Source organism: Rhipicephalus microplus, chromosome 2 (assembly GCF_043290135.1).
Source record: "Rhipicephalus microplus isolate Deutch F79 chromosome 2, USDA_Rmic, whole genome shotgun sequence".
Taxonomy (NCBI): domain Eukaryota; kingdom Metazoa; phylum Arthropoda; class Arachnida; order Ixodida; family Ixodidae; genus Rhipicephalus; species Rhipicephalus microplus.
The window spans coordinates 62576528-62686470 of NC_134701.1; the positions used below are offsets into that span (position 1 = coordinate 62576528).

Consider the following 109943-nt stretch of genomic DNA (forward strand, 5'->3'; position numbering starts at 1 on the left):
AACCCATGTTCCGTGTCGTCACAGACAAAAGCAAAAAAAGGCTCCGCCTAGTAAGGTCGTAAAGGCCAGCATAAAGAAGGTTGTTTCGACTGTTGGTATATCCCACCATTGAGCCGTTAAAAGCAATCGTGCGAACAATGGCAGGCGACGACGATCTCCTCGCAACGCTCAACGTTACCGTGATGGCGTGTCTGCTGTTGCTTCAGCGTCGCCGCTCTCGAAATGCGCCGCGAAGATATTGGGTCCATCCGCTTTGGAGGTACAAAGATACTGAAGGACAGGCCCACACACTGCTTCCCCGTCTGCGTGCAAGGGATGAAGTCTATTTCCGAGAGTAAGTAATTTGCATCATTCAGTGTTTAGTGCTGTTGACGGCAAAATCAGTTGACGGCAAATTTTCAGGTGCCAAGAATGGGCAGTCAACACGATGTTTTATTCCTCCAACTTCGTCAATATAGGCATAATAAATTTGTACATGAATGCAAATCTTTTCAAGGATTGTACAGGTCGCGCATTGCATCGCATGGCATTCATGGTCGTGTGCACGAGGGGAAGGGGGCGCGCGGAAAGTCTGCCTCTTTAATTAACTGCGTTATGGCCACTCAGGTTTCTGATGATAATGGTCGACAGCCAAAAGTCCATGAATGAGACGGCGGTCCCATGGCTGTTTACTTCCCGTCTTTACTTCAGAAAGGCCATGGGCCGAATAGTCTAACGAGGTCCCCCTAGGTAACTCTGTGTACGCCTATGCGCACATTCACTTTTCAATGGCCACTGTTGATTACCCGAGTATTGCGTATGGTCAAACATACATAAAAAATATTACTTGAAAACTCGGAATACTGGTTCAGAAGCACTGCTTCATGTCTTACTGATGCGATAAATTAGGAACAAATTAATTCATTTAAATACATACAATACAATAACTTCAAGAGACAATGATTTATTAAGAATTGAACATGTTCTTATGTGAGAGCTGTTAGGCCCACACTGGCGATTTTTGTGTACACAATGACAATATTCGAATTGAACAGGGAATTCATCCTAACACTGCCAAATACAGCCCATTTGATGTTCAAAAAATATGTTCGGTGAGCATGAGAAACGCAGTCTATCAATTGCTGTGAAAATTGACGAAACAATAGGGAACTGCCACTATTTCCCTATTTAATGTTGCGCCTCCCATCACTGAGAATAAGTGCATACACTGGTGAAGTACGCACAGTGTTAACAGATGCTACTGAAGTGAAGTTGTATTAGGGGACGTTCAATGACTGAACCTACACTGGGGTCCTAGAGTGCTGAGGCATAAGAACTTCTGTAGCTTATTTAAGAACAGGTCTCTAGTTCTTGTCCAAGACCCACTGTAACTTTGCACATGCCCTTTCAGGCACTGGTCATTCAGGAACAGTGGCTATTCTTTTCTACATATATACTGCATGCAATGTTTGCAATTAGAGTTCCTCCACAATGTTAGAGTTTCCTGGTACTGTTTGTGAAGAACATGCAGATGTTGATGCACAAGTAGGCAACATCTCCTAGCAGGCTATCCACAAAGAGGGCAGCTTGAGCCTTCCTAATAATAGTTCTCTCGACACCTGAAAAGCTGTTAATACTGACCTTGATGTCTGAAGAGTAGCAGCTGTAATACTCAAGGGCTTCTAGGTATGTTCATAAATGTTCGATGATGGGTGCTGGCAGAATGGTTGCGTAAGGCAGCTTCTCATCAACTTTTAGCGTACTCTTAAACAATACAGAGGACAGAATATGCTTGCTTAACAGTGTGCTAAAATAAAATATATTGTAAAATGGATTACTAACATCTCCAAGCCTATGTTCTGTCAGGTTACATTCTCGTTGTATGAGCTCGCATGAGAGGGTGTCCTGAGAAACATGGCCTTGTCCTGGCAAAGTAGTGTTCGTAAGAAGACAATTTTCATATAAAAGATTGCTGAATAGGGGTTGTGTCCTCGAGTCGATGTTTTTACAAGCAAACTTGTCTTTTTCAAGGCTAGAATAGAACAGTTTCGGTCTAGCCTTGAGGAATACAAGTCCACTTGTCAAAATGTAGGCTCCAGCAAGGTACCTCTGTTTACTGATTTTTTTCATTTTTTCCTTCCCGCCATTTTCATGCATTTAGACAAAAAATGGCCATATTTGTTATTTATATACACCATAAAAACTACAGTAAGCCCTCATTAGCCTCCAATTTATGATCTTAAATGAAAGCAGCACGACAGGAGCGCAAGGAACAAAAAAATGCAACACCCTAAACTCCGGTTTCTAGTAATCAGCCTCATTTTTCAGTTTCCTCCGAATGCCACCAAGTACGTTTGACACAATGCTCAGTCTCGTTGGACCACTGATAGAGAGAAGAGTGACGCCGTTTTGGCTGCCAATTTCTGCACATGAAAGGCTGGCGATGACCCTGAGGTAAGGCAATCAAAAGAAAAGTAATAACCAAGTAACACGCTTGCAGCTCTGTACTGCATGCTAAAGCATAGCTACGCCAAGACCTATGTTTACTAATAGAGTAATATTCACGCTGTCTGCTCAATAACATACACTCCAAGTTAGCACCATAGAATAGTTATTAGGGTATGGTCTTAAAATGAAAAAAAAACAGTTCCATGTTTATGTAACCTTAGCAAACTACATAGGTGGAAAACGACACCACCTGCCGAACGTAGATGAAGATATTCTATCATCATCTCTGTCATTTATTTCATGCCCATTCATCTGTTTATACACATTCTTTATTGTTTCTTTCTTCTTTATTTATCTCATTATGTATTGCCCTCTTCCCTTTCCTAGGCGTTGAGCCGTGCTCCGTATCAGGCTGTGGAAATTAGGCGCTTTCTTCTTCTTCTAAGCACGAACACCTTTCCTTTTCCTCTTGTTTACTCTAACATCAGTCAGCTACACCCACAGTCACCTTTCCAATCCCACATTTAAACCATGTTATGCGAGGCTATGCCATACTCTATTTTCGTCCCATTTTGCTTTACTTCCTCCTCGCTCTTAGAGCACTTCTCCTCAGTAAAGTAAGTTTTCAGGAATATTAAATGACAAATTTCCTCACATGTCGTTTGACACCTTATGAGAACATACACTGAAAACGTTGTTGAGATCACTAGAAAGAGAAAAATCACTAGTTTTTTTTGCTTGGGGGAGTGCCTGCATAACCTGCCTCTCTACTTCAGCATATTGATCGGTGTTTTGAAGCAAGAGGCATTGCTTGTCTTCAGCAGCATTAAGCATTCAGCTCAGTGGTACAGAAGTAGATGTGTTGTCTTAAAAACATTTCTGTATTTTCAGATCTCTTGCTAATGGAGACACCTTCCGAAGTCTGTCATTCAACTTTCTGACACGGTGATCCACGGCAGGTAAAATAGTGAAGGAAACAACCGCCGTGCTGTGGCATGTTCTCCAACCACTGTACATGAAGTTTCCTCAGACAACTGGGGAGTGGAAAAGGGTAATGAGAGGACCATTCATACCAGATTTTTTATTTTAGTGGCTGATGTGCATCAGTGGCATATGAGGATTGCTGTGGTTTCATCATTTTTCTTTGAAAAATACATTCACAAGCAACTTATCACATTGAACTTTTCATTAGCTACATTAAGTAGTCTAAATTGAGGGCTTTTTTTTTCAAATGAATAAGTCAGTGTTTCTCATGGCCATGTAACGTGCTGCAGTTACAAAAATAATCAGAAATAAATTATTCCCCTCAGTCCACTGGAATGATGCAAGCAGTTGGCCACAGCAAGAAGAATGATAAAGTGCTTGCTTGGTAACATTAAAACATCAGCAAATGAGTGGCTGGCAGTGCACTCCTTTGTGAAATGACAACAAGAAGTATACACTCAGGTTGCAGTAATGGTAAAATAATTTGAGCTCGGCTTGCAAAGTATTTCATTTTCAAGAGTAGTACATTGTTACTTGTCAAATTCATTTAAAAAATTGCTATAGAAATTGCTTGGTGCCCATTCAAGTAAATGACTCTGATGCAGTAACTGCTTTTTGAATATTTAAAAATATTCAAAATTTAATTTCACTGGTTCTGTGCTGGTACATAATATGTTTAAAGCAATTGGCCTATTTTAGCCCGACCGAGTGTGTGTGTTGTAATGCTGTGAATGCTTCAATTATCTGCAAGCCACAACTCAGCTCCAACTGGGCATCTGCATAACTTTATGTTTAATTGTCATATATCATGTTGCATTCCAGTGTTTATCATTGAACAAGCATTTCGTGCCACTGAGTTCATTCATATTGATTTTATTTTTTGTGGCTCTTTTTTATGGATCTAGATTGCTGCAGATATGGAGGAATTTTGGAATTTTCCTAATTGTTTGGGAAGCATAGATGGAAAACATGTCATCATTGAATGCCCAAGGAATACCAGTTCAAGGAACTTAAACTACAAGAAAACCTTCAGTGTTGTTTTCCTTGCAGTGTGTGATGCCCATTACAGGTGAAATTATTTTTCTTACTGGCCTTCTCAAGCAGTAATGACAACGAATAGGCAACTTGGTTGAATTTCCTCTCATGGAAATTCTTGACTTGATCATGTGGGCTTAAGATATCATAACAAGCAGATTGTGACACTCATTCAACATTATCTTCAATGGTGGTACAGTCCCTTACGTTCATGCTAAACTATGGGGTTCCACACTTGCATTATTACTTACACTCATAGATATTCATAACGATTTCCATTTGTTCAGATAGACTTTATTAATAGTAATACTGTTATCCCTTCCCTCTCTCTGGTACTCATTACCACTGCCACTGGCATGCCTTAAAACCTGTCGCCAGAAAGCAGTGTTGCATCTACGACCACACCATCACTCGCTCTTTTTTACACCTACCAGATGAGTGAGGAGGAAGTGAAGTCTGTGTGGTGTACTGTATAACTATGTCTACTGGATTTTCTTTTTGGTTCTCCCACTGTGTGTTTTTCCATTTTTAGCGTGAATATGGCAACAATATTGATGAGGAAGTGAAGCCTTTGGCGAGGAGGCTATGCCTGATTATAAGACGTGATTAAAAGAGAGCTAAGTAGGTACAGACCGGTGTCGGATATCACACGTCTAAGTGGAAGGCTTCAAAGTTTCGGTTGCTTGGTGTTTAACCTTTCACATGCCTTGACATCACACAGTCACATACATCTAGCGTTTCTTTTACATCAAAGCACTGCGACCACAGCCCTGGTCAAATACATGACTTGTACGTAAACAGCCATGTGTAACAAAAAGGTGGGTCATCCTGCACAATATCTACGGTATTCATTTGCGGGGTGATCACTAAGCTTAATAAAATTTTCTTGTACACTGTATGCTCATTTTTTGAGGATAATTACATTATGCAAGTTTTTACAGATGGCCAGTACATGTACTACTGAAATCGCTATGGAAAATCAGTCCGTTGCACAAAGGGAACAATATGTGTTCTCATACAGCATTACCTATCACTGTATTCCAGATTTACATACGTTGACATGGGCCACTATGGAGGCGAAGGAGACAGTGGAATTTTTTTAAGGTCCCGTTTGTTGGATTGCTTCAACAGAAGACTGTTTGAAGTTCCCCCGCCAGCAAATGTCGGAAGCATAGGACTTATACTCTATGTATTAGTAGGGGATGAAGCCTTTCCCCTAAAAAGACTTTCATGATGCGACCCTACCCCCAGCGAGGCAAGTTTCATTGTGCATGTGCAGCACAATTTTTTCCTTGATGCTGGACAATTATACAAATACAAAGAAAATTCTTATAGAATATTCTACAAAAGATTAATATAGAAATAGATTTAACAGTGTATAGACACTACACAAGTGAAATGAGAGTAGTTAGACAATATTTGCACTACTGAGGCATATAATTACTGTAAACTATGCGGAGAGATAGGAGTGTGAAAGGTAGCGTATACTTCGGAAGCGTGCAACTATGCATACCAAAGCAGACTGCAGGGGCTGAGTGTATTTGTCATGTCATTGAGTGGCTCTGCAGAAAGGCCTCCTACATTTGTGGGGATTCTTAATTGGGCTGTATTAAGCAGATGTGGGTGGTAGTGTAGTTGACATTGTCAGTGCTTTATTAAATTTTGGAAAACTGACTTTTGTTTAGCCATATCAAGGATATACGCAACATTTTGAAATTTTAGCTAGTACTTGTAACATATAAAAAGAACCCATTCTTGAGAAAAGGGGCAATGCAATCAAGTTTCGAAGGTAAAGCAAGCATGTTGTGGCAAAGCATCGTCTCCCAATACTTTGCCAGTTGGTATGTGGCAGAGGTTCCCCAAAGTTCTCGTTTGTTTTGTAGGTGCTTGTATGACGTGTGTGCGAGGAAGCCAGCGAGAGCAGACGATAATCAGCATGACGTGCTTCACAGCCTTGTGTAGCCATGTGACCAAGCTACACAGCCATGTCACATGCTAATTCTGCGCCTAGAAACCGAAACCTTAAAAAAAGGTCGACATAAAAAATGATATTAATCTATATAGCGAGAATAAATTAACCTTGATGGGTATATCATGCTTGCTGGAGAGCTAAAAAGCGCAAGCCACAAAAATGGTGGCAGCAATGCAGCTTCTGTGTACTGCTTAACTGCTTGCAATATCGCAGCCAGAATATTACATTACAGGATGACAATATGTATAAAGCTCATGCCGAGTTCTTACATTCAGTGCTTGTGCTACGTACACATAGACGCAAAGTTGTTTGCACAAACATAAAGCTTCTGCTTTGCACTCCAATACCTGCTGTAATGAGTAATGCTACCTCATTATTTTTCGTTTGATGTTCTTACGTGCATTTCTTTGCTTACTTAATTTTCTTTAGAACTTCAGAAGCACCGGAGCAACCCTGCACAGCGTGCAGAGTACCTTCAGAGGGCCACCTTCAATTACAGGCTGAGCCGCGCACGCCGCCTCATCGAAAATGCATTCGGCATTATGTCAAGTCGGTGGCGGATTCTCCGCAGAGCCTTTAGGGCCTCAGAGACAACCACCGAAAACATCATCCGGGCATGCGTCTTGCTGCACAATTTCATGCTCCAGGAGTCGCCACAGGCAAGGCTGATATACAATCCACCAGGCTATGTGGACCATGAGGACTGGCAGGGCAGCTGCATGGAAGGAGCTTGGAGGGACGGCGATGATGACCCCTCTATATTTAGGGAGCCCACTGCGTCTGGCTGTCACTCTGCTAGGTAAGATTTTGAACACCCTATCCTTTATCATTCATACATTTGGCATTATTATGTGCAATTCATTTTTTCGAAATAAGGTTTTTGCTGAAAGGCATCTCGCTGTCGCAGTCACACTCTTTCTTACATCTTAATTTTAGAAACGTACTGCCATTATTTTTGTAGCACTCGTGTTCTAATTTGCAAATGACAGTTCAGAGCAAATGTCAATAATTCTGCTCACTTTTATATTGTGTGCACCTACTTTGCAGAGTGGCGATAGATGTCCGGGAGAAGCTCGCCAAATTCTTTATGAATGAAGGCCAATTTCCGTGGCAAGAGCGCATCGTCACTCGAGCAGGTCAGCAGGTAAACTGAAGCCTGGGTAAAGGCAGATACCCTTCATATCACTTGTTGTTCATATTGTATCGTCAGTATATATTGTAGTGTTTTTACTTTAAAGGACGGGACAGCGTTATAGCCTCAGTATCGAAGTGGCGTCCATCTTAATTTGCTTTATTCCCAACTTTATCCTTCTTTTCTTTCCTGCTCCGGCTCTCGTGCTTTTTCTTCTCCTCTCCCAGGGCTCATACCACTTCACCTTTTCCGGTTTCTTGTAATTACCGCTACTGGGGTAATATTTGCAGACTTTTCTAATCGAAGCATATTCAGCCGATTCACGTTCACCAGTGTACCAGACAGTCTTCAAAATTCTGTTCTGGGTGGCTGTCTTGGTCACAGAGTAAGGATCGTAAAATTTGGTAGTGTCATCTCTTATTTCTTTCCTCACTAATACGAGGTCGGTGACTTGAATGCCTGGCATGTCTGCTCGATGCCTCTTGTCGAATTTTTTTTTATTCATTTTCGGTATCTCTCCTCCTGTGATTTTTCTTGCGTCTCCTCAATGATCTTGATGTTTTTTAAGAGTCCCAACTCATGGTCTGCCTTCAAAATAGGGGTTTATACTGAAAAAACGTACTGTAGACTGCACCCAAAGCCACTTGTATCGGATTTATTATGATGTATCACGGCGGCTTCCAAAGAACATTTCCATCCACCAGGAAAACTATCGTACGCCTTGATGTACTATTTCACGTCCCGTATGGCACGTTCTGCCTGCCCATTCGCTGTGGGATGGTATGGAGCACAGAACTTGATCCATATATAAAGATCCCGAGCCCATCTTGCTAGCTTTTCGCTCTTGAACGCAGGGCCGTTATCGCATACTATTGACCGCATAGTCTTGAACATGCCTTTTTTGAGGAGGCCTATGACGCTATTTGCATCTTCTTTTCCTGCTTGAGCCAAGACCATCCTCGTGTATTCATCTATGGCCAGAAAAAAAGCTTGCGTTTTATTGACTCCGTCCAGTTTCTTATTTAGTTTGGCAAAATCCAGGTGAACTACTTTGAAAGCACGTACGAGTGGCAAGGTAGTATCATAGCATCCGTGGGCTGTTTATACTTGACTTTGTGTACTTGACACACATGGCAGGAATGAACGTACTGACTGACATCTTTCATGTGAGGCCACCATTTTGTTGTAGGTGCACCGAAATCCGTTGTGTCCTCCAGATTCTGGGCTATCGTGGTACAAAAAAAAGGACTCTGGAAACAAGTGTGGATGGGACTTCATAACGACCTTCAGTTAAGACCAGTTGTACGGAGCCTTCCAACAGCTTCACTTCATTGATTTGTTCAGATTTTTCTGTGTTGCTTCGTACTATCAACCTTGGTAGAGCATCTGCATTGGTTAAAAGTGGTCCTGATCGGTGCGAGATGGTAAAGTCAAATTGCTGCAAGTATTTTACCCATCTAGCAATACGTCCTTTAGTTTGGCTCATATTCAAGAGATTAGTGAGGGCCTGGTGATCGGTGAACAAAGTGAACTTAGTACCTTCCAGGCACAAACGGAAGTACTCAGTGGCCTTCAGAACGGCCAGGACTTCCTTTTTCGTAGTTGTGTAGTTAGTTTCAGATGGCTTAAACGTGTAACTGTAGTAACCTACTACAAGCCGCTTTTCTCGGCTGGATGCTTCAATATATTTTTGATACAACACTGCTCCAGTCCCATAATATGAGGCGTCAGTGTTCAATTCAAAGGGTAAAGTGAAGTCTGGTAGGCATAGGACATAGTCTGAAGAAATTCTGAGCACTAAGTCACGGTAGACTCTCTCACATTCGTCACTTCATTCAAAAGGAACGTCTTTATGTGTTAAACATGCGAGACATCTCGTTTTGACAGCAAAGTATTTAACGAAAGTTCGGAAATGTCCTGCCCGTCCCAAAAACACACACAGTGAATAGACGTCACATGGTTTCTTCAACTGGGAGATCTTCTCAACGAACCCTTGTTTCGTGCTTTTGGTGTTCCCATCGTAGACTCGTTTAAGAAACACAACTTTTTGTTGAAAAAATGCACTCTTCTTAAAATTAACCTTGAGATGTGCCAAGCTCAAGGCGTTTCATACCTGAGACAGATGGTCCTGATTCTCAGCCTTTGTTTTGGAGAAGACTATTATGTCGTTTATGCACACATTACAGAAAACACCAAGGAATGGCTTTAGCACGTCTTTCATGGTCTTATGTAACCACGCTGGTGAGTTTTTCTAACCGAAAGAAAGCCAGTTGTACTCGTAGAGATCAGATGGTGTGACAAAAGCTGTGCACATTTATGTTTCTTCGGTTAGTGGGATCTGCCAGAAGCCTTTGCACAAATCGATGCGGAAAAATGTCGGCAACCACCAGTCTCATCTATAATTGTGTCGATCTTCGCCATGGGAAACGGTATGAGTCCTGTCTGACGAGTGAGAACCCTGTAGTCTGTGCATAATCTGAAGGTTCCGTCTTCTTTCAGTGCGATTGTTATGGGAGAAGCAAAGGGTGATACCTATGGTCCTTTGACATCAGCATCTAGCATCTCCTGCAACTTTTTCTTGAGCCAAAATTTTCGCTCTCTTGACATAATGTAAGGTGATTTTCGGATTACAGTCTTGTCAGCGAGTTCAAAAAGAACCTTGTATGACTTCATCGCCTGAGGATAGCTTTCTCTGCATACAAGTTCAGGGTAGGTCGTTGCGATATCATCCGCGCACTTGACAACTGGTAGGTTATCTTGTCTACCTTGATATGTTTCGTTCCTTGCTACGGCCTCGACTAGAACCACATCGTCCCAGTATACATTGATCTTTAATTGCCCTCTATTTTCTTACCCTAAAACGCGATGTTTACAAAGGCCCACTGATCATACAATGTTACTTCTTCATCATAGCCATGTAGCTGTAGGCCCCTTTCACTAAGCACATGGCATGCATGCACCATTTTGGCATTTATAATAGATTCGGATGCATCGCTCTCTACTGAGAGCCATCATCGGCTTGTTTCCTACTTTTACGGGAATGTGAAGTAGGCTAGAGCTACTTGAAAAAAGTCTTATTTGAAGTCATCGGGTGGGGCTAATCACCCTCATTTATTACTTGTTTTTTTTCTGTCAAATCATCCTGAGCTTCGTGCCGATATTATTCACTCAATGTCTTGGAACGCGCCAGGTCAATTTACCGGGCTACTTGCGAGGTGGCTCGGCTTTCGCTGATCGCGGCTTGACCAGTCCGCTTTACTCTGACTGAAACAGCTGCTTTAACTAGCCGTTATGCTTGTTTCTGAAGTTGATGGTATATTCTGAAGGCACTCCAGGGGGTCATCTAGAGTTCTTGATGACCGAATTTGCACCTGCTTCAAGACTTCAGTGTCTAATCCATGCATTATTAAGGTTACTACGGCCACAGATGAAAGCAAAGGCTCACCTAGCTTTAAATTGTGGCGTTTCTCATAGAAGCACTCGACAAGGGAGCTTTGCTGGGACTTGAAATTAAGTGCTGCACTCCATCTATGTTTTGGATTGCTTCCGAACGCAGTCAAAAGTTTCTTCTTCCACTGACTCCAAGAGTCGTAACTGTCTTCCTGAATGCATAATTCATACCACTTGAGCGCAACGCCTTTCAAGTAAACACGCATGTTAGTGATTTTATCCTCATCAGAGAGCCACCTGTTTTTTCAGCGGCATATTCGTAGAACTCAAGCCAACTTTCTATACTTGAAGACATATCGTCAAAAGCATCAGGCTCTACGAATTTAGGCACTGGTTTCTCAGCATTCAGAGAGCTTATAAAGGATGTCATTATTTTGTTCTGTTGCATAATCTGTTCATGTTGCAGCTGAAGAGCTTTCAAAACAAGGCTCACCTCTTTCGTCGAAGACCGTGATCCTGAGTCTCTTCGACGCGCTGGTTCAAGAACTAGGCTGTAGAAGGTCGCCACATGCAAGTTCACTTTTACAGCACCTTTCCGTCGTAGTTCAGTAGTGTCCGCAGCTGCCTTTCCCACAACCAGGCTCACGAGTTCTTCCGAGCAGAGCTCACGAGGTAGGTCCACCGCTGTTTCATCTTGAACTTGGTACTTCGAAAAGATGATCTTGTCCACGGAGGTCTCGTCAACGAAGAAAGTCACCCACATGTTGGCTTAGATGACCGGCTGTGCCAAAAATATGCAGCGTTTCAACTTAAAAGAACAGAGCAGCATTATAGCCTCAGTAGGGACTGGCGTAGATCATTCCCAACTTCATCCTACTGTTCTTTCCTGCCCGAACTTTCGTGCTTCTTCTTCTCCTGTCCCAAGGCTCATACCGCTTTATATATATGTACCTGTTTTTCTTAGCTAGGATCCTTTTTTTTTGTTCTTTTTTGTTATGTTGTATGCCGCCATATATATGCTTGTTTTTTCCAATAAAATTTATTTCTGAGTCAGCAGCGGTACTGTGTTTATTCTCGTTGTTCCGTGTGCGCTGTATCAACCAAGATTAACGCGTACCTACTCACTCATGCTTTCATTCTTATGTATATGCAGTTGTTTTATTCAAGCAACAGTTCTATTTTAATAATCTGCATGCTCTCAGAATCTACAGTGTAGATTCACTTTGAACACAAATACATGATACTGTGTTTATCATACTATCCTAACAGAGTGTCTGTGCTAATGTATATCGTAACTTAGTATCTTCCAGAGCTAATTGTTATTTATATACAACGTGACAGACGTATCCCAAATAAGCATTTGAGAAGTGCCGTTGATACTGCCTATCCATGCTCTGGCAGCTCATTTTAGTGTTAATCAGGGACTGTTAACCAGGAAATGTCCGGGCTTGCATTTCTAGCCACTTACTGCCAGAAAGGCAAGCATGGAACACATTTTCTGCCTGCTGGTATCATGTAGCACATGAGATATCTTTTTACCAGCTGGCAAGTGACCAATAACCTCTCACGCACTACCTTAAAGAATGGAGTCTGCCATAACTAGACCTTTCCTACCAATTATTGCAACAAGGAAAACTTTAAGGGATCATTTTTTATTGTGTAACATGCATAGAAGCATTTCAGTGATGCAGTAGTGAAGTAGATGTATCAATGGTTCACTCATGTCTGCTGGTACTTTGTTCTTAAACATGTCTTTCTCCGCATCAGTAGCGCTGCCACATTGCTTTGACATGAGCATGAGAATGTGCTATATGTAGGTTCATGAGTGCTCCACCAATAGATATAAATGGTTTATTTGTGATTACTATGGCTGACCTTCTCTGCTATAGAAAAGTTTTGCATAAGGACTGATTCACAACTCAGTCTTGGCAAAACATCAATATGTTGAATTTATTCATATGGGAGGGAATCCATTCAAATATTGCAATGAAGCACCAATGTGACTGCACAAATACAAAATATTGCACTGAAACACAATTGAAATCACAGAAATGCAAATGCTGCACTGAAACCTAAATGTGACTGAATAAATACAAAACATTGCACTGAAACACAAATTTAATAAGATACAATGTGAGCTTTTTGTACTTAACATTGACACAAACGGCATACGAAAAGAACAATACAGTATTTTCATTTTACCTCTGACTTGTTTTTTTTTTTTTGTTTACGTGCTTTAAGTGCCACTATTTGACCATATAAATTCCGAAAGTGCCCTGAAAAAAATAAACCCAAATAAATGCGAACATTGAACTGAAATCTAGCATACACAAATACAACAAATTGGACAGATTTCGAAATCGTATCGATGTTGATGTTCCATTCGAAGCAGTTCCGAAGCTTGTACTTTCCATGATTCCCGTGGGGGGTACAAGCGCTCCTGAAGAAGCCCGCGTAGACACTAGTGCCAGATCTCCCTCTAAATATTACTATGGAACTCTCTGGTGGAGTACAACTTAATAAATATGCAGAGGCCTCATCTAGGTGACCAAAGCACAGCAGCTGACCACCTTTACCAGTAAAGTAGCAGTCATTCTGATGCACTTTGCATTTTCCGAAACCGGGTATCCCGGCCATCCAACCCATGACATCAGTCTAAATTTCACCCTCATTGGTGAAGGCTTGTGGCCTTTGAAGAGTAAATGCTACAGACATCTAAAGCTGTACCTCACTATATTGTTCGGGCTCTGCCTAGGCTTAGTGATGAGTGTACTGCCTATGCAACAAAAAAGGTCCCCATCGAGGAAATCATTGAATTTAAACTCTAAACGGCTTATAAATAAACAAAGTACACGACTTTTTGGAACAATTTCAAACAAAATACTAAACACGCAGAGGGACATATCTAGAAACAATCTCACAACTTTGAAATGCGAACTACGCCCGTAGTTTTTTTGAAAACAGACAAAAATGTCCATAGTTTAAAACACATCTGAAAAGGAAGGTTCCTCACCAGGAAAAGGCTTCATCACAAATCTAATGGGTCAAGGAGCTTCCATCAGCAAAATAAAAAAAACCCATCGAGGGAAGTATTCACTGACTATAAATTATGAATTGCTTATAAACAAAGTGGGTCACTTTTGACAACAATTTTAGAGAACATAGCAAACACTGTGGAAAATTGATAAAACATTAGGACAACTTTGAAAATTGAATCTATACTCGTGAGTCTTGTGAAAACAGACAAAATTTACCCATGGTTCTCAAAAGACAACAGATAAAAGCACTTTCGCAAATCTAGTAGGAGAAGCAGCTCCCGCTGATCATAAAATCATTATTGCCAATGTGTGAGACAAGCATAAACTTGATTCTTCTAGTTTACTCACAGCACTGCATACAAACCCTAGACAAGTCTGGAGTGTCGTTGTAGCCGATGGTCACACACTTAGTTACGCTTAATAATGACGATATTGAACTAATCAGATTTGACCGATGCATAACAGCCACTGATAATTACTTCTTGACTGTTTTCACTGTCACTATCGGCTCTGAATTTGTTTTATTCCTACATCTGAAGACCAAATAGGTGTACATATTTTATCAAAACTTATAGACAATTTAAAGGGGTACTGACACCTTTTTTGGGAGGCAAGTTTACTCTGCCATACAAATCTCCTGTATACAGACACTTCTCTGAGCAAGTGCCACACTCAGCAAATGCTGATAAAATATTTCATTTTCATGCGAAACTTGTTTTTCTCGTGTCGAGTCTACAAAAATTGCCACAAACTTGACGCCGAGCTACAGTACTAATCCTGGTAACTTTACGTAGCAGTGTGGCTGGTTGTGATGATGTCGAGCATTAAAACAAAACAAAAAAGCAAGCTTCCACATCACCTTCTCAATCACCTGCTCGCGCCTTCCAGTCACTATCATTCAGCGTACCTGTGAAGCCAGCTAGTGGACTCTAGAATAGGGTATGCGTACGCGAACGCAAGATATACGCTTATCAGAGGCCAGAAAAATCGTTTGATTTCGAATTGCTACGACAGCTGCCACAGGTGCAGCATACAGTAGACGATTGAAGAAGCGATGTGTGGACAAGAATACATCACAAAAACTTATGCATGCATAAACCACCTGGTGGCGCTGCTCGTACTATGCCATGCTGTGATGATGTCCGCAGATGATATGTGATAATGTACGCAGATGATATAGTGCTAATGGCCAACAACAAGGAAGATTTGCAGAGATTGATGGGCATCTGCGGTAATGAGGGAGATAGGTTAGATTTTAGATTCAGTAAGGAAAAATCAGCAGTCATGACTTTCAATGACAACGAAGGTAGTGAGCTTAGGATACAGGAGGTCACGGTTGAGATAACAGATAAATACAAATATTTGGGCGTATGGATAAGCAATGGGACCGAGTACCTGAGGGAACACGAAATATACATGACGACTAAAGGTAGCAGGAATGCAGCAGTGATGAAAAATAGGGCACTGTGGAATTACAATAGGTATGATGTTGTGAGAGGAATATGGAAAGGTGTCATGGTTCCTGGGCTGACGTTCGGCAATGCGGTCTTGTGCATGAGATCAGAAGTTCAAGCAAGATTAGAAATTAAGCAACGTGGAATAGGTAGGCTTGCTTTAGGAGCTCACGGAAATACACCAAATCAGAGAGTACAAGGTGATATGGGATGGACATCATTTGAGGGCAGGGAAGCCAGCCGCAAGATAAAATTTGAGAAGCGATTGAGAGAAATGAAGGAGGAGCGTTGGGCTAGGAAGGTTTTCAGCTACTTGTACATGAAGAATGTCGATACAAAATGAAGGAAGCGAACCAGGAAGTTGACTGGTAAATACTTGGAAAACAGCAGGTGGCCAAACCAAAAAGAACTATCGGTTAAGAAGAAAGTGAAGGAAACGGAGACTAACATGTGGAAAATGGGTATGATTAAGAAGTCCGCACTAGAGATCTATCGAACTTTTAAGGAGGAAATTGCCAAGGAAAGGATCTATGATAATACTCGGGGTAGTTCTCTACTGTTTGAGGCAAGGACGGAAGTACTGCGAACCAAGACATATCAGGCCAAATACGAAAGGGTAGACACAGTATGCAGTAAGTGCGTGTGGAGAGGAATAAGAAACTGCCGAACCCTTGATAATGTTCTGTAAAGGGCTTCACCCTATAGTTCAGGATGATTGCGCAGAGTTTTTCAAAGCACTGGGGTTTAGGGACCGGGAGGGCAAAATAGACTTTAAGCAAGTAGACTTAACTAGAAGGAGGTTATCTGATTAGTGGCTAAAGTCAAGTCACGAATGAAAATTAAACTCTTCACTGCAAAGTACGAATTCTCAAACTCACTTTTTAAGGAAAAAATAAATAAATATAGTTTTGGGATCATTAAGTATTACGGCTTGGTGGCGCTAGCCACTGCCCGATTTAAAGGGTACAGCCATATCCATCCATCCATCCATCCGTCCGTCCATGATGCCAGGGTACAGTAGAATCAAAACTAGCTTTTAAAGGCCTGATGTAATTAATTTTCCGGGGCGCACTCATGCTTACCGGTACATTTCCTACGCTCTGTGTTGGCCTCTCATTTGACACATAAAACAATAGGCAAAAAATTTCGTGTCAGTACCCCTTTGAAAAAATAGCATCATCAGCTTTTCACCAATCACTTCATTGTTTATAACCCTAATCATTAACAAAAGAAGGAGAGTTGAAGGGCTAGTTTTTTTTTAACCTATAGTATAGGCGAGATTTTTCGTAGTAGTTTCAGTTAGGTGTGACAATAAAAGTGGACAAAAATGCAAGTTGCTGTCTATAGCAACCGAGCCTGAAACCTTCGAATAAGACACCTGATGTTCTACCGATTGAGCTAAGGCAGTTGCCCGTCGGGCCATTCATTTTATCAGGTGTATCTCTGCATGTAAACCGGGAATTTCTTGTCAATGCTGCTCGTACCACGATGGCGACGGCGTGGTTTACAAGCAGAGATATATTTAATAAAGAGGACGGAAAAGACAGTATTATGATTTGGTCGACCTAATTGACATTAGATTGACATGATTTCGATAGAATCGCTATATGATGTGATCAATGATTCATAATTGTACACTTGTCCAAATTTGAAGCAATGCCAGTCTCATTAAGATGTACTATGATTTCAATCGGAATCGTCCAGACATTCTATTTCAGCTTCACGTAGAAGCTTGTGAATCTCAAAAAGCACCTGTGAGCGCTTTCTCTTCGGTAATGCCTTGAGTTTAACAGCTACAAGGCTTCCAGCTATCTCGCACTCATCGGGCTGCAGTGCTTCTTTTTCTTTTTTCTTTGCAATCGCTTGAATGGAGGTGGAGAAGCTGCCAAGCAGGTCTTTAATACTCGCATCGATATCCTCATCACTGCTTGTTTTTCTCTTCCTGCAAAACAAATTTACACTTACCGCTAAGTGCCATCAAAATGTTTGCAAAAAGTGTGGAGGGTGTAATTACCGAGATGGTGTAAAATCTGTGGGTTTCCCGGTGGGCCTGCAGAAGAAACAGAAACAAGGCACAGATTAGAAAAGCTGTCGTGAAGTTCATATGCAAGTCTTGGCAGCTTAGTTTCACATGTTGGCACAGAGAGTGATGCTAAGGAAAGGGAAAGAAACTGATTATTGCCAAGTGAGTGATTATGCCTGTAGAGTATAAGTGTACTAGCAACACAATGTTAACAAAAACAGACAATTAAGTTCAATTGCGGGATGCAACCATACACTGACAGCAATACTCAAAGCATGTGATTGCCAACCTGCAATAGGCAGTGCAAGCAGAGCATAGATGACACCTGTCCTACGAAAAAAATTGGAGGCTGCTCATGCAGGATGACTGAAAAGATCCAAGCTGCTATTCATTTGTACAATTCAAAAAAGAATTAAAATGCGTGCTGCCAGTGTATTGTCATCATTTTTCTTGTATGTTATCTATCTCTTCTGACATCACAAATTTGTACTTGCTCAAGCATGATACCTCTAGCTTGAACAAAGCCTAGCAGATTTAATATTCAAAGTTCACATAGGCATTCTTACATTGAAGGCGTGGTTGGTGGCACAGCCGAGCAGTTGTTTATGGTCGTAGCCTGCGAAGACCTGTAAGAACCGTAATAAGGATACGTCAGTGACATCTCGCATACTGCATGAAGTCAAACATGAACTAATACAACATGAAATTGTAATTATTAGAAAAAAGAAACATACATTGCTAAATTTGCAGTGCATAAAAGGGACAGACACTTATCCAACCCATGTGATTAGATATTCATGAAAATCAACATACCGCGACTCGTACAGTGACATATTCGAGCATCATTTTCATGAATTACGAAAAAGTAGATGTATCACTTGCATTTATATGTTACAAAAGAACATGGTACGTCACACAGCCTAGTCACTCTACACTGTGGATTTGAACATTCGCTTAGCTGCATGTAGGCTGATGCCCTTATGTGCACCACAATTACTGTCCAAGATTACAGTGTGTTGTTATTATTTCTTCCCACTCTATTCTGAGCTGCTTACAAGGTAAAAGGAGTTAACACTGTAAATAGTCGCTGTGTTTGCGCCTACTAGTGGAACACGTCAGTTATAGTGTATGCGGCAAAGGTGTATAGATATGCAGGCAACTGCACAGAACAAACCCGAATTTCATTATTGCATTCACTTTCTACTGCTTCCAGCATGCATTTCGCATACAGCTTCCCGTTACCACTGAATGAGAGATTCTGATGAACGCGGCACATTGTTCTCCATGTTACCATTCCACGATTAGACACTGACGGGTAGGCTTTCAGTTGCACTAAAGAAAACAGGTACCAAAAGAATTCCTTGGTGGTCCATATAAAGGAGTTCTAAGGCATTTATTTACCGTAAAAGAACATGCTTATAAACTAGTCAGCGCTCCTCTCAGCATGTGGACCAAATATAGCACTGAAAACAGCAAGGATTCACAATTATGAGCAAAAGACCGATACGATTTGCTTGCTGTGTCGTTAGCAAACTATGTTAGAGGTACAACTGTCACAGGCAGATTTTATGATAGCGAAAAAAAGTGATTGAAACTGAATGCTTGTTTTGATTGAATATATAAAAACAGATAAAACTTTAGAAATGTGGCTTACCCTTCAGGGCATTCGTCTTCAAGGCATATCTCTCTAATAAAAAAGAAGTAAAAGTATCAGTATGCACCACTAGTGAAAAAGCATCTGTGCGTGTTGCTTGTTATTTTTTGGCATACAGTGTGGGAGTACGCAGATACTGTTAAATATTCCAGATTTCTTCACGTCATTCTTTGAAATTTATGAAATGTCACAGTGACGTCCTAATATCGCAGCCTATTCAAGAAGACAGCCGGCACTACGTAGTTGTTCACATTCACCTGTTGAACAATTACTGTTCCTTAAAACTTCAGACTACTTCAATAAAAGCTATCCTGCGTTTAGGTTAGCAGCACAAAAGCTTTACTTGTGAGCTGTGCCAACAGCACACAGGTTAGAAGACAGAGAAAGCAGTTCTATTTCAGTGTGCTTGGATTAGTAGATAACTGCTTTTGAACACTGAAAAATATAAAAAGCAACTCACGGAGAAGCATAACTGCAGGATTCTTCACCCTCATTGGCACTGGCATAGCTGCATGTTCAGAGCCAAAAGTTAGCATATTTATAGCAACATAAGCCTGGAGACAAAACTTGGCCCACCAAGGAAACAACTTGAGGCACTTACATTCCGTTTAAAATGCCTTGACTCTGCAAAGCGTCTTGACTGCAAAGCGTCTTGAGCGTCTTGACTGCTGCAAAGTAGAGAATGAAGTCTTGCAATGTTGCTTGGCCTGTTGCTGCTAGAGTAGCATGTAAGCTTACACCCATGCACACAACCCACAATCTCTCTTGCAGACACATAAATGTAAAGACTGTCTTATTATGCAAGAATAGGATATGTATTCATGATAGCAAGAAAGAGTGGATGAAGTTCATATTTACCAATCTTCAGATGTCAGTGGCATGTTGGTTACAGGCCTGAAAAGGAGCATTTGCTGCATCAGAATTGGCATGCACGAAAAATTATAACATTTTTTGTTTAATATATTTTCTTTTTATTTATTAAATCCGATCATAACACGAGTAATATAAACAATGTAGTTGGTACATGGGCGACACTGGCCAGTTCTTCAAAGATGACATTTGCAATGCTGTCTATTTTGGAGTGAAGTAAGCTGTCTATTTATTGGCAGTAAAGCAGATGTGATTCATTTGCATCCCTGTAGAGCTCCACACAGGGACAGAAAAACACTTGGGATCCTGTCCTCAACAGCCAGCTGTTACTTGAATGCAAGCGATCACAATAGCATCTGAGAGGTGGGGGGGGGGGGGGGGGCGCACCCTCCATCTTGTACCTAATACGTGTGCTCGCAACACTCACTCACAATTATGAAATTAGATGTGCTGTGTCTCGCGACAGCTGGCGTGCCCTCGCCGTCATTGTAGGCCTCACCGCATGATCCTACAGTATGAACCGGTCTGTAGCACGAATTCATTGCAAAAAGTAGAATCGATAAATCAACGTACAACGCTTAATTTACGTAGAAGCACTTTTCATGGCTTGCGGTGTTTGAAACAGCATTCGCACGAACAGCGGAAAAAAAAACGCTCGTCTATGTGTCGTAAATAGTTTTTTAGCAGCACTTCTCGTGTCATTTCTCGTTCGTGTCTTCGTCCTAACGCTGCCCCATTCAATTTATTATCAACTAGCCCACCTTTTCTTATTCTGTAAATAGTTTTCTTTGAGCGACAGCTCGGGAACGTGCACGTCGACCCGGAGGGTCAGTCAGTATTCAGGAGTCTCGCAGCAAAATCAAGATAGTCGGCAGGCTTGAAACAGGTATCCTGCGTGCGCTGCAATATGAAACGGCACGTTATTGATCACTTACTTTTCCGCATAGTGAGGTGTCTGCCTCAGCATTCTGTCAATAATTGAGAACAGGGGCCACTTAATTTTGCCATTATTGTCTGGCGCACCGCTCCGAGTGTTCGCCCCGACTCTCGACACGAGTTTCATCCACCTGTCTCTAATATTCTTAAACTTCAACATGGCCTGTGTCCCTGCACAAGTGAGTGAATAAAACATACAATTCATTCGCGATCAACATGCAATGAGCCATGCAATCGCCACTTACCTGTCAATCCAAACATAGATTCTATAATATCCCATCTGTTCATTTTTGCTTCCTTATCTTTGTAATCAGGCATCGTTTTGTCATATAAGAAGGGGTAGAGTGTAATCTCCTCTAAAAAGCGTTCGGTGTCCATGGTGCGTGCTTCAAAAAACGTTGGCGTGAGAAAAATGACAGCCGGAAAAAAAAAAACAAGCTCTGTGCGTTGCTATGGCGACTACTATGCACGTCGCTGATTGGCGCTTTGCTTGGGTGGCAGCAGATTAGTTCGGGCTGTCACGGTGGATGGACGTGTTTTTTCAGCGCTCCGGATCGACTGCGCGGATAAGTGTTTTTGCATGTTTTGAGTTTGTTTTTATAATTATAAGGCCGCGGTTGAAATCTTCGTAGCACTTATTTTATGGTACGGCTTTTCGGGGGCCAGTTACCAGGTATATATTAGTTAGTGCGGGTGTGTGTGTTTGAGTTTTTTTGGGTTTTTTTTTTGCCACCCCGTGGGGGAGGTGCGCGTACATTGAACACGCAAGTTTTTGTAGTAGAGCTTAGACTTTCTTTTTTTTCGTAGTGCAGGGCTCGAGTTTAGTAATTATCGAGTATAGGGACAATTGCTGTCAGAAAGACATGGTTAAAAAGACTGTAAAGTGTCCAGGATGTGGAGTGGGTTTGAAGGTGAACCCAAGCGTAGAAGCGGATGGAGAAGAGGCTGATGCGAAGTGTAGGCACTGTGAGGTCGAGGAAAAAATGAAGAAAATGATGGATGCCCTGAGTGAACTGCTGATGAGAATTGCCGAGCTCGAGACTGCGTTGACGACAGAGCAAGAGAAAACGAGGGCAATGGGAGAAAGACTGAAGGCCGCCGAGGAAGCACTAGCGAAGCTGAACAAAGAAGCGGCCTACGGAGAGAACAGTTGGGAACCGGCAACCAGATCGGTGGAGAAGGAAGAGCAACCAAGTTTGGAAAAAACAGGTTCAGCCGGTTCAATTGTCGCAAGGCCCAGCTTCAGCGAGGTAGTGGTGGGGCTGGGAGGGGACAAAGCAGCCGGCGTCACAGGTGCAAGTAGCCCCCAGGTGCAGGACGCTCCAGCTGAAAAGTCACAGCATGTGATAATCGCCGGGGACTCGAATTTAAATCGATGCACAGAAGCCATCAAAGAGAGGGTAAGAGGTGACAGGAGGGTTGCAGTAGGGGCGTTCCCAGGACGCAAGCTTGAAGCAGTCATGAGGCAAGTGAGCGCAAAACTCAAAACTACAGCTGATAGACGAAACCTCGAGATATTTTCAGACGGTTCAAACTATGTCTTAAATGAAGATACAGCAGGACTAGCAACCACACTGGCGAAAGGCGTCGATGACATGCGCGCCACTTCTCCTAAGGTACAGGCAGTGATATGCACGATACCGGAGGTACCGGTGCGTGATAGCAACCTGCAAAGAGCGGTTGTCAACGCAAACCAAGAGATATGAAAGATGAGTCGAGAGAAGGGCTTTGAGGTGGTGGAAATAAACAGAGAGGTACATAGGTGGGGTGGTTTTCAGCGAGACAGAATTCACTTCGATGGGCGGCTAGGTCATGAGGTGGGTTGGCGACTTGCAGGACGCGCAGTAGCTTCTTTGGGGGACAAGCGAGCCCTTCGGGGTGCAGGATAGCTAGTAACGAGGAAAAAAACCAGGGAGACTCTTCGGCAGGTGGTGTGGCCAGATACGATTCCAAAGTGGCACCAATATCTAAGATAGGTAGAGTTCGGGGCATAAATAGACGTAGCCACGAGCACCGAGCCAATTCAGACATGGGTATATTAACATGCAGAGTGGTAGGAACAGGCTGAAGTGGGAAGAGATAGAAGAACAGCTAACGGAAGAAAGGCCGATGGTATACGGTTTTGTAGAAACACATCTCAGGGACATGGAACAACCTGCGAACACTCCGGACTACGCGTGGGAATATTGTAATAGAACAGAAGGCAGCAGAAAAGGGGGTGGTATTGGGGCATTCATTCATAAAAGTACAGACTAGCAAAGGGTCAAGCAGGAGTGCAAGGAACATTTATGGCTAAAAGGGACAGGTCAAATGACACTCCTTGGTTTCGTGTACTTGTGGACGGGAGCAAAGGCCAGAGAGGAAAACCAGGCAATGATAGAGTGTTTATCAAAAGACATTCAGGAGTTAGGAAGAGAGTGCGAGATAATTATACTAGGAGACATGAATGCGCACATAGAAGACATAAATGGGTATACCGACCCGACAGGCAAAATGATCATGTATATGTGTGAAAGGCTTGATTTGATCGTTTGCAACAGTACCGAGAATTGTGAATGGCAAATAACATGGGAGGTAGGAAGGCTGCAGTCGACGATAGATTATGCACTGATGTCACATAGGATGCATGATAAGCTCAGGGGAATGCACATAGATGAAGGTGGCTCCAGAAGTCTGGGTAGTGATCACAAACGTATCAAGCTAAGTTTTGGAAGAGCAGTGAAAGTGGGAAGGAGACAAGATGAGCAACTACAGGAAAATTTTTATCCAGAAAGGCAAGTTGAAATAGCCACTAAACAAATTGAGGAAGTAATCACGGAGGATAATAAGACAGTGTGGACATACACGAATCTAATTAGACTCTTTGAGCTAGAGCTTGCTAAGACTTGTGACAAGCCACCCTGGAAAAGAAGACACAAACCCAAAAGTTGGTTGGATGAGGAAGTTAGGAGAGCCATAGCAAAATGTCAGGAAGCCTCTAGGGAACACAGACGTGCTAAGCAGCGGGGTGAACGGACAGATGATAATTAAAGAAAATGGGAAACCTTTCTAAGCTGTAGAAGGGATGCATCCCTTCTGATCAATGAAGCTCAGTGGCTGGCAGAAGTACATAAAAAAGATAGAAAGGCAGCTGCGAAGTTTTGGAACTATCTAAACTCGCTATAAATGTGACGAGCCCAGAGCAGAATTTTATAACTACAGCCCAAGGTGCTAGGCTAGAAAGGGACGAAGCTATTGAATATATAAGAACAAGGGTGAGAGAAAAATTTCAACAAAGAAGTACTTTATGCACCACAATAGACAAGGAAAAATCAAGTGGTGCAATGGCTCCATTTTCATAATGAGAGTGGGAAAGGGCTGAGAAAAGGGCTCCTAGTAGTACATCAACAGGCCCAGATGGCATTCCAATTATGCTGATAAAGACATTAGGTCCGAAGTCTAAGCAGGCTTTGAGAGAGGCAGTGAGCAAAATAATAATCGATGGTGAAGTTCCCGATGGATGGAAACTTGGCAGGATGAGCATGATCTATAAAAGAAAGGGGAACAAAGCTGACATAAACAACTACCGTCCTACAACAGTGACATCAGTGGTCTACAGGCTGGCGATGTAGATTATAAAGGAAAGACTGCAGGCATGGATAGAGGATGAGGGGGTGCAGGGGGAACTGCAGAAGGGTTTCGGAAACACAGGAGATTGGAAGACAATCTGTTCTCACTGACGCAGTGCATCGAAATAGCAGAAAAGGAACACAGGCCCCTGTGGCTAGCATTTTTAAATATGAAGGGAGCGTACGATAGCGTGGTGCAAGATGAATTGTGGGGAATACTGAACACACTAGGCGAGGAAGATATAGTCACTAATTTTAAAGGATGTCTATAAAGGTAACAAGGTAGTTATAAAGTGGGAAAACAGGTATTCAAGCCTGCAGAGGTAAAACGGGGGCTCAGGCAGGGATGCCCACTGTCACCCTTATTATTCATGATGTACCTACAAGGATTAGAGGCCAAGTTAGAAGGAAGTGGACTGGGGTTCAACCTCTCTTTCGTCAAACAAGGAAAACTCAATGAACAGGCACTACCAGCATATATGTACGCAGATGATATAGTGCTAATGGCCAACAACAAGGAAGATTTGCAGAGATTGATGGACATCTGCGGTAATGAGGGAGATAGGTAAGATTTTAGATTCAGTAAAGAAAAATCAGCAGTCATGATTTTCAATGACAGCAAAGCTAGTGAGCTTAGAATACAGGAGGTGACGCTAGAGATAACAGATAAATACAAATATCTGGGCGTATGAATAAGCAATGGGGCCGAGTACCTGAGGGAACACGAAATATATGTGACGACTAAAGGTAACAGGAATGCAGCAGTGATGAAAAATAGGGCACTGTGGAATTACAATAGGTATGATGTTGTGAGAGGAATATGGAAAGGGGTCATGGTTCCTGGGCTGACGTTCGGCAATGCGGTCTTGTGCGTGAGATCAGAAGTTCAAACAAGATTAGAAATTAAGCAACGTGGAATAGGTAGGCTTGCTTTAGGAGCTCACGGGAATACACCAAATCAGGGAGTACAAGGTGATATGGGATGGACATAATTTGAGGGCAGGGAAGCTAGCAGCAAGATAACAGTTGAGAAGCGATTGAGAGAAATGGGGGAGGAGCGTTGGGCTAGGAAGGTTTTCAGCTACTTCTACATAAAAAATGACGATACAAAATGGAGGAAGCGAACCAGGAAATTGACTGGTAAATACTTAGAAAACAGCAGGTGGCCAAACCAAAAAGAACTATCGGTTAAGAAGAAAGTGAAGGAAACGGAGACTGACATGTGGAGAATGGGCATGATTAAGAAGTCCGCACTAGAGATCTATCGAACGTTTAAGCAGGAAATCGCCAAGGAAAGGATCTATGATAATACTCGGGGTAGTTCTCTACTGTTTGAGGCCAGGACGGGAGTATTGCGAACCAATACATATCAGGCCAAATACGAAGGGGTAGACACAGTATGCAGTGCGTGTGGAGAGGAAGAAGAAACTGCTGAACACTTGATAATGTTCTGTAAAGGGCTTTACCCTATAGTTAAGGATGATGGCGCAGAGTTTTTCAAAGCACTGGGGTTTAGGGACCGGGAGGGCACAATAGACTTTAAGCGGGTATACCTAACTAGAAGGAGGTTATCTGATTGGTGGCTAAAGTCAAGGCACGAGTGAAAATTAAACTCTTCACTGCAAAGTACGAATCCGCAAACTCACTTTTTAAAGAAAAAAAATAAATCTAGTGTTAGGTTCATTAAGTATTACGGCTTGGTGGCGCTAGCCACCGCCCGATCTAAAGGGTACAGCCATATCCATCCATCCATCTATCCATCCATCCAGCGGCAGAAACAGCGGAAGGAGTGATTAGGTCGGCGGCATAAATTCCTCGACGCTCGGCGGGAGAAAGAGAGAAAAGTGGCGTCTCGCGAGCGGCGTGCGGCAGAGCGCGGCGCCGCTAGTGTGTTCGTGGCTAGAGTGTACTAGACCATTCTAGTACACTCTATCGTGGCTTAAAGTCGGAGAGCTCAGAACAGACGACGAAAAAGCGCGCGAAATCTCGCGAGCCGCTGCGAGACCGCTCGAGACTGTTGTCACTCGACTCCCACAGATGTAGCCAGCGTGCCGCTTTTTACCGCTCGGTGGCGAAGACGCGCGTCATGCCGCGGCGGCACGCTTCCCGCTAGTGTGCTCGTACCCTAGTGGAATGGCTGTATTTTTACAGATTCCACAGATTTATCTCCTCTGATTGTTGAAAATAATTCTGATGTAATATTTTTACAAGAAACTTGGTTCGTTCAAGATCGGTATTTTCATTAAAAATATAGATCATTTCGTCTAGATCAATTGCCACAAGGCAAAAGTAAGAATTCAGCTTCTGTCACTGGGGTACAAAATCCTGGTGATTGCTTTAACTCTTCCTTCATGTAGAACATTTCACATAGCACATATATTATCCGTCAAGGGTTCTTATGGTCTCAAGGGTCTTATTGTAATAGTCCCACTTGTCATCACTCAGGTTTTCCCACATTTATCAGAGGGATGTCATCCTCATCTTCAGACTTGCCTTTTTCAGGATCAGGTCTTCGTATGTCATATTGGTCGATTATTGACTCTGCGACTAATACTGATCAGTGATCACATTTCAGTGATATTTGACATTGTATGCCCACTAATATCTGTTCTTTCTAGAAGACTCGTCTATTTTTCGACTGTTCAGCTACTTCACGAAATTTCACCTATTGCATCCCAAACAGTTTGGGTGTAGACAAGGATATTCGACTAACTTAGCCCTCAATTACTTTACAGAAAAATTCAAACCAGAAAAAGACGAGGGTAACTTCCTTCATTCTGTTTTTCTAAATTTTACTAAAGCGTTTCATAGGCCTAATCATCACATTCTCTTCACTAAACAATTATCTTATGGCATTGGAAACAACTCTCTCAATCTTTTCTGCAGTTACATAACTGATCGAGAGCAATTAGTATCCACTTATTTCATCTATTGCATTAATAACGTAAATAGCGTTGGTTTTCCACAAGGCTCAATTCTGGGCCCACTACCATTTCAGCTCTACATTCATGACCTTCCGCAATAACTTCTTCAACTGGATGTTTTTTATATGTTGATGGCGCAACTCTTCTACTTTCAAGTAATTCCTCCTCATATCAACCCTTAATGTTCAACTTCTTGACGTCAGTGCATGGTGTAATAAAAATAAGCATTTGATAAATCCTTCTAAAAGTAAGCTTTGTGAAAATTGAGGCCGGTCCGCTGCCTTTGCGCGGGCTTTGCCGCCGATTTCTTCGTTCTCATGTCCCGACATGTCTCCCCTCCTTTACTGTCTGCCGCGCTGGGGGATCGGAGGGACGTTTAACCCCCTCACCCGGTAGCGGATGCTGACTATGGCGCCGCACGCGGAGTCTCCCGGGAGGTTCTTGCGCGCTGCGTCGGAAGCGGGCGGAGAGACCTCCCTGGGGACGACATGGGGTAAGCACGCTTTTCTTCTCTGTCCGTCAGCTCCCTGTGGGGCTCGTTCGGACTTCACCAACAGCGCCTTGCGCCCGCAGCGAACGCTTACCTTATGTCACCCCCCCCCCCCCCTTCCAAACGCTAGGCCGAAGAGTGGTAGGTACGGTGTCCTAGTGCATGGCCTAGCTACGCCGACCCGTCTCCCTCTGAAGCCAACGCGAGCGCCTCTGCCCTCGCTAGAGCAACCGGGCCTTAGTCCCGGTGTCTCCGTGGATCACCTTTACCGCAGAGACGTGCTCGTGGCACCCTGTGTAGTACTTTTATTGCCCGTGGCGTGGATAAGCCTGTTTGCTTTCCCGCCGCGCCTTCGCAACGGGCTGTACTGCGTTTGGTGTTGCCACAGACAATAAAGTGTTGCGACTTTGAGCAGTATCGTATTCTCGCCACGGCGACGGTTAACGCGTGCCCTGCGGCTCGCGAAGACTGGACCCACGCTAGTGGCCGTACTCCTTCGGGATACGTGTCACTACAGCTTTTAACAGGTCATCAAATAACTCCAAGTTCCAACACTTTTTATCAACTCGTGTCTCATCCACATATCAGGTCATTGTTCTTGCCTTGGAATTCAGCTGTATTTTCGGATAAAATTTAACTTACTTATTCAAGAACTGCAGCAGAAAACATCTTACCATATTCGGGTACTATTAAAAGCTAGATGCTATTTTGATTTGATGACCACATTGATCACTTTATAATATGCATTCATTCACAGTCATCTTAATTATTGCGTTGCTTCATAGGGCCAAACATGTCACTGTCATGTTTGTTCTTTCCAACATGTACAAAAACAAGCCTTCACATTATCACCAGGAGCTTCCGACGCTTACATGTTACTGATTTGTACCGAGAACAAAAAATACTAAATATTGACAACATGAAGAAATTCAATGTGTACACATTAGCTTATCACGTAGTTAAGGAATTCAGCCTTCTAAAACTTGTTCTCATTCAAGACCTTTCTAATTCGAACATTACTCGTTTTTCCTCAAACAGCAGCTTTTTACTTCCCAAGGTGCGAACTAAGTAGGATTCTCAAAGAATAGCTTTTGTTTTATTCAAACTCTGGAAATCTTTGCCATATAAAATTAAGTGTGCATATTATGTGTCGTCGTTTAAGCATCCGGTTCGAAAATTTATGTGCAATGAATAACATCCTTTATCCAATATTCGTCAAACACATCTATAACTGTGTAATTTTGATTACTGTTTGCTTTTATTACACAGTTTTCTTCTCCCGGTATTTTTGTGCTTTTAACTGTATAACTCTTAGACTCGCCATTGTTCAGATTTTTATACTCTTTATTAAAAATGACATGCTGCATGTGTTTTGCTGTTAAGTAGTATTTTCTTTTTTACGATTATATAAGGTCACCTTACGGGGTTTCCACTATGGAATATTTTTCTCTAATAATATGTCTATATTCTGTATATTGTCACGTGCGTCCCGCGAGAAAGACGAAGGCGACAGTGCATACGCACATCTGCACGCTTTTATGCAGAACGCAACAACGATAAAGACAAACTCTCTGGCACACGGTAAATGAAAAGACCGACCCGCTGCTGCTTTCTCAGCATCTTCAAATACGACCTCTGCTTTCACGTCGTGACACTGGTGGAGGTTCTGGGGCCTGCAACCTGATGCAGGAAAGCGTTGTTCGGGACCGTACACCCAGTCCGGAGCCTCAACATCTTGTTACGACTCCAGTACACCGATTCAGCCGGCGCCTACTGGGTCTAAGTCCAGAACTCTTGACTCTATCTCCTCTTACCAACATGGCGGCCCCTTCAACGTCTGCGAATCTTCCTCCGGCCCAGACGACTCATTCTTACCAGGTAACTTTTGAGACTCCTCGTGTTCCTAAAGTCTTCCGTGGGGAACCGTATGAAGATGTCTAGGACTAGCTGGCTTGACCAGTTCGAGCGGACCGCTGTGGTGAATCGTTAGAGCGTGCAAGAGAAACTTGGTCATGTCTACTTCGCAATGAAAAATAGCGCTCGCAGATGGTACGAGAACAGGAAGCCTACTTTCCAAACCTAAGATAATTTCCGCCAAAAGCTTCTCGAGACGTTCCCGAGTGCGGACCGACGGGATCTCGCACAACAGATGATTGAAACCCGCGTCCAAAAGCCAAACGAAAGCGTCACCATGTTCGCTGAGAATATGACCCGTCTATTTCGCCGCGCTGACCTTGACATGCCCGACGCGAGGAAAATTCGTCATTTGATGCGGGGAGCTAAGGAACTTCTTTTCTCCGGCCTTGTACGAAATCCACCAAAAACTGTGGATGAATTTATCAAAGAGGCGACTGTCATTGAGCGGGCGCTCCGGCAACGATGCCACCACTTTGACCGCCTGCCCGACCAAACGCCTGTTGGTGCCGCCGCTCAAAACGCTGCCGTTTCCGAAAGCTCTCTACAGCAAATGATTAGGCAAAGCCTGCGAGAATAGCTGCGGGCCCTCGGCCTTCCGTCTACCGAGCTTCCAGTTGGTTCTGTTGCCACGAACTACCACGTAGTTCGTGGCTTCTGTGCCACGAACTACGGCAAGCCTTTCCACCACCGGCGCCACTACCTGAACCACGTCCACTGACCTATGCTGATGCCGTCCGCTGTTATCCGCCTGCCCCAGAAAAAGCACCCTTTCAGCCACGGCCCGTTACCTTGCCTTGGTGGCAGCAGGAACCTGTGCGGAGACCACCAGTACGCCGCACCGACTTTTGGCGCACTGCCGACCGTCAACCCCTTTGTTTCCACTGCGGCGAACCAGGCCACATCTCGCGCTACTGCCGTCATCGAGAAGCCCAGTTTGGAAACTTTTCTCGTCCCGCTTCATCTTATTTTGAAGACCCTCGTGACCATGGTGCTGATCACCTGCCGACCAACCAAGCGTCTCCACCAACTCGTCGCTGGCGGTCTCCTTTATCTGCGCGAGGTGACACTTCCACGAATCGCCAAAGCTACGCTGACGCCGTCAGAAAGCGCTCCCCAAGCCCGTGCCAGGGAATATAACTGCCGTGACCTCCGGGGGCAAGGTTGCCAAATGCCGAGACGCCAAAAATACCCCCTCAATTGCCTCTACATAAAGACGTCGTGATGACGGTGATGACGAAGACGACGACAACCACGAGTACTAATGCCAATGAATGTGTACGTGCCAACCTTAGCGTTAATATAGACGGACACTACGTAACAGCACTGGTTGACACTAGTTCTGACTTCTCTATTATGCGACAAGAGCTCGCCGACCGCCCTAAGAAGGTCCACACGCCATGGAGTGGGCCGAGCATAAGGAGTGCTGGTGGACAGCTAATGACGCCAACCAGTAAATGCATCACTCGGCTCGTAATCGGTAATTCGAGCTTCGTCACCACTTTTGTCATTTTACCGGACTGTTGTAAAGAGCTGATTTTGGGCATGAATTTTCTGCGAGAGTATGGTGCTGTCATCAACATTGCAGAACGTATCGTCACCTTTTCAGAACGTAACGCCACCACTGAAGAACAACTGCAACGTTTGCGTGTAGCCGAGGATGTGATGCTCCTGCCGAGGTCTTGCTGCCTTGTGTCAGTGTACTGTGAACGGCCGTGCCGTAATGAGGTGATAGCGGAGCCAATAGACACGCTATTGCTTACGCAAGGTGTTTCAATAGCGAGAGGCATTCCGACACAACTGAAGGGCGGGAAGAAGTGCTCCTCACCAACTTCAGCAACGAGCGTCGTCACATCCAGAAGGGCACCGCAATTGCCTACTACGACGACGTAGACCAAGCCAGAGATTGCTTCGCTTTGCGACCGGATGACGCGACAGTCCCAGCCTCGACCCCTTTGTCTGTCAACATTCGCTCTACCCTACCACCCTTGGATAAACAGCGCCTACTAGAGCTGATACACCAGCTCAAAAACTGTTTTTCGTGCTCGTCGAAAATCAAGCAAACACCACTGACCCGGCATCGAACCATCGTTGAAGGAAATACGAGACCGATCAGACAAAATCTATACCGTGTGGCTCTGAAAGAACGCGAGGAGATCCAAAAGCAAGTTCAGAAGATGCTCAAAGATGACGTAATACAGACTTCCAAAAGTCCCTGGGCATCCCCCGTGGTATTGGTTAAAAAGAAAGACGGCAGCTTGCGTTTCTGTATAAATTACCGCAAGTTAAACCGGGTGACGAAGAAAGACGCCTACCCACTGCCACGCATAGATGACTGTTTTGATTGGCTGCGGCATGCACGCTATTTCGCATCGATGCACCTGCGAAGTGGCTATTGGCAAATAGTGGTCGTCGAGAGAGACTGTGAGAAAACTGCCTTCGGGACGCCCGACGGTCTTTATGAATTTAAAGTGCTTCCATTCGGGTTATGCTCAACGCCAGCCACTTTTCATTGTTCAATGGATATTGTGCTATTAGGACTGAAGTGGCAGACATGCTTGGTCTATCTAGACGACGTTATTGTCTTCTCTGCTACATTCGAGGAACACCTAAGTCGGTTATTCGCGTGGTTTAGTATGGTACCCACAGAGAGTATCGGTTAAAGTTGGAGTCGCTGAGCACGTATGCAGCCTGGACTGTTTGTTTTTTTCTTTGCGATGGCTTTATCCTTTTTGCAGTCGCATATTATGCATGACCTAGATGCTTCAGAAACTCGGATACGATGCCTCGAAGAGGTTGTAAATTCCAAACACATCGCTTGTTGTGGCGTGAAGGTCTGTAGCCGATATTTTTGACGCATTTTTGAAAAACGTCACAGCTTTGCTGCAAAAGCGTAGAAATGAACGCGATAGCAACAAATCGGAAGGTCAGTGCCGAATGGTAAGCAGATCACAACGTGCCTCGCGTTTCTCACGCAAAATGAGGCACGAAACGTACTCACAGGCACAGATGAAAGCGAATAAGCGTCTCAGTTGTTACTTCGCTGTGTCTAAAAAACGCACCCTTTCTGCAAACGAAGACTGCGCAACGACTGCAGTTACCTTTGTGCGTCCAGTAACTACAACAGAAACGCTCTAGTGAAAGTTCAACGACAGCCAAGATGTACATGCACATGCTATGAACGCCACTGCTCCACCGTTACTCCAATACTCTTTGAAAAAATTACTCTGGCGGCCACGGAGCAGCATGACAGTCTACGAAACTTGCGAATACGTTCGGCTGGCCTGACTTTAAAACCAGAGAAGGGCCATTTTGGTTTTATTTTAACGAACTTTGTTTCTTAGGCCACTTGTTCAGCCACGAAGGTGTTCGACCTGACCCGGGCAAAATTGACGCTATCGCAGAGTTTCCCGCATCGCATGACAAAAGAGCAGTGAAACGCTACTTAGGCCTCTGCGCTTATTACCGACGATTCATCGCCAACTTTTCGTTCATTGCGGCGCCTTTGACGCGGCTCACACGAGAGGATGTCCCCTTTCTTTGGGGCGAAAAGGAACAAACTGCATTCAACGGATTACGCCAATGCCTCCAAACACATCCGGTTCTCGCGCACTTTGACCAGGAAGCACTTCACACCGACGCAAGCAATGTAGGCCTGGGTGCCCTACTGAGACAATGGCAAGATAACTCCGAGAAAGTGATAGCCTATGCCAGCAGAGCTCTCTGTCGCACAGAAGAGAACTACTCGACTACCGAGGAAGAGTGTCTCGCCGTGGTCTGGGTGGTTCTCAAATTTCGACCATATCTGTACGGCCACTCATTCAAGGTCGTCAGCGATCACCACTCGCTTTGCTGGATCACTAACTTGAAAGACTCATCCGGCCGTTTAACACGCTGGAGCCTTCGGCTTGACATGAGTTTGACATGTCGATAATTTATAAATCAGGGAACAAGCACACCGACGTAGACTGTCTCTCGCGGTCACCCGTCAAGCTTGCCGCTATGAATAACGAGTCTATGGACGCCGCATTCTTGGGAATCATCAACACGGCCACTATTTCACAAGAGCAGCGCAGTGACCCTAACCTGCTTTCGCTTATCGACTTCTTAGAAGGACGATGTGAAGGCGTGCCGCGAGTTTTTGCGCGAGGACTGTCATCTTTTTGTTTAAGGAACGACGTCCTATACAAGAAAAACTTTTCTCCCACCGCCCATACTTGCTCGTCGTCCATGCATCGCTGCGAAAAGAAATTCTGGAAGCCTGCCATGATGAAGTCACCTCTGGTCATCTCGGCTACACTCGAACATTCTCCCGTCTGCAAAACAGTTCCTACTGGCCGAACCTACCTGCTGCTGTAAAACAAAGCGTCCAAACCTGTGCCGACTGTCAAAGACGCAAAGCACCCCCCACCAGGCCGGCAGGCTTATTACATTCCGTCCAAGTACCAGCAAAGCCATTCGCCAAAATCGGAATGGATTTCCTGGGCTCATTCCCAACTTCTACCACAGGGAACAAATGGATCATCGTCGCCACCGATTACTTGTCTCGCTACGCAGAAACTAAAGCCTTGTCGAGGGCCACAGCAGCAGAAGCGACTTATTTCTTCATAGAAAACGTCGTCCTTCGGCACGGTGCTCCAACAGTTCTCATCACGGATAGAGGAACTGCGTTCATGGCAGAACTTTTGGAGTCGGTTCTCAGGCTCAGCGGTACAGCTTACCGGAGAACAACGGCGTACCATCCACAAACGAACGCACGAGCAGGGCGGCTTAATAAGACCCTCGCAGACATGCTCTGCATGTATGTCGACACAGAACACACAGAATCTTGCCTTATGTGACCTTTACCTATAATACCGCGCTGCAGGAAACTACCAGAATGACTCCGTTTAGTTAAATACACGGGCACGAAGTCACTACAACGTTGGACGCCATGCTGCCACACGAGTGTGACGACACTCATGCTGATGTCGAAGAACTTGCTCAACGCGCCGAAGAGGCTCGACAGCTAGCCCGCGTGCGTATTCGTCACCAGCAACACAAAGATGCGAAACGGTCGACCTACGACATAAATTGGTAACCTACACGCCAGGTGACAAGGTATGGGTCTGGATCTCAATACGTCGACGCGGACTTTCAGAGAAGCTATTATGACGATACTTCGGCCCATATCGAGTCACCCGACAATTGAACGATATCAACTACGAAGTTATCCCCGACGGCGATTGCAGTTCCAGTCGCCGAAACCGCTCACCCGAGATCGTGCATGTCATCCGGATGAAACCCTACTTGTCCAGCTAACTCTCGTTTGTCCTGTGGGTGCCGGTGCATATGTGCATTTTTTGAAGTAGAGCGCCTTGGCTGCGCATCGGGACGATACCATTTTTGGAGGGAGGCAAATGTCACGTGCGTCCCGCGAGAAAGATGAAGGTGACAGTGCATACGCGCATCTGCACGCTTTTATGCATGACGCAACAACGAAAAAGACCAGGAACTCTCTGGTGCGCGGACCTCCTCTAGGCCCACGAAATCCTACTCCCACTGACCAGCCTACCTGGGCCGACAAGGTGGCATGCAAAGGTGAGGCCCATGCAGTGCAGCGTCAGGGACACTCGCCACAGCAACCTGACCCAGAACTAGCACAGTTAAAACGCATGTATGCGGAGCAGGCTAAAGAAATCCAATCGCTTAAAGAAGAGCTAGCAAAACAACAGGCCCCCGAATCGCGCGAGGGTAGCATTATCAGCGGCCCCGTCTCGATACGCGGCGCTAAGAAACGGGTAGGCCCGACGCTCCAGGCTGAAGAGCAATCCGAATTTGACCGGTTTACAGCCAATATATACGCGATACTAGAGCAGTACCGCGCAGAGACCACGGCCGAGTATAACGCTTTGAACGCTAAACTAGAGAGCATGCAGAAACAACTTATCGAGTTGGCTGCATGGCCAGCACAAATGGACGCGAGGACTAATGTGTTGGAGGAGGACCTGGCACGCAGTAAGCGCGCTGGGCAAATACCTAGACCTTAAAATGACGTCGTCACAATCATTCACAATTTGGCAATGGAACGAAAGTACCCTCCGTACGCGGAGAGAAACGTTACAACAATTCATTGGCTCTATGACCCAACGACCGGCCATCATTCTCCTGCAGGAAACGCGTATTGACCGATTCGCTCTTCGCGGATACAGAGTCGAGGCCGTTTGTGGGAACAAAGCTCGAGGAATAGCCGCCTGTGTGGCTAAGCCTTATGCTTACACGACACATGCAGTACGCCCAAACCTCAAAATAGAGCATCAGATGATAGAGATCATCCCCAACGCTCACATTAAGCAATCGGTATTTATCCTTAACGTGTACAGTTCACCTTCACACAGCACAGAAACATTCACCACACTACTAACTAAAGCGACGCAGATAGCAGGCAACCATCCCCTCATCATCGCGGGGGACTTCAACGCCCCCCATGCAGAATGGGGTTACAATCGCACAACACAGAAAGGACGCCACTTACAAACACACTTCACTCAACACAATCTCATGTTACTTAACGACCTCTCTACCCCCACACACATAGGTAACTCAGTGTCACGGGACTCATCCCCTGACCTGACCCTAGTACGCAAGGTTTCGAATCCCACATGGGTTAATCTGCAAGCTAACCTCGGTAGCGATCACTTTATCTGTAGCACAACAGTCAATATAGGCAGCCTCGAGCCCAGAGACTTTAAAGTAGTAGACTGGAACTTCTTTAGGCAGATACGCAAACAAGACACCAACCATTATTCTTCACTCTCTGAACTCTTTGCGAGACTACAGCGGGACGTAAAACAAGCTACCAAAAATACTTCTACAACACGCAACATATACCACATGGACAGCCACCTCACACATCTCCTGGAGGCTCACAAAAGTCTTCAAGAAAGATGGAGAATGCAAAAACTCAATCGTAGGCTACGAAAAAGAATTGCATTGCTCAACCGACAAATCGAGGAGTACAGTCACACCCTAGCACGCAACCAGTGGAATGAGGTGTGTAATTCACTTGACGCACGCATGAGAAAAGGTCTAAAATGGGACCTTCTCAGGCATCTCCTCGGCGACGAGCCCACCAAGTCAGAGCAACGACTAACTCTAGATAGACTGTTACACAAAGCGGGAGGACAGCAACTTGCCGACGCGCAAATTTTAGATGCTACAGCAGCCTGGTATCTATGCACAGAACCTACCTCACATGAAGATTATCCACCTTACGCGGGGGCCACAGACGACCCATTTGAGCAGGCTATAACTGGCGCTGAAATACGCGCGGTAATAGCAGAGCTCAATACTAAGTCAGCCCCGGGTCCTGACGGAGTCACCAACAAGCTACTCCGCAACCTGGCTGACCATGACATTGAATCACTAGCCACCCACATGAATGAGGTTTGGGAGCAAGGGAGCGTCCCTCCAGTATGGAGGGCTGCGACCGTCATACTCATTCCCAAGCCGAACAAACCCCTGGAACTCGACTCTCTACGACCCATCTCCCTCACATCCTGTGTGGGTAAGGTCATGGAGCATGTCATTCTCCGTCGAGTCACAAAATATTCAGAGCGAAAACACCTCTTCCCATTCAATCAAGTAGGGTTCAGGCCGGCTATGGCCACGCAGGACGTACTTCTCATGCTGCAGGAGACGTTACTTAGAGTAAGGAGCAAAGACCTCAGAGCATTCCTAGCTCTTGACTTAGAGAAAGCTTTTGATACCATAAGCCACGCTCATATACTACACGAGATTCTGGAGGCAGGCTTAGGCCGCCGTTTCTACGAATACGTCCGCTCTTTCCTAAGAGCCAGAACGGCCACACTTAAAGTTGGGGATCTCAAGTCACATACCTACAACCTAGGCCCGCGCGGCACCCCGCAGGGGTCGGTGCTCTCACCGTTTCTTTTCAATTTAGCCCTCAGGCAGCTTTCGCAAAAGCTGAGACACATCGAAGGCGTAGAACACGCGCTCTACACCGACAATATTACTATTTGGCGTACTGGAGGGAGCGATGGATAAATCGAAGCGAGCCTTCAGGAAGCAGTCACTGCAGTACAAACATTTTTAAAGCCCACGGGTCTCAGACTATCGGCATCTAAGTCCGAGTTGCTGCTTCTGCCACCACAGTACGGCCGCACCAAAGCCGAACCTACCATACACCTCTCCACAATGGATGGCTCGGTTATACCGATAGTGTCGTCGGTTCGAATTCTGGGCGTTACCCTACAGGAGAATGGCAAAAACGACTTAACCATCACACATCTCACCAAAAAAGCTGAGGCAGGCATGCACCTCGCCCGACGCGTCGCTAATAGACACGCAGGACTCACAGAAGAAAGCTTACTACGCATCTTTCATGCGTTCTTAATGTGCCACGTTCACTACTTTGCCTACGCTCACCCATGGAGCAAAGGCGATGAAACTAAAGTAGACAACCTCATCCGAAAATGCACAAAACGAGTACTTGGTCTACCCATGTCCACTAGCACGCAGCGCCTGCTATCCTTTGGGGTACATAACACGTTCCAAGAAATCATCGAAGCACAAAGAATGTCCCAACTCATGCGCCTGTCTTCGACAGCTGCGGTTCAGGAACTCCTCTCACACATAGGTCTTCCTATCCCAACTCAAGTCAACGAACCAGAACCATTACCGCAACTCCTTCACGCTAAAATAACAGTGCTACTCTTCCCCAGGAACATGCACCCGGTGCACAATCAGGCTCGAAGAAGGGCACGAGCTCAATCCTTACTAAAAGCGGCCAACCTACACGTGACAGACGTGGTTTTCGAAGACGCCGCTAAATACGTGGACAAACCCTACTTTGCAGCTGTGGCAGTCGCCCCAGACGGAAAAGCTCTTAATGCTCTTACCGTAAAAACTCAGAAAGCCTGCGAGGCTGAACAAGTGGCCATTGCCCTTGCTCTAGCACTCCCTCAGCGCGACACAATATTTACCAACTCTAAACCCGCTGCACTGGCATACCGCCGCGGTACACTTTGCCAGGCGGCATTAAGAGTTCTAGCATCTGCTCAGATAACTGTAGACAAGCACATACACTGGTTCCCTGGTCATGAAGGGATCAACGTTCAACCAGGGGTCCCCAACGGTAATGAGCTGGCCCATAACCTCGCGCGTGATCTTACGTGCCGCGGGAGGTCGTGGTCCGGCTCACTGGCCGGGGACACCAACACGCACCGGGAGCCACTCCTATCATATTATGAAATTTGCTCGCACTATAAGTTATTTAGAAAGGAATTCCCCTCACCTCACTCAGCACTAAATAAAGCACAACAATTAACGCTTCGACTGCTGCAAACGCACAGTTACCCCAGCCCCTATATCTGCAGCAAATACCTACCAGATGTAAGGCCAGAATACCCCAAATGCCAAAATTCAAGGTGCGATTTAAGTCACATGCTGTGGCAGTGTCCCGTGCTAAACGCTAGCTTCGGGTCCCCTGCCTCCGAGGACGACTGGTTCAACCACCTCAGGAGCCCCGACAGGGGCCTTCAACACCAGGCCGTCCAGAAGGCCCAAAAGGTGGCTGGCGAGCTCCGACTCCCAGTCCCCACATGGGCGGAGTCACCGGGCTGGCCCCCGTAAGGGGTGCCTAGTCCCCTTCAGGACCTTTATGAAAGTTAATTCTCTCTCTCTCTCTCTCTCTGGTGCGCGGTAAATAAAATGACCGATCCGCTCCTGCTTTCTCAGCGTCTTCAAATACGACCTCTGTCTTCACGTCGCGAGAATATGTTTTGAATATTGAAAAAACTTCAAACTTCAAACTGCGCAAATCCGAGCATGCTCGATTTACGCAATAAGTAAGTTAGGCTCCACGTTGGCAACACGATTTCACACGCGTTCTTTTTTGGGTACAGTTTCTCGCTACCTTGGTTGACATTACAATCTCACTGTGACTGTTGATGTCGATGAAGTACATTTCAATCGCACAGGCTTCATCATGCAATCTGCGAGGGCAGGGTAATTATTGTTGAAAAATCTTCACTTATCGAAAATGCGCCTGGGACCAGACTATACCTACTCACGTAGAAATAGCTTGTTCGCTGCGTATATGCGCTAGAAAACTTAAGTGCGCGTAAAAACACGTAATGTCGCTTTGCTCCCTGAAACGGTAGCGTTGAGGCAAGGTGTCTTTCATTGTCTGCAAGTGCGCAGCCGTAATTTCTCTTTAAGTCAACAGATTCAAAACTGTAGAAAACATTTACCACGCAGCAGCGACATCTATGCATACACTTTTCTAACTAGTATCCGTGCATTCATGTTTGCAGCACTTACGCAGGCGCAAACAGGAGCAGCCTCGTCCCGCACAAAATCACGAGTAATCGGTTAACTAGTGATGAAGGAATGAACTCCGGTGTCTTTCAGAGTATGGTGCACCATAATCAATTTCTCAGAACACATAAACTCCGACGAGAACTGTCAGCTCATGCAACACCAGTTTATTTACGATGTACTATGCACCATCCATGCCTGTCGGTTGTCGTTTTCGAGCATTCTGATGCGAGTCGCTGAAATTTCACTGCTGGCATCAACTCTTTGACGTTCATTCACGATTGTGATATGGGATCACAACCTAACAATGTACAAGCCTTCAGTTGGGGTGCAATCACAAACGCGAGACATTTCGCGCGCAGTGTAAGATAGTGGGAGAGTGCGACCTTACCGGCACCTCAAGAGAATCGGAGGAAATGTATACCCGCGAATCTTTCTGCCAGGGGAGAAACTAGCACTATTTTTTAAGGCGGAACTTTACCAGCCCACATGTATCGTCGCTAAAGTTCTCGTTCCTCGCATTCAGTGTCACTGCCCGAAGTTTGTTACGCATTGCTTCCAAGCAAAACGAAGTGACCCTCTTTAAATACGCTGCCTACCCTTATTGCTGGGCAGTTCGTCTTCTGTATCAACCACCACCCTTGTATGAGACTCTATGGCCGCGCCGAAACACCGCAAGGTAACGCTTAATGATTATTTCTGAAAAGGCGACGCTGCTCCCAGTGGAGACTCGATAACTGGCGAAAAAGCTACATCATCCGAAAAAGCGATTCCAATCTGTAGTTTTGCTCTGCCAGAATACGCCGCGCATTCCGAAATAACTCTTGAAAACCGATTGGAGCATGACGCATCGAGGCACTCTAGCGACGCCACATCGTCACGGCATGGCCAGAGAGGGAGCAGGATGGACGCTAACCTGTGCACTTATCTCGCAGTGGGAAAATGTTACGTTTTGGCTGGCCTTGGTTTTTCACCTGAACGATTCTGTTGTAGTTACCGGGCGCACAAAAGTCACTGCAATCGTTGCACAGTCTCCGTTTGCGAAAAGGGCGCTCTTTTCAGACACAGCGAAGACGCTTATTCGTGTTCATCTGTACACTGTGAGTACGTTTTGTGCGTCATATCTGCGTGAGAAACGCGGGACACGTTTCGATCTGCTTGCCCTTCCTGCGCGTGACATTTGTTGCCATCGACCCCCCCCCCCCCTAGCCGCGGGCGCCGGGATCGAAGAAGGGCAGCCGCTTCACTTCGTGGAGATAAGGAGGAGCGTGAAGACGCCCGTCTGGTTTTCAAGTAACGAGAGGTGCGTGGTTGCAATTACTCGATGGAGCACTGCTTTCTATGGGGCCGATGTGGAAATGCAACAAGTGGCGCTTTTGTGCCCGAGGAAAGGCCCCAACACTGAGTTTCCGCCGAAGATGAACTTTGGAACACCACGCTGTGCGTCTCTGGCTAATAGACCACCGACACTCAAATCAGCGCGAGATGTCCAGGCCCATGCCATAGGAGGCGCCTGGCTTGCGACTGCCGTTCGACAGCATGGGTGGTTGGCCCGAGCGGCGAAATGACAGACTCAACAAACCCTGCTTGCTGCATGATTCGCCGGATTAGATAGCGTCACCGGAACCATACATGTGTTTGTGTCGTACATGTATGTATGTTGGGGGCGATGCCAGCATAATGATGCTATAAAAGTGCTGTAGGACCTGCAACTGGACAGCGCAGTCCAGACCCATTCCCCATTATAGGGATCTGGGGACAAAGAACTCTACATAATGAGCCACCGAGTGCTTTCGAGGGGGGATCTCGAAATGTAGATGTAAATTAATCCTTTTTTAAACCGGGCACAGGCCACCACTTTGCGCCTACTACAAACAAACAAGTATCCCTCACTCGCCCGCTTTCACCTCATAATCCCGGAAGTGTACACAACCTCCCACTGCCGGTGCTACGGCACTCACCCGGCTACGCTTTGCAAAATAAGCTGGATGAGCTGCTAGATGTGGGGCGCCTCAATGACGTTCATAAAATTATTGTTGCTTGTGATGCCCTCCCTGACAACACTGATCTCATTGGACGCAAAAAGTGACTCCCGGATCACTTATTACGTCAGTGGCCAGGAAGATGGTGAAAAATACGAAGTGCAACGAATGTAGCAGGTTGCTGCTTCACTCAGAATTCCAGCTTCTTTCCGGCATAATCATGCTTTCTGTACCCGTCCGAGTCCTTAGCAGACCTGGTGAAAGCTATGGAAGATGCACTCACCTATTGTTTCAGTTTGAACAAGTTGAAAAGTGACAGCTTAACAGACCTTATCTTTTGCCTGTCTGTGAAGAGGTTAAATATGGTCGGCTGTGAACACCACAAACTGGAAGTGACAAATTAGATAGTTAAATTCTTTCTACTGACCAGAATGCATTTTCTCTTGCTGGAGAAAATGCGTCCAATCAAAAAAAAGGGAGAGAAAAAATGAAGTTCCTGAAGTTGAGACGTCTGACTTACCTGCCACAGTATTAACTCAGCGAACACGGTTTTATTTTATGTGATTGTGCATTACTCACACTTGCATTACTCACACTTGGGTTTCTTGGGATTTTACGACTGTCTTGTTCACATTATTATAAATACCCCCATTAACAACTGTGATATCACTGTCTGGCTGTGTTCACATAGGCAGAAATCGATTTTTTTTTGTGAACTGGTTTGTGACTGTAGCTATGTTTGCCAATGAAATATCAATGCCATGTGTGTATGTATGCCCATTGTATCATCGTATATTTACTGTTCTCTTTAGTAGCCTTATTCACTTGCTTTAACTGAGTTTCATATAACTTGCAGTTTTCTTCACCCTAATGCATATGCTGTGTTTATTTTCATGTTGCTTTTCGCTTTCGATTAAATAAATGTCTTGCTGGTAAAATTAGACCTTGATTGCGCGAGTCATAAGAATAATGGTTGCCGATACCTTTACGTGCATTAAGACTTCACGGAGAACACCGTGGCATCAAATTTGAAAACTGCACGGACTTTGCTATAGGAGGGTTGGACGTGACGTCATCCGCTTGAGGCGCTAGCAGCGTTTGCCTCTACCGCCATGTCAGTGGTCTAAGCGCGCCCTTTTTGAAGCGGCGAGTGGCAGTGAGAGGTTGTGTGCGCGCCGCTACGTACGGTACCAACGTGTTGAAATTCGACTGAGTGCTTACGCGCGTGACTTCCGAAGTCCAGCGAAACTTCGTTACGAACATAAGGTTCACATTTGCGGCGGATATCGACCCGTTCGACTTCAGCAGCGATGAAGCTGTGTGGGATGTGAAGTGTTATTCCCGCATCAAGCTCACGGACATTAAGGACCACCTTGTTGGCGGCACAAGCTTTGCAACAAGGGACGAGCTTAAAGCCTGTAAATTGATGGACGTCCACAACTATGTCACTAGCGGATGAGTCCAACAGCATCGAGTTAGAGACCTCGGAGACGGCCGCCACGTCGTCGTCGGAAACAAGACTTGTTCCTCTTGCTCAGTGTTCGGACAATTTTTTTTTTTTCACCGCGGTGGTTTCGTTTCCGAATTCTTTGTGTGGAAGGGCTTCACCATTTGCAAGAGCATGTGAGGTGATACAATTGGCATAGTTCGTTGGTGGTTGAGCCCAAGCCGCTTGCGATCAAAAATTCTCTTTGCTGCAGGGTCCAATCACGCGCGTTGGGCAGTTGCGCACCCAGAAATCACATACAGTCTCGATTGTAACTGATCGACGTTAATGTGCTCAGCTCTTCAAAGCATGGGTAAACGAGAACGCACTGCGTCGCTGACTGTTTACTAACACAGATAAATCAGTAACACGTCGCACCTACCTGAATGATACCACTGATAAGCAGCGATCGCGGTCGTAGTGCGCGCGCTCGTCTCCTGCTGCGTAAACAAACCTTCATAGCGCACGTCGCAAAAACCTAAGTTTTTCACTACAAAATCGAGCCTCTATGATGTTGCATAGGTTCTGAACACTTACCGGAAATGAAATGTTTAACGCACACGCGGCATAGTGTGTGGCTGAACCATTCAAACCTTTTCGATTGGTTTACAATCATTTTAGGCATAAAAAAAAGCCGACATCAGACGCATTGTCATGACCAGCCTTCTTACTCGAGTGACTGTAGAAACCAAATAAGGCACAGTTCACCATTATGAGCACAGGAATCTTGCACAGGCGCGCAGCAGTGAGTGTACCACGTACTAGTGTACGTTCTGCGACTGCTTGCCCGCGGCGGCAGGGAGGGAGACCACAAAGATGGATGCGCTGCCTCTTCGACGCTGGCGCCATCTCATGGGCCACGCCCTTGTGCAACCCTCCTATAGTGTCAAGCTCACGGCAAGTCACTTGATTCTCTATATGCTAAGCTTCGTAGCTGATATTCTACGAAGTGAATTGAAAACGCTAGTTTTCAGTGCCAATACACGCTTTTCAGCGTGCTGCCAGAATTGCGACAGGTAGACTTTGTTACAATCCGCAGGGTAGCGGGAAATATTTGCAACGAAAAACGACTGATCGTGCGAGGAGAGGCATCTCGAAAACGACCGCAGCGCCGCCGCATCTGGATGAATTCTCGCGCGCTCTCCGGCGCGCCGATGCTGATACCTCTCCTTCTAGCCACCATAATTACGACTTCACAATGAGTGACTTAAATTTTTTTCCTTCCTCCGTGGTTAAGAAGCTTTGCTACATGCACTCATCATCATTCACTCCGTAACTCCATAGATACGCTGTGATTTTTTTTGTGTGTATGCAGCCTCACCAAACGTCACTTTTTGCTCACGGCGTCGTCAATAACTTAGAAGTGTGGCAGCTTGGGCTAGTTGGTATGGCATGACGATAGGTATAGCGCGAGAACAAAACGACGACACAGAGACAAGAAGGACTCGAGCGCTAACTTCCAACTGAGTTTATTGCGCAGAGCACGAAAATATATAGGGAGACAGTAACCATGTGACAAAAATCATATGGCACAAAGAGCAAAACATGAGTAAGAGAAAAACAAAAGAACAGAAAAGGGCAAAGAAAAGTCTTTAAAGAAACGAAACAGAAAAGTGAAGATAATATAACTACTTGCGCGCACCGAACCCTTCGTGGAACCTTAGTTCATTCTCGGACGGAGACACGGAGGCCTTGCTAAGGCAGGACACCTGTTCGCGCGCCATCTGCGCGGCCTCGACAGTGACTCGGGTGCTCTCATCTTTGTGCTTGTACAGCGTCACTGTGTCCTTGAAAAGGGGCACACAGTTGCACTCTGTGCAGTGCTGAGCAACAAAACCATATTTTCCGTTTCTAACATTGTTGGCGTGTTCTCGCAGTCGATCGTTCAGACACCTTCAGGTTGTTCCGACATCACAAGCCCCGCATGAAAGGGGGGGGGGGGGGGGGGGTCCTATAGACAACTTCCCGGGAGCATGCCGCATACCTGTTTCTATGTTGTACTCTGCATTCCGTTGATGACAGCGTTTTCAAGGGGTTTGTAGATTTGGTGAGGCTGATTAATTTGAACGGTGGCGAGAACAGGACACGAACTCCAACTCGTTTTCCGATTTTCTTGAGCCTGTGTGATATCTGGTGTTTGTATGTAATCACGTACGGCTATCTTTTCACGCTCTGTATCCGTGTTGCTCGGATTCTGTCGCTGCCTCTGCTCTGCCTTATTTGTCCGCAGGATAGTCTCAGCAACGGAAGCGATAAACGCCTCGGGGAAACCCGAAGCCTTGAGCCGGGAAACTTGAGCTTTGAAGCTCGCAGAGAAATTGTGGGCGCACGACCTATTTAAGGCATTCTCAAGACAGGTTCGTGCTATGCCTCGCTTAACTAACTTGCTGTGAGAGGAAGAAAAAGGAAGTAAAGCTTTCTGCGCACGTGGTTCATAACACCAACAGATGTGCTGTGAGCTGAAAAACAGTCTTACATCCAAAAAGTGTAACTTGTCATTCGCGGGCATTTCATGTGTCAACACAAGAGGCTTTAAACAATCTTCAAACGCACCTATCGTTTGAGTCGCAATCAAGTGGAACATATAAGGGTTACAATTTAGAAGAACCAAGAAATCAACCACGTATCTGAATAGTTTGACGACATGCGAGCCTCCTAACTTTTTCTGCAGTTTTTGCCCATTTTTGCCAATAGAAGATCACTGAATAGAGGTGCTATGCATCAGCCGATTGAAACACTCTTTTTCTGCAGATAAATGCAATCATTCCATTGAACGAAAGTAGAGGTAAGGTACAGCAAAACCAGGTCAAGAAAATCTCACGCACTGATGCCAGTTTTGATTTGGAAGTTCAATTCCCCGAAGATTTTTATGTTTTTATGTTATCCCTTATGCATTCTAATACTTCATCGTGAGGCAGGGAGTAGTATAGGTCCTTTTCGTCAATTGAAAAACCGAAAAGATTAGACTGATTTGACTGTTTGAAAACTTCTATCAGTGCCTGCGAGTTTTTGATCAAAAATGGGTCACCAATCTTTAGACACTTTAGATGGGTCTGAATAAACAAGCCGAGTTGCTTTTGCCACGTACCACTTTCTGTCACAATGACACGGAAGGGCATGTCGACTTTATGTGTTTTAGCAGAAAAAGCATGCCGAGCCCATTTTTGTCACTTTTGCTAATATTCTGTGCTAACTGTTTCAATTCTAGTTTACGACACATTTCCTTGGCTGGCGTATTTACTCTATCTAAACGAATGTCTGTACAACAGTTGAAAACACAGCCAATAGCAGTGACCCCCATTTCTAGGTACAAGCAGATAGGAATAACGGTGAAATCACCCTCCTTATTTGACAGTACGACACAAAGTTCACTGTCTCTCAGAAACTTGGTCATTTTCCGCACCGGAAGGCTGGTGCTGGTAGGCTTACCCCGTAGGAGCATGTCGACGCCTTCTGAAATGCATCTGTCCGAATCTTCTGGTGTGGTGCGGCCAGCTACAGAGCACCCCGTTGAAAGAAGCTCGGGTGCGAACCTCTCTCGGTCGACGGCGAACTTCGGACCTAGGACGAGGGTGTTGCGGACGTAGTCTGGGAGGACGACATCACTGCATCAGTGGACCACACCTGATTGCCGGGGCTTGGTTGGGCACTGCGCACGAAGGCTACTGAGCTCACGTGATCCACAAAGGCTAGTGAGCTCACGGCAATCAGGTGTGGTCCACTCATGCAGTGACGTCGCCCTCCCAGACTACGTCTACAACACCCTCGTCATAGGTCCGAAGTTCGGCGTCGACCAAGAGAGGTCCACACCCGAGCTTCTTTCAATAGTGCGCTCTGTTTCTGACCGCGCTTCACCAGAGGATTGGGACAGATGCATCTCAGAAGGCGTCGACGTGCTCTTACGGGGTAAGTCTACCAGCAACAGCCTTCCGGTGCGGAAGACGACCAAGTTTCTGAGAGACAATGAACTTTGTGTCGTGCCGTCAGATAAGGAGGGTGGTTTCGCCGTTCTTCCTAATTGCTTGTACCTAGAAAAGGCGGTCGGAGCTATCGGCTCTGTTTTCAAATGTACCGACATTCGTCTAGATAGAATAAAAACGCAGGCCAAGGAACTGTGTCATAAACTAGAGTCGAATCAGTTAGCACAACATATTAGCAAAAGTGACAAAAATGGGCTCAGCATGTTTTTCCTGCTAAAACACATAAGTTTGATATGGCCTTCCGTGTCATTGTGACAGAAAGTGGTACGTGGCAAAAGCAACTCGGCTTGTTTATTCAGACCCATCTAAAGTGTCTAAAGATTGATGACCCATTTTTGATCAAAAACTCGCAGGCACTGATAGAATTTTTCAAACAGTCAAATCAATCTAACCATTCGGTTTTTCAATTGACAAAAAGGACCTATACTACTCCCTGCATCACGATAAGGTATTAGAATGTATAAGGGATAACATAGAAATCTTCGGGGAATTGAACTTCCAAATCAAAACTGGCATCAGTGCGTAAGATTTTCTTGACCTGGTTTTGCTGTACCTTACCTCTACTTTCGTTCAATGGAATGATTGCATTTATCTGCAGAAAAAGAGCGTTTCAATCGGCTCATGCATAGCACCTCTATTCAGTGATCTTCTATTGGCAAAAATGGGCAAAAAACTGCAGAAAAAGTTAGGAGGCTCGCATGTCGTCAAACTATGCAGATACGTGGTTGATTTCTTGGTTCTTCTAAATTGTAACCCTTACATGTTCCACTCGATTGCGACTCAAACGATAGGTGTGTTTGAAGATTCTTTAAAGCCTCTTGTGTTGACACATGAAATGCCCGCGAATGACAAGTTGCACTTTTTGGATGTAAGACTGTTTTTCAGCTCACAGCACATCTGTTGGTGTTATGAACCACGTGCGCAGAAAGCTTTACTTCCCTTTCCTTCCGCTCACGGCAAGTTAGTTAAGCGAGGCATAGCACGAACCTGTCTTGAGAATGCCTTAAATAGGTCGTGCGCCCACAATTTCTCTGCGAGCTTCAAAGCTCAAGTTTCCCGGCTCAAGGCTTCGGGTTTCCCCGAGGCGTTTATCGCTTCCGTTGCTGAGACTATCCTGTGGACAAATAAGGCAGAGCAGAGGCAGCGACAGAATCCAAGCAACACGGATACAGAGCGTGAAAAGATAGCCGTACGTGATTACATACAAACACCAGATATCACACAGGCTCAAGAAAATCGGAAAACGAGTTGGAGTTCGTGTCCTGTTCTCGGCACCGTTCAAATTAATCAGCCTCACCAAATCTACAAACCCCCTGAAAACGCAGTCATCAACGGAGTGCAGAGTTCAACATAGAAACAGGTATGCGGCATGCTCCCGGGGAGTTGTCTATACACCTTTTCACAGGAAGGAAAAAAAAAACACCAACATGATGGGCTGTGCGCGGGAGTACAAAGGCCAAGGACGCACCGTTTCCAGTGCATTTTCGAGGGGACGCGCCAATTTGCACAGCCCAAGGAGGGCTATGGCGGCGCCCAGGGAGGCGTTTATGAAAAGGTGAGTAGGACCCCCTTTCATGCGGTGCTTGTTATGTCGGAACGACCGAAAGGTGTCTGAACGATCGACTGAGAAAACACGCCAACAATTTTAGAAACGGGAAAGATGGTTTTCTTGCTCAGCACTGCACAAATTGCAACTATGTGCCCCTTTTCAAGGACACAGCGACGCTGTACAAGCGCAAAGATAAGCGCCCCGTGTCATTGTCGAGGCCGTGCAGATGGCACGCGAACATGCAGGTGTCCTGCATTATCAAGCCCTCCGTGTCTCTGTCCGAGAAGGAACTATGGTTCCTCGAAGGCTTCGGTGCGCGCAAGTAGTTATATTATCTTTACTTTTCTGTTTCTTTTCCTTATATACGTATCTTTGCCTTTTTTGTGCTTCTGTTTTTGTTTTTATTTTCTTTTACTCATGTTTTGCTCTTTGTGCCGCAATAAACTTAGTTGGAAGTTGGCGCTCGTGTCCTTCGTGTCCTTCTTGTCTCTGTGTCGTCGTTTTGTTCTCGCGCTATAACTATCGTCGTGGTCACTAAACACCACGTAGAAAGGAAGGATCGAGTTGTTGATTTTTCTTTATAGTGCAGTACCTTGATCGCTGGATTGTGGATTAGTGCGCTGGATTAAAAAAAAAAAAAAAAGGTGTTTCGGGGAGCATGGTTTTAGTAACTTACTAAGAAGACTTATCGCCATAGTCATCACGACATGGCCGCTTCCTCACATCATTTCGTTTTCCCGCGCGAGTGTAGATGCTTCGTGCGCTGCGTTGAAGGGATATTTGCTCAAAGGAAGTACGTTGCTCCCGTTTCTTTTCTTTGACCTTTGTTTCTACTTGGCTTTATTGTCGTGAAGGACTTTCACTTGTGGCATGCCTGCTGGTGTCCTAGATCATTTTGTCACCAAGTTGAAACAACCCGTTGTTTACTCCCGGTCGCCGATGTAGTACTTTGCTTCTATTATGGTAACTGGGCCCCGCCATGGTGGTCTAATGGCTAAGGTACTCGGCTGGTGACCTGCAGGTCGCGGGATCAAGTCCCGGCTGTGGCGGCTGCATTTCCGATGGAGGCGGAAATGTTGTAGGCCCGTGTACTCAGATTTGGGTGCACGTTAAAGAACCCCAGGTAGTCAAAATTTCCGGAGCCCTCGACTACGGCGTCTCTCCTAATCAAATAGTGGTTTTGGGACGTTAAACCCCTCAAATCATTTGTGGTAACTGGGCCTCTGCCCTTGTTAAGCAGTTGAGGATAACAAGCCGAGTTGCGCTGTTTCATACGATCACTGTGAAGGTAATCATTTTCTCACTGGTAATTTATTAGCATGTTTGTTTACCCTGGTACTGGGATCTTGAAGTCGAGCAGAGTACTGTTTTTCGATTGCATAGCTTGAACGCTAAAACAGGAACAAGTGCAAATATCTAGGTACTCGCATGTCGGTGGCATTTTGTATCTGTCATATTTCTGCTTTTTTTTCTTTCTAATAATTATTACAAAGGATCTATCGCCTCTAGGGGCTCGTGTTGTCTTGTCGGACCTACCTAGCGCTACACATCGCAATAGAAAATACTTTTGGCACTGTTCTGTCCAGTCTAAGTAGGTCTGCTCTTCGGCTCGTGTTGGTACAATTTTGAGTCCGCTGCTCAGCTGCGGTTATGGCTAAGGCTTCGTGTTTTTAGAGTTTACCTTTCTTGAAATTAGAAGGGTGTTCTCTGAGGTTTATTTATTTTTTAAGAGAAATTGGGCGTTTGTTGCACGTAGATACCCAATTTTCTGAAATTAAGTGTTTAATTTTGCATTATAAGTTGCACAGTATGTTCTTAATATCGTTTTCAGTGAAAACGCCCTGCATTGTTGCCGATAAACTTGTTTTTTCATTCTTTCATCTTTTTTTCCCCACTTAACGTTACTTATCCTCGGAATAAAACTGTTGATGTGCACTGCTGTCAACTCGCCAAAGTTTATTTTTGGGGGGCAGGAGCTAGGCAAGCTGCTTGTCCTCGTCATCTCGATGAAAAATAAAGGGCCTGTTAATAATAATATTCTCAATACTGCAATATCTTAATTGAAATTTGATTGGAGCATGAAAACGTGCAAGCAAATTAAGTGTGTTTTAGATGTCTGCAATGTCTCAACACACTAACACACACGTGCACAAGCACAATTGGTACTGCAATATAAAACACTTATGTTAGCTCTTGTTACAACCTTAAAGCTTGTAGTAGACACAAGCATACCTTGCGAGATTGCTGCCAATTATGGATGTTTGCTCCATTCAATTGATGAATCTCGATTGTTGAATTGACGAATCTCTGCTTTGAAAATGCCCTTTGAACATTAAATGTGTGCTTTTAAATTTGAGTTGATCAGATAAATCCGAATGGTCAAAAATTTTTCTAGCATTATCTATTTTTATTATTTCTTCAGACTTATTCAAAAAAACAGAGCCCTAGTTATGGGCCTTTTCCAAATGTGAACTGCAACGCTCATCGTTGCATATTTCATGGCAGTTATTTTGGTGAACTCCAGTGGTAGTAGGCTTTTTCTTTTGCAGAAAGGCACTGCACAACGTTAGAAATAAAGGAGCAAATGCTTTCTGTATAAGCCATAGAGTTTCGTCGTATGATACATAGAGTGGAATCTGGGGCTAGTGTCTGTGCGGCCTTTTTAAGTGGTGCTTGGACCCCCACGGGATTGATGGAAAGGACGGGCTTTGGATCTGCTTCTGATCAATTACGTTGTTGAGATTCGCAACGCTTGTTTGCCAAGTGTGAAACAAAGTGATATGAAGTTGTTTCCAATTGAAACTTGCTTCGTTCTTTTGTATGTAAAACTTGTTGCACAAAGTTTCTGTGACCGTGATATGGAAAAGAAACCTCGACAAATTCACTCACCAAAATATGCATTGCTCTGCCATTGTGTGTTCCAGGTTTGGCATTAGGATATACTGAATTATTTTTTACAACACTTGAAAGTAAGCAGGCTTGTTTTTCATTCGAAAGTATATATTATTCTTTGTATAGAAAGGACAGTACTGTATTTAGCGAGGAACACTTAACGTAATATTTGATGTGATGCCAGGTGGGTAAATCCATGCCAAATCATCCAGCGTTTTTCCGACCATCATGGATATGACTGAAAAAATTTCCATATATTCGTTTATTTTCGTTGCCAACAATTTTACTGCCTATTTATGAAAGTCCGTAGTTTAGTGCCAAATGTGCTAGAGGGCCTTGAACAATTTTTTTTTTCAAAACAAGTTTTTGGAATTCACTCGATAAAATGGTTCTAGCAGCCAGGCAATGAAGTGATCTAACTGTAAAAATAATGACTTAATTACGTATATTGATTTTTGAGGGCTTTTCTCACGAGCAATATTGGATAAAGTTGCCAAATTTGGTTTTTTTTTTCAGGAACATGGCTAGCTCAAATGACACAAATAAAATATGCGCTGGTGGCCTGTTTGACATGCTACAAATTAAAAATAATTTAGGGGCTGAAGATATAGCAGGTAGTCTGAAAAAAATGCGAATGTCACTTCTTTGGGGTAAAAGCTTTCAATTCAGCATAAAAAAATTCACCCTCTTGGTCAGACTAAAGATATGAACAATATCTAATTTGAAAGCCGCGTGTATTAGCTAAAATAAATGAAGTTACTGGAGGGTATTATTTTTTAAACTCAAGAAATATTTTTTAAAATTATGTATCTCTACCAGCTCTTCGCTTACAAAACTCAAGCGGCATGACGCACTCGCAATGGCAATATTGAGCAGAATCCCACTGACCTGCGCTACAGACAACAAACTCAGTGTTATCTACAGAGCAGTCAAAATGGGAATTGGGTTATCTTCTACGTTCCATTGTCAACAGAGGGGCACTACAATGAATGTGGCCAGAGAGTAGAGACCAGTAGCATAGGAAAAAAAATTGTTTTTTTTTTGGGGGGGGGGGGGGGGGAGGGCTGGTGTGTAAAGGGGAAGGTGATTTCAGTGATACTTTATGTTTGTATCTGTGTTTGTGTGTGTGCTCGTATGTATACACATTCACAACTTAAAAATACCTGGACTGCGTGGGGGGGGGGGGGGACTTAAGCAGCTCCTCCTTCCTTCCTGGATACACTGTTGATGATGACTCCCAGTTTAGCTACCAAGTCGTTAAAAAGTATACAGTATACAATAATAATATGTTGCACACAACATTAACGAGACAGTAGGCTCGTAGCATATAAAGTTTTTTTCACTTGTGTAGTCATATGACAGGCTTTAAGTCTCAAAGAGCAGGGTGCTCTCCTGAAAGCTTGAAAAAATTTGAAGCATTATTATTACGATAGCACTTATCAGTGTACTGCATCAATGCTACTAGTGTGCTATAAGACATGTACTGAGTATGACTAAATATTTTTATTAGGTGTATAAAAGACACCTTCTTCATTTGCAGAATTCCCCAAGAAAGTATAATTTGTGACTTTAAATCTCCAAAGTTGTATGGATCATCTGAAGTCACCACACTGATCCCATTCCTTGTAGTGCACTTCTGTTGACAATGAAACATAGATGATAATCCCATTCCAAATTCGACTGCTCAGTCGAGAGCACCAAGTTTGCAGTCTGTATCGTCAGTGGGTTTGTGCTGAAAATTGCGCTTGGAAGTTCATTATGTCGCTTGAGTTACATAGGCGAAAAGATGATGCAGATACATAAATTAAAAAAAATATTTCTCAAGTTTAAAAAATAATACCTTCTAGTAGCTTCACCTATTTTTAGCTAATATATAGAGCTTTCAAATGAGATAGGTGCATATCTTTAGTCCTGAAGGCAAAATTTTTGAGGCTGAATACAGGGCTTTTTCCTTTACAATTTTTTAGACTGTGTGCTACAAGTTAAGTGCCTAAATTACTTTTAATTTGTAGCATGTCAAACAGGCCACCAGCACTTACTTTATTTGTATCCTTTGAGCTTGCCATGTTCTCGGAAAAAAATCCCAAATTTGGCAAAATTATTCAGTATTGCTCGTGGAAAAGCCCTCGAAGAATTGATATTAGTAGGTCATTATTTTTACTGTTAGGTCACTTCATTACCTTACCGCAAATACCATTTGAGTGCGTTCCAAAAACGTCCTTTAAAAAGTATTGTTGTTTTAGGCCCTACAGCTCAGCTGGCGTCAAGCTGCAGACTTCCATAAATTGGCAGGAAAATTTTTCGCTATGGAATTAAATAACCAGGGCAAGTTTCGCACTTCGAGAAACATGTGGAAATTTTTTCAGCCATATTCGTGATGGTCGGAAAAGTGCTGGATGATTCGGCATGGCATTTCACACCACATCCCACTACCCAGGCTATGTGAAGAATAAAACAAACTGAAAAAAAATACACTAATATTCATAGACAATTCGCTAGCTTAGGCTATCCAATACAACACCTGTACTTACCATCATTCCCATGGTGGTACTATGATTGCAGTGCCAGTTTTTTCTCTAGGTTATTATATGAAACTATATGGGATAAGCGTTTCTTTAGAATACGTTTTGCAAAATGTAACATTTTATGTTTATATATCTTACCTAAACTTTAAACTGGAATGATTATGGCAAACATCTTCATACTCATAATACCATTGAAATGAAAGCTTGCATCATCATGGAATCTGAATTCTCCCTCTTTTTCTGGTCATGGTGTCACTCTCAGAATTTTAAAATATAATCAGTAACCCTGATATTTCACTAACTTACAGGGATACTCACTCAAGAATCTTGGCCTTGCTTTTTTTTTTTTTTTTTTTGCTACAGTGTATTGCTGGGGGCCTGTTGGTCGTAACACGGCACATCGTTTGCTGCCACATGCGACAAATGATCAGTAGCAGCCTCCTCATTACTAACCAGTTCCAGTATTGATATGAGAGAGAGCTCCAAATACCACAAGCCACTGAGTGCAACTATCACCATTTTGTGTGTCCGACTTTCAACCGTGCCAGCGCACAGAACTGCAATGCGCTTCTGCACGGTTCGCATCAAGAAGACTTTTCGAACAGGAAACGGGACAGCAATGTCACCAAACACAAAACTTTCAACTTGTGTGTCGCGGCCATGGACTCGCGAGCAGCTGCCGAGTAATTGTCTGCTGGTAAAAGCGCGAGAAAAGAAATATGGTGTCTATCACGTTATATTTGTCATTGTGCTAGCTGGGGATCGAAACGCCAAAGGGGAGGGCACGCTCGATTCTCACGACCACTGCTCTGTTGAACATGTAAAAGCGGAATGAAAAGAGCACTGACACCAAATTTAGAAGGTCAGGTGAAGGGTGAGATAGTTTTATGTGAAGACTGAGCTGAGTTTTTTATTGGACGTGTTTGAAGAAATTGTACTGTTTGTTACCAAGCCTCTACCAGGTGAGCTTAACTGCCAGAGCAGACCTTCACCTCATTGCCTGCAGCTAGCATTGGCATAGCTCTCGTGCATTTTCTCAAGCACTGAAGGAGAGGGGGAGAGAACATGTTATGTCAACGTGACCAGCCCTCGACCCCCCCTCTTTTTTTTTCTGTCTCACTACTTCTATTTCTCTTCTCAGCACTCTTGCAGTGGTGGAATTCCACACTCTGCATTGGATGATGAACCAGTGTCACTTGTCATGGTCAGTGACGTTGCACAACAGTCCTCTCCTTGCAGATGCTCGTGACTTCAGTCTGGCCATGAACGTGTGCTAGGTTGAGTAGACATGTGTATTAAATTGCTACCAAGTAATCTATGCACCATAGCTGTTCGTCTACAATTCCCATACTTGCTAACAAGCCCTTAAATCCCATAACATTCTGGCATGCAGTCGTGTATAAGTGACTAATTCTGACAGCAGGTTCCTAAATACTTGGCTTGTCTCGGGCCTTATTCCGCTATATCTAAGTGGTTGGGACCCTGCTTGTAATTATTTGTCATGCCAAGATTTGTGCTGTTGAATGGAGCAGTTGGTTGTGTGGTTGAGCATAACATCTTGCGGGGACACTGAAGGCATCCTGTTTGCCATAATGATTGGTACAAGTAATTCTTGTTTCTGAAAAAACGATTGCTACATGTTATTCTCTTGCAGTACATTTTGCCAAGAAAGAAGCCAACATGGTGCGCAGTCGGAAATCCACCAAGCAGGTCAACATTGGGCCACTCCTCGTCCGAACGGCAAATGAATGTGCTGACCCATTGCAAGCTGTAACTACCGAACTGGCTGTCTACACACGCGATGACCTCAGGGCAAGTGCCTAGTTTCAGCTTGGATTCACATACCATTTTATATACCACAGAGGGCCATTAATAAAGGGAAGGGAAATGTATTTTTCTTTGCACTGCATTCTTACAGTGGAGGAAAGAACGAACCCATGAAATTCCTTTTTCAGATTCTGCATAGCATTTGCGAAACAGATAGCAACGTTTTCATCTTAGATCATATTCGTCGGTAAAGCAGAGTAAGGGCATGAAACCTTGGAAGCATAGCACAAAATATTGCTACATGCATGTATATTGATATTCTAAGGGGCGACGCGCGTGTGTGCCTGACGAGGAAGACGAAGAGTTGTCTCCGCTCGATCGCTGGTGAACTGGGCACGCCATTACTGCTGGTTTTGAATATATCTAATCACCAGCCTCGTCGTTACGACGTCTCTTCTTTCCCTTAACATATTTGGTGGAGGTGGAATGTTCCCCGTCTTCACCACGAAGCTTCGCAGTGGCCGCACCATTCAGTCTCCGGCCATGGCTACCAATGACAACAGCCTGTCAGCGTCTCCATCTGTAGCTCCAGCCACTACATACCTGACGATGCCCACCCCCCGTGATCCAGGTACATTCTCCGCACAACCTGGGCTCGACGTCGACTACTGGCTCCGTATGTACGAGCGTGTTAGCCACACACATCGATGGGACCCTACCATGATGCTCGCCAACGCAATATTTTACTTGGACGGCACCCCCACGGGTCTGGTTCGACGCTCATGAGACCGAGCTCACCAGCTGGGATTCAAGGAGCGACTACGCGACATCTTTGGGGACCCATCCGGTCGCCAAATGGAAGCGCGAAAAGAACTCGCCACTCGTGTGCAGTCGTCAACAGAGTCGTATGTCTCGTACATACAGGATGTGCTCGCGTTGTGCCGAAAAGTCGACGAGCAAATGACAGAGAGTGACAAGGTGGGCCACATACTTAAGGGCATCGCGGACGACGCCTTCAATTTGCTCGTCTACAATAACGTCACGACCGTAGATATGACTATCAGGGAATGCCGTCGCTTCGAAATGGCCTAAAGCCGCCGTGTTCTGCCTCAATTTACGCGGCTACCAAACACGGCTGTTACATCCACTTGCACCGATCTCGGTGCCGCACCACCCATGCATGACAGCTTGACAGCAATAGTTCGACGGGAGCTTGAGGCGTCAAGTCCGGCACCATTTCCTCCACATCCTCTCGACCATGGCGCCGCACAAACGCCTCCGCCGGTCTCCGTTATTCAAGCCGTCGTGAGGCAGGAAATTGCAAAGCTTGGTTTTCCTGTGGCCTGCTCTGTCTCCCGACCCGTCTCCAGACCAATGACAACAAATGCATCACGCCATGGCTTACACTTTATTCCGCGATCCCGCAATCCGGCGGAATGGAGAACTGCAGACGACAAGCCGATCTGCTTCCGCTGCCACTGAGTTGGCCATATCTCCCGCTACTGCCGCAGCACTTGGACGCCCTCAAACTGGAGCCAATTTTCCTCTAATCGACCATACGAGGACTTTCGTCGGTATTCGCCCAGTCGTGTGTACCCTTCTTCTGACATCTCCAGTAGCCGCTCCACTGCTCGTTGGCAAAGATGGCACGTGGCGCTTCTGCGTGGATTACCGTCATTTGAATAGAATCACGAAAAAGGACGTTTACCCTTTACCCCGCATCGATGACGCTCTCGATTGTCTCCACGGCGCCCGATACTTTTCCACAATAGACCTACGTTCCGGCTACTGGCAGATTGCTGTCGACGAAAAAAACCAAGAGAAGACTGCATTTGTAACTCCAGACGGCCTATATCAGTTCAAGGTTATGCCATTTGGGCTATGCAACGCCCCAGCCACGTTCAAGCGCATGATGGACTCTCTGCTACAAGGGTTCAAATGGTCAACATGTCTTTGTTATCTTGACGATGTCGCTGTATATTCCCCAACATTTGAGACTCACCTTTAGCGTTTGTCAGCTATTCTCGACATATTCCGCACTGCAGGCCTCCAATTGAACTCGTCGAAGTGCCGCTTCGGACGCCGGCAAATTACAGTGTTGGGCCACCTTGTCGACGCCTCTGGTGTGCAGCTGGACTCCGAGAAAATTCGTGCAGTCACCAGTTTTCCTGTACCCCAGTCAGCCAAAGATGTCCGGAGTTTTGTAGGGCTTTGCTCCTATTTTAGAAGGTTTGTGAAAGATTTCGCAACCATCGCTCGACCCCTCACAGAGCTTCTTAAGAAAGACGTCACATTTACGTGGGGTACCGACCAAGCTGCTGCTTTTTCTCACCTAATCACGCTACTGACGACTCCACCCATATTGGCTCACTTTGACCCATTCGCTCCGACGGAAGTTCGAACCGATGCTAGTGGTCACAGAATCGGAGCCGTGTTAGCCCAGCGCCAACGGGAAGACGACCGAGTTGTCGCCTACGCTAGCCGCCTCCTCACAGCTGCTGAGCGCAACTATTCTATTACGGAGCGTGAATGTCTTGCTCTTGCTTGGGCAGTCTCAAAGTTCCGCCCATATTTATATGGCACTAATTTCTCTGTGATAACTGACCATCATGCGCTATGTTGGCTTACGTCACTGAAGGATCCTACTGGCCGGCTCGGGCGCTGGGCTCTGCGACTCCAAGAGTATACCTTTACGGTGACGTACATGTCCGGATGCCTACATCAGGACGCAGACTGCCTGTCGTGCTACCCGGTCGCTGAGTCGAGCACTATGCATGACACCGACACCGAGCCTTGCGTCTTTTCCCTTTCGCAAATGACATGCATCGGTGACGAGCAGTGCTATGGTGCGTCCTTGCGTGCTATCATTGAGCGCCTCGAATCACCATCTTCCAGTCAGTCCGATCGCTCATTCGTGCTCCACGATAGTGTATTATACCGCCAAAGTTTTGAGCCGGATGGACCGGCTCTGCTGCTTATCATTCCGAAACACCTTCGCTCTGAAGTTCTACATGAACTTCATGACCTTCCAACTGCTGGTCACCTTGGTGTGTCACACACTTATGACCGAATACGCTGACGCTTCTACTGGCCAGAGCCTGCACGCTCAGTCAGAAAATACGTTGCGGCTTGTGAAAAATGTCAGCGCCGCAGAACGCCATCGACACTTCCTGCCGGACGTCTTCAACCACTTGATATTCCGTCAGAACCTTTCTTCCGCGTTGGCTTGGACCTACTTGGCCCTTTTCTCTTGTCTTCCTCGGGTAACAAGTGGATAGCCGTGGCCACCGACTACGCCACGCGTTATGCCATCACACGAGCTCTCCCAACAAGCTGCGCCACAGATGTCGCCGACTTCATCCTCAAGGACGTGATTTTGCAACATGGAGCCCCACGGCAGCTGCTTATAGACAGTGGCCACATCTTTTTGTCGGTCATAGCCGACATCTTGCAGTCCTGTAAAACGAAACACAAGCTGACTACGTCATACCACCCGCAAACCAATGGACTCATGGAGCGCCTAAATCGAACTCTTAGACATGCTCGCTAAGTATGTTTCTACCAACCACACTGACTGGGATCTCGCGTTGCCGCACGTCACATTTGCCTACAATTCTTCGCGCCATGACACTGCCGGTTACTCTCCATTTTTTCTGCTGTTTGGCTGAGAACCAACATTGCCTCTAGACACATACCGTCCCCTGGAGTACCGACCAGTGAATATGCCATGTACGCTATCATTCGAGCCGCTCACGCTCGCGAAATCACCCGTACTCGCCTTCTGACCTCTCAAGAGAAGCAACGGCGCTTGTATGACCAACGACACCGCGACATACACTGTCCACCCAGTTCTTTGGTACTCCTCTGGTCTCCGACCCGTCAAGTTGGCTTGTCAGAAAAACTGCTTACTTGCTACACAGGCCCATACCGAGTCCTTCGTGTGGTTACGCCTGTAACATGAAATCGGTCCTGCCACCCCGTTGCCTTCATGTGCCCAACAGGCTACCGATATTTACATGTTGTGCGCTTGAAGCCCTACAACTCTCCTAGTGACATTGACATCTAAATGTGCCGAGACGGCGCTTGCGCCGCCGGGGGTTATGCTACATGCATGTATATTGATATTCTAGGGGGCGACGCGCGTGTGTGCCTGACGGGGAAGACGAAGAGTTGTCTCCGCTCGATCGCTGGTGAACCAGGCACGCCATTACCGCTGGTTTTGAATACATCTAATCCCCAGCCTCGTTGTTACGGCGTCTCTTCTTTTCGATAACAATATCTTTAAAATTAATTTGTTGTGTGGGCTATGTGAAAGAAGTCATAGAGTGATGTATATTGTGTAGCAATCTTGAATATTTTGAGAATGCACTGTTGGAGGTAAATGTTATTTTCTGCTTAAAGGGGAACTGTGACATTTGTTTCGATATTCATCGATTTCAATAAAACTTTGAACATGTGTTTTCGTAGGTACCGTGGTGGCATGTGCCAAATTATACAACGACTCCAAGTCATTTAGTCTTTTAGAAAACAAGTATTAGAATAGCGCTGTGTGTGTGCACCTATCTTTTGTGTGTGTCCTTGTCGTGGTGCGCTATACCAGTGAAAATATTAGAATTGGTTGCCAATTCTGGAATCACACTTCTAAATGTGGGCCACCCTGTGCATGTGACATAAGGGCCTACTCTTTTTCAAAAACCACACCTTTCCCAGCACATGGATGCAGCCTGCGCTTTCTTTTATGAGGCGACAACGCTAGCACCATTCAGTTTCGTCAGCTGCATACAGTGTATTAGTCATCGTTGACGTCGGGTCTTAAAATACAGTCAAACACTGATATATCGAACCCACATTGTGGGGTCTGGACGAGGTGAGCGCCTCACCATGCTCTTGGAGTGAACTGACACAGTGGACACGGTCGGTACAAACCAAACAACATACATACGTTTTATTTACCTAATATCAGAACGACGATGTCGTCCGCCGAATTGATACATCAGTTGTAATTAACACGCTAGGACATCCGTACACAATATTACTATACTCTCCAAAACATGACAAACACATAATGCACCCAAGGCGGCGTCGCCAACACTTGACTTACCACGAGGGCCCCCAGCACGCGGGCCGCAGTACCACACGCCGAAGAGACTCGCTCAACTCTCACCACCCACCAAGGCTTGCTTCCGCCAGGGGTCACTGCCCGCGCTACCACTGTAAGAACTATGATGATGATAGTGGTCCTCAACAGGAACGCGTCGACATCTATCGTGCGCCACGCAATGCAAACAACTTTACAGGGGGTGTCAGCACCCCCACATCCTCCCAACCTTAATTCAAACCATATTCCTAAAAACAAAGAAATTAGCTACACAAGCTTTAACAAAAAAATGAAATCACATGTTTGCTAATGCCCATGCACCACGACACCGCAGCTGGTCGACACTGCTGCACTGTCCAGCTCGACTTCACCTCAGTACCGGTCTTGCAACAGCAACGTTGCCGTCGGCGCGACTAACCGTCACTCGTGCCGACACATCTTCTAGTTGCAACCAGCACTCATGAGGGCTCGGGACTGCAGTCAGTTGCGTAGGTCCCAGGCATCTCATTCGCCCGACCTCCCGACTGCTTTCCTGGGCAGCGGCGCTGATGATGGGCACAAAACAGCTAGCCGTGGATTGCATCACTCCTGCTGCGTACATTCCAAAACACTCAAGAGCAACAATGGAGCAGGGCCTAGGGAAGGGAGCTTAGGGCTTTTCGGCCACGTGATAGTACTGCTAGCTAATACATCGGCGGAGACCGAGACGCCCATCAAAATAAAACAAAAATTCCTTTTTGTTGACTCGTGCATCGCAAGATAAAAAAAGTGAGGGAAGCAGAGCGCAACACCTCAACGCCACGATTCACCTAGTTGTGCTACATGCGACAGGCGGCTTCGCAGAGCCTTAGGCCTAATGAGTCGCTCGGCAACAACCGGCGTCCACCCAGCACCCAGCCTAGGCGCAGAAGAAGCAGCCGCAAGGAGACATCCACTCTGTGAGGTGGCCCTATTGCTCGCCGCACACAGCAGCTTACCGAGCGATGGGCGTCCACCGCCCCGGGCGATGTCCCGACATTCTGGCGTCGAGCCGCAATACAAGACAGCAACGACGCTCGGCTCCCTGAGCCCAAAGAGATAGAAGAAGCCATTTACAGAAAATCGGACCACCCACGATGCTTCCGTACTCACTCGCTTCGAGCCTGGCCTACAAACCACGGGCTCTAGGCCTTGGTCACCCCAGGATGCAGACCGCATGGCTCTCGTCCCACTTCAACAACTGTTTTGAAAATTATGGGCATCACCAGCGCACAAGCTCACGGGACGAAGAGACGAGACACAAACAAGCGCTTGTTTGTGTCTCTTCTCTTCGTCCTGTGAGTTTGTGCGCTGGTACTGCCCATAATGTATCACCAACTAGCCCAACTATCAGTCCTGCTTCGGTTTCGAAAACTAACACCAACAGAAAAGAACAACACTTGCGAGCAAAAAAAAAATAAGAACTCAACCTGCCGACAAATTCAAACACGTTACAAAACAGATCTCTACGCTCTCAACAAATCACACCACCGACGCTAGCAAAGAAGTCCCCCCTTGGCCTTCTTTACCCTGGCTCTAACAAAAGCTTGTACCGAACCGCAAAAACCGTCGTCCGATACTCCAAGACCCCCACGTTGGGCAGCCAGTGTGGGGTCTTGATTTGGCAAGCGAGAGCCACGGCATGCTCTTGGAGTGAACGGACACAGCCGACGCGGTCAGTACAAACCAAACAATATCCATACATTTATGTAACTACATTTGAAGGACGATATTGTCTGCCGAATTAATACATCAATCGTTATTAACATGCTAGGACATCTGCACACATTACCATACACTCCATAAAAAACACAAAATAACATGATAAACACAATAACACACCCAAGGCGGCGTCGCCAACACTTGACTTACCACGAGGGCCCCGGACGCGCGGGCTGCGGTAACACGCTCCGAGGACCCACGCTAGAGACAACCATTTGCGGCAACCGCCACGCGCCTAAGAGGCTCGCTCAACTCTCGCCCGCCACCAAGGCTTGCTTCCGGCAGGGGTCGTCCGCCGGTGCTATCACTGTAACAACCATGATGATGATGCTTTCTCCGTGTACCCGTCGGCTCGGAGATCCGAAAGGAATAAGCCGACAAACTCCTCCTTTCGTCTTTTCTTTTATTTTTTGTTGCTGTTTTGCGAGTTTTGATGAGCCAACCACAGCTCGTGCTTTTTGCTGTTGCCCTCGCCAGTAACATCGCCTCGCGAGCGGTTGTTAGGTGGAGTCCGCTTCGGTTGTTGCGTCATCTGCGTACTACCGCATGTGCAGCATTCTTTTGCATGCGTGGTGTGCAAAGCCGCTGTTGACTCCTTGAATTGTCAACTTCACGTGTACCTATGGCCAGCATCAAGAAGCGCAAGACCCTTGATTTTGCGACTAAGATGAAGGCTAATCAGCGTGTCGAGGCGGGCAAGAAATGTTCAACCGTTGCGGACGACTTCGGTGTACCACGGAGCACTTTGAGTACCTTGTTGAAGAACAAGGCAGATATTAAGGCAGACATGGCGGAGCAGCAAATGTCGGGAGCCTGTCACGTGACGGCGAAATTTGCGGAAACCGGTGAAAACGGCAATACGAGCGCTTAGACGACGCGTTCCGCGAGTTGTTCCTCTTCCCAACAGCTGTTCTGTACGAAGCGTATGCGGACGATTTCGTGAAAGCGGACTGCAATGTTCAGGCAGTTGCGAGCCTCACTGACGAGAACATAGTAGCTGCGGTTGCAGGGACCCAAGATGCCGAGACCAACAGCTCAAGTGACGAGAAGGATGTTCTGGACGAGGCACCAGCTACACACGTGTACTCCACCGCCGAAGTGGTTCTAGTAACGTTGGCTGAAGTGGCGACAGGGTTCGGTGTTCATTCGTCATTGTATCGGCGAAATGGAGGGAATCGGGCTGTCTCAACTGTACAGCCTTGATAAGATCGATACTAGCGTCTTCAACTTCATTTCGAAAACGAAAAAGCAGCCCAAGATGAAGGATTCTTCTTTTTTGTTTTCACACAAATAAAACATTCTGTTGCGGCATGTGTGCGGAATTAGTTGTCATTCTTGAATGCACCTATTGTAGGTGAAGGTCGGCTACAGGTAAGCTCTCGGGGCCTGTAATTTTTATATAGAATTTTCGATATATCGAAATAATTCTTGATCCCCTTTGAGTTTTATCTATCCGTGTTCGACTGTATTCAGCGATGAGGAAATCGATTCGGAGCATGGCAGATGCTTCACACGCCGGCAGGACGAAATCAAAAAGCGATGCTTCTGCGCTCAGATAGTAGCTGGAATAATCGCTGAACTTGTCACAGGTAAGTTCAGATGAGCAGGCACAGCTTGTTTATGCGTCGTTTGACATTGCCAACGTTCTTTTTGCTCCTCAAAAGAGACACTTGAGCTATGTTTACACCTTGGGCAGCCATGGCGGGGTGTAGCGGATCTCGTGACGTCATCGGCGGCGGATTCTCGCGATGTCATCCGATACCCACCATGGATGACGAAGCAGCTCCCTGTTTCAGTTCCTGTTTTTACTTGTTATTTGTTGCTTAATTAAAATATTGATGAGTTTCGGGGCAAAATGAACCACCCTAGATTTTGCAGGACTGTCAATGCTATTTGAAAACAGCATTATCTCAGTATGATCAAAAATGCACCAGAGTTTTCTTTCAAAAAGGCCCTGCAATACTTTTTGTGTATGGTCAGAAAACGCTCTCGATCGATATTCGAGGCTCCTGAGAATACGCGAGCCAAATATTATAGCCCAACAAGTGGCTTGGAATGCACAATGAATACTCAAAATTGGTTAAAAATAGCTTTCTCTGGAAAAACGACGAAACAAGCTGAAAAATTTCTCATCACAGTCATTGTACTAGTCATTCGCAGATTAGAGCATGGCGTAATCGGTTGTCACTGGGCCCACCACGGAAGGCAGTTACCTATCCACGCCTGCACATGTGGTCATATTGACAAGCTGCTTATTTGAAGGGGAAAAAAAAGAGAAAAAGTGCTCAAGGTCACAAGGTGCTCGTGATGTTTTTCTTTTCTTGTGCCATTCCTACCTGCTTAGCTTGCAGTGCTTTTATTGGGATGAGAGAAAACGCAGTTGCAGCATGCGACAAATCTTGGAACTTCGCTCATAGTGAACGGATTCTCACACAAAAAATTTGAACTTTTTTTTTTTGCAAAAGGCCATTTATAACCCACTTATCAAAACAAAAGCTTGTTTGCATGGGTGCACAACAGTTATTTATTTAGACATCTTTAGAGCACCCAGTTACAGTTTTGGTTTCAAAAAGCACTGAGCTAGGCAGGAGCAATTTCAGTGGCAAGGTAAGCACAGCTAGCCACTTGACCATGCAAAGCTGTGAAGTTGGTACCGCACTGGCAGCCAGCACACGCAAAGTCGCAAGCACAAGTAACAAGCCAACATACACTCGTGATGTAGCTTTGTTTACATTGCCGTCACATTGATGTTCACGTCGCATGGGGCTCCGCATCTCGCTCATTCTCGCGGCATGCAATTTAACATTGATTTTAAATATATTGTCACGTAAGAGTAAGAATAGCTCGAAGACAGGAGACCGGGAGGCTCATAGAAATAGAAGGAGATCCGTTTATTTGGCGGACTTGCGCCCACTAAAGGAAAGCAGACACATCGGCTTAGTGGGTGGCGAACAGCGTGTTCGACGGCCGTCGGGGAACAGAATGTCCCACTGGATTGCAAGGCGCGTTCACCATTCGAAATACAGTTGCCGTAGCATCTGGCGCTATCTCCTTATCAACGAATGGTCGACGTGCGGGCCACGATGTTCGCAGATGAATCGAGGTGCATCCTGGACCATGATAAGGCCGCGTGCCAGCGGTATCGGCATGCGCTACACTATCCGCAATACGCTTCGCGGCATTGCTCCCCTCCTCAACGTAAGCATCGACCCGATGCTTTGTTTAAAATAAAACCAAAACAAAATGACAGTCTGTGCGAAGGTAAATGTCAAATAAGCACGAATCACACACACATAAACAAAACAAGAGATGCAAACAGGGAGCGTCCTTTAGCGCGCATGATAGGGCTTCAAACGGGCGACGTGTACCACTTCTTGTCGTGCGCAGCGTCGTTGGGATGAGCTAGCCCCATCAGGGACCACTTCATAGTCTACTTCACCCACTTGACGGATGATTTTGTATGGGCCAAAATAACGGCGCATGAGTTTTTCGCTTAATCCGCGGCGGCGAACGGCCGTCCAAACCCAGATTCTGTCACCTGGCCTGTTTGTTAAATCGCGTTTCCGCAGGTTGTAGCGTCTTGCGTCGTTTCGCTGTTGGTCTTTTATGCGCAGACGAGCAAGCTGCCGGGCTTCTTCTGCGCGCTGAAGGAAGGCGGCCACGTCTAGGTTGTTTTCATCGGTGACATTAGGCAGCATGGCGTCCAGGGTAGTAACGGCATCCCTCCCGTGGACGAGATTAAATGGTGTCATTTTAGTGGTCTCCTGCACCGCGGTGTTGTAGGCGAAGACCACGTAAGGCAAAATTAAGTCCCAGGTCTTGTGTTCTGTGTCCACGTACATAGCGAGCATATCGACAATGGTCTTGTTCAAGCGTTCCGTGAGACCGTTTGTCTGCGGATGGTACGCAGTTGTTCTTCGGTGATCTGTATGACTGTAATGTAAGATTGCCTGAGGAAGATCAGCCGTAAACGCCGTTCCCCTGTCTGTTATTAGTACCTCAGGTGCGCCATGACGGAGAAGAATTGATTCGACAAAGAATTTGGCAACTTCTACGGCTGTGCCGTTCGGAAGGGCCTTAGCTTCAGCGTATCGTGTAAGGTAATTAGTGGCCACTATGATCCACTTGTTACCGGATGTTGACGTGGGGAAAGGTCCAAGCAGGTCCATACCAATCTGTTGGAATGGTCTCGACGGGGGTTCAATCGGCTTGAGAAATCCAGCTGGTTTTGTTGGAGGTCTCTTCCGGCGCTGACATTCACGGCAACTCTTGACGTACCGCGCAACATCTGAGGAGAGGCGGGGCCAGTAGTATCGCTCTTGAATTCTGTGGAGTGCGTGTGTAAAACCGAGGTGGCCTGCAGTGGGTTCGTCATGTAACGCTTGTAAAATTTCTCTGAGGCTGCTTGGGCCGACAAAAAGGTAAGCTGCCTTATTCGGTGCGAAGTTCTTTTTTAACGACCACCCCGTTTTGCACACAGAAGGAGGATATTCCACGCTTGAACAGTGCAGGCGATATGGAGGCCTTTCCTTCGATGTAGTTGATCAACTGTTGTAGGATCGGGTCTGAGCGCTGCTGTAATGCAAAGGTGTTGCTGCTTGATAGGCCCAAGAAAGGCATCGTCATCTTCATGGCTTGGAGTTGCGCCGACAGGGGCTCTTGAGAAGCAGTCTGCGTCGGAGTGCTTACGACCAGACGTGTAGACCACTTTCACGTCAAACTCCTGAAGCCGTAGGCTCCATCGAGCGAGGCGGTCAGAAGGGTCTTTCAAACTGGCCAACCAGCACAACGCATGATGGTTCGTTACGACCTTGAAGGTTCTTTACGACCTTGAAGGGTCTGCCATACAAGTATGGGCGGAATTTCGAGGTGGCCCATACTATCGCAAAACACTCCTTCTCAGACGTGGAATAGTTCACTTTCGCTTTCGACAGTGAGCGGCTTGCATACGCGATGACGCGCTCCCAGCCCTTGTGCTTCTGAACGAGAATGGCACCTAAGCCGATGCTGCTGGCGTCTGTATGTATCTCAGTTTCGGCATTGTCATCAAAGTGACCCAGCACCGGCGGCGCCTGTAAACGTTGTTGAAGTTCTTTGAATGCCTCACGTTGTGCAGCTTTCCATTTGAAAGGGGCGTCTGACTTGGTGAGCTGTGTCAAAAGGTCAGCAATGTGTGAGAAGTTCTTGACGAACCGCCGGTAATAGGCGCACAGTCCTAAGAATCGGCGCATTGATCTCTTATCTTGCGGCTGAGGAAACTGTGCGATAGCGGCTGTCTTCTCGGGATCTGGTCTTACACCATCTTTGCTTATAATATGGCCAAGGAACTGTAGTTCTTCATAGGCAAAATGGCATTTTTCTTGCTTCAGTGTCATCCCTGATGACTTAATTGCGTCCAGTAGCGTCCGGAGCCTTTTCAGGTGGTCGCTAAAGTTGGAGGCAAATACGGCCACATCGTCCAGGTATACGAGACATATTTGCCACTTGAGGCCTGCCAGTACTGTGTCCATTAGACGCTGGAAGGTTGCTGGAGCGGAACAAAGTCCAAATGGCATCACTTTGAACTCGTACAATTCATCCGGCGTGATGAAGGCGGTCTTTTCTCGGTCTCTTTCATCAACCTGAATTTGCCAATACCCTGTCTTCAGATCAATCGACGAGAAGTACCTTGCATCACTAAGACGATCTAGGGTATCGTCGATCCTTGGTAGAGGGTACACGTCTTTCTTGGTTACACTATTCAACCGTCGGTAATCGTCGCAAAACCGAAGACTTCCGTCTTTCTTTTTGACAAGGACGACTGGTGCTGCCCATGGGCTTTTCGATGGCTGAATTACATCGTCGTGTAACATTTCCTCAACTTGCTCTCGGATGGCCTGACGTTCACGTGCCGACACACGATAAGAGCTTTGATGGCGAGGGCGAATGTCTTCTTGTGTTATGATTCGATGCTTTGCCAGAGAAGTTGGTTGGACCTGTGAAGAAGTGGCGAAACAGTCGTCATAAGGTCGAAGAAGGTTCTGGAGCAGTTGCTGCTTGTATTGAGGCAAGGAAGGGTTAATGTCGAATGACAGCTGCGAGTTGTGGGTCTGTGGGGTGATGGTCGCTGGATTCGAAACGGCAAGGGTGTCGCTGACTTCCGCGATTTCATCGAGAAAGGCAATGGTCGTGCCTTTGGCCAGGTGACGGTGTTCTTAGCTGAAATTTGTTAGCAGCACTGGGCCCTGTCCATTTCGGAAGCCCGCAATGCCTTTTGCGATTGCGACATCACGGCCAAGCAAAAGCTGTATGTTACCTTCTACAACGCCATGGGCATTTTCGGCAGTACCAGTAGTTACGGGGATTAGGGCCGTTGATCGGGGTGAGACGCTCACGTCATTCTCGAGCACACGGAGGGCTGCGCGATTATGTGGTGCCGAGTATGAATTTATGGCTTCATCCAAGGAAAGTTTGATGGATCTGGACGCCAGGTCAATAACCGCGTGATGTTGAGTCAAGAAGTCCATGCCGAGAATGACGTCATGGGAGCACTGTGGGAGCACCAAGAAAGTCGCAAGGTATGTGTGACCATCAAATGTCACCCTTGCAGCACATCGCCCCGATGGGGTGAGGAGGCGGCTTCCCGCTGCGCGGATCTGCGGGCCATCCCAAGCCGTCTTAACCTTCTTCAGTTGTGCTGTCAATGGCCCGCTGATGCTTGAGTAGTCAGCCCCTGTGTCAATCAAGGCAGTTACCGAGTGGCGGTCGATAGATACTTCAAAATCAGTGGCACGTGGGCTGGAGTTACGCGTTGGTTTTTGGTTCGGGTCACGGCTTCGTCTTGTTGCTTCGTTTGGCTTCGTCTCGCAGCTTGGGTTGTTGTGCGTTGTCGTCGTCGTAGATGATGTGCTGTTGTCATGTATGGTTGTCGGTGGAGGGTCTTCAGCTTTTCCTCTTGAAGCAACCTCACCTTTAAAGGTTGCTGGTTTTAGTTTCCCCTATGGGGGCTTGGGACCTTCTTCGTTCGTTGTTGCTGCGGTTCGGTGACGTGAAGCGTGGGGATGGTGGTGATGGGGAACGGCTGGACAAGTACTCTGTATGGCGCAAGTAGTCTTCGATTGCCGGAGGTCGTTGTCCAGGGCGTGGCCGTGGTGCCCGAGATGAGAAGCCATGCAGTCCCATCCGCCTGTAGGGGCAGTGTCGAAGAATGTGGCCAGCCTCACCGCAGTGAAAGCATAGGGGACGGTCGTCGGGAGTTCTCCAGGTGTCGCATTTTCTTTGGCTCGGGCGTCTCTCGTATGTAGGGTGGGCGGAAAAGGGCGGACTGCTACTTGGGGCTGCAGCGTACCGTCGAGGACTGGGCTCGTTTCATCGGGGTGGCCTAGTGTTCACTGCAGCGGCGTAAGTCATTGCTTCGGCCTCTGCTCCAGTCATCGCTGATGAAGAGCCAAGCACCTGCTGGACTTCATCACGCACTATGTCCAAGAGAGATGCTGCTTGCGGGGGCTGGGGGGTAGGAGGTAGCAATCGACGCAGTTCTTCTTTAACCACTTCTCGAATAGCTTCCCGCAGATCGTTGGTGGTTTGCCCACCTCGAATCGGTTCCGAGTAGAGCGAGCTAAGCTGAAACGGGCGGTTGTATTGCCGAGTCCGGGCGTCTAGGGTCCTTTCTATGGTGTGCGCTTCTTCAGTAAATTCGGCGACTGTTTTAGGGGGGTTCCTTATGAGGCCGGTGAAAAGCGACTCCTTCACCCCTCGCATTAGGTATCCGACCTTTTTGTCTTCGGTCATGTCTTGGTCCGCTCGCCTAAAAAGACGTTTCATTACTTCGACGTACACGTTTAGGGTCTCATTAGGCTGTTGGGTCCTCGATTCTAGAAGCAGCTGGGCCCTTTCTTTTCACATGATGCTGGTGAAGGTCCTGAGCAACTCATTCTTCAGAAATTCTCAGGTGGTCAGTGTGGTCTCATGGTTTTCATATCACGTTTCGGCGGGGCCGTCCAGGAAAAAGTAAACGTATTGCAGCTTCATTTCTTCATCCCACCTGTTTATGGTAGCCACACGCTCGAATTGGTCGAGCCATTCTTCTGGGTCTTCAGCGGCATAACCATGGAAAGTTGGGGGCACCCGCGGCTGCTGCAGCATGACAGGGGTAGGTGATTGCGGGGTGCTCATGGTGGCTGTGGAAGCGTCCTTTCGTGGTCGCGTGGGGTCCGGTAGCGGTCCCAGCTCACGTGGCAGGTTTCGGAGGCGGCGGTTGCTTCGAGTATCTGTGTCTTCAGCGTCCTCGTTCTTTGCAGTGGCTGTTTTAAGGTCGTTCTTGTGCATACCCAGCACCTCCACCAGATGTCACGTAAGAGTGAGGGTAGCCCGAAGACAGGAGACCGGGAGGCTCGTAGAAATAGGAGATCCGTTTATTTGGCGGGCTTGCGCCCACTAAAGGAAAGCAGACACATCGGCTTAGCGGGTGGCGAACAGCGTGTTTGACGGCCGTCGGTGAACAGAATGTCCCACTGGATTGCAAGGAGCGTTTACCATCCGAGATACAGTCGCCGTAGCATCTTGCGCTATCTCGTTATCAACGAATGGTCGACGTGCGGGCCACGATCTTCGCAGATGAATCGCGGTGCATCCTGGACCTCTATAAGGCCGCATGCCGGCGGTATCGGCATGCGCAACACTATCCGCAATACGCTTCGGGGCAATATTCAGGCTATATTTGCTATTGATATTTCGTACATGTATGTCTCCACTTAAAACTATCTCACTTGTCATCACGCCTTTGAAATTTTGTGTCAGTGCTCTTTTTATGCTTGTTTTATGTGTTGAACAGAGCAATGATTGTGGGAGTCTAGCATGCCTTCCCTTTGGCGCCTCGTTCCCCAGCTCACGCAAGCGCTGGCCTCATGCGGCTTGAGCACCGGGAACATGCCTCCATAGTTTCGCCGCCAGGCATTTTTGTCTGGCCCAAGCCATGCATTGGTTTCTCCTGCACGGGGCCTTCCTCTTGCGTCGCTGTAGCACATGTCACGGTGCTTCACCGATCTTCATTAGTCGCCCGGACAGCCCCGTCTCCGCTTAGTTTGCTTTCGCCCTGCACTGCAGGCCTCAGTGAGAAAGCCACGCTCTGCCTTTACGAGGAAATTTTTGTGCGGCGCTTCAGTATTTTCTCCGTCCTGTGGTAACCGCAGGCTAGCGTACTCAATTGGTCTTGCAGAGTTTTGCTGTCGGCCCGCAGGCCCACATTTGTCGCACTGTGCTGTATCTTGGGTTAGTAAATCTGTGTATGTTGATCATCTGTCTTGTGTGACAGATCATTAACAACAAATCATCAACAGCGTACTCAATCGGTCTTGCAGAGTATTGCTGTCGGCTCGCAGGCCCGTGATTCTCGCCCTGGGCTGTACCTTGGGTTAACAAACCCGTGTTTGTTGATGATTTGCCTTGTGTGGCATTGCTGTGCCATTTCTGTGTCATTACTGGCATGGAATGTACAATTTTGTGCGTAAATTCGTGCAGTACTGTTCTGACTGTCAGCAACACAAACCAACACTTTTACGTGCGACTGGTGCATTGTAGCCGCTTTCATGTCTTGTCAAGCCATTTGATTGTGTCGGCGTTGACTTCTATGACCCCCTTCCAATGACACTCCTGATGGCATTCAGTGAATTAGAGTTGCTGTCGACCACCTGGCGTGTGACACTGAAACAGCCACTGTGCAAAGCGCTACCGCTCAGGGTCTGACCTCTTTCATTTTACGTCGCTTTATCCTTTGACAAGGAGCATCTTGAAAGCTCCTTAGTGACAGAGGCCGCACTTTTTTCTCTGAGGTCACGGAAGCTCCGCTTTCAGATTGTCACGTCATTCACCGGACAATCACAGCATGCCACCCACACACTAACGGGATAACAGAACGGTTTAATCACACGCTGGGCAATATGCTCTCAATGTATGTGGCATCTAACCATAGCAACTGGGACCCTGTTCTCCCCTATGTAACATTCACATGCAACACTGTGATAGAAGCAACTATTAGATTTTAGGGGCGAAGCTCCTCTTAGTCTAACCTTGTCCTGTGTCAAGCGTAATCGGCAGTATTAGACAAACAGATAGAAGACAGACAAACAAACAGACCGAGAGATGGATGGACAGAGGGATGGACACACGGAAAGGCGACGGACAGAAGCATGGACAAAAGCACGAACGGATGGACAGACAGACGGGTGGACGCTTCGCCCCACTCATCAACATTCACTCCGTGGATATGCAGCCATTTTTTTTTTGCCTTGCTTTATTTTTTACCGACCTGTACTCTTCACATACTATCGACACTGTACTTCCCTCCTGTCCTCATGCTTCCGACTGTGCACCTGTTTCCAAAGCTGCTCGACAAGCCGATGAGCGTTGCGAGCTTGCCCATACGTTTGCCTCACAAGAGCAGCAATGCCAGAAAAAACACCGCAGCACGTCACTTCCACATCCTAGCTATGCACTAGGCTCTTGTGTAGCTATCTGTGCCATACTAAACTCCAGAACTTTCCTCGAAGCTTGTTCTCAGGCATGAGCGGCCTTACACTATTTTGGAGAAAACTTCTCTGGTTAATTTTTTTATCGAGCCCTTTTCTTGATCTTACGTCGCCAAGATAACTCCTTTTTCAGCGGGGACGATTGTGAAGATGCGCCTCCATTCAACAGCATCGCCAATGCACGACTCGCTCGGCTAAAGTTTCAGATCGCTGCTGTGCCTCTGGACGGTTCTTCACACAGTCTCGCCGCTGACAACTATAACGTCCTTGGACAACCAATAAACCTCTTCACACATTGTTTAATGGCATCAAAATCTTATTATAATTTGGTCATATCTGGCCGTAATCGGTTAATTTGGATGATTCTTGGGGTGCGCCGAGTGCGAAATGCTGCAAAAATGTGACGCAAAAGAGCTAAAGTGGCGTTTGCACATAACAGAGAAAAAAATGGTTCTGTCAGCGTGTGTATAATTATTAGTTAGTGGTCAAACTTTTGTGCACAGTGGATCGGGAACTACAAAGCTTCGTTTGAACTTAATAGAATGCAGAAGAAATGTCATAACGCTGACATGGTGGAAGCTGTTAAAGGTGAAGAGCTGCGGTTGCCATGCTGGCATACATTTCGTTTGCTACATCGCGATGGACGAACCATCAGTTTCCAACCATTTTATCTATAATATAAAAGAACTATTGTGACTTGCACACAGTGGTGGTGTTAGCAAGCAAGGTGTGCAGGGCATGAGAAGGCCAAGTCAGTTCAGGAGTCTGGTGCTAAAGTTGCACTGAAAACAGTCATGAACACCCAAGAAAAAACGCGGCTTTGGCACTGCTGTTATGCAAAATAAGTACATAATTTATGTACTGATCGACAAATTAAAAGTGTATTAATGTAACAGGCATTCGTTTATTCTTTTCTTGATACTTCCGATAATTCCACACGTTATTTCAGTCATTTTTTCTGGCCCCATGAAATCCAAATTATCTAGCTTTTACTGTATGTCTAAATGCACTCGCTTGCTCACTGGTATTTGGCTGAGTGGGGCTGTAGTGTGTGTATCAAATGCTAGAATTTTGTTTGTGCTTTTGACTTCTTTTGTTTTACATTACGGTGTCTTCTCTGTTTGTATTGATTTTTTTTAAATCCCGTACTTGTGTCCGATTAAGCAACTCCTGTTTGGCATGGTTGCTAACATTGTGTGCAATAAAGAGGAAAAACGAAATACAACCTTTCGTGACAGTGTTCTTGCCTTTATTATTAAGGGTAAGTAAATCTAGTCTTAGAATTCTATAAAACTTTATGCTTAGCGACGACCAACATTATTGTCAACATTGTCATAATATTTGCTATGGTAATTGCAGCACGAGTTTTACAATATGAGAAAGAAAACTTTGTCTTGCTCCGCTTACGCAAGAGCGCCAAAAGTGTGGGCGTAGAAACGTACATCATCTTCGGTTCCTTTAAGAGAGCCGTGCTTCATTCTTTCTGAAGGGTCCCGCCACTCACTGATTCGAACTACGAGAGCGTTCTTTGTGTAACGAAGGCTCAAGTAGGTGTAGTGAAACTGAAAGTTTTGCGGCTAGATTACAATAGTATAACGAGAAGCAGTCGAGCGCTATGTGAACAAGCATCTCTCGTCCCTTCAGCTATGTCCTCTGCAAAATGCTCATGAAAGGTTGTTACTGGAGCTAGTCGAGGAGGGCACGCTTTAGCAGGGCTTCCCTTGCAGATAACATGGTATATCAATCAATCAATTAATCATTTTATTTTCTTTTGATTAGGAGGAGTACAGGACTAATAGCTCAAGAGCTTGACAAGGTCCTGAGCCCGTTTACAAGTCAGCAAAGCAGCAGGAATGGCCGACAATCGTGCATAAAGAATATCAAATAAGTTATACATATAATATCGTAAAAAGTAATACAAAAATTTATGGATCAAAGTGCTGAAAATAAAAAGATAATAGTTGATGAAAAAGCAACAATAGAAAGAAAAGAATGGCCAGAAATTCTGAGAGATGTATTACTCAGGAAAATATATCAGCCAGGCGGAGTGTTTAATATGACGGTTTTGTTTGGACTAAGGATCAAAATCTTCGCGGCCTAAAAAGTTTAACAGAGAAGGTAGCTTGTAGGACAATGAATGTTCATAATAAATAGTTCTTGGGGTGGGTACAGTCCAAACTTTTTTGTGCCTGGTGAGTCGAACACTTGTGTTTACATTAAGTTTAACAAGATTTGTTGTGGTATCCGTACCATGCTTAATGAACTCTTATAACACAACGTCAGCCTGTAATTGCAGAAAGAAAAAACTGGAATAATATATATCAGGGTTGATGTCACCTCGTTTGCCTGGTGCCTCAGCAAGACCTGCTGCTGAAGTATGCCGTTTGTCAAAAAGTGCAGAACAACATGGTTCACAAATCGCTAGAAGGGCTATCGCTATCAGTTCTCAGTATTGCTGGAAAAAGCATACGCACGTGTTTAGAGCCTTTCAGATAGAAAAATACTGCTTATAAAATTACTATAGGTTTCTGGGACTATAATAATTTTCAGCTACAAACAGAACAAAGGGGTGAGTTTTCTGTTGCACTGTTTAAAACTTAGTCGTGAGAAATTAACCTGTACATCACTTTATTCATCCAATAGTTTTAAAATTTTCGTGAGAATTGTTTTCTTGAGCTACATAGGCTTGACTGCTCTAAAGCGTTGTGCTTGTGAGGATGCCCATGTGGGCACCATGGGCCTGAAATCTTACCGTGAAACAAAACAGTGTGTTAGAATTGGAGTCCAGGTTATACTCATTTCGGAGCTTGTTATTCACATGTTATTCGATGGAATCCTGACTCCGAATCTTTCACATCGAAAGCTGTACATGGGCCGGTGGAACGACAAACCATTTGCCACACAAAACACTGAGCATCTCCACTGGCTGCCCTGTGAGTTACGTCTTCTGTTCGTCGCACCAAAGCGCACACGTCATTGCAAGCATCAGCAATGTCCTTCATCTCAGCGCTCCAAGCCTACGCGCAACAATTTCAACGGAGTGATTTCTGAATTAAGAAAGAGGTGCAGTGCTGCCTGTCAGCGAGGTCACCTCAATAGCGATGTACAGCCATGGTAAGTGGCAGAAAAATAATGTAAGAGAGAACGGGAAGAGTTTATAGAAAACGAGGTAATTCGGCCTTGCCCTGTTTGCTCGCATGCCAGTTGCCTCTCAGCCAAGGAAAGCCATCAAGCAGGTCAATAAGTAAAAGAGGGATTTAAACAAACATCACGTGACGGGCTCACAGGCACGTAAAGGGTTCAGCGTTGCAGAAAGGTTACACACACAACTTGCACATTGGGAGGGCATAGATCGTACGAACGTCCGAACAGCAGAAAACTTTCTAGGAACAGCGCTGACAGCTCTTCCGCGAGAGCATTCATGTTCGCTGGGCCGATGCGGCAGCCTGTGCACAAGAACAGGCTCGGGTGGCGAAGTGCAAGCAGCAACTGCGCACCGGGCATCCCAAGCGATTACGGCAAGCTGAGGAAGCGGGTTTGTAAGCAAAGCAGCATCAATAAGGCAATGACACAAATGCGTTCGCTTGGGTCGATGCCCACTTTCGGCTAGAGCTTCTAAAGTGGCATCAGCTGCGACATCTGCAATCGCCTGTGGCTGCAGATTTCAGCTTCACTGGTTATCCACAAAGTGTTTAGATCTCCCCCTCCTTTTTTTTTTTCAGAAATGACTCATATTGTAAAAGATATGGGAAAGGCTTTTTTTCTGTGGACGTGAGTGTTTGCTGACAATGTGTACGAACTAACCACCCGCCCGCCTGCTTTTACATTCATGCTGACTGAGCCCTTGCGGGACTAAATTCTGCAACTGCAACCCGCTGCCTGAGAAGAGTTTGAGACCCTTGCTCTTCATAAATCCTATTCCAATTGTGAAGTGGGTGCTTCAATCTGCCACCATATTCTCTATCTTTTCATTTGCACCGGTATCTAGTCCCAATTTCTGGCCTGTTGTCGGTCCTTTTAAAGTGACTCTAACTAAAATTACTAAGTCAGCCCAGAGTGGCTTCACTTGTGGGTTTTTAATGCAGGAAGTTGGTTATTTCTTGAGGAAATCAAATGTTCAATTACCTGTTTATCGCATTTCTGGCCTGTCAATATGACTTGACATCATCGAAACACCTCATGTACAGTCTGTTATACTGCAGAAATCTGTAGCACTTCTCAGATTCAATGTTTAGGTTGTTTAAAGAGCTACATAGTTCTCCTTTGTTCACATCATCATTCTGAGCTCATCTTTATCTCCACTACAAGATGAATTCATCTCCCAATAATCTCCGTTTATCTTTGTTGAAGCTGTTTCCCATATGTTCCTTGGATTTTTGAGCCTTGACCAAACGTTAGTGCACTTTGTATGGGGACTGCAGGTACGAGTGAGCTGCGTCCGCGCCACAGCGGCTCCCAACGATCTTCGTGAGTGGGCCTTTGACCTGGTGTCGAAGAACATGCGCGAACTCTACGAGGCCAGCCAGTGGGGCTGGAGCGAGAACGCCAAGCGCAAAGAGCTGGGCCACCGGGATGCCTGGTACCTGGTGGCACACCTGGAAGAAGACAACTCACCCGTTGGGTTCATCCACTTTCGGTGAGCTCTGAATCTGCATTACACAAGTTTTGGCAGCAAAAAGAGCCTTGCCGTGGTGGTCTAGTGGCAAAGGAACTTGACTGCTGACCCGCTGGTCGCGGGATTGAATCTTGGCTGCGGCGGCTGCATTTTCAATGGATGAAAAGGCTGTAGGCCCGTGTGTGTTTAGATTGGGGTGGACGTTAAAAAATCCCAGAAGGTCAAAACTTCTGGAGCCCTCCACTATGGTGTCTCTCATAATCATGTGTTGATTTTGGGATGTTAAATCTCACATAATAATATTATTAATATGGCAGCACAAAGAAAAAATGGTCTTGGTAGATCACACTGGTGGCGTATATTGATTGCCTGAGCTCATTGTGAGCGTCGCAAAAAAGTTACTCACCTACACTGAAATTTTGTTGGCATCGAAGGAGCATCTCGCGCATCATTTCAAAGTTATCGAATTTCGATGAAACTTTGCTGCCAGATAAGTGGACAGCACTTAACAAATAAGAAAGATATTTCTTAATTTCATACTCACTGAAAGTCCTTGCTGGCACCTACTTAGTATTCCTATATGTCGAAAGCTGGCCCACCTTGTGACCGAAATTTTGGAGCCATGAAAGAATGGTTTATGATTGAGGGAGGGTACGTTTGGAGAGTCTCCAGCCAACTCTAGCGCATGAAAGGAGTACTGACACAGTTTCGAGACATTGCAAAAGGCACATTTAACGTCTGCTTGGTATTAAGTGTTAAAGCAGTTCATACGTTATAGTCAGACAAATATGTAAAATATTTTACTTTTATTTTAAATCTTTCGTCGCTGAACATCAATAAACCAGACACACCACAATGGACATTATCCCAGTGAGTCAAGACAGTTCCACTGCTTTGGAAAATTCTGCATCCTGCATGCAGCAAAAATCGCAAAAGTCGCTGTCGGGGTCATTGGGCGACAGTGGACATCATGACGAGATGACACATCTGCGGCCAGTACTTCGTGAGCTGCTGTCACCCCATGACGTCACAGGAAAACACCCTCTCAATATCGAAACCAAAAGTGTTTTTCAGTCGAGCCCACATATAATGGCCACACTTAAAACAAACTTTCGCTTAGAACGAACAATATCCGCGTGATCGTGAAACGAATCGCGAAATATCGAAATCGGTGAGGCCACGCGAACACGCTGGGGCTACATAACAATTTTTTTACCACGGCCACCGATTCTTTGAATACTGCCGCGCACGCTAATCCAGGCCGCCGTGCATTGACGTCTGCACGCGCGGGCACTGTTTCAAGTTTTTCTACGCGCGAGTTGCGCGTTTCACGAACCTTTTAAGCAAGCTACCCGACCTGCCTGCTTCCCGCGTGTTTTGGTTTTCAAGGTCGCCCTCCCACTGCCTTTATCGCTTCTGTTCTTCGAAACACGTGCATCACGGACTTTTTTGGGCAAAAAAAAAGTTTGTGTTTTCACTCGCAACTTTTTTTAAAAGCTGTGTTTTATTTACTACGAACTTTGGGATACAGCGAACGGGTGCCGCGTCAGGCTTAGGTTCATTACAAGGTCACCGTGATATCCTGAGGAAATCGAATTGAATGTAACTAGCTCTTGCTCTGCTGCACGAGTCTTGTTGCTGCATGGCTTCGCCACAAATTTCCTGCCAATGCCAGGATTGGCAGTATTCTAAAACACTGGTTCTGTGCACACTGGAGTCTCGCATGCTGGGTGGTTGCAGCCTGGGTGCAGCCTATGATGTTGCAGAGCACCCTTTGGGGTCTCCATGACATACAACTGGGGATGTTCAGCTGGTTTCAGATTTATCACACAACTATTTATACTACAGTCAAACCTCGATATATCGAACGGCGCGGCGATCGCGAAATAGTTTGATATATCCAGAATTCGATATAAAAAAAATCACGAAAAAAATGCGTCAACAGCTTGCTGAAAACAACCAACGAACCGTTCAAGCATGGTGCAGTAAATACTCACTTGAAGATTGAAACATAGTCTTTATTGTGTTTGTTTAAAGTATTGAAAAAGAGTAGCCTGCTTTTTGTTGGCCATGGCGTGTTTGACGACTGCGTCCTCAATATAATCCAGGCGATCCATAAGTAATAGGCCGATGCCTTCAATCGCGCCGCAGTGGCGGCGCACAAGGGCCAAGGCAGCTACGACCTCAGCTGATGTCGGGAGCGGGGCACCATCAGAGCTTGCGGGATCCACCTCGGCAGAGTCTTCATTTGGCTGCTCAGCAGTAGCTTCGGTGACAATCTCCACATCCGTGAGCTCCGAACGCACGAACACTGCGAGCACAACGACCGATGCCTGCTGATGCTATGGGGGAGAGCTTGCAACAAGTGCGCAGTGTGCCGTTGACACCTTAGAGACTGCAACGACTGCTAGCTGCAAGGCTGCGGCGTGAGTCTAGATGTAAAGCGCGCACATGGCGCGCCCATGCCGGCTCGCCTGACTGCTTTCTCTTTCCCGGCGGCAGCGCGGGCCGCGTCCGAGACAGTCGTCTGCGTCCTTTCCCTCCTATACTTTCCTCCTTAATCTTTACCTTCCACTCCCCCTTCCCCCGCGCGAAGCCATGTCGGTACCTTCGTATTGAAAGACGATAACAGTTCCGCGCTTTTCTCTTCTCTTTCCTCATTTAAGAACCTCTACCGCAAGGCTGCGGCGCGTGTACGCCGCTACGTTAAAGGGCCGCTCTCGGCGCCATCGATGTGTGCAGCATTCGTAAACGCACGCCGCTCTACCGCTACTTTCGAGAGTTGTGGGAAAGCTCGCCGCCTGTCAATGGAGCGCGGGCGGTTTAGTTCGATATATCCATTATATATCAAACTTTGTTCGAAATAAAAAATCAATAATGCATGCGATTTCTCGCGTGATATAGGAACCGTTCAATGTTGGCAATAATTCGATATATATATGAGTGGGCACGGGAGCAGCACCTTCGGCGCCTCGCTCACCCGTGTTTTTTCCGAAATGCAGGCCCTGCTTGCTATTTTCGTGACATGGCTACCCCTTTCGTCCTGCCGTTCGGCATGCTGCCTCGAGCCATCGCCGATAGCAGTGTGCCCGAGCAGCTACTGCGCATGGTTGGAATTCAAGCCGGCGTCACCAAATCTTGACAAGACATTCTTCACAAAACCCTCTGCCTGCCCACAACTCAACGACCGATACCCCATCCCATCAGCAACGACATCACCAAGCTGCCCGTATTTAAACGAACGCCGCCCCACCGCCCACTTCAGTGGGCACGGGAGCAGCACCTTCGGCGCCTCGCTCACCCGTGTTTTTTCCGAGATGCAGGCCCTGCTTGCTATTTTCGTGACATGGCTACCCCTTTCGTCCTGCCGTTCGGCATGCTGCCTCGAGCCATCGCCGATAGCAGTGTGCCCGAGCAGCTACTGCGCATGGTTGGAATTCAAGCCGGCGTCACCAAATCTTGACAAGACATTCTTCACGGAACCCTCTGCCTGCCCACAACTCAACGACCGATACCTTATCCCATCAGCAACGACATCACCAAGCTGCCCGTATTTAAACGAACGCCGCCCCACCGCCCACTTCAGTGGGCACGGGAGCAGCACCTTCGGCGCCTCGCTCACCCGTGTTTTTTCCGAAATGCAGGTGTGTAGCCCAATTTCATTATATGCCAAAAAGTCAGATGATCGTTTTTTGGTGCTCTTCCCGTGCCCACGGGTGTTTTGCGAGTCATTGTCCGAATGTTATGCTATGGCGTTAACACTCTTACTCTCGGGTGATGTGGAAACTAATCCTGGACCCACCACCCGCAGTGCTCACTCGGAAACCCCCTTGGAAGTTGAATCGTTACCGGAAAACCCGGCTGAACAGATGATCGTTATCTTCCAACTTCTGAGAGATGTCCGTGCACAATCCTGCATAGTTCAAAGGTTCAAGAGGAACTAGTGGAAGGTATAAATTCAATTAGAGCAAGCAAGACAAGTATAGAAACAAAAATGAATTCTATCGAACATAGGCTTGACGAATTTGAAAGTCAACTAAAAGAAGTTGATAGGCTCAGTGAGGGTTTATCGGAAGCCCAAAAGTCCATTGAAGAACTAACTTCCCGGAATAACCTTCTACAGTCCCGCCTTGACGAAATCGAAGATCGGTCCCGTCGGAACAATATAATTTTTCATGGCATCACTGATTCCAAAGAAACATGGCAACAAACCGAATCCAAATTAATCGGCATACTAAACTCCTCGGATTATACTCCCCCGTCCGGCGACATTGAAAGAGTGCACCGCCTGGATACTTTCTCGCCTAATAAGTGTCGCCCAGTTATAGCGAAATTTGCAAATTATAAGACTAAAGAAAAACTACTTTCCATGCGCAATCGCCTCAAAGAAGGCAATATCTTGGCAACCGAAGACTTCTCAACAAACACTCGTACAGCGCGGAAAAAGCTAATAGAATTTGGAAAAAGGCAACCCGGCTCACCACTTTTCATACTTCACTATAAAAAGTTGTCAATCGGTAACAAACAGTACATGTACGACCCTGTTACCGATGCCGTTCAAGAAATACGGCCGCAAGCGGCACGTGTACGACATTCTTCTAATCCTGCCTCGAGTTCCTCGCTGTAGGAAAACGAGAGGGGCAGTGGACAACCGATCTTATCTTATGTATCTGTTCTCTTTACAAATATAAGAAGCATCCTTAACAAACATAACTCTCTATCTTCCGCCATAGATACTTGTTCAGCCCATATAATCGCTCTAACTGAAACCTGGCTTAATGCGCATGTGCGTGATTCCGAACTCTTTCTGAATTCCTCCCGCTTCTCAATTTATCGCTGCGACCACACTGAAAGACGTGGAGGGGGTGTTTTGTTGGCAATATCAAAAGACATTCCTTCTTCGCCTGTGCACGTGCTCAGCAATCTAGAAATAATATTTAGCTCACTTACAGTAGGCCACCAAAAGTACATTGTTGGTGTATGTTATCGCCCTCCTTCCTTATCACCGACTTTCATTAATGAATTACACGATGTTCTTAACATCATTTATACCCGTTTCCCTTCGTGTCCTTTGTTTCTTTTTGGCGATTTTAATCTCCCAAACATAAAGCGGCATGCCGCCCCACCCTTTTTGTCACCATCTTCAAGCGAAGCTAGCGAATTCCTGCAACTATTATCGACTTTTTCGCTTACACAATTAGTTACACTACCCACGCGGGTAACATCTCACGCCGCCAACACCCTTGATTTAATTTTAACAAATACACCTGACCTTGCGTCCGACATTACCTGCTTATCGGATATAAGTGACCATTCATTACTCACATTCTGTATCAATGCGCCATCCCACACATGTAGCAAGAAAAGAAAAATAATAGGGAACTACAGAAAAGCAAATTTTGAGGCCATAAATGATGAACTTGCGGTATTCCTTGATGTTTTTTTGAAGGATTATGATAAGCGAACTGTTCAAACTAACTGGGACATGTTTTCTTCCGAAGTTCGCCGACTAACCGATAAGTACATCCCCACGAAATTCATTACGACTCATGCACAATGCCCATGGTACAACCCAAGCATCAAACGCCTATCAAACAAAAAGAAACGTCTATATCGTGCTGCTAAACTTTCTCAGACTAATGCAAAATGGGCTGCCTACAAAGAAGCTTCTGATAACTATGTCACAGCTCTAAAAAACGCTAAAGAAAATTTCATGTCGAATGTATTACCTTCCATGCTAAAATCAAATGTGAAACAATTTTGGCGCACTATTAACCCGACGTCTAATGATTCCATCTCTCTCCTAGATATGTATGGTGATTATATTTCTGAAAGTGAATGTGCTGGTGTCCTTAATGAAACATTTGTAAACAATTTTTCGCATAAATCCAACAGCTCTTTGCCACACCTACCTTACTGCAATTACGTCCAAATGCCACCAGTGAACATGGACGCTCCTGGTATTGCCGCCCTTATAAGCAATTTGAAGTTTCATTCTTCACCTGGTTATGACAGCGTTGACGCTAAATTTTTGAAAAATACATCTGCAACTAGCTCAATCATCTTGGCAAAAATTTTTCAGCAATCACTCGATCAATCTACGCTACCTCTTCAATGGAAAATCGGAAAGGTGGTTCCTATCTATAAATCCGGAAATAAATGTTCTCCTACTAACTATCGCCCCATTTCTCTTACTAGCACCTGCTGCAAGCTTCTAGAACATGTATTATTCACAAATCTTGTAAATTTCCTCCAATCAAACTCCTTTTTCACTCCTGTGCAACACGGGTTTCGTAAAACACACTCCTGTGAAACACAGCTCATAACCTTCACTGAAAAACTGCACACTGTCCTGGACAGTTCGTCTCAAGCAGACTGCATTTATTTAGATTTTTCTAAACCATTCGATAAGGTCTGTCACCAACTTCTACTTCACAAACTAAGTAACCTCAACCTTGATAGAAACGTGCTACAATGGATACAATCATTCCTTACCCACCGCACCCAATTTGTTCATGCTAATGGCTTTAACTCTTCTTTCAGCGAAGTGCGCTCTGGGGTCCCACAAGGATCCGTCCTAGGGCCCCTTCTATTTCTTATCTATATTAATGACCTCCCTTCAAAATTGTGCTCTAATATTCATTCGTTTGCAGACGACTGTGTGATATTTCGTACGATTAATAATAGTGACGACATTAGAATCCTTCAGTCTGATCTAACCGCTGTTTCTAACTGGCGCCAAGCTTGGCTGATGGAATTAAACATTAACAAATGTAAGGTTATGCACGTATCCCGCAACCCCAAGCACCAGTCAACTTATTACCTAAACAACATAGCTTTAGAACTAGTTACATCATATAAGTACCTTGGAGTGCACATTACAACTAACCTCAGCTGGTCAACACATATTGAACATATCATCAACAACGCTAACAGCATGTTAGGGTACTTACGCCGCAATTTTTCTAGAGCCCCATCGTCACTAAAATTATCGCTTTACAAATCCTTAATACGCCCCAAGTTAGAGTACGCAGCATCAGTATGGGATCCAAGCCAAGAAAATCTAATCGCTGCTCTCGAGCTTATTCAAAATAATTCCGCTCGCTTTATCCTGTCAAACTATAACCGTACTGCCAGCATATCTTCAATGAAAAGCAGCCTTTCCCTTCCCTCTTTATCATCACGCAGGAAACTTTTTCGGTTAACCATGCTGCATAAAATATATTATCATTCCTTCCTGCGCAGCGAACTCTTACCCCAACCACTATACATTTCCCATCGCATTGACCACCGTCACAAGGTTGGCATTAACTATTATCATACAAAATCTGCCACTCGGTCATTCTTGCCCCGTTCGTCCCGTGAATGGAACCACCTTCCCGCTGAAATTGCGGGTATCACCGATAACCAACTGTTCCGTGCTGCCTTAGCCAATATTGTATATGCAGAAATATCTAATGTTTAATCTGTGTTTGTGTGACCACATTGTTGCGATAATACTAATTTGTTTTGTCTTTCCTTTTCCTTTTTATGTACACAACGTTTTTGTAACCATGCTACCTCATGTTATGCCTTTGTTCTGTACCACTCCCCTCTGTAATGCCTCTGGCCCTGAGGGTATAATAAAATAAAATAAATAAAATAAAATATCCGTGTTCGATATATTGAGGTTTGACTGTATTTATATCCCATACGCTGACCTGCTCACCAATCTGAAGTGTGCATTGTATCTGAGCTATGTATCTCTGCTTGAAGACCTATGCCTGCTTCCTCTGGTTAGCTTGGATCAACCATGTTCGAAGACTGAGACGAGCGCCAGCCTGGCTTGAGCTTCTATGGTGTCTTGGGAACTCTCATTTGAAGGTGTCTCCCCATTGAAAGCTGTGCAGAGCTCATGCCATTGGCACTAGGAGTGTCCCTGTAGGCAAGCGGTGCCTCGAAAAGATTGTTGAAGGCCTTGTGCAGCAACTGCTTTCCGATCCACACCATCTTTTCCACCTTGCCATTGAGCTGCAGGAAACGAGGGCTACTGATGACATATCTGAACTCATTAGCCTCTGCAAAGATAGAAACGTCATTACATGAAAACTATGGACCATTTTCTCTGCAGATGACGCTGGGAATGTCTTAGTGTGAAATAATGCTTTTGATGGTTGGAATGACAACCGGTGCTGTAAACTAAGAACTTAAAGAAAGTGCACACAGACGCAGACTGGTGATTTCAGGAAAGCGTGAATAAATAGTCAACCAGCAACACGTAATCTTGACCATTCGTGTGGGAAATGTCTACACCAACTCCCTCACAAGAAAGACTCAGTGTTTGAGAAGGCGTCACTAGCTCTGCACATGGGATGAATGTTTCTGCCTGCTTAGTGTATTTAGAAATCAGCATCTCAATGTGGCTGTTGACTCCTGGCCACAACAAGGGCTTTGGAGTGATGGGTGTGCATATGTTGATACCTCAAAGCACATCATAAATGAGATCAAGTGTGGAATGCTGAATAGGCAAAAGCACTACATTGTAGACCCCCATTAGAAGTAGCCCCCTGCAGACACTGACGTCTCCATGATATTGCTAGCACTTATTAAGGTGAAGCGGCATCCTTTCCTGCTTAAGCCAGCCTTTGGTGCAGTATTCCATTAGCATGGTGCATTCACATCGTTGGCTTGGGCACGGATGAGCTTGTGGTGACTAAATTCAGGAGAGAGTGATTTATTGCTTCGACAAAAAGTTTGATCAGCCTGCTCCATCGGTGGACCGCCCACTGGTGCACCTGAGAGCATGTCAGCCATGGCTAACTTGCCGGCTACTATATGACCTGGTACTGGAAGTGCATTAGCTTCACTTCGAAGTGCTGAATTCGCAGGCACAGCAAGTCGACATTCGTGGTCTCCATGAGCCCAGATGGGCTGATTATCAATCTTAAAGGGGCCCTGTGGCGCCTTTTTGCTTGCATTCGGCCATGCTGGAGTTAGTGTAGTGCCGATACTGAGGTTAATACAAAAATAATTATTGAAATCAGTGCGCACTAACCGTACTTATTAACCTTTAACAGCCAACAATAAAAAAACATTCCTTTTTGTATTTCACTCTCCCACTGACATCAAAGGCTGTTTCCGATCGCTGCGCGTCTCTTACAGAGACGTACCATATGGCTCGCCTTGTGGTGGCCATTGTGCAGTGCTTCTAGCGACGTTTTGCGATTGTTTTCCCATTTTTATTCATAAAAACTGCGGGTGTGCGAATAGTCAAAATCTCAAATGTTTTTCTAATTGTTCTTGCTATTCGATTCGCACTGGAAATTTTACTATTCGCACTTCTCTGAAATATTTACAGCCAACGTCCTACTAAAACTGATCCCTTTAGATTTTCAAAATGCTTCACCTCATTACACTCTCGCATTGCGGCAAAACTGCCTTTCAGGCTCTGCAACGTGCAAAAGTGTATTGACTAAAATATAGCAAGTTCCGACATGGAGATGATAGATGTGGCAAAGGCAGGGGCTCATTCAATGCTGATTTGGACCTGACATTCAGGTAGTAATTACGAAAAATTGAATGCCAAAGATTTTTGGCATCCAATCTGGGCTTGAAGGGAGCACAGTGTTGTCTGCCACATCAGATAGCCTTCCACAGAGGTTCCAAGAGGAGGCAAAGCTAAGGAAATGGCATCTTTGCCTTTCACGCGTAAAGTGTTGTCTGCAACGCTTTGGTTGTATCAAATTATGCATGTATATACAATTCAGCCTCTGCATTATCTCACTCTTGATAAGACAACGTTGAAACACCACCCCATCAGTGCTTCAACTTAACCAAAAGAATGCTTTCACATTGCTACGTGATAGAAATATCTTAAAGAAGCACTGACATCAAATTTACTCATGTCAAGATTTTTGCGTCAACGAGTAGCTATCGACCCCCTAGTAGCGATTCATGATTTAAAATGCATCTGAGTGACGAATGAGTATCTTTAATATTGAATTATATATTCGCTATCGAACGCGGCTCAAAATTGGTGGAAAGCCCGCCAAATTGTAGTGCTGGCAGCACTACCTCGCGGCCACGTCGAGGCCGCTGCACAGCTGATGCCGCTTTCACGAAAAATGGTGACACACTGTCGTTTCGTCTGCTAGGAACGCACGTAAAGCCAGTCCAGCTGCGTCTCTGAAGGCGTAGACATGCCTGTGTCGCCAACATCGTCGCCCTCGCCGTCATCTCAGTCAACATCGGCAAGTTATGATGACAGTGACCTGGAATTGGGTATCGCTGTGATTCGCGACGTTCCTTGCTTGACAAGCTCTGCGTTAAATGCAATGTATTTATCAGTCCCAGCCGTAACGTCGGAGCTCAGGAACATCAACTACGCACTTCATGTCGCGGACATTTGGCGAGTGAATCGCTGCTTTCAGCTGCAGCGATTCACTCGCAGCGATTCACGGTAGGAATAGCCCCGGCCTTGAGAAGAGGCCTCTTACTGCCAGTGAATTCCAACTGCTTCGCCAACACAAAATTCATCCTGTAGCAGCTCGCCGCAAAGTGAAGGGATTTGCAGCAAATGCGGCTGTTGTTGACAGGCGTCCAGTCACTCTGTCCACGTCTGGGCTAGCTGCACCTGCGCGCTCCCTTCTAAAAAAGCGCTCGCAGGTGCAGTCCAGCCCGGCCATGCTCTGTCCAACAGCGTGTACGAAGTCAACCCACTGACTGCAGTGAGGTTCGTGGCTTGGAAAAGCATGAAACGCTGTGCAATTTTCGCTTTTTCCGTGCCTAGACGTTGCAGGTTCTCATTACACAGCGGTTCCCCGACATTCTGGCTTGCATTGTCGCTCTGAATGATCGTACTCACACGCAGTTAAGCACAACCCACATCAGTCAATGCGACATGATGAATCGCATGCACGCTTCAACACAGCAAGGAGAGCGAGCACGGGTGGGAGTCGGCGAAGTCGGCTCCAAACACACTCAGCGATTGTCGACGTCATCGTTCCTATCCTATCGTCACTCAGGATGGTATTTGTAGAATCTGTTACACCGAACACGTAGCACTAATGTCGATGTCGCAGGGCATTCTATTTATCATGTTTTTTCTTTAGCTCTTCTAAGCTGTTTAACGTCCGAATACAATAACTTCCACGCGACGGACGCCATTCAAATTTGGCCAGGAAGACCTATGTATACCAAGTGATTGAATGATGGGTACATCTCGATCTTGAAATTTGATGTCAGTGCTCCTTTAAGTATTCTCTCTAACATTTTTTCTTCAATATCACTTTGAAGTATTCGAAAACCAGTCTAGAAATAATTGAAAAATATTTGAAAAACATTCTATTCAATTCAAACTCTCATTTCAATATTGGCACACATACTCCTTTCTCTGTTTTATATTTTTAGCATATATCATGTGTAGATACTGCCTTGCACATTCTGTGCCAAAATGTCTGAGATAATTCGAGATATTTTTTTCTATCATCTCTTCGGCTTGAGCCCGCAAACAAGAACAGCTGAGTTTATTCTGGAACTCGACCACCAGCAATAACACTGGAATGTTTGACACCCTGTGTATAAATGCGGACATGTGTTAAAGGATAATATTATCGACGGCCGACGCTCTGTTCGTTGCTATCATTGTACAGTGTGTTCTGCTGTAGTCTGACTTTTCGTTTCTTGGCCATAGATTGGGCCAAATGAAGAGTTTCGTCTTGAACAACCTTACTGCTGCCTTCGCTCAAGTAACAACAATGTCACGAAATTCGAATTCATATTGTATCTAAAATTTTGCTATTTGCAAAGCTTTAAAACAGCAATCCTTCTGTATCTGAGGAATTATATAAAGTACGTTTATAATCTTTAACGCACACTAGTGTGGTCTATCTGGACCTGTATAAATATTATGCGCGACTTGTCGCCTTGACTCAATGAGAACGCATAACCTATGTCGTTACAACCACGTGGTGAACTGTCACTTCCAATAGCAATTATACACTCCGTGCACTGCAACTGGCACACCACTACGCGGTCGTCAGAGCAGATAGTCGTTGAGAGCCCAAACAGAACCAAATGCTCTCCCAACATCTGCTAGCGTGCAGTTTACCAGAATCGGGAACTGATGCGTAGTCGATTGTACCAACTGGTACACGTTGTGTCCTGCAGGAACAACTTTTTACAGTTTTTCGACTCATCTTTGCTTCATTGAGCAGTTAAATAAGTGGATCACAGCTCTGTGACGTAAAATGTGTTTAGTTTCTCTTGTCGTCTCCAATTAGTGTTTTTTTTGGATTGATAAGACCCTCACTTGAGGGGCAAACTGAGTTACGTAGCATATTACCGTAAACACTACTAGCTACCCAGCAGTGCTATGCGCACTCAGGATCAGGCTAAGATGTTGGTTTGTTGACCCTTACTAAACTGGGGCGACCCACTTTGGGGGATCGGCCATGAAATGGGCAGTGCCTTGTTATAAAAATCAATTTGTGTATAATCTCTAAATGTATAGCAATACAGTCGAGTCTCGATAATTCGAACTCAAAGGGGCCCGAAAATTTGTTCGAATTAAAAGAAGTTCGAAATAATGAAAGCTACATAAACGAAGGGCTCTCCATGCAGTGGCGCATGTGCATTGACCTAACACACGAGGGGGAAGTTTCAGAAAACACATTTATTCACAAATCACAGGACATCCATCATTAATTGAAATAATCGGTGATGCGCATCCGCACACGTTTGCCTTGCAGCGATTCAATCAGTTTCGCACGCAGCTTGTAAAGCATTTCTACTTCGGCTTCAGCATTCTCCTGGCAAGAGAAGTTGCGAGTGGAAATGTCCAGCGCCGACACTTTCTAAAGACGGTGGTGGTAGTGGTTAGAAGAAGAGAAAGACGCCTAATATCTGCAGCCCGGTAGAGAGCACGATGCAGTGGGCAACAACAACTGCGCCGTGTTCTCTGCGTGGAGGATTGTCTTCACGCGGAGAAAAGCAGATCGGCATTTGAGGGAAAACCAACACTCCACGGCAGCTTTTTTTTCTTTTTTCTTTTTTTGCTGTCTTTGTGAGCGTCAAGGGAGAAGCGTGGCACTGGCTTGCGAGATACCCCCCCCCCCCCCCCCCCCTGCCTTAAGGCGCAGAGCCGTGCTCCCACAAGGGGTAAGGGCTGCAGAAGACAGTGCCTTTTTCCTTTTCTTCAACCACTCGTTCAATCAACCCGGTGACAGCTTTCTTTTTTTTCCTCTCTCTGTTCGCACGCCTTGTTGGAAGAAGGGTCTTTACGTGGCAGGCACAGAAAAAGGAGAAGGGTGGGTGACACGGGCGCGTTGCCGATTGGCATTTGAAAGAGAGAAAACATTCCACCGCAGCCTTTTCTTTCCTTTTCATTTCCTTCGTGCGCAGCATTGAGGTGTCGCAGGTGCCGCCGACGGATTGTGCGGGGTGCTGAGAGCATTTCGGAGCGTCTTATGTTCGAAATAACTGACGCAAGTGCTTGCGCGTTCGAATTACCGGGCATTTTCGCCCACTGAAATACACATAGCTTTGACGGGACCTCATCGCGAGTTCGAATTAAGCGTGTTCGAATTAATGAGATTCGACTGTATATCATTTTTGAAATAACTAATTTGCTTAATTCATAAGAAAAGAACGAATGGGGTTGATGAACAAGATTCATTTAGAAGACGTTAGCACTCAACTCCTTCTGTCTCGCGAAGTAAATCGCATACAGCATCGCAAATGCTCCTGTGGCTAAAACCCAGAGCTGTAGCCTCATGTGTAGCCCCAAAGGAAAGAACCACCAGAGGTAAGAAATTGAATCTCATCATTTGGAGTGGTTCATACAGAAGTCTTTGTCTTTGATTGGTGCAGGGCATAGAGTATCAGCACTACATAGTAAAAAACGAAGCGTTGTGAATGCTCTATCGACGGATGTGCACATTAGTGCTTGTTTTCGAAAGCAACATAAACGACCCAAGAGGTTGTAATCAATGAGGTAGGCATGAAGGTGGCCAAAGTGACTGTGTCATCGTCGCCACCACTCTACAAGGTGAAGTAAAAGACAAAATGGGGCTTGGGGCTTCGGCATCATCTATGGCCGAAATCGTTAAGTGTTCTCTTTCTCACTCAGCGCCTCAAGCTACGCTGTGCAAGCGACATGGTCATGATGAGTGATGATCATGCCGCAACAATTTCAAAAAAAAGCATTTCGCGAGACTCGGCGGCCGAAAATCGCCGTGGCACGGAGCCACAAGAAATGAGCACACTGCCTGGCCACTCACCACGATTTTTACGGCGAGTAGCTGGGGAGCCATCGATATTTTTAAATGCTCTGAATATTTTGCAAGTTTGCAAGTAGTGGGCACAAACCAATAATATTATAAGTATGAATGAATGACAGCTTACCGGAACAGTTATGAAGTAAGCATTTTGCATTACGCACACCTGACGCAGGCATTTAGCCGTCAGTGCTAACGACGTGTAGCAAGGCGGTCACTATAGTATGTGGAAAATGTGGTCGTTTTCATGCGGGTTTCCCCATTTATTTGTGGCCGCATCGCAGAAGAATGTCCCCCCACGATATCTTTAAATCCTGCTAGAAGCAATAAGCGCCGCCCTCAGGCCCTTCTGCCACCAAAGCAACGATGCGCTGTTGTCTGCTGGGGCTCTCAACGTTGTGCGCCTGCTGCGCTACAAGTGCCGCTGCACGTGGCTTTCAAGGTGCCTCCTATAGGTCTCAATCAGAGTGCTTAGCCACTGTGTGTCACTGTAGTCTCAAAAGTAGTGTGGTTTCTATGTAGAAATGAAATTATAACACCTTTGTTCCTAGCGTTGCCATTCACACAACGGTTATAGAAGCGATGAAAACAGTTCGATCATTTTGGTGTTGCAGGGCTCCTTTGAAGGGGTAGTGACATAAAATTTCATGGTAAATCAATCAATCAAAGGAAAATTTATTGCACTATAACAAAAAAATGTGCATACTAATATTTGGTTCCATAGCCTAAACGGCTAGTGATGGGTCCAATACGAAAAAGGTTACAAGAATTAGCAGTCTTCACAGAAAAAACAAAAAAACAAAAAGACTAGTGAAATTATTATGAAAAGCGACAAATGTTATACTTATTTTAAAAACCATACTGAAAAGAACAGATACACAAAATATACATGAGAAAGAGAAAGAACAATGGTGAAAACATCATAACAAATGTCCTATATAAAATATCAAACATATTTAAAGAGCCATACTAAGAAAACAACGAACCACATTATTACTATGAGTATACTAATTATACGAAAATATTCTTTTCTTTTTAGGGGCCAATAAAGAACTCAGAATGCCTGGGTTCAGTTCAGAAGTACTGTTTGTAGGTAGTGTAAAAATTTCTTGCGACTTTTATTTCAGGAGGCAAATTGTTCCACAGCTTAGCACCAGAATATTGTATTAGTTGTTCACCGTACACATTTGAAGATATAAGGAGGCTAAGATTACCGAAGCTTGGGTGACATGTGTTTAGCGACGTAAACGTCAATGTGCCACCGTGCAAGGGGTTGTTTGTGTTTATTATTCTATTTACAATACAGGAAATATTGTAATTGTGTACTTCCGCTAACGGCAGTATACGCAGTTTCTGAAATAAAGTATAACAAAGACAATACACTGGGGAGGACATAATTACATACAGAGCTCGTTTTTGTAACTGGATTAGCAGAGTAATGTATCTTACATATGTTTGGCCCCATGACTCACAGCAGTAACTGAGGTGGCAGTGAAATAAACTGAAATATAATGTTCGCAGCAAATTCAAGTCTAAGTACTGGCTAGCAGCTGAATGAAAGCTTTTTGTGAACGGTTTTTATTTGGTCTCTTCAGTTAAGGTTACTGTAAAATATAATGCCTAGGTATTTAATAGTTGAAACATTTTTGAATGGATTGATTGTTTAGTGATATGCTAATTAAAGCACAGTTTGAGTCTTTTATTCGTCATTGAAAAATAATATAATAGCTGTAACTGCCATTTAATACAATCCATTGTCACAAAACCACACTGATGTTGTTTGTAGCTCATGGTACACAGTGTGTTGTAATGTCTCAAGTGAACTGCCCGTGAATAAAATTACAGTATCGTCTGCATACATTAATGCTTTTGAAGACTGTAAGTCTTGCGGGAAATCGTTAACATATAAAGCCAATAATGTGGGACCTAACATCGATCCTTGCGGTACACCACATGGTGCAGATCTCAATTCGGATATATAATCATTAAGTACTTTCTTGCTTTCGCAATGTGAGGCAACTGGAAAGAAAGTCATGAGCGCCATCGATAATGCTGTTGCACTTAAGTTTTTTCATTACGTAGTGCCGAGTGACTAACAGTATCAAATGCCTTTTTTATGCCGATAAAAATTTAAATTACAATGTTTTTTTTTGGGGGGGGGGCTGAGGGCAGTGTTTATGATTGGAGGTTAAATAAGTTACACCCCCCCCCCCCCCCCCCACATCATGTGGGGCGGGTGTAACAGTGGTGTGAACAATGGGAATGGGCAGTGCCAGGACGCCACGTATCCCGAAGAGGTGGGAGCATGGATACGCTCCCAAGACTCAACCACGCAACGAAGGGCCATCCAGCGGCTTGAGGAGGCCCTGGCAAAGCAGACGAGAAAGGGAGCCGACGTCCCGGGCAACGGGAGTGGAGGAGCCCGAGTATCCAACGCTTAGTCGGAGCACAACGTCCTCAAGATCTAGGGCCTGGGACTATAGGACTATTAGCCATAGTCTTCAAATAGGGAATACCCGCGCCCTGCGTGGCCGGTGACTTCCCGCATGCCGGATGCGTGAATAAATGTTGTTTCTCTCTCTCTCTAAATAAGTACAACCATTGATGTGGATTTTTCTATGATGAAACCGTGTTGTTCGAGGCAAATTATAATATTCTTGCCAAAGAAGTCCTTCCCCTTGAGCGATTAATTTTTCAAAAATGTTGTTCGCAGTGCTCAATACTGATATTGGTCTGTAGCTCCTGGGCATATTCTGATTTCCTGTTTTGTATATTGGTACTTTTGCCATCATTAATGCATCTGGATAAGAATTAGCATTTAACGAATGGTTAAATAAGTGACAAAGTGGGGCACTCAAAATATTTGAATTGTGTTTCAGTATTCTAGCTTGCATACCATCAGTCTCTGTGGCTTTGTTCACCTGTAAATTCTTCATTACAGACATCAACTCTTCCTCTGTTATGACTTAAAAGCTAAATTCGTTTCTTTTTTCTTTTCAACGTAGGTAGGAGGTCGTGCATTTCGTAACATTTTCGCCAACCGTGGCAAAGTATTCATTGAAATCATCTGTAAGGCCAGTTGTTGTGTTTTCAGGAAGAACAATCTTTTTGTTATCGAGCCCTGTCACTTCCTTGATTATGTGCTGTGTTTGTCTTGTATCACAACGGTTAATGAGACGTGTATTATATGCCCTTTTATATTTATGCAGTAGCCCAACTGGCTGATTTCTGAAGTACTCAAATTGAAATTTATAATATTAATTTGTTTTGTTTGATGTTATCTTATTGTAATATTAATTTTTTTTCTTCGGTAGTGCTACAATAGGTTGTGTTACCTATGGACACATGGCATGGTCATATTTGTGACGTATGCATGTATACGATGGCCACTTTATTGCGTTCGTGATACTGCAAATAATATTATCATATTCGACCTGCATATCGTCGTTATACTGTGTTTCGAACTCACTATGTTGCAAAATGGTGCTTACATGCAAATAATTATCAAATGTGTGATTTCTCGAAGTTAAATTTTCGGCATTACAAGTACGATGTAAGTAGGATTGAGGCATGAAAAGAAAAGTCGGGTGTTGATCAGCAATTCAATATATTCGTAAACACCAGCTTCTACATTTGTGTCCATACTGCTCAACATGTGATGAATAAGTGAGGCAACGTTCTGAGAAATATATCAGTACGGCCCCACCGCAGTGGTCTTGTCGCTAAGCTACTCGGCTGCTGACCCGCAATTCGCGGGATCTAATCCTGGCTGCAGCTGCTGCATTTTCGATGGAGGCGAAAGTGCTGTAGGCCCGTGTGCTCAGATTTGAGTGCACGTTAAAGAACCCCAAGCGGCCAAAATTTCCGGAGCCCTGCACTACGGCATCTCTCATCACCATATGATGGTTTTGGGACATTGAACCGCACATGTCAATCAATCAAATCAATGTGTCCCTTCGAATATAACATTTTCAAGATTAAATCATTGCAGGAAGAACAAGTAGTCATGACACTCATGTTTAAGTAGATCTATATTGAAAATCACCACAGATTATAATTTTAGAATGCGCGGGTGCATAGTGAATCAATGTACTTTCCATAACAGATATGAAGTCATATGCGCTTGATTCCAGGAGGTGATAAACTGCGCTAGGTACGATACTATATTCAGTTGTTGCGAACAGTGTTTCAGCAGATTGCTGACAGTTCGAGATATCGTTTAGCACTGGAAACTGAGCTCGTTCCTGATAAACATAGCTACTCCATCGCGACGTGCAGCTCGTGGTCTTGGCTGTGACAGCATTGCGTAGCCAGACATATTTACGTACTCATCTTTTTTTAAGCCATGTCTCTGTTATAGCAATGATGCTGTATTGTGATAAATAGATTAGTAGCTGGTCAAAATTTTTTCTTTTACTGTGGATATTGCAATGAAAAAATGATATGTTCTTATGTTTGTGCCATGCCCATTCAATATCTGTGTTATTATTTTTATAAATCATGTCGATCGGTTACTGTACTCTATCAAGGTCTTCCGTACATGTTCCGTGCAGCATCCTCGAATTTTCTGCTTTGCGCATTAATACTTTGCCATCTGACACTCAAGTGAACTTCCAATTTTTTTCGCATTTGGCGCTCAGTGCCTTTGCCAGAAGTATCTTGTTTGCTGGACAAAGTAGTTCATTTTTGAACACTGGGGAACTATTCTTAAATCCCGAAGTGGACGTCCTCGGCCCCTATTTTTTCGGCGCTTTCAAAGCACGGTCCTGCACTTGGCGCGAGTGGAATATCACTATGATATTAGGTGTTTTTTTTTGTCATTTTACTAAACTTGATGAAATTATTTCAATATCAGACTCAGAAATTTCAGAGCCTAAGCAGGTTGAAAATGCTGTCATTGAGGAAGTTAAATTTTCATCCTGGACTAAAGGTATTCCCTTAATTTTCAGGTTGCTCTTACAACTGTCTTGCTGCATGTCAGTTGACTTTCTTCATATCTGAGTTTCCTTGTGAGACACAAATTGTAATTTTTATTTCTTTGTTGTCATTCTCAACTTTAGCTATTGCACTCTTTAGTGTTTGCACTTCTGCTTGCAGTGCCTCAAAACTTCTATTGATGAACTTGATTGCTTCCTTTACAGGGTCTAGCTCGGTCCTTCTCAAACTCTTCAGGTCCTATTTTATTTCCTCATATTTCACGTCCAATGTACTTGTCAGTTCTGCTGAAGCTTTGACAGGCTCTTTAACGATCGTTAGAGACCTTTCATGCATATTGCAAATGGAGTAGGGGAGCAGTCCGGCAGCCTAATGTGTACCCAAGTAACAATATTGCCAGATGCATGCATATTGATATTTTAGGGGACGATGCGCATGTGTGCCTGGCGAGGAAGACGAAGGGTTGTCTCCGCTCGATCACTGCTCAATTGGTCACGCCATTACCGCTGGTTTCAAATACATCCGTCTACAGCCTCGTCGATGCGGTGTCTCTTCTTTTCCGTAATTCTATTCAGATGGCGGTAATCCACACAGAAGTGCCACGGGCCACCTTTCTTTTGAACGAGCACAACGGGGGACGCCCAAGGGCTTGAAGAGGGTTCAATAATTCCTTTGGCTAGCATCTTGGTGACTTTTTGTTGGATTACTTTACGCTCGGTGGCAGACACCCGGTATGGTCGCTGATGAATGGGATGAGAATCACCTGTGCTGATGCGATGCTTGACGAGTGAAGTCTGGCCGAGTGGATGGCTGTCGATGTCGAATACATTGCGGCATGAAGCCGGAAGGCAGCATGGCGCGGCTCACTTCTCAGGTTTGAGGTCTGGGGCGATCATGGAGCGTAAGGTCGCATCGAAGCACATGGCATCCTGCGAGTGACGTGGGTGATCGGGACATACGTCTGCCGCAAAACAGGTGACGTGGTTATCAATTAAGGGTCTTAGTGTGGCGACCTAAATTCTTTGAGGTAGCACTTGTTTTATGAAACCGAAATTGATAACAGATAAATATGTTCGGTTAGAGGCCATGGTTACGACAGAGTGTGGGACAGTAATGTCACGCGCCAGGAGAACATCAGGAATCGGCGTCATGATATAATCACTATCGAGCACGGGAGAGGGTGTTGCCAATTCAACGAATGTGAGAGCTTTAGGTGGTATCCGGAAAAAGTCAGTGGTGCACAGGCTGGCCGGGAGTTTAGGGTGAGAATCTGGGAGAAGAGGAAGTTCTGGGCAGAGAGTACCGGCGGCACAATCAATCAGGGCAGAATGCGTCGGTAGGAAGTCCATGCCGAAGATTAGGCTGTGAGGGCAATTTTCAAGCGCCGTAAATAAAACAAAGACATGGTGGCCGGCAATACTAACCTGAGTGGTACACATTCCAGAGATGGCATGGTATCCGGCAATACTAACCTGAGTGGTACACATTCCAGAGATGGCCATAGTTCCATCATCAGCGACACGGAGGGTTTTAGTCGCTGCAGGCGTGAATACTTGTTGAGTAGGCGACACAGATGAGCACTCATTATGGACACTTGAGCTCCGGTATCAACCAACGCCATCAAATAAATACCGTCTACATACACCTCAATCGAGTTCGTAATAGTGGGGAGCGTCAACGGAAGATTTGGATCAGTCACAATTGATGCAGCACTACCTCCCGGAGCTGCATGGTCTAGTTTTTCGGTCTGAGGGGATCCATAGTTGACCGGCGACGGATAGCGGCGTGGTTGGGGCGATGAACGGCTGCGCTGAGGTGACGGCGAACGAGCAGTGAAGCGGCTGTTAGGGACGTCGGAAGAAGGGTACACACGACTGTGCGAATACCGACGGAAGTCCTCGTATGGGCGAGAAGAGGAAAATGGTCTCCAGTTAGAGGGCGTCCAAGTGCTGCGACAGTAGGGGGAGATATGGCCAACTCGGTGGCAGCCTAAGCAGATCGGTTTGTCGTCTGCAGTTCTCCATTCCGTCGGATTGTGAGATCGTGGAGCAAAATGTGAGTCATAGCGTGGTGCATTTATTGTCATTGGTGTGGAGGTGGTTCGGGAGACAGAGCAGGCCACAGGAAAACCGAGCTTTGCGATTTTCTGCCTCACGACGGCTTGAATAACAGAGATCGCCGGAGGCGTTTGTGCGTCGTCATGGTCAAGTAGAAGTGGAGAAAATGGTGCCGGACTTGACGCCTCAAGCTCCCGTCGAACGATACGTGTCACGCTGTTCTGCATGGGTGGTGCGGCACAGAGATCGGGGCAGGTTGATGTAACAGCCGTCTCAAGCTCCCGTCGAACTATACGTGTCACGCTGTTCTGCATGGGTGGTGCGGCACCGAGATTGGGGCAGGTTGATGTGACAGCCATGTTTGGTAGCCGTGTAAATTGAGGCAGAACATGGCGGCTTTTGGCCGTTTCAAAGCGGCAGCATTCCTTAATAGTCATATCTAGGGTCGTGACGTTTATGTACACGAGCAAGTTGAAGGCGTCGTCCGCGATGCCCTTGAGTATGTGGCCCACCTTGCCGCTCTTGGTCATTTGCTCGTCCAAATTGCGGCACAACGCGAACACGGCCTGTATGTACGAGACATACGACTCGGTTGATGACTGTACACGGGTGGTGAGTTCTTGTCAAGTGTCCATTTGTTGACCGGACAGGTCCCCGAAGATGTCGCGTAGTCGTTCCTTGATGTCCGAGCTGGTGAGCTCGGCCTCATGAGCGTCGATTCATACATGCGGGGTGCCATCCAAGTGAAAGATTACTTTGGCGAGCATCATGGTAGGGTCCCATTGGTGAGACAGACTAACGCGCTCGTACATGCGGAGCCAGTAGTCGACGTCAAGGCCAGGCTGGGCGGAGAACGTACTGGGATCACAGGGGTGGGACATCGTCAGGTATGTAGTGGCTGGAAATACGGATGGAGACGCTGATGGGTTGTTGTCATTGGTAGCTGTGGCTGGAGCCTGAACGGTGCGTCCACTGCGAAGCTTCGTGGTGAGGATGGGAAACGTTCCACACTTCCTGCCGGACGCTTCCGGCCAGACGCCTTCAACCACTTGACAGTCCGTCAGAACCGTTCTTCCGCGTTGGCTTGGACCTACTTGGCCCTTTCCCCTTGTCTTCCTCGGGTAACAAGTGGATAGCCGTGGCCACCGACTACGCCACGCGTTATGCCATCACACGAGCTCTTCCAACAAGTTGTGCCACAGATGTCACCGACTTCATCCTCAAGGACGTGATTTTGAAACACGGAGCCCCACGGCAGCTGCTTATAGACAGTGGCCGCATCTTTTTGTCGAAAGTCATAGCCGACATCTTGCAGTGTTGTCAAACGAGACACAAGCTGACTACGTCATACCATCCGCTAACCAACAGACTCACCGAGCGTCTAAATCGAACTCTTACAGACATGCTTGCTAAATATGTTTCTACCAACCACACCGACTCGGATCTTTGCGTTGCTGTACGTCACACTTGCCTATAATTCTTCACGCCATGACACTGCCGGTTACTCTCCATTTTTTCTGTTGTTTGGCCGAGAACCAACCAACGTTGCCTCTAGACACCGTCATATCGTCCCCCGCAGTACCAACCTGTGAATATGCCATGGACGCTATCACTTGGGCCGCTCACGCACGCGATATCACCCGTACTCGCCTTCTGACCTCTCAAGAGAAGCAACCGCGTTTATATGACCAACGACATCACGACGTACACTTTCCGCCCGGTTCTTTGGTGCTGCTGTGGTCTCCGACCCGTCAAGTTGGCTTGTCAGAAAAACTGCTTACTCGCTACACAGCTCCATACCGAGTCCTTCGTGTGGTTACTCCTGTGACATATGAAATCAGTCCTGTCGCCTTCATGTGCCCAACAGGCTACCGATATTGTACATGTTGCGCGCTTCTAGTGACATTCACCACTCTCCTAGTGACGTTGACGTTTAGATGCGGTGAGACGGTGCTTCTGCCGCCGAGGATTATGCTACATGTATGCATATTGATATTCTAGGGGGAGACGCGCTTGTGTGCCTGGCGAGGAAGACGTAGTGTTGTACCGCTCGATCACTGGTCAACTGGTCACGCCATTACTGCTGGTTTCAAATACATCTAATCCACAGCCTCGTCGATACAGCATCTCTTCTTTTCCGTAACAATATGAACAGGACGAGCCTGCACAAAATAAGCTCTTTGTTTGGTGTTGCAGCCTGGAATGCTCCTGTGTGATGCTGTGTTCAGTTGAGGCCTCCTTTAAGTACCCAGTTGGTGACGTCGGAGCTCATGAGGATGCGCAGACGCTTCCAGTAGTCTGGCAGATTCCAACTTTCCAATGGTCACTTGGGCGATCCTCCTGATGCAACATGACCTGGCCAGGACACTGGGTATAGGTGCTCAGTTCCCGACAAGAATCGGTGACGGGCGCTCTACATGAAATAAGCATTCCGTTGAAAAGGCCATTTGTTTGTTGCTGCTGCCTAGATTGCTCCCGTGGTCGAGATAGCCTGCGGGATCGATTTCTGTTAACATACCATCTGCAAAATATCAACAGCAAACATAGCTTAGAAGGTATTTTACACGAATATTTAAACATGCATGCACGATCGAGCAAAGTGACCCATGGTGACCCCCTACTCGTGTCAGCTTCCAGGAAAGAGAAAAGTCTGTTTACGATGAGGATGGGGCGCGACAATCTTGCCCAACTGTCTTCAGATGCTACACATGGGGTGATAGCGGTTACCATATATGGTGCTGATTCAAAGTTTTTATCCGAGTATGCTGACTCAATTGCTTTTTTTGAGTTTTGATGAATTCGATTTCCGTGGGGGTTAGTAGAATAGAGCTAAAACTGACACATGCGCTTTCTTGGTCTAATATGAAGTGCTGCTCCAAACTGGTCCAATAGTGAAATGTGGCTCCAAAGGGCAATATTTGCTAGTAACTGCTCCGAACATGCCCCAAAGTAGCATTGGGGAAAATAATGACCTTACGAGCCTTTAAAAAAAAAACAATCTGTGCACTGTCAGCTAGTATACAGCTTTATAGTAGCAGTATACTAGAACGTTGACAATGCTGCACGCACCAGCAATTTCTACATGTATCTCACATAGTTTTATATTTGGACTTTATTGTTGGAAATTGCGGGAAATGAGGAGTGGCAATCATCTTTAGGATCAGGGCAGGTCATTTAGAATAAAGTAGAAGTGAACGAGTGGGCTTTGCCATGGGAACGGTGGCTCGTCCTTTTGTCTACATTTTGGTGCCGTGAAACCTAAGAGACAGGACCTTTAAGCGTGAGACCAAGCGGACTTTACGATTTTTCGACAGCATTTGAAGCCTGGGGGACTGTCGTTACAACGCGTTTGTTGAAGCTGATGTGCGAAGCCAAACCATTCCTAAGAACCAGATCAAGAAGCATGACACCTCGGCATTGCTTGAGACTTCATGCTTCGAAGCGTTTGTGACGAATACCATGTTGACTGCGACTTCACCTCGTGACGTGACCGGCCAGTGGTTTCTCATGTTTTCGACACTGGACCGGATAATGGAGGCTCTATTTTGAAGGTGCAATGAAGTGCGCAAGGCTGTCACGGAAGCCATCGCCAACATTGAACGTTTATACACTTGGAGCATCCATCAGTAAGTGAGTTACGAGATATTCATTGAATTGTGATTGAGCATTACAAGCTTCGTAAATAAATTGACAAGCAAGTAGAAGACCCACATCATATTGATCACTTGGAAACTGAGACGGGTGAAGCAGAGATTTATGGACACCTGATCATTCTAGCCAAGGTCAGAGTGGAATATAAGATCGTGGACGTATTGAATGCTCAGCAAGCTCACTTGGAGGCATTGAAGGCTATGAGGCAAGGGATTAGGACAGAAGTACTAGCTAACACGCACTCTTCGTATTGGGTGCCAGCATCTAGCCTCTACTTCTTCAGCAGCTATCTTGTCCTACGGAAACTGTACGACTCAGACTCACGACGAATCGCTGAACGTGCTGGAAGCCAAAAAGCCGCCGATTTCACTACGGTAATGAGCATCCAAGCACTCACAGAACAACCGATACTTCCGAAAAACTGGCCCACGCCTTTAGAACTCCCATCAGCGTACACTATCAATGAAGCAAACGACATAACAGTTACAACTCAAGTGCACATGTTGGAGGAAGAAAGTTCTAAGGTCGAAAAGCGAGAAGCCTTTGAAGATCTAAAAGGGCATTCATGGGATATTAAGAATGGGTACAAGCTAAAGCCAACAGATTCATATGTTGTACAGCCATCGCAGCCACGTGTAGAAATGTCTGGCAGAAACAAATTAAGATGCATTCAAGCAAGAGATGAACTGTGAAGGCACAGGAGCCTGCTGCCTATACGAGTCCTAAGAGCTTTACTAGTAATGCAAACATCAAGGGGGAGAAGAATGCAGACCGTACAAGCTACTTCACTGACGATTAGTTATATCGAGATGGGGCCACAGCGGCGAAAGAAGCAAGGAAGTCCGGGGTGGAAGCAGAAGGATAGTGTTACCAAGGTGAACACAGCCAAGGTAAGAAATTCAAAAACAAAGCTTCTCAAAATGAGCTACACCTGAACCTCACAGAAAAAACCATGTTTCTGCCAACGAAAACTGATCAGCGAGAGTGCAAGTTCACCCTGGGCACGGATATGGAACACACGTCGGAAGCATTTCTGGAAAACCAGGCGCAAGAGAAAGCCCGAATTGTTCCACGTTGATTGGCTTGGACCTTAAACTATTAGCGACAAACATTGTGTGTTTAGTGTTCACAGCAACTGTGATATTGTTCATCATGAGGCTTCACTGTCAGGACGTGGAGCATGTTGCAAATTGTGTGGAAATAAGGAGTGGCAATCATCATTAGGATCAGGGCAGTGCATCCAGAATAAAGAAGAGTTGAACGGGTGGGCTTCGCCATAGGGAAGGCGGCTCGTTCTTTTCTCTACACTTACTAGCAGACTATTTTGGTGAAATGCGTGCGAGACTTCTTGGTTCTTCTTTGACGGCCTTGATATGTGACTGGTTACATTTAGAAGGTTCATCAGCTTTGATCTGTTTAATGTCACAAGAAGAAGCATTTGAAAGGTTGGCTCGTTTAGCTTATTTGATTTTTGAAATTTCCAATACTGGCTATTTTTGCAAAATATGAAAACAGCACTTACTTTATGTTCATTGACGATCCATTCATTTAATTATGTTTCTTGCAATTTTCAGTGATTATTGTGTGTGCAGTCTGTTTAATAATAAATAATAATGTGTATAACAGGGTTAAATGATGCAATAATGTCGAGGAGTCGTTTGGAATATTTTGCTCCTCCAAGGTAGCATGTTTTTCTGCTCCAGAAGCAGTCGAGGCTACTCCAAAGCACCATTTTTTTCGCTCCTGAATGTGCTCAAAAAATTGAAATGTCACTTCCATCACTGGTTATGTGAAAGGCTTCCAAAATTTTGCGTGTAGTCTTATCCTTTGATTTGGCCAGTATTGTAGATTTTTTTAAATGTTTTGCTGCATCGACACTCCCTGCAGTACATGGAAAGGTTGCCTGTGATCGCTGTCTGCTGGCATGCGTAGTGATGCTCTTTGATCTGCTCGTTGATGCATCTTTCCGATCGCCCAACGTGTGCCTTGCCACATTTTAGTGGGGTAGAGTATACGATGCCTAATTCACATTCAATATACTTTTTAGCATGACATGTTTGGCATTCTTTTTTCTTCGCATCGGGATTGTTCATTTTTTGGCACATTCCTTTCAACTTGACAGGAGCTGAGAACGCAACATTCAGCTCATGCCTGGCTCCTATCTTTTTCAATTTATGGGATGCTTTGTGAACCTATGGGATCACTACACGCTTCTTGTCATGTTTAGTGGGCTCTTTGCTTTTTCTTTGTTTGATCTCTTTTAGAATGTTCTCCCCAACTGATACCAGTACGTCGTCTGGGTAGCCATTTTCTCGTAGGCGCTGCATTTGCAGGTTAAGGCTATCATTGCATCTGTGTGCGCAGCATCTTTTAATAGATTGTGTCATGCTTGTGTAAGCAATGGCCCTCTTTACTAGTTTCGTGGGCACAGTCCACTTCATTCCTTCTCTTCTCCCGTAACTTTGTTCTTCGCTACAACTGCAGCGCAATTTTTTTCTGTCATGAAAAACCATCTAGCCCAATACATCACTTTGCTCCTAAATCACCAACTCGCTTAATCAACCGTTATGACATTTTTGGCAACCTGCCATTGTTTGCTTCATGAAATTGAAATTGATTGTTGTCTGTTAAATAGATTAGTATTTACAAGATGCTTTGACAATGCTCTGTCCTCCAAGTAATCTGTGAAAATATAATATCTCCTCCTGAAACATCAGTAGCTGCTCTAAACTATCATTTTTTTTTTTCTGCTCCAAAAACCAAAAACACTTGTGGCTGTTACAAAGCAGTACTTTTCCTGCTCCAAAGTATGCTCCAAAAAGTAAAAAGTCATTTCCATCACTGCATAAGCCATCCATCTGTTGGTTGCCCTTAGTGTAAAAGAAGGAGGTTTTTCTTAATTGTAACTTTTCTTGACTGGCACCTGATAAGGTTGCATCACATGTTTGTGTGTGTGAGTTGGTCTTGTTTTGTATGTAAGTTTTTTTTTTTTGCATGTGTGGGTGTTTCAAGTGTCCTGAAAATTTGGTATGTCACCTGGCTGACTCTGCTACACACAAGCAGTTGCTCTATCAATAGTCAGATTGACTTTGTATTTATTTGTGCCATTTCTTCTAATGAACTTCGGTTGAGAGTCAACGCTATTGTGGTCACATCCTTGGTCTTAATCCTTGTCCTGTCTTGTGCATTAAGCCAATAATAAAATTAACTGTTACCAAATAGCCCAGATTTCCCTTCTTAATCACTGTATAAATTCGCTTTATTTTTCTCATTCTGTATTCACAGCATTCGGTGCATCCTGTATATTGTGATAACTGAACATTTGAAGATATGGTGTTTAGTCACGTCTGCCTAAACCATCGTGCATGCTTGTTTTGCTTTGTACGTTTCAGTTTTGACATGGACGGCGGCATGTCGGTGCTTTACTGCTACGAGCTGCAACTAGAGTCGCGGGTGCAGCGTAAAGGCCTGGGCTCACACCTGATGCACCTGCTGGATCAGCTGGCGGCCCACTTCCGCATGTGCAAGACCGTCCTGACCGTCTTCAAGAGCAACACGGGAGCCCTGGCATTCTACCAGAAGGCGCTTGGCTATCGCACCGACGAGACGAGTCCGTCGGGAGACGCAGCCGACTACGTCATCCTGAGTCGCCGCACAGGGGTCCCTGCCAAGCGCTGACAGAAGTTCCTTGCCTGTCGTGTTCATCCCTGTGCGCCTTGTATAGTGCGTATTGTATATGTGCATTTAACTTCAGAGTGCAGGCTTTTTCTGAAAAGCCCTCAACCACCGCATCAAGACGACTGCTGGAAAAACACCATGTGGGTGTCACTATCACTGTATTCCCTCGAAATGGAGCAAATGGTGATTGGTGCTTGCAGATGCTGTATTACACATGTGTATAACTATACGCTACACAAATGGAATACAAACTATTTTTTAGATATTGGACATGAAATGCCTACATACTGCAAACTCTTGCTGGCAACAGACTTGTCCTGTCAATCAATTTAAACACACCCATTGTATTGCTCGTTTTTTTAGCTCAATGGCAATGTGAGAATGTATGTGGTATCCTGGTTTGTTTGGGCTCTATTCAATGCTTCAAAATGGTTGTGTTGTACTTGTTCTCATCTCCTCTTATATAATTGCCTGGATTTGAAGTGATCTGACTGGCATGGTGTGACAAAGATTTCTGCAATCATCTATTGTGTCCATCTAAGTTATGGTTACGATAGCATTTAACCCTTTCTTGTCGCCTTTAATCACATCTACATTTGCATTCCCTCCATTACCACTGTACATAACCTCATCTTCATCAACATCTGTTGTGGCTGTGCTTTGAGGTGTTCAAACTTTTGGCCCCCACTTTATGGGTGGGGCTCCACCGAGTGATAAACTGTAAATTCATTTCTACAAGTCTCTGTTGAAATGTCTTCTGTTGAATAAGTATGTCTTGTCATAGAAACTAAACTTTACACAATTTGTTGTAGCTATTGTTGTTTGCAACTTTGCTGTGCCAGTCTAGCACAACTGTTGATGCCCTAGAAGAGCTGCTTAAGCTCTTGCCTTTCAGCAGCTCCATTTATCTAACATCAGAGTTAGCACTCGTTGGTTTAACAATGTTACTCGGTTACACAGATAAGCACAAGTGCATTTACAGTCACTCACCTGTTTCTGGCAACTTTGCTGTGCCAGTCTAGCACAACTGTTGATGCCCTAGAAGAGCTGCTTAAGCTCTTGCCTTTCAGCAGCTCCATTTATCTAACATCAGAGTTAGCACTCGTTGGTTTAACAATGTTACTTGGTTACACAGATAAGCACAAGTGCATTTACAGTCACTCACCTGTTTCTGGCGTAATGACTAAGTGCAGAGAATGTCGTAAATTTCACAATTGGAATTGCCAAGTTTGGCTCTCTTTCTAGTTGCTTTTTCCATTTTCCAGCATTTTATGCTGCAGCAACAATCGGCCCGTAGCCAGGATTTAAAATTTTTTTTTTTCAAGGGAAAAGATGGGGGGGGGGGGGGGCATTTGTTGACGGCCTGGAAAACTATTTGTTCTTGGTAAAACAACCCCTCCATCCAAAGAGGATGTGGCAGGCTTCTAGCCTCCTCTCTTGGCTGCAAGCCTGGCGATAACTGTCAAGTAAATGTATGATATTTCATAGAGACAGCAGCATCTTTTTTGTTTGTTTGTTTTTTCATAAAATGGGACGTAGCACTTCTGACAACTTTTATCTATCTACCATCTATGTACAGCTGTGAATGAAGTACCTTTTATATTACATGCCTCTTTTATGGCTGCTTCTTTTACCACTGTTGACATGAGCAACGAAGAGAGAACTGCCAGGCCTGTAACATGTGCAGCACTGTCACGGAAAAGACTGGAGGAACGGCTTTCATATTGCCCGTTTTAGACTCTCTTAAAAGGACCCTGAAATGCTGTTTTTTTTTAAGTTTTATGAGCGTTTAGGCTTGAGCATCATCAAACCATTCGCAATATTAGCGAAAGTTGGGCTAGTTGATGCTTCATGCTAGTTGGTGGTCGTCTCATCCTCTGTCCTTGTCTATATTTTTTGCGCTGTTTCTACATCCCAAGTAAGCCATTCGCACCACAAATTTAGTGGCACGCCATGTACCAAGGCCGCTACGGACAGTTATATTGCCGCGACATAGTGCCTGCATTCAAACAACGCGCCCATCACCTCGCGCACAGGGACATACATGTGCGCCGTCTAGTGTTGCGCAGAGACAATGATAGCACGAGAACCCAGCTGGCCCCTGCTGATGCGCGCCACGCGCTTGGGACTCTTCTTGAAGAAGCAGAAGAAGACATCTTTGGTGTTCTGCTGTAACGTGCTACGACCATAGTCCCTCTGAGTTGTGGGCACAGGTTCACCCTTTAATAAATACGTTTTATTACACCCCGAGTCCTTCAACATCGTTACATTTCTGGTGGACGTGCTGGGTAATGAATCAAAGCCCTACGAACGCAAGACAGCGTAGCCCCGACCACCAGCGAGTTGATCCTGCGGAGCCGACACCTGTGCATCAGAGGACCAGTCGCCGTCTTCGAGGTGATTCACCAGAATTCAGTCCACTCCACTTCACGCCACGGGGAACTCAGTCAATGGACGCCGCCACCATGACAAGTCATGTAACACCAGCCCAAGTGGTGATAAATCAGCCTCACCAGCCACCAGTATTTCATGGCGACTCGTATGAAGACGTAGAAGATTGGCTGAACCTCTTTGAGAGAGTGGCACGTTTGAACGGTTGGGACGAGAGAGAGAAGCTCCGCCGCGTATAGTTTACATTGGAGGACTTCGCAAAGACGTGGTATGAGAACCATGAAACCTCCTTTACGACCTGGGATGAATTTCGGCGACAAGCTCTGGCGACTTATGCCAGCGCGGATCGCAAAGAAAAGGCGCAGGCTGTGCTCGAATCCAGGAACCAACTCACCAACGAAAGTGTCGCAATGTATATAGAGGACATGATCCGCCTGTTCAAGCGCGCAAATTCCCATACGACTGAAGACAAGAAGCTGCGCCACCTCATGCGTGGGGTGAAGCAAGAGCTATTCGCTGTTCTCGTCCGCAACCCACCACGAACAGTTGCGGAGTTTCGTACGGAAGCGACAGCCATCGAGAAAACGCTAGAACAGCGGGCTCGACAGTACAATCGAGACATAAAGTATGCACCTGCCAATGTCTTCTCTGGACGCCAGCGAAGTG

At 45.6% G+C, this 109943-nt stretch overlaps 1 protein-coding gene across 1 annotated transcript; it reads left to right on the forward strand.

Annotated features, from left to right (window-relative positions):
* Nucleotides 1–27855: 27855 nt before the first annotated feature.
* Nucleotides 27856–108680, forward strand: Naa40 (N-alpha-acetyltransferase 40). Its single transcript, XM_075884994.1, has 4 exons — nt 27856–27940; nt 56240–56397; nt 78117–78331; nt 106601–108680. Exons 1-4 carry the CDS (start codon nt 27856–27858, stop codon nt 106884–106886), a joined length of 744 nt encoding a protein of 247 aa, XP_075741109.1. The 3' UTR covers nt 106887–108680.
* The last annotated feature ends 1263 nt before the right edge of the window (nt 108681–109943 follow it).

Coding starts and splice junctions, on each gene's coding strand:
- Naa40 (XM_075884994.1), top strand. CDS start 27,856: ATGGCGCCGCACGCGGAGTCTCCCGGGAGGTTCTTGCGCGCTGCGTCG. Junction 56,398..78,116: donor ACACACGCGATGACCTCAGG/GCAAGTGCCTAG, acceptor TGGGGACTGCAG/GTACGAGTGAGCTGCGTCCG. Junction 78,332..106,600: donor GTTGGGTTCATCCACTTTCG/GTGAGCTCTGAA, acceptor TGTACGTTTCAG/TTTTGACATGGACGGCGGCA.